This window comes from Rattus rattus, chromosome 7 (assembly GCF_011064425.1).
Source record: "Rattus rattus isolate New Zealand chromosome 7, Rrattus_CSIRO_v1, whole genome shotgun sequence".
NCBI lineage: Eukaryota > Metazoa > Chordata > Mammalia > Rodentia > Muridae > Rattus > Rattus rattus.
The window spans coordinates 24,477,885-24,617,822 of NC_046160.1; the positions used below are offsets into that span (position 1 = coordinate 24,477,885).

At 51.2% G+C, this 139,938-nt stretch overlaps 1 protein-coding gene across 1 annotated transcript; it reads left to right on the forward strand.

Moving 5' to 3' along the window:
• Positions 1-4,710: 4,710 nt before the first annotated feature.
• On the forward strand, positions 4,711-105,977 carry Dnmt3a (DNA methyltransferase 3 alpha). Its single transcript, XM_032908615.1, has 26 exons — positions 4,711-4,734; positions 5,254-5,606; positions 5,715-6,992; positions 34,034-34,098; positions 34,655-34,824; positions 48,779-48,883; positions 64,215-64,482; positions 70,922-70,965; positions 71,370-71,516; positions 93,391-93,606; positions 93,833-93,991; positions 94,480-94,587; positions 94,756-94,912; positions 95,192-95,341; positions 95,432-95,476; positions 96,958-97,037; positions 97,381-97,493; positions 97,619-97,802; positions 98,031-98,115; positions 99,380-99,525; positions 100,179-100,269; positions 100,464-100,612; positions 101,482-101,567; positions 102,393-102,462; positions 103,640-103,758; positions 104,551-105,977. The coding sequence occupies exons 1-26, from the start codon at positions 4,711-4,713 to the stop codon at positions 104,690-104,692; spliced, it is 4,554 nt and encodes a 1,517-aa protein (XP_032764506.1). The 3' UTR covers positions 104,693-105,977.
• The last annotated feature ends 33,961 nt before the right edge of the window (positions 105,978-139,938 follow it).

Here is a 139,938-nt window from a genome sequence, read left to right on the forward strand (position 1 = left end):
GGGGTAGGCAGCTTAGCTCTGCCAAGACAGGGTAAGCTAGTCTATCACAGTTCCTGCTTCACTTAATGTCTGTCAGATGGTTCTGGGCCAGAAGACTGAAGACAGATGCTCCAACATTTTGAGAAATAGGGGCTATCCAGGTAGTCAGCTGTCTCTGCAAATTGTTTAAGTTTTGGAAGCTATGTTTTTCTGCTTCCTATATATTTGTGTAATATTTAACTCATTCTCAGATCTCTGATGAGATTGAAGACTGGTTATAGTCTCATAATCAAACTTAAGATGTTTAGCATTGAGGAAGATGATGTAGATTTGAAAGGATGGTTTTTCAGGTGGTGATGCAAATTAAAATCAAAATGTAATTCAGGTATAGAACTGTAAACTTTTAAAAATTTTTTTAAAAGATTTATTTACTTATTATATATAAGTACACTGTAGCTGTCTTTAGACACACCAAAAGAGGGCATCAGATCTCATTACAGATGGTTGTGAGCCACCATGTTGCTGGGATTTGAGCTCAGGACCTCTAGAAGAGCAGTCAGTGCTCTTAACCTCTGAGCCGTCTCTCCAGCCCCTGAACTGTAAACTCTTTAAGTTAGAATAGATGTTAGAGTAATATACCTAAATTGACAAAATTCATGGATTGGACATTAATTAGTGCATAGCATTCCTTATAGTTTACATAACGATTATAACTATGTTCATGTATATCTCAGAGAAAAAGCGTTTTTAAAGAACAAAAAAGGGGAAATGTTGTAGGTTTGGTTTAATGCTTGTATTATGTTACTTGGGCCTTCAGAATTACATGAGAGTCCTATATGTAAGATGCTGTGGAACCCTGCCCCCAGTTGGTTCTGATTAGTAAATAAAGTTGCCAGTCGCCAATGGCTGGGCAGGGAGACAGAAGTGGGACTTTAGAATTCACAGGCAAGGGAACCAGGAGAAAAGGCAGAATCACCATGCTGGGAGAGGAATAAGATGCAGGCTTGAGAGGTGCAGAAGACAGAGCATCGATTATGTAAGAGCAGGAAAAGAGGAGCCCCAGTAACCCCTCATTGGGTCTAGGGTAGCAAAAATGGAATATAGATTTTAGAAATAACTCAGGAGTATCAAGGAGGCATTAGCAACCATTAAGCAGATTGAGGCATATTAAATATAAGGCTGTGTGTGTGTGTGTGTGTGTGTGTGAGAGAGAGAGAGAGAGACAGAGAGAGACAGAGTCTTTCATTCAGGAACCCAGAACATTGGGGGTATTGGGGGGTAGTGAGGAATTCGCGCTGCAGACACAACCAGGGTCATCTGAGTAGCCTTAATTGCCTGCTACAACAGTCGCTCCTCTCTTGGTTCCCGAGCACCTTTTCTCCATTGCCAGCCATCTCTTCTTCTTCAACTGTAGGAGGGAAAGATGGACAAGTGGTGGGAAGGAAGGAACTGTGCATGACCGGGTAGGTCAAGGGTGAGTTTCCACCCTGGAGCTGCATGTGAACTCTGGACTTACCTGTCCCCAAATCCCCATCCTTGAGCTTCCTGGGCCCCATGTTCAATTTGGCTGGAATGTTATCTCTTGCAACGGGAGAGTTGGGACCAGCACAGCAACTCTCCCTGGAAGGCAGGTGGAAGCCAACATCCACAGTGGCTGAAGATGCCTTTCTCTTGCCTGGTGTGACTTGAGGACAACTGGAATGGTGAGTCGCTGGGGATGAGGTGGGGTAGGGTGACTTCATTAAGCAGGGAGGCTCGTGAGTGCAGTGTGGAGGTCAGGGATGTGAGAAGGGAGGCATGGGACACTAGAGGAGCTGACAGCATGGACAGACACAGGGTTGGCGGTGTGGGTATGCTGGGGTAGCCCTACTGCCCTCTCAGAACCAGCAGATGAGGGCTGTTTTCAGCTAAGGTCCCTGTGTAGACAATGCCAGGGAATCATGTTGCCAGTAAGAGGATCCAAAAAGCTCCCGTGGTGACTTCTGCAGCTAATAACTTAAAACGAACAACAGGGATTCAGTTAGCTCAGGCTGGTCTCAAACTTGTGATGACTTTGAACTTAATGATCCTCCTGCTTCTACCTATTACACGTTAGAATTACAGGTGGGTACCACGCCAGTTTTTAAGGCTCTGGTGCACGATAGGTGAGCAGCATTACATCCTCAGCCTAACGTGTCTGGTCTTTGAGGCCCTCTGTTGCTTTTGGTCCCCAGATTTTGTAGTTGAATGGAGCTGTATGTCTGGTTTTATCCTTCAAGGGACATGCCCATCGACAAGGCGACAACCTCTGGTGCTTCCCCTTAGATGGTAGCTCTTTCTGTAGATGAGAAGCTCTAGATACTCCATGGGCACAGCCCTCAGTCCCACCCTGCAAACCCACAAAGGATCCATGACAGTAACAATGACTTTATACTGTTTTTAGCTGCATTAGCACATACCGCATTTCATTTTCAGGATGACGCTCTAGCAGTGAAACACTTTGCTATGCCCTTCATCCAGACCGAGATAGCCAGGATTCTATTTTGTGCTCACAGATTTGACAACTCTAGGGACCATGTGTAAATAGAACCATGCAACCTTTGTGTCTATGACTGCCTTATTGTACTTGGGGTGATGCCCTCAAGTCTCATCCATGTTGCAGCCCGCATCATAACTTCCCTTTCAAGCCTCCATACCATGCCATTGCGTATGTGACATCATAGTGATCCATCTGTTGGTGGGTGGGCATTCAGTTTGCTCCCATTTTGTGGCCACTGCAAATAGTTAGAAATGTTGTTGCACAAACACTGCAAGCCCCTGCTTTTTATCCTGTTTGTTTGAGACAGGGTCTGCCTATGTAGCTCCTGCTACCTTGAATCTCATTATGCAGACCAAGCTGGCTTTGTCAGTCATCCTCCTGCCTCTGCCTCCTGAGAACTGGGATTATAGATGTGTGCCTCCACACCTGGTTTGTGCTCTATCCTTTTGGATGTACACCTAAGGGGGGGATTTCAGAGTCACCTGGTGGTACTGCATTTAGCTTTTTAAGGAGTCACCAAGCCACCCTAGAACTTGGTGGTTTTCAGCCACTGAGATGTGGAGGTGTGTGGTACCATCGGGATAACCTTTTCTATTGGAATGAACCCTGCATCTTCGGGTGTTGGAGCCTGTAGTCACTGCTTTCCTTTTTGTGACAAAATATGTCACAAAAACAGCCTAAACAGGGAAAGATGTCCTTTGACTCATAGTTTCTGTGGGTTAGTCCATGCACCTGGGGACAACAGTGGGCAGAACACTATGGCGGCAGATACAGATGGTGGAGGTGGTGGCTGGAGGAGCAGCTGGGAAGCAGGGCAAGGGACAGAGAGGGCAAGGGATAACCCCCAAGGAAATGTTCTCAGTGACCTAGGTCCCCCAACCAGTCCCCACTTCCTGCAGCTTCCAGCACCTCTCAAAACAGCACTATACCTTTGGTCCCAGGACTCAGAGGGAGAGACAGGTGGATCTTTCTGAGTTTGAGACCAGCCTGGTCTACATAATGAGTCTAGAGACACTCCAGGCTACATAATAGAGACTCTGTCTCAAAAATAACCAAACAGTAACAACAAAACCAAAACCCACAAATCAACAACAACAAAGCCCCACCACCTGCAGAGGGCCAGTCCTTTAAAGGGCCAGCCTTTTAATGTGCCAGCCTGTAGAGAGGAATGCTTCAAACTGTGACAGAGCCTAAAGGCTAAGCCTCTTTCAGCAGAACCCAGCACAATATGAAGAGGGTCATCCAGCATTGACGTGCTACCTCTCTGGACCAAAGACTCAATGTGGTGTCTGGAGCCAATGGTGGAACCCTGCAACTGTTGCACGCTGGTCAAAACTCCCCTAACATGGTTACTGTGGGACTCATTACACTAGCAACACAGACATCCAAAGTCGCATGCCTTCAGGGCTCTCGATGACAGCACCATCAGTACTGAATACAGACTTCCATTTGGTCCTCTTGGTCAGTTTTGGCTTCTTCTCACTGTAATATGCTGATTCGAGTCAGATGAACCTGGACTTAACTCTTGCTCTGCCACTTCCCAACTCAGAGTTAAGCCTCGATGGCCCTAAAAAAATCATGCACACAAGCGTGTTTTACTTGCACCTATGTCTGTGTACCAGGGTATGCCCTGACAGATCCCCTGGAACTGAAGTTATTAAACAGTGGTGAACTGGCATGTGGGTGCTGAGACTTGAACCCAGGTCCTCTGGAATAGCAGCCAGTGCCTTTGGACTGCTGAACCGTCTCCCCAGCCTCATGGTGGGCTTTTTGTTTGTTGTGTTGAAGACCGAACCCAAAGACATGGAGATTACCAGGCAAAGGCTTTCCCACCAAGTTCCACCCCCAGTGCAAGCATGGGTTTTTTCACTGGAAAGTAGGGGCAGCAGAGGTCCCTTAACAAGACGAAAGGGTCGTGTTTGGCGGAGGGTGGCTGCTCTTCGGACGTAGTGCCATCTAGCTCTTGAAGTTGAGGTCTTTCTCTAATACGATCTTGTCCTTAGTCAAGGTGGGAGCATCATTTGGAGGGGCTGTGGATTTGGACACAGGAAGCCTGCAGTTCATACGGTCATGCAACCAACATTTATGAGGACGTAGCATGTACAGGTGCTGAGCTGTATGGAAGGCAAACGGTGTCCTCGTCCTCACAGGTCATGACTAGTCTTAAGAACTGGCCAGGTGAAAGACTATGGCAGAAATGAACACCAGTAGCGATGGGGGCCGGGGAGAGCTATGAGGTGGGTGACAGGAAGGGTCAAGAGAGTTGCTTCGGGGTGGGGAAAACTGAAGGGTAAAAGTGCCCTGCAATATGAAATGGTTCTACAGTTCTGCGAATTAGGCAACTGTCCCTGGGGCTCTCAATGGGGTGAAGCGTACCAGGTGGGGTGCTGCTTCAAAATTGAGGGTCTGCAAATAAGTATGACGTGGCTGTGGGAGATGCAACTCAGGACACAGGCACTGAAGGGCTGGATGGATGGTGCTGTCCAGTGGCGGGAGGGAGGAGCCTGACAAGGAGGCTGGGAGTCGGGGGATCCAGTGCCAAGCTCCACCGATGGTAGCTGGGGAGGTGAGCACTACAGACCCGGAGCCCTGAGAGCACCCCCACCCTGAGGGAGCCAGGTCTAGTGCAGGTCTGCGGAGGATCTTGCAGCTGGAAGAAGAGGCAGGCCTTCAATGTCATTTAGTTCAACCTCCCACCTCTTCAGATCTTTCCAGAGCCCACCTGAGGGCATCCAACTCTTTTTGGACACCCCAAGGTACAGGACGCTTACTGCCGTTTAGGGAGCTCACTCCACGACAGTGCTCGAGCCCCTAGAATGGCCTCGAGGCATCAGGCGCTGCGACCTTGGCCGTGTGCAGCCGTCTGGCCACCGCGGCACCTGGCTGAGGGTGGCGACGCGGCTGGGCAGGCGCTGCTGTCCCCAGCCCCAGTGCTGAGGCGCGCAGAGCGCAGTGGGCTCTGGTGGAGGTCGGGAGAACTGCAGGGCGAAGGCCGCCGGGGGCTCCGCGGGCGGCGGGGGGAGGCACTTGACACCGGCCCGGGAGAGGAGGGGCAGCTGTCCCTACGACCAGTGCTGGATGCGGGGACCCGGCACAGAATCCGCGCCAGGTAGAGGGGCGCCGCAAGGTGGGGAGGTTGCGGCCGGGGGACCACCCGAGGGATACGGGGCGCCCGGGAGCGCGGCTCCCGCGGGGTGCCCGGTCCGGAGCGCTGCAGCCGGGGCGCGGCGGGGTCCCGAACCCGCTCCTCCCGCCGGGGCGCTAGGACCGCCCGCAGCTCAGGTCGCTCCCGCCGCGGCGCCCCCGGGGCCCCCAGGTGTTGCCTCCCGGGCGGCTCCGCAGCGGGGGCCGGAGCCAGCGCGGCCACGGGGGGCGAGCGGCGGGCGGAGGCCTGGGCGGCGGGCGGCCGGAGGGGAGGGAAGGAGGAAGGCGGAGAGAAGGGGCGGGCGGGGGGACCCGGCGGAGGAGGCGGAGAGGGGGAGCGCGACAGCGACGGAGGGAGGGAGCGCGGCAGGCAGCGGGCGGGCCGGGAGGCGGCGCGGGCGGCGGCGCGAGCAGAGGACGAGCCGGGACGCGGCGCCGCGGCAGCAGGGCGAGCAGGGGCCGCCCGACCCGCCAGGCCACACGGTAACCAGCACGGCCTGCGGCTCCGGAGCTGGGAGGGCGGGCGGGCGGGAGGGCGCAGCAAGGCGGTGGGGAGCGCGGCTCGGACCCCGCAACTCGGTGCGTGGCGCACGGGGCTGCAGGCGCGGACGGCCCGGGCCGAGGGTTTGTTTATGTCCCCGCAGCTCGCCCGCCGATCCTCTCCTGCGCGCCTCCTCAGCCGCGGACGCCCCTCGGCGCCCCCGCCCGGCCCGGCTCAAGTTCAAGTCCGTACAATGCCGCGGGGGGCCTCCGCCGGCCTGCGCGCCGCCCGACGCGCGCTGCCGCAGGGCCCCGCCGCCTCCGCCTTCCGGGCTCTGCCCCCGCCCGGGGGCCCGGCCGGGGCCTGCAGCCGTGCGCTGCAGGGTGCGGACCCGACCCGGAATCGGGCGCGGGAGGGGAAGGGGGAGGGGGGGGCGCGGGCGGCCGGGGAGCGCCGTGGCCACGGCAGAAAATGGCAGCCTGGCACGACCCGGGCCCCTGCTCCCGCCCCGCCCTCCCCCTGGGCCTGGAGGCTCCGCGCGGCGGGGGACCCTGGAGGCCCCGGCAGGGCCCAGGGGCGGCCGGGGCCCGCGCCGGGGAGCGCGGCGTCGCGATCTTCCCGCGGCCACCTGTGGCTTGGGGGTGCAGGGGCGCCGGCGGGCCTGGGAGGGGCGCGCGTGGGGCGTGCCCGCTCGGGGGCGCACGCTCCCGCGGAGGCCAAGCGGAACGGCGTGGGGGGGCGTCGCGCCCGGCTCCTCCCTGCCCCCGCTGCGGGCCGTGGGAGCGGGGCGGCGGTGGCGGCGCCGCCGCAGTGTGGGGGCGGGGCGGGAGTGGGCGAGGATCCCCGGGCCCGGCCGCCGAGGACTAGAAGGTGCGGGGGCGGGAGCTGCAAGGCTGGAAACGACTCTGGTGGGGATGCCGGGGTCGCCCCCTGCAGCAGACTCCCCCTGCACACACTCACACGCACCCCCGCCGGGCCGGTGTAGACGTGTCCTTGAAAGCTTCGCATCTGCACAGTGAAGGACGAGGCCTCGCCGAGGCTGCGGATCCGGGGGTCTCAGTCCCCATGTTGCCCGCACCTCAGGAGACCCCCCGAGCCTCCGCAAGCCGCGGTCCGTGTCCCGCCCTCACCCGGGCTCCCCACTCCACGCCGTCATGCCCTCCCTCGTTGGCGCGGACCGAGCTGGCTTGCGTCCAGGGCCCGCCCCCGGCCTCCCCCAACCCCTCTTCGCGAGGCCCGCAGCCCTATGGCTGCCAAACTTCATTTTGCTTTCCTGGAGCCTGCCTTCTTGGGGGCACCCTCTCCCTTCGCTCCCCACTCAGTTGCTCTCCCCCTGTCTCTGCATCCCCTCCTCTCCTTTTTCCCTGCAAGGCCAGCTGACTAGGTGTGGGCACCCTGGGTGGGAGTAGGTTCCCATTGGGTCTCACAGCTCCCTTCCTGGGCTCCCAAGGGGAGCTTTCTGTGGCTGCACCTTGACCTAAGATGGCGTCTTGCACCCAGCTGGGCAGTTCTGGCCTGCGTAGGGCTGGGGAGGAAGGGCGGGCTAGGGACTGCACAACTGCCCCCCTCTCAAACTAGAGGGGACAGTAGCCTTCAGGGAGGCGTATCTTCGGCCGAGTGACCCAGCTTGCCCCTCACTGCCGTGCCCAGAGACTGCCATCAGCATCCCCGGGGACAGTTCAGTCTTCATGTTTCACCCTGAGCTGCCAGCGGCTGAACCTCCTCCTGGGCTGGCTGCGCTGGGATTCTGGGATCAGGTGCTGCTCCACCGTGCCTCCTCCCTCCCTCCCTCCCAGGCAGATGTGACAGCTGCAGCCTGGGGAGCTATTCTTGCTTTGCTGGGGTGTTGGGGCCGGCCTGTGGGATTTGGGAAGCCCAGCTGCCTGGCAGACCCTCTTTGGGCTATCTTCTGTGCTGGCAGGGGCCGTTTGCAGGTAGTTAGAGCAGTCCTTGCCTTTGGATAGTTGGGTTGTGGAAGTTCCTGCGGGCTTTGGGGGACAAGCTTACTTGTCCTCTCTGCTTCTGGGGCCCATTAAGACCCTGGTGGAGCTGTTGACAGGTTATTCTGTCTAAGTGTGTGTGTGTGTGTGTGTGTGTGTGTGAGAGAGAGAGAGAGAGAGAGAGAGAGAGAGAGAGAGAGAGAGAGAGAGAGAGGGGGCAGGCAGACAGACAGAGACAGAGAGACAGAGATGCTAGGATGCTAGGTAGGGTCCCCAGGCCAACTTGTGTCATAGGTTTGACATCCACCTCCTCCCTCCTTGTGTCCCCTTTCTCTGGGCCCTGCTGCCTCTCAGAGCCCTCCTCCTGGGCTCTATCTTTGCAACCCTCCCCATCAAATCTGCAGCTCCCCATTCCTGGGCTCCCGATGGCCCAAACTTTTCCGTGTTACTCGGCCCAGGCTGTCTAGTGTTCGCCAGGAGCCTAACCTGAGGAAAGGTGTATCCCTTTAGACTCAGGGAATGAACATCCCCAGTGCAAGGCCTGCCTTCCACAGTGGAGAAGCCTACAGGAGCCGCCAATGGCCATCTGTCAGGGTGTCTGCAGGCAGGATTCCTCTGTGGGGTGGGGGTTGGATGAAGCTTGCAGGCCCATTCCAACTTTGAGATTCTATGGCTCTGACTTTCCTGGTGGAATGTCAGACCCAGAACAGGGCTAGAGTGGTCTGTTTTCGCTCCAGGGTAGTGGTAATGGAGAAGGTGGGGGCTGCCAGGAGGTGGGCTTTGGCAGAGAGGGGAGGGATGATGTGTTTGTCTGTCAGGTCTGACTGCAGAGGACATAAAACACAGCTTCCATGCAGCCTCTCTGCTTGGTGCTTTCCTGAAGAGGGGTGTGTGTGTGTGTGTGTGTAATTTGCAAGGGTCACCCTCAGTCCAATCTGTTGTAAGTCTCTCAGTCCCTGAGGGTAGTTGACAGTCACTTCCACACCCCATCCACCATTCTTTCCCACAAGCCAGCAAGGGACAAGATGGGCCAAAGGATCCTTGTCCAGCCTTGTCCAGCCTCTCTGGGCGGGAGGAACTGAAGGTGATCTGCCTTCTGGGGAGTCCTGGATGTTCTGTTCGACAACATTTAGTGGGCTCCCATGAGGAAGGTTGCTTGATGAGGCTCCCTGCTCTCTCCCAGGATGTGGCTCTCTCACCGGTTCTGTTGGTGGTTACTCCAGTGGTTATATTATTGCCCGCATTGCTCCAGTGGCCACTACCTGTGCACCTGGAGAGTTCTGCTTCCCACCCCCGTGCCCCCAGACCCAAATTCTTTCCCAGATTCCCTCAAGATTTCTGTTTCAGGGAACAAGATAGAAAGGGAGTCTTGGCACAGCCTTGCCTTTCAGATGTGTAGATCCTCTTCTGAGATGTCACCATGACTGCTGCAGCCCTTAGGAAGGGAGCTGGGAGCTGGGTTGGGGGCTCTGTGGGAGAGGCCAAGCCGGTTCCTTCCGTGGTTGGCTCTGCCTCCCAGGGCCTGAGGCAGGAGGGTTGCTGGGGCGCTTTGCCTCATGAACATTTACTGCCGCCTCCAACCGCTGGCCTGAGGTCTCCTTACCACCTCCTCCCTGCTGATGATTGAGCAGGTCTGGCTGGTAGAAGTCAGAGCTGGAGTGGGGGCCTAGGGGGAGTTGACTCCAGCTCCATGCTCCATGTTAGAAGCCATTGGCTTTCTCAGCAAGGCTGGAACTCTGCTGCTCCCCACCAGGGCTTTAGTAGTAAATCAGAGGCGTCCCTTTCCCCTCCTCTTCTGTCCCCTCCCACCCTTGAGGTAGGGTCCTGCTCTGTAGTCAGCCTGGCCTTCAACTGAGTTTTCAGCCTTCGCCTCCCAAGTGCTGCATTATAAGGAAGTTTGTGTAAACTCTAAGGGTTTATTTGGGGTCATTTGTCTCTTTCTTTTGAAATCACGGCTGCCCAGGCTGGTCTCAACCCTTCCTCAGCTTTCTTTAGCCTCTCTTGTATCTAAGGTGACATGCACCTGGCTCCGTTTGTCTTGTTGATTATAGTGGTTTTTTTCCCCTAAGAAATGAGCCGAGTGAGTTCCATTAAGACAAGTCTCTCCCTGAGATCTGTGTGTTGTGTCCGAACTACCTCCATTTGGCTAGTGATGTGGGCAAGATGGGGTCCATGCTGTGTGTCTGCATATTTGTGCAGACATGTATGGACACCCAGCGTGCTTTGCATAAGCCAGGGTCAGCGCGTTGTAAGCAAGGGTCCTGGAGTTAGGAGGAAGTGTCTGTCGATAAGGCCTAGCTGTAGGACTTAACTGCTGGCTCCCAGGATGTATGGAACAGCTGGTCACCATCTTAGCCAAGGGTCAGTGAATGTGTGGATTGCTGTCCCTGCTCTCCCTATTTGGGGCACATGGGGCATTTTAAAGTTTGGAAAAGCCCCACCCACGTTTCAGTCTCTCTTATAAAGCCTTGGTTTTGTAAGGACGTCGCTGACAGTGCTTGGAAATCTTGGCAGTGAGCTTCCATTCTCACAAATGGCTTTGTCAACAGGTTGTGCGAGCACCTTCAGTCCCTCGAGTTTGTTCCAGCCTTTTTCTCTTACTCTGCCTTGAACTCCTCCGTAGAATTTTCCCCCACCTTTGCTTCCGCTTGTCTGAGATTTTATTTGTCGGGCATTTCCTGTGAGCAGGGCCCAGTGCCCATGTTGAGAAGTACCCAACTAATTAATAATTCAGGGTGCTGGAGAGGGAGGTCACTGCCAACCGAGAGGTCAGGGCAGGCTTCTAGGAGGAAGGGGCAGTACCGAGGGCCTCAGAGCCCGGGAGTGGAGTTGGGGAAGAGCATCGTCTGGGCCAGCTGCCATGTGAGAATGCTGACCCATGGCGGACACCTGGGAAGGTGGAGGGGGCCTGGGAGGTGCTGGAGTCTTGGCTAAGGCTCCCCAGTAGTTTGAGGAGTGGGTCCTTGTACTTAGTGACTCCTGTGTGTACCCACGGAGAGATGCCTGAGCCTCCCTGCAGGGCAGTGGAGGGAAAGCAGGCTTGGCCAGCTGAGCCCAGGTGGTGCAGGATCTTGATCCTTCAGTCTGTAGTCTGGGGCTTAAGAGCCCAGACTTGGGACAGGAAAGCATGGGTTTGGCTGTGGAGCCCCAGGGGGTCCTGGCAACCAGGGGAAGGCAGAACCAAGGTCCTCCAGTGCTGCTGCCGATAGCAACGCCAATGTGAATTGCAAGCGGAGTCTCTGTTGTCCTGGTCTCTGGGAGGTCCCCACATCCCCTGTTGTCCAAGCTCCCCGGCAGAGACCCTCCAGCATCCAGAACAACCTCACAGAGGATTAGAAGGGAAGGCGGTGGTGGAATGACAGGTCCTTCCTTGCCTTGACAGCTCTGTCTAGCCTTCCTCGTCCTCCCCAGTACCAGGGAGATGCCTAGAGGGCTACCCCACACTGACAGGTGACAGATGTGGGTGCTGCTCCACAGGAAGGAGCCACAGGACCCTCCCAAGCCTAACCTAGGGCTTTCCTGCTGAATCCTACCGTGGTGGGATTATTTTTCAACAGTGACTGTTACTCTGCACTGCCTGCTGTCTTTCTGTGGACCCCTCTGACTCCTCAGGCTTCCCGACCTTATTCAGATACAGGACCAGCTTCCCATTTTCTTTTTCCTGTGGTCATTCCTATTGATCCTTCCGCTCTGTTTCAAATGTCAAGGTCATTTTCAATTCTGAGCCTGTTAGCCGTCCTGTCTGGGTAATGCAGATGGGATGGACAGGTGGCCGTCTTACAGCCAGTGATGGGAGTAAGATCCGGGTCTCCTGCTCCTAGCCCAGCGGGTTTTTTGTTTTGTTTTGTTTTTGGTTTGGTTTGGTTTGGAGTTTTGAGACAGTGTCTCACTTTAGCAGAGGCTAGCCCCATTTTCATGGCACCTTTCCTTTAGCCTGCTGGGATGACAAATGTGAACTTCTATACATGGCCCCTATGCTGGTCTTACCCCGGAAGTGAACACTAGTGCAGAAGACACTTCCATTCTGAGAAATGATATTAGAAACTTAGGCTGGTGACTGCGGTGTTGAGAGGTCACACTTGTGGTTTTAACTGTTGGCTGAGTATGGGCTGCTTCATTGAGATTGTCCAAGTGGCCATGACCCTGAAGCATGCCTTTTCTGTTTCCCCAAAGACTCTGGGAGGTGCCAGACAGTGTAACCTGCCCATGCCAGCCAGAGGCCTCTGACACCTCAGGTGGCAGAAGCTATGGAGAGGCAGCCTCCTGATGGAATGGGCCCGTGTGATGAATACAGAGTCTGAAGAGATGAGCTTACAAGTAAATAAGGCGGTGAGGGGTCTATTCTGATTGGTTGAGTGTCCTTGAGGTGTTGAGTCACCCAACATTGCAATGTACTTTCTGTAATCTCTTACCTTTTATAGACTAGGCTAGCCTTGAAGTCTCTGCTTTTCAAGTGCTGGAGGTATAACTCATTTAAAAAACTGTTTAAATTTTATTATGTTTGGTGTGTGTGTATGTTACACACATGCATGACAAGCATGTAGGAGTCAAAAGGACACCTGTGGGAGTCTTCCACTATGTGGGTCAAATTTAATTAAAAAAAAGTTAGGTGGTGGTGCACGCTTTTTTTTTTGTGGTGGTGCATACCTTTTATCCCAGGACTCAGGAAGCAGAGGCAGTTGTGCCTCTGAATTTTGAGGCCAGCCTGGTTTACAGAATTCCAGAACAGCAAGAGCAACACAGAGAAACCTTGTTTTGGGAAATAAAAAAAGAAAGAAAAGAAGGAAAGAAGGGAGAGAGGGAGGGAGACAGACTGACTGACTGACAGAGACAGGCAAGTCTCTTTTGAGTTCAGGGCCAGTCTAGTCCACACAGTGAGTTCCAGGACAGCCAGGACTACATAGTGACAGCATGTCTCAAAGAAAAAAAAAAGAATTCCATTTATAGGTTAATGAATGCATATAAAAGATTTCCCTCTAAGGATACACACCGACCTGTATTCTCTGAAAAATGTGACTTTGTTTGTAATGGCAACAACAAAACATAAAGACGTGGTGTAAAGGGGGATGAGGTAGAACCATATTTTATCCAGGAACTCTCGCAGTAGAGAGAGAGTCACAGTGTGGAGGGCTTCATCCTCAATAGCTGGGACCAATGGGAATCCAGGCCTAGGAGCCTGGCTGCTTGTGAAGAAAAATAACCAGCAGAAACCAAGCGTGGAGCTCAAGACTGTGTGACCACAGCATTTTTGAGGCTGAAGCAGGAAAACTGCCGAGAGTCTAAGGCCAGCCTGGGCTACAGAGTGAGACACTATCTCAAAACAAAAAGCTGGACTTTGTGGCACACACATTTGGGCGGTAGAGGCACGAGGATCATGAGTTCAAGGGCATCCTCTGTCTACCTAGTGAGTTTGAGGGCAGCCTGGGCTACTTCTGTTGAAGGAAAGTCCCTGAAAGGAAACCTCAGACATGGGGCAGTTGCAGTGCAAATTTAAGAGAAGTCCTAGCGTAGGCAGGGCAGGGTGATTGGGGCAGGCACTGAGAACAGATATTGGATGAGATTTTGGGAGAGATCTGCTAACACAGAAAAAATCATACCTTTGGAAAGCTTGTGGATAAAAAATATGGAAACACAAGACAGCCAGAGAGAGAGAGCTTAGTGGATGCACATAAACCTGGAGATCGGAGTTCAATCCCCAGGAACCCACAGGTGTTGTGTGCATGTGCACGTGCCTCTGTGTGTGTGTGTGTGTGTGTGTGTGTGTGTGTGTGTGTGCGCGCGCGCGCACGCGCGCCACACATGTGCATCCTAGTACTTAGGAAATAGGTAGGAGGATCTCTATAAGTTTAAGGCCAGCCAACTCTGCATAGACTGTTTCAAATAAAACAAAATTCCAAACAAATAAATGGTAAGGCATTAAAAAATAGAACTGACTTAAAGACTGAGGGCTAGATGGCTCAGTCTATGCAGGAAGAAGCCTGGGTGTGGGGAAGGGTTGAGAGCAGAGGGGTCTTGCTTGTACTTAGTTCCCAGGGATGGTAGACAAATCTCGAACCAGGATGGGGAAAATCGCTTGAAAAATCCCGCTGAAAGGCATCACTGCAGTGGCTAGTCACCCAAATTGTCCCCTGGGTGTTAAAGGCATAACTAAAGATCCAGCCAGGGGTGGAGGGCAGGTCTCTTAGCCCAAATCTCTGAGATCACCTGGAGAAGCCACACCCAAGGATGAGTTTGCCATCAGAAGGTCCTGCACAGACATAGAAGGATCTGTGGAATTTGCCCTGTCTGTGGGCTCCAGCTCTGATCCAGGAGCTCCTGAGGAGGTGGGTAGCAGTGAGCTGGGTGACAACGGAGAGGGGGCGTTAAGGAAAGAAACAAAGGGGTGGAGAGATGGCTCAGCCGTTAAAGGCTAGGCTCACAACCAAAAATATAAGGAAAGAAACAAAGATTCCTTTTCCTGGTCACTTGGAGATAAAACTAGAAGGGCTAAGACCCGGCAAAGAAAAGAACCCAGCATGGAAGGAAGCCCAGGGCTTGTCCCTCTGCTGACCGGACCCACAGTTCCAGGCTTGCACAGGACAGAAGGGGAAGTAGGGAGTCAGGCAGCCCCCTGGGGTTAGCACCTTCAGCTGCTGACATTCGCTAGTGCCTGGCCCTAAGCAGTTTTGAGTTGCATGCTTTTTCTGTAAACCGAATGCGTCTCATCTTACAGCCGCTCTTAGGAGGTGCCCAGGAAGGAATTGCCCCTTTTTGTAAAGTGGGGTTCATTTTACGATGGTCTGTGAATAAGGGGAACTCTCAGGAAGGCCTTGTGCTGTGAGAGCCTATAAAACAACTATTCTTGACACCCTTAAGATGAAGGGGAGCAGATCATTTTGATAACTATATATCAGTTTATATAGGGGGGGCGCATACCAGGACAACCTGTGGGATATCTGTCCTCTCTGTCCACCATATGTGTCCTTGACATCAAACTCAAGTTGTCAGGTTTCGCCACAGAAATCATCAATTCCTGAGCTACCTCGATGGTCTCTCTGTTACTACTGCGCAAAACCAGGAATTGGCTGTACAGCCCACCCCCCCAACTCCCAATGTCTTATGGGTTGTGGTCCTGCTGGCCCTACTGACTTTGCCCATAGTCTAGGGCATGGGAGGGTCTAGACCAGCTTGGCAACTGGCATTGCAATGGCCTCTAATGGTTTTATTGCCATAAACAGTGTGCTTGTTGCTATCCACTCAGAGGCCTGTGGTTCTCAGCCTGGCTGGTGGTAGTCTGAGGGCCCTGCTTGGTACTGGAGGCTCATCTTAAAAAGCCCAGTGAGTCTGGGGTTGGGGATTTAGCTCAGTGGTAGAGCGCTTGCCTGGCAAGCGCAAGGCCCTGGTTCAGTCCCAGCTCGAAAAAAAAAAAAAAAAAAAAAAAAAAAAAAAAAAAAAAAAAGGCAGAAAAGCCCAGTGAGTCTGGGCAGGGCCTCTGCATTTCCTCCGGTCAACACCCTCCCAACCGCTTGGCATCTTAAACCCAGTCTGGAGGTCCCTTGCTCCAGATGCATAGTGTCTCTGTTCGTCGCTGACAGGCCTCCTGGAGGCCACTTGCTGGCCATACAGATGAAACCCAAGGACTCTCCCTGCACTTCAGGTGGAGGATGGGCAACGAATTGCCAGCTATGGTCAGCGTGAAAAAAACAGGAAGGGGGCTCGTCTCCTTACTGGGGCTGGATAGGGAAGCCTGGTCACAGGCAGGGAATGCCGGGAAGGGATTTCTGATGGATGTGACACCTAAGCTGAGGTGAAGGGCATGGAGTTAGATGGTCAAGGGCAGATTCACCTCCAGAATACTGGAGGGTTGGGTCCGGCCAGGCTGGGGAAGCTGCAATGTCCACAGATGAGGGTGAGAGTCCTCAGCCCCCAGTGACATCCAAGGAAGGTCATTCTGGGGCACCCAGAAGGAGGAAGTCAGAAGCCAGCATAGAAATGTAGAGGTCAGGTGGGTGGATAAGGAGGGTCTGCACGAAGGGCTGTGCTCCAAAGGGAGGGAGGGGAGGCGATGGTGACTCTGCTTTCTGCGAGCTCAGGAGAGTCCTGAGGGCTCTGGGGTGTTGCTTCCTGGGAGACACTGGAGCTGGGCCTGGGCCAGGCTTGCAGAAGGCGGCGAGAGCCTGCGTCAGAAGGCCTGAGGGGGGCGTCTGTGGGATGGGTGAGGAAGGGCCGTCGCTTTCCTCAGTGCTGGCTAGGCGGCCCTGCAGATGTGTGAGGGAGGCAGTGACTTCACTGGGCTTGTGTCACAGGCATCAGGCAGTCATTGTTCCTGGTGTTTGGGGATTTGAACCGGGATGTCTGCTGCTTGGTGATTCTTCCCAAAATGAACTTTCAGGCCTAGTCCTCCACTCCCAGGCTGCTCTATTTGGGTAAGCATCACTGTCACCTTCTCAGAGTGTCCTTGGACTTGAGTGAAGCTGCCCCTCTCCATCAGGGCCAAGTCTGCCAAAGGAGGAGGGAACAATCTGGGACCGGCCTTTTTGGTAAGTGAATAGAAAAGATACAGAAACATTTGGAGAGAAAGGAGACTTTAGTGTTTCATGAAGTAGAATCAAAAGACTGCTCCCAAAGTATTTTTGGGATAAGGACATGAACCACGTTGGTATTGCTTACTTCAGGTGGAGGCAGTGTGGCAGTATGCCAAAGCCACCAGACCTGGCACTGGGTAGGTGGGGTTTGACCTTGGCTCTGCTGCTTTCTTGGCTGGTGTCCGTCCTTCAGGGGGTCACCCAGCCTCTGTCCACCTTGACGTTGCCATCTGCAGAGTGGATATCCTCTCAGAGGCTCTTACGACTGTTGTTTGTTTGTTTGCTGGGTATGGGCTCTGTGCGCGAAGCCTGGCTGTTTTCTCTCACCGTCTTTTGAAAGACTCCTTAGGCAGTCGGCTTCACAGGTGTTTGAGGATTTAAATCCAACCATGTGTGTTCTTGGTTTGGCACAGAGCAGGCGTGCCCGAAGATGCCTGCTTCCCCTTCCCTGTCTTGTAAGCGGAACGACTGAATGGCAGCTCCTGGTCTTTGTAGCTATCTATGATGGTCTCTAATAGGTCCTTGTGCTCAGGTGACCAGCCTGGGTCACCCCAGCACACTTGAGAGGTTACTGAGGGTGAGCGCTGAGGGGGTCAGAGAGGGAGTGTAGATGTGATGGTCATGGCCATATGTGAGCTTGAAGGTGATGATGTCTGGACCTGGATGGGCTGTCTTTACAGAGCCAGACCTCTGGAGCCAGTGAGCCCAGGTTCCCATGGGGCCATTTAGCTGTGCTGTGACCCTGTGACCCTCGATATGCCCATTGGTAGACATATGAAGATCCTCTGTGAGGCTTTGACCAAAGATGGCTTCTCATTAGGGGTGTGTATGCAGATGGTGTTGCTTAGGCTGTCCCTGGGCAGCAGTGTAAGCTGGGTGTGGCTTGCTGTGAATCTGCTGCAGAACCTTGCAAGAGCCTTAACCCTGGACTGGCCCTGGGGAAGCTGGGTCTCTGTGAACTCAGGGTGTGGAGGTGTAATCACATGAAACATACAGCATAATTAATCCTGTATGCTCTTAACGATATGCATAATTGTTCTGCATGGTAATTAGGTGTAAATGGTAAGCAGTTCACATAAATGTTTTTGTAATTTGTATTAATTTTGCAGAGGCGAACCAAGTTTATGCGGTTTTTTTTTCCCCCTTCTTGCTCTGTTACTTTTCTGGTGGGGACAGTTCCCAGCTTTCGGAGGGTTCTATTGCAAATGTTTGCTTCTAGGGCGATGTTTTGTATTTTCTTGCAGAACAATGTTATGAATGGTTATGAGCTTCCCAAGCTGGTTTCCAAATGCCTCGTTGGCCCACACAGTAGGTGAAATGCGCAAACTCCCGTCTGTGTGGAGGTGACTGCGGGTTCCCTGTTACAGGTGTCCCCCAGAGTCTGCAGCTTCTGGAGGGCAAGTGCTCCTAGGTTACCATGTGAGCCTTCTTCTCTGTGTGTGTGTGTGTGTGTGTGTGTGTGTGTGTTTTCCTGTGTCTGTTTTTCATCTGTGACTGTGTATGACTCTGTGCATCCATCTGTGCTGTGTGTGCATGTGTCTGTGTTTGTCTTTTGTGTTTGTGTTACTGTCTCTATGTCTTTATGCCTCTGTATGTGGATCTGTGTTGATAGGTATGTATTTGTATGACTGTGTGTGAATCTATGTATATACATCATGTCTCTATGTGGCCTATGTGCATGCCTCTCTCTCTCCTCTCTTTCTCTCTCTCTCTCTCTCTTTCTCTCTCTCTCTCTCTCTCTCTCTCTCTCTCTCTCTCTCTCTCTGTGTGTGTGTGTGTGTGTATCTGTGCTTGGTCTCCGTGTGCATTTGTTGGTGTACACACATCTGGGTCTGTGTGACTTACAGAGATTTCTAAGCCTATACCTAGAGGAAAAGCTGCTACCCTGAGTCAGGCTGCAGCAGACCCAGGAGTGTGAGCTAGCTTAGGACGCAGTCTAGATGACCTAGCCTTTTATCCTGAATCACAGAATAATTTTTAAAATGGACATCTGATGAACATCTACCATGTACCAGGCACTGAGCTAAACATTCAAGTCCCGTTCTCATATCTTAAGGTGGATTTGTAAGATGATGATTCTCGTTCACCTCACTTCACAGATTAGGACACTGAACCCCACACCTCTAAATATCAACTCTTCCCACCAACGGCTTGGTTTGGGTCATTGCGGAGAGTAGAGAGACAGACCAGGACCCATGGAGAGTTCTAAGGACTGCTTGCTTCTGCCCTGCTATCTGAGGAAGAGATCCACCCATATATCCTGGTCCTGAAGACCCGAGGGACTTCCCAGTTTTGACCTAGGAGTGGTCAGTTCCATAGTTATTGGCATGCTCTGTAGAGAAAGAGGGTGACAGTGGACACTGTAGTTGCAGGCAAGCCAGCTTCCCAAGGGGTGGGAGGCCAGGCCCTTCCTGGGAGCCTTATGATGGGTGTCTGGGGGCAGGAATACCTGCAAAATCCAGGGCAGGTGTCAGATTTGCCCTGCAGATGGTGGGCCAGAGCCTCAGCTCCACGTGGCCTTTCCATGCCAAGCAACCCCCAGAATGAGGAGTATGGGGGGGTCGCTCTAGTCACTGCAGCACTGTGCTGGGAATGTTGCAGCTGCAAGGGAGTGACTTTGCAGGGTCCTCTCTGCCTCAAGGGTCAACTAGAACAGGACAGAGGCCAGCCCCAACTGTGGGCTGTGCTGCCTGGATGGGAAAGAACAAGACATGAACCTTGACCTCATGTGATTGGGAAATTAGACACATCTGTATACGTGTGTGGTGTTGCATGACCACCCACAGACACTATTAGAGCCCCTTGGTAGGTAGGTGGTCAGAGAGGGATGAAAGAAGGAGATATGTGAACCTGAGGGATGGGGCAAAGGCTCTCAGGGGGCTTCGGAGGGAAATGGTGTGAACAGATTGTGGAAACAAGGGGTCAGCTGGGAGAGGTGAGGTCAGAGCCAGCTGTCAGTGACAGATCTGACCAGTGTGTGAAAATCGTTGGTACCTCACAGTTGGGGGAAGTCAGCTTTATCAAGATATATTTGCATTCTGTACGATTCACCCTTGTAAGTGTACATGTGACTGTCTCTAATACCCTCCAGGATTGTGTCCATCACCAGAGTCAGTTGTTTTGGTTGAGGGAATCGTGTGTGGACATTCTGCTGACAGGGTGGGTTGGAGGAAGGGACCAAGCAGGCCTACCCAGTGCTTTGTAGTCACCAAGGTTATTGTCCAGTGACACAGGTTCCCAGAGTGAAGTGAAGGGTAAGAGACTCTGGAGGATTGGGTCATGGGACTAAGAGAAAACTGCCATTTTTACACAGAGAGAAGAAGCTGGGAAACAGAGCCAGCTAGCTCTAGGGACCTGGTTCTCTAAAGCAGAATTTGACCTGTGCATCTAGATGGGCAGGCAGAAAATAAAGACGGACAGAGCCTTGCAGGTGGAGGGCAATGCAGATGTCAGAGCTGCCTCCTCACTAGGCTCTGCCATAATTCAGAGGCCAGGGCAGCAGAGACCAGGGTGGCAGACAATCCTTGGGCTGTGAGCTTCCAGAAGCAGGGGCTCTTGTACCCTGCAGCCCTGCTCAACAGTGGTGTTCCCTACATGAGTATTGATGAGTGCTTGAAGTGGGGGGTGGTTAGCTGGCAGGTTGCCAACAAGCCAAAGATGACAGGAAGGACAAACCCTTGGGGACATGAGTAGCTGTGTCAACCTAGGTCCATCAGCAGACAAACCACAGGGTGTTCAAGTTGAATGCAAAGAACTGTTAACTGCAACAGGACTGGGATAGTAAGGCTTGGTCAGCCAGAGTGAATGAACTCCAGTGGATACACAAGTAGCAGGCATGAGAACATCTACTACTCCTGGGATTGCTAGAGTGCCCAGGGAGGAGGCTGCCCTGGGGCTGAGAGCCATCCCTTGTGGGAGAGGGTGTGGCTGTGGCTCCCTAGATGGCAGAGGAGTCACTGGTGTCATGTGGATGAATCTTAGTGGACATCTGCATTTTGGACCTTTGGGTCTAAAGGGGGCATGCTCCTTGAGGTACACTGCTTATCTCCCCAAGGGAGTGCTGGGGGAGATTCTGGCTGCTGCTTTCCTGCCCTGCTGCAGCCAGATGCTGGAGAAGCAGCCACAGTGTAAGAGCTGAGTGCTGGGAAGTTTGGTCTCCTAGGAGAGCTTGGTGCTAGAGAGTATCCAGGCTGTGAGATTTGGGTGCTGTATGATAGAGGAACCTTTTGACAGCACACTGGATCCAGGAAGGACAGCCCGCTCCTTGAATATCCCTCTAGTACTGCCACCTCCTCCTTCTCTTCATCCTCTTCCTCCTCCCCCCACCATCCTCCATTTTTTGTGTTTTTTGAGACAGGGTTTCTCTGTGTATCCCTGGCTGCCCTATTCACTCTGTAGATCAGGCTGGCCTTGAACTCACAGAGATCCACTGGTCTCTGTCCCCACCCCCACCCCCAGGTGTTGGGATCAAAAGTGTGCACTGCCACTGCCCAGCTCTCCAAGTGTCTGCTAAGTTTTACATTGTGCGAGCCAGCAGTGGAGAGAGATTTAAAGGGCCCATACATACTTTTACAGGGAAGGCAGTGAAGGGTACTAGCATTGGCACAATCTAGTTAGTACTTTGGCTACGTGGCTCTCAGGTGCATCTTTCCTATCCTTCTGACCTCCCACACAACAGCAGGGCATCTTCCTGTTCAGAGTTCTAATCCTAGCTGGTCACGGTGGCACGGACCTGAAACCTCAGCATTTGAGAGGGAGAGGCTAGAGAGTTCAAGATCAGGCTGGAGAGGTGGCCCAGCAGTTGAGAGCAATTGCTGTTCTTTCTAGAAGATGACTCCGTTGTGTACCAGCAATGCTTACTAATAAAGGACCAGTCACTCCAGACACTGAAGTAAGCCGATGTTTTCAGACAGTTGAGTCAATGGCCCCAGGGGCCCCAAAAAGCCAGGCAAATATGTCTCACCTTCTCACGGACCAGTTTTGAGGCCTCCCAATGAGCACCCCCCGGAGCCAGGTGAAGGGGTCTGGGGAGAGTGAGTAAAGAGACCCTACAGTTGGCAAGTGTGGCCCATTCTTGAGAGAAACACTTTGCTGTGTGGTCCAGGAACCACCTCCTTAGGAGGGTAGACACTGCCGCAGAACTCCCCAGGGACCACATGCTGACTCTCACGTGTGCATTCATGCTTGGACACCGTGTAGTCCTCACTCGCACGCAGACCACGGGAAGCCGGTTTGGTTTGCCATAACACATAGCCTGAGGCAGGAGCCTCGGTGGCCCACACCCAGCAACAGGCGCTCCTTTATGAAGTCTGTGGTGGCTCCTGTTGACTCCTAAGAACAATTGCAGCTCTCTCACAGCGTCTATTTTGGGCATAAACCTTTTATTCTCTCTGCATTAGGGGCTGTGCCATGGTAACCATTAGCGCAAGCAAAGGAGTCCGTGATGCAGACTCATCCCCTCCCCCGCGGCTGCCATAGTGGCGGGAGGTGTGGCTTGCTCATTGCGTCTGATGGTGTGCTTTCCAGGAGGGAGCGTGAGATCCTTTCGTGATGACTCCTGAGTCAGGCTCTGAAGTGGGGACAGGATGACAGGGCTGCTGGCCTGTCACCAGAGGCTTTTGGGATTCTGTGGGCAGCTGGTGGGTTGGGTGCAAGCGACACTTCTGAAAGTGGGAGCAAATGGGTTGATGATGTCATCTCACCCAAAAGTGAAAGCAAGACCTCCCCCTGGCCCCTCTACCCAGCCCCCAGCCTTGTGACCCAGAGACGCTCTGGTAGGAGGTGGGGAAAACCCTGATGTGCCACTCAGCTTTCTGCTTCGACCACCTTTGAGGATGGTGGGGTGATGTGGGGGATAAGCCCATTACCCGCAGGAGTCACTCCTACCTCATTCCCAGCTCAAGTAGGAAACTCGGCCATGTGGCCATTATGCAGGAGTCTCTCAGGGCTGCTGGCCTGGGCATGGGGACCTATGCTGACTCTGCTCTGCTGGATGCCGCCCTACTTGAGGGCTGTGGCGTGTACCTGGATCCATGATCCTGTGCTGGGATGGCACAGCTGTGCTCCTTAGGACCCTCCCTTCTTTCTTTAAAGACATGGATGTTTAAGAAGAACCTGCTTCTTGGATTTGTTATAAGTACTGAATGCAACGACCAACACACCCTCAAAGCACAGTGCTTGTCACGTTGCAGGCAAAGAGTTGAATGAATAAATGAACTCCTTCATTGGGTAAATCACTACATTAGGAGGCTGTGGTTAAACCCTCCATGGTAGTCATAGTAACACATGCCTTTAACCCCAGCACTGGGGAGGCAGAGGCAATCCGATCTCCACGAGTTCGAGGCCAGCCCAGTTTATAGAGCAAGTTCCAGGACAGCCAGGGCTACAGAGAGAAAAACCACCCAATCTGAGACAGGAAGGTAAGACAGGAAATTGTTTTCTGACCTGTCTATGCCCAAAATGAACATAGCTATAAAAGTCCCGAGCTAATTAAAGAGATTGTGATGAGCAGAACAGCCTTTGGATCTTGTTCCTTTTGCTAATTACAACCTTGAGCAGTTTGGGAACCTCACTTTCCTCATCTGGAAAATGGGGATAAAAATAGTACTCGCTTTAGATGGTGGGGGGTGAGAATGAATGAAATGTTGACGTCATAAAGCTCTATTCACACGCGTGGTGTGGTGTGGTGTGGCATAGGAACACACAGCTTCTGGTTGAGCGACGTCCACTTGTGGCACTCCAGGGATTTTGAGAGAGGAGAGAAATCTGTGGGTGGATGAGTCAGACTCTAATAATCGTGAAGATTTATCGATGTTTTCTCAGTGCCAGGCACTCTAGGAAGCATTTTTAATTCATTACTTTTTCAGTCTCTCCATGGTTCTGTGAGGCAAGTCCTGTTTCCCCCTCTGTTTTACAGCTGAGGAACCTGAGGGTCGGTTCTGTATCAAGCCAACATGATTCAAAGAAAAAAAGGTTGAGGTTTGAACCAGCCTGGCTCCCTGGAGGACTTCCGAGAGCTTGATACAAGCTCCTGAATCAGGCTCCTGTCAGCCGCTTCAGATTCGCTCACACAGTGCTCACAGGAAGTTCCCTCAGGTCAGGTGGGCCCTCAGGTCAGGTGGGCCGGTGCCCTTCACAGACAACCGCCATCTTTGATTCCTTCTCTTCATCTCTTGGCCCTTTGTCCTGGCCTTACTGTCCCACGTGGCCCCAAAACAGTGGCTGGCAGCCCCCGACTACTCACTTCTGGTTCCTTTCATCCTTCTGTAGCCTCAGTTAAAAAAAAGTAAAGTCCCAGGTGAGGCCTCTGATGGGTTCTGTCAGATCACATGTCCACTGCGCACCAGGGTGGATATTGGGGCAAGAATGTAAGCACAATCAAAACCTTCAGAAATCCCCAGAAGACTGGAGGTGGGGAGGGAGGGGCCGCTGGGCTCTGACTTTGGCCCCGTTTGGATGGAACAAGGATTGAGGCCTGTGGGCGCTGACGGGTTTATTTTGATTCAGAGTGATACACGGGCCCTAGCTGAAGTGGGCGCAAGGGAGGAGCAGAGACCTGAGGCATCGGTTCTGAGGTGTTGAGGAGGTTGAGCCTGGAGAAGGAGGAGGAGATGGTGTTGGGGATAGTGTATGGTACCAACTTGAGGCCCCAGCAGGAGGCCGGATGAGGGAGGCTGTGACTGGATGTGTTTAGCATTGACACCCCCAGTTTGGGAGTGGTGAGAATGAGGTGCTGTCATGGGCTGGACTGGGAGGTAATGCATTGGGAGGACTGGGTACTCCATGAGGGACAGGGTGCACACTGGGAGGGAGGTAGCTGGTGATGGAACTGTGTGGGTGCAAAGAGCTGGGGTTGTTTGTTCTGTGGGACTTGATTTCACAGAAGAGCAGAGGAGGAAGAATAGCTGCAGCTCCTCCTGTTTCTGGAGGAGAGAGGGAGACCACACTCCCCCAGTGCTCACAGTGGAGTGAAGGCCTCCCCAGTGCTCACAGTGGAGTGAAGGCCTCCCCAGTGCTCACAGTGGAGTGAAGGCCTCCCCAGTGCTCACAGTGGAGTGAAGGCCTCCCCAGTGCTCACAGTGGAGTGAAGGCCTCCCCAGTGCTCACAGTGGAGTGAAGGCCTCCCCAGTGCTCACAGTGGAGTGAAGGCCTCCCCAGTGCTCACAGTGGAGTGAAGGCCTCCCCAGTGCTCACAGTGCAGTGAAGGCCTCCCCAGTGCTCACAGTGGAGTGAAGGCCTCCCCCAGTGCCTCCCCAGTGCTCACAGTGGCCTCCCAGTGCTCACGGTGGAAGGCCTCCCCAGTGCTCACAGTGGGTGGAGGAAGGCCTCCCCAGTGCTCACCGGTGGGAGTGAAGGCCCCCAGTGCTCACAGTGGAGTGAAGGCCTCCCCTCAGTGCCTCCCCACTCAGTGGAGTGAAGGCCTCCCCAGTGCTCACAGTGGAGTGAAGGCCTCCCCAGTGCTCACAGTGGAGTGAAGGCCTCCCCAGTGCTCACAGTGGAGTGAAGGCCTCCCCAGTGCCTGGAGTGAAGGCCCCCCCAGTGGGTGAGGCCTCCCCAGTGCTCACAGTGGAGTGAAGGCCTCCCCAGTGCTCACGGGGTGAAGGCCTCCCCAGTGCTCACAGGTGGAGTGAAGGCCTCCCAGTGCTCACGGTGGGTGAAGGCCTCCCCAGTGCTCACGGTGGGAGTGAAGGCCCCCAGTGCTCACCCTCCCAGTGCTCACAGTGCAGTGAAGGCCCCCAGTGCTCACCGGTGGAGTGAGGCCTCCCCTCAGTGCTCCTCCCAGTGCTCACAGTGGAGTGAAGGCCTCCCCAGTGCTCACAGTGGGTGAAGGTGCTCCCCCAGTGCTCACGGTGGAGTGAAGGCCTCCCCAGTGCTCACGGTGGAGTGAAGTGCTCACACGTGGAGTGAAGCCCCCAGTGCTCAGTGGAGTGGGGCCCCTCCCCAGTGCTCACGGTGGAGTGAAGGCCTCCCAGTGCTCACGGTGGAGTGAAGGCCTCCCCAGTGCTCACGGTGGAGTGAAGGCCTCCCAGTGCTCACGGTGGAAGGCCTCCCCCAGTGCTCACGGTGGAGTGAAGGCCCCCCAGTGCTCAAGGCCTCCCCAGTGCTCACGGTGGAGTGAAGGCCTCCCCAGTGGAGTGAAGGCTCCCCAGTGCTCACGGTGGGTGAAGGCCTCCCCCAGTGCTCACGGTGGGTGAAGGGTGCTCACGGTGGAGTGAAGGCCTCCCCCAGTGCTCACGGTGGAGTGAAGGCTTCCCCGGGGATCACGGTGGAGTGAAGGCTTCCCAGTGCTCACGGTGGAGTGAAGGCCTCCCCAGTGCTCACGGTGGAGTGAAGGCCTCCCCAGTGCTCACGGTGGAGTGAAGGCCTCCCCAGTGCTCACGGTGGAGTGAAGGCCTCCCCAGTGCTCACGGTGGAGTGAAGGCCTCCCCAGTGCTCACGGTGGAGTGAAGGCCTCCCCAGTGCTCACGGTGGAGTGAAGGCCTCCCCAGTGCTCACGGTGGAGTGAAGCTTCCCCCAGTGCTCACGGTGGAGTGAAGGCCTCCCCAGTGCTCACGGTGGAGTGAAGGCCTCCCCAGTGCTCACGGTGGAGTGAAGGCCTCCCCAGTGCTCACGGTGGAGTGAAGGCCTCCCCAGTGCTCACGGTGGAGTGAAGGCCTCCCCTCACGGTGGAGTGAAGGCCTCCCCAGTGCTCACGGTGGAGTGAAGGCCTCCCCAGTGCTCACGGTGGAGCGAAGGCCTCCCCAGTGCTCACGGTGGAGCGAAGTGCTCACGGTGGAGTGAAGGCCTCCCCAGTGCTCACGGTGGAGTGAAGGCCTCCCCAGTGCTCACGGTGGAGTGAAGGCCTCCCAGTGCTCACGGTGGAGTGAAGGCCTCCCCAGTGCTCACGGTGGAGTGAAGGCCTCCCCAGTGCTCACGGTGGAGTGAAGGCCTCCCCAGTGCTCACGGTGGAGTGAAGGCCTCCCCAGTGCTCACGGTGGAGTGAAGGCCTCCCCAGTGCTCACGGTGGAGTGAAGGCCTCCCCAGTGCTCACGGTGGAGTGAAGGCCTCCCCAGTGCTCACAGTGGAGTGAAGGCCTTTTCTCAGTGCTGGTCCCTCCTGGGAAACTTCACCTTTCCTCACAATCAAGGGTCTGGGAAGCAGTAGCCTCTAGAGACAGTACGGAGCTTGCCGATCCCTTGCAGTCTCAGAGGCTGCCACGTCTAATCCTCCCAGATGTTTCCTCCAGTGATCTTATCTTATATTCCTACGTCCCTTCTGCATACAACACTTTCTTGATCCCTTTATATAGACATTTTAATTGATTTCCTTTTTAATAGACCTTTTGAAAAATCTTTACATCTTATTTGTGTGTGTGTGTGTGAGAGAGAGAGAGAGAGAGAGAAGAGAGAGAGAGAGAGAGAGAGAGAGAGAGAGAGAGAGAGAGAGAGATTGATTGATTGATTATCCTGGGTTTTCTGAATCCATCATTGTAACCACAGGGGCCTTAGAAATGAGAGAAGGAGGCAGGAGCAGGGTGGCAGGGAAGGGATGAGGGTGAAAGAGACTGATGATCATTGCTAGCTTTGGCGATGGAAGGGCTGTGAGCCAAGGAAAGGGGTCAACCTCTAGAAGGCAGGACAAATGGAAAAGTGGATTCTCCCTAGCATCTCCAGCATCTGTAGGGAAGGATGCAGCCCTGCCAGCACTCTGGCCTTAGCCTTAGGAAAACTGCTGTGACTTCTAATGTGCAGAGAAGTCAGGTAAGAAATCTGTTCCTTTAAGCCGTGAATTTTGTGTTACAGAAAACATTTGTACTGTGTGTGTGTGTGTGTGTGTGTGTGTGTGTGTGTGTGTGTGTGTAAGTGCCTTTGTTAAATCAACATAATTACATTATTGTGTTAATGTAACTGTTATTCTCAGCCAAGCCTAACAAGTTTCTTTCCTTTTTGTTTTTTTCCCTGTAGTTAGTAGTTGCCTTGGGTTTTTTGGTTTTGTTTTATTTTGTTTTGTTTTTAAACTTCTTTGTGCCTGTTGCTAATTCCTTCTGTAACAGTGGGTTTAAAATTCTTCTGTCCACATTTTGAGGTCTTTCCTCTCTTGTCCTGGTCCACTCTTCTCTAGGCACGAGGCTGTGATTGCGACATTCATGATGTTCCTCTGTGGTCATCCTTGGAACTCATTCTACCCATTGGTTGTGACTGTTTTTCTGCCTTCCTCTTGTTTGGTTCATCCCTGTGATTGTCCTCTAGGACGGGTGACTGAGTATCCAAATACAGTCAGTGCCTGGGTTCTGGTTGTAGAGTAGGCCTAGAAGATGCCCCTGCCACTTGTCTGGTTGAATAGGGATGCATGGAGATGGCGGTGCCTGGCAGGCCTATATTTCGGGTCATGCGTCAGGTGGTTGCTGTGTACTCTCTCTTTAGCTTCACAGCAAAGAATCCTTTCCCTCGCCTCATGTGCTCCTGTATTGTAGGTTCTCCTGTATTGTAGGCTCTTTTCCCAGCTTCTTCTGACTAGAGTATGAGGCCTTGTACTGCTGAAAGTGTCTATTCTGTTCTCATACTTAAATGATGAAACGGCAGCGTAAAGAACTCTACCAGAAAAGGTCAGATTTAGTTCTTTTCCTCCCCTTTACCCCAGTCAGTATCTTACTAGGTAGCCTTGGCTGGCTTGAAACTTGCTATATAGACCAAGTTGGCCTTAAACTCATAGCAAACCTCCTGTCACAGCCTCCCAAGTATCTGGGATGACAGTTATGCACAATCATGTCCATCATTTTTTTCTTTTTAACAAACCGCTTCTATTAAACGATGAACAGTGGTGGTACGCACCTTTAATCTCAGCACTCGGGAGGCAGGGGCAGGCAGAGATCTCTTGAGTTGAGGCCAGCCTGGTCCACAGGTCTCAGGACAGCCAAGGCTACCCAAAGAGAAACTCTGTCTTGAAAAACAAAACAAAGCAAAACATGAGGCAAATAGTCTTGGGGCACATTGTCAGATATTTTGGCGTGGTGTGTGTGTGTGTGTGTGTGTGTGTGTGTGTGTGTGTGTGTGTGTGTGTATACATGTATGTATGCATGCATGCATGCATGCATGTGTTCGTATGTAACGATGTTTGACCCATTTGACCAGCAAACTTCTAGTGGTTCTCCTGTCTCTACTTCTGTCTTCTGGGAAGACAGAATCCCACACAGAAGTGTGCTGGGATTACAGACATGTGTGCTCTGCCTCTGATTGGCTTTTGCATAGATTCTTGGGATCTGAAGTCCTTGTCATGCCTGTGTAGCAAGCACCTCACCCTCAAAGCCACCTCTCCTGCCTACACTGTGGTATGTGTGTGTAATGGTCCAATCAGATCAGGGCTTTGGCATAGCCATCACCTCCAACACTGATCAAACACCAAGCATTTTTTTGTGTGTGTCAGTCAAACTCTTCTTATCAGCTGTTTTGAAAGTTACAATTAATTGGTATTGGCCTCAGTTGCTCTCCTGTGCCACAGAGCATTGAAAGTTATTCCTTTGTGGAGCTGGAGAGATGGCTTGGCAGTTAGGAGTGCTTGCTGCTCTTGAAGAGGGCCTGGATTCTGTCCCCCGCTCCCCCCATACCATGGAATCTATTTCTTAGAGAAACAACACCCCGTTCTGGCCTCTGAGGGCACCCATATACGTGTGCCATACATAGTCACGCTCACATAAATTAAAAACTAACTTTTTTGAAAAGTTAGTACTTTAGCCAGTGGTGGTGGCGCATGCCTTTAATCCCAGTGCTGTGGTGGGAGGCAGAGGCAGACAGCCTGGTCTACAGAGTGAATGCAAGGACGGCCAGAGCTATACAGAGAAACCCTTTCTTGGGAACAAAAACAAAAACAAAAACAAAAAAGTTTTTTTTTACTTGTATCCAGATATACCCCTGTACCATTAACTATGTCTTCCCCATTCTTTCTTTCAGTCCTTTCTCCCCCTCCTCCCTTACCTCCATGTCTGTACCTTATTTCTTTGAGACCCACGAGTACAAAGCTTTCTCCTCCTCCTCTTCCTCCCCGAGGCAGGGTCTCGATGTGTATCTCTGGCAGGTTTGGAACTTGCTGTGTAGACCAGATGGTCTTTAAACTCATAGAGGCCTGGCCAGACTTTTACATGCAAACGATACTTACTATTCGGCGTTTGGCCTTCCTTGTGACTTAATCTAATGTGCCCGCACAGGGCTGCCTGCAGGTGACAGTGTTATTGTTTAGTAACTGAACAATACTCAGCCGGGCATACCTCCCACATTCCCTTTATTTGGTGATCCATTGGCGGATGCCTAGTTGATCCCTCCTGCAAACAGGAGTGCAGGACTCTCTGACATCGTTCACCCTTTTGGATTCCTGTAGTTATGGTGGTGGGCTGGTAGGGTCCGGGATCACAGGCTAAATCATTTTATTTCCAGTTGGCCACAGTTTTATTTCTACTACCACAATGCTTCTATTTGTAGAGGTTCCTTTTCTTAAAAGATGCATTTATTTTTAACAGTGTGTTTGTGTATGTGGCCGCGTCTGTGTGTGTGAGTGTGGATACCCAAGGAAGCCAGGGATGTCACATGCCCAGGTGCTGCGGGCGGTCGCCGTCCAGTTGACAAGCGTTCTGGGATCTGAACTCTGCCCTCTTTAAGAGCTGTGCCATCTCTCCAGCCCCTGGAAGTGCTTTCCTGATCTCTTCTTTTTCAGTAACATCGAATTCCTGTTTTGTGGCTATAGAAATGTGACGTGTTTTGCTGCAGTTGGTTTGGTTTTATTCTGGTTCCTATCTTCCAAGTCAGAGGCTCTCCTAAAATATCTATTGGCCCTTGGTTGACCTTTGATTAAGAATTGCAGGAGGAAGAGGCAGGCAGAGCTCTCTGAATTCTAGGCCAACCTAGTCTGTGTAGCAAGTTCAAGGCTAACTAGGGCTACATTAGTGAGACCCTTTCTCTGAAGGAAGGAAGGAAGGAAGGAAGGAAGAAAGGAAGGAAGGAAGGAAGGAAGGGAGGGAGGGAAGGAGGGAGGAAAGAAGGGAGGAAGGAAGGAAGGACGGACAGAAGGGCAGGGAAGTAGCTGGATGTGATGATCCAGACCTGAAATCACCACTCAGGTGATAGAGGCAGGAAAATGTCTAGTTTAAGGCCATCCAGGGCTACGCTGAGAGTTTCAGGCCAGTCTGAGCTCTATAGAGAAATCCTATCTCAAAACTAAAACAAATGGGGGCTGGAGAGATGGCTCAGTGGTTAAGAGCACTGACTGCTCTTCCAGAGGTCCTGAGTTCAAATCCCAGACACCACATGGTGGCTCACAACCATCTGTAGTGAGATCTGGTGCCCTCTTCTGGTGTGTCTGAAGACAGCTACAGTGTACTCATATACATAAAAATTAATTAAAAAAACCAAAAAACTGAGACCAGCGAACCCAGAGAAGTTTATTGGAAGCTCTGGGCCCGAAGACTTGTCAACTTTCAGATCCTCAGTGGTGAATGAACAGGCAGTCCTGTGGTATTCCTGTGGTATTGATGGGATTCTTCTGCCCTGGCAGGGTCTGGCTGCCACTGTTGTCCTGTCCCTGAGTCCCTAAGGGGCTAAGAACTCAGCCTTTAAATGAACTTACTTCAGCTAGCTGGGATGTCACCTCTACCCCCACCATTTTGCCCTCCAGAGAATCCGGAAGTTGCAGCTTCAGGGGATGCAGGTGTCAGGATGGTTCTCCTCCGGCCCCTCTGTTTTCACACATGCATCCTCTTCGGTTTAGTCCCACAGGTGCCTGGTGCTATGGCGACAAGGATCTGTTAAGAACTGCGCATTGAAAATCCGCTTTTACATGCCTGTCTCAGATTTGGCTCTTAAGTTGCTTTCCCAATCTTGAATTTTGTTGGTAATGTCTTTTCCCTTGTTAAGCCTTTCCCTTGTTCTTGTCATTTCACATCTTAAAAAAAAAAAAAAGTCTGCTAGGTTGAAGAAGGTGGTAAGATACGGAGTCTAGCTGGTGCTGCAGTCCTCTCCAGACATGGTGGCACATGCCTGTAATCCCAGCACTCGGTGCGGGGAGGCAGGAGGATCAGGAATCCAGGTTCTCAGCTGCATAGCAAGTTTGAGGGCAGTCTGGGCTGTTAGACCCTCTCAGAAAACAAAAGTACAACCAAATGGGCTGTGAGGGTGGCTCAGTTAGTAGGATATGCTGGTCTGCCCTAGCTTGTGGGAGGTGGGGGCAGGAGGATCAGGAGTTCGGGAATGAGCATTTGCCCCCTGAAGGTCGGTGTGTGTGTGTGTGTGTGTGTGCGTGTGTGTGTGTGTGTGTGTGCGCGCGCTCACACGCATGTGTGCACACCTGCCATGTGTGTACCAGCATCTGTGGAGGTCTGAAGATGTCATCTCCTGGAGCTAGAGTTAAGGCTGTTTTGAGGCAGCTGGTGTGGGTGCTGGGCTAGGAACCAGGGTCCTCTGGAAGAGCAGCAAGCACTCTTAACCACTGAGCCATCTCTCCAGCCCCAAGGATAAGCACTTTTATGCTGTTGTTGTTATAAACATTATTCAGGGTCACGATGGACATGAAGAATTATTGAGGAGAAGATAAAAAAAAAAAAAAAACTGCTGGTGGTGATGGCTGGGCTCATGGTGAGGATTTCTGTGGTGCAGCCTTGGCCTCAGAGAGAAGGATGCTGTGGGTGCTGTGGGCTGCAGGAGTTTGCTGCTAGTTTGGGACAGTGAGTCCCAGAGCCCACTGCTCCCTGTAGCCAGGTTAGCTTGAGATAAAAATGTGGCTGTTAAGTTTAGGTGAACAGTGCTTGGCCACTAAATGGGACACTCCCTGGCTGCACACTGATGATGTTGAGGGCTTTTTGAGGTCTCTGGAGAAACACAAAGGGACCTACGTTGGCCCCAGGACCACTGTTTTCTGTGCTGACCTCTCACAAAGCTTAGGTGTCAGGGATGTGTGTGGCCTGAGACATTTCCTTCCTTTCCACTCTTTCCTGGGTGTCTGCCCTGGTGGCCGGTGCCCTCTACTGTTCTGCCTTCCCTGACTACTCCCTTCTTTCCCCCTCTGTAGTCAGAGGCTCCTCTCCGTACTCCAGTACAGGTACCCCTGTGTGTCTCTGGATTGTGAAGCAGACTGTTCCCAGCTTGCTTTGTGTCTGTTCTGTCCCCACTGTGGGTACTTGATGCCCAGCCTGTGGGCAGGGCTCCTGTTGCCCATGAGGTTCCAACAGCCTGGCAGGTGGGAGCTGGATGACATCTTGGGGGTCTGCTAACCCAGGGGGACCTCATCCACTAGCTGTGAGTCCAGCATTCTGTTTCACTGACTGAGTCTCTGGGCTGTCACCCACTTGTCAAGGTTGTGATGCGCGGTGATTGGAAACATCTATAGCCACAAAGGGATGCTGGGATTTGGGTGAGATCACTGGCCAATAGCAGAGGGAAGCCTCTTGAGGACTGGGTTTTCTTTCGAGGCTGTGGAGTTGGGGATGGGGGGTGGAGCTTCCAAGAGCACTCAGGCCCTCAGAGTTCAGTCATGAGACCTGGCTCACGCCTTAGACATGTCCCAAATGTTTGAACCTTAGCCTTAGCAATAAACTAGGGAAGCACTTGGAGCTTGCCAAATGAGGTATGGTGTCACTATGCAGAGCCACTCTCTTTGTTGACAGCCACTCTCTCCGGGATTTGGACAGCCAACCTTGAACCCAGTGCCCAGACAAGCTAAATGTTGTAGGGAGTAAGGTGTCTCCTTCCTGGAGTCGCCTTAGACAGAGTACAGCTCTGGGCATAGCCTCTCCAGCAGTGCTTGGTTTTTAACTTCTAAGTCCCTTTCTCCTGGCTCTGCAATGTCCCCTCCCAGCTCCAGTTTCTTCCCATCGCTGCCAGTGCAGAGTCCGAACTGGGGCACCCACCTCCCAGGCTATCACATCTCTGGGGAAGGGACCGGGCCTGTGGGAAACCCAAGCTCGGGCAGTCTCCCGTTCCTGGTTTTCCAGGGAGCCCTGGCAGAGGGGGCTGGGAAGAAAGGCTCAACAGGGAGGGGAGCTGGGAAGCAGAACAGGGAACTGGAAGGGGAAGGGTGTGGGTGGGCTTGGATCCAGCCTACCTCCTACTCTCCCACTCCTGCCAATCCCCTCCCCGGCAGCCACACACTCAAGGCAGGGACTTGGCGCTGTCTCTGGGAGGGGGTCGGGGTGGGGGAGCAGGAACGGTTGTGTGTCTCCGGGAGTGAAGGGGGTTGATTTGTGGCAGTAACACACCCACCCTGAGCTGTGGCCCGAGGCTCAAGCTTTGTTATTTCACTGGCTTGCGGCCCACACCTGGAGGAGGGAGGAAGAAAAACCCCTAAAATACAGCTGTGTAGAGCTCAAGCCCACCGGTTCTGACTGCAAATGGGGCCGCGAGAGGAGCTTGGAGAGGGCGGCTTGCGTGCCTGTTCCGCTCACCCCTAGGCACCCAAAGAGTGCAGCAAACCCGGCATCCCAGAACAGCCTGGGTTCAGGCCTCCGCTTTGTCAGTGAGGTGCCGGTCCTGGGCAGGCTGAGCAAAATGACATTCATTTCACTACATCCTGTGGCTGCTGCTCACTTCCTCCTCCACTCGAGGAGCAGCAGTGTGGGGGTGGGGGGGTCGGGTGAGGACAGATTAGAAGGAAAATGTAGCTGGGCTGGGGGCCTCTGGTGGTGGCTGGGGTTTCCCAGGGACTGGCTGGGGTGGGAGGGAGGGTTTCGGAAGTGTTCAGAGGGAAGAAAAGCTGAGAGGGGAGGAGCAGGAGGCCTCTGAAAGTCCCAACAGTGGGACACGCTACACCTTCGAGTTTCTGAGAGGGACTGTCACAGCCTCCGGGCTCTTAGAGGAGGTAGAGGCTGCCTCAGTTTCTCACACTCTGGGGTGTTGGTGAGACTGGGAGAAGAGAGGTCAGAGGCCAGGCTGGCCCTGGGCTGGAGGCTAATCCCGGGAGTGTCTGTGCTGTGCCCTGCTGACCAAATTCTCTCCCCTGCAGGCAGAGCCACCTGAAGCCCAGCGCTGAGGCATCACTTTCCGAGGGCTTGACATCAGGACCTATGCTTAAGTTTTAGCTCTTGCTCACAAAGACCACGATAATACCTTCTCTGAAGCCCTCGCAGTCCCACAGCGCCCTCGAAGCCCCAGCCTGCCTCCTACTGCCCAGCCGCCCGCAATGCCCTCCAGCGGCCCCGGGGACACCAGCACCTCCTCTCTGGAGCGGGAGGATGATCGAAAGGTGAGCAACCCTCTTGGTTCTTTAGGGCACCCTGTGGCTGGTGCCCAGGAAAGGAGAGGGGCCTGTCCCCACATAGTGACAGCTTAGGGATGCTGACCTGCTGTGGTGATGGGTCATGGGGTCACATATACTGATTATTTCTGCCAAATAGGTGCTGGGACACTGAAGCTTAGAGAGGGTAAATTCTAAGCTGAGGCACCAATCTGAACCCAGGCATTCTGGTTGCACCACCATACCTATAACCACTGTGGTCTCTGAGGCTTAACTTTAAGGATCCACAGGCCCAAACTATAGGTCTGTGCAGCTTTGAGGGGTCATCCTTGCAGGGAGGGGGGTGTCCAAACACCTGCATTTCTTTCTGGATCTGCACTATACTAGCTGTAAGACCTCCGGCATCACTGTGCCCCTGTTAGAGCCCCCCCCCCGCCCCGTATTTAGTCGCTTTCTGGGGGCACTGTAGACATGAGGTGATCAGCCCACACAGATATTCTAGCCCGTGGCTTTGCTCAGATGCTCAGGAGCAAGTGACGTCATCGACCTTTGGAGATAATGATGTCCCACCCACCAAGGCTGCAAGTGAGAGTCACTGGGTAACCTTTGATGGGGCTCCAGGCATGGAACTAGTGACTTCTGTGTTTTCAGAGTCCCGTGAGAGGTGACCTCATCCCCCTACTGCTGAACTCCAGGTTGGGATCAAGTCAGTCAAAAGGGATTTCATCAGATGGGTGGGAATTCCTCTGAAGGGCCACAAAAAGTTGCCTTGGAGCTGTGGCCACTAACTGGACTCTGCGGCCCCTCTGTCAGTCTGTCAGCCTTACTGTCCTGCCTCTCTGGGGCTCTGGGAGAGGTGTGTGAGGTTTGTTCTTCTGACAGGGTTGTCCACACAGGCCAGGGCCAGCGGCTGGGGGCTGTCACATTCACGTGAACTCAGCCCTTTTCTGCCTTGTTCATCCTTAGAGTGTATTTCCGTGTTCTCTCTCTTTTCCACCCTTGCTCCTGTTGTCTTGATGGCAACCCTTGAAACAACTGAGGTGCAACAGATGGCCAGGTTTACAGAAGGGGATGCTGCGCTCAGGCAGCGGTGAGCCCAGATGGGATCCGCTCTCTTGCCTCCTGGATCTTACCTTACCATAACCACCCATAGCCCTGATGTAGACAAGGACCCTACCCCCAGTATACACACATATACGTAGGTGTGCACACAAAAGGTCCGGGGGCCCAGCCTACATCCCTGCACAGTGCCGTGTGTGTGCATGTGTGGTCATATGTACTGACACATGTGCTGACAAGATGGGAATCACTGTGACAGGGACCCTTGGAAGTTCTTAGTTCCGCAGCTCCTCCCCTTTAGACATGGTCTCATGCAGTCCAAACTGGTCTTAGATGCTTGGTGTAATAAAGGGTGACCTTGAAGCTCTGTTCCTGCCCTCCACTTCCTGGCTTGTGCCACCCCGGCTGGTTTATCCAGTGTTCAAACCCAGCCTCGTGGGTGCAAGGCAAAGACTCTACTCCTGGGGCTACATCCAGCCTCTCCTCTGTGATCTCCTGGGAAACGACTAGACAGTCTAAGTTCCCTGTGGGCCTTCTGAACTCCTCTTGCTCTCTACTCAAGGAGTGCACAGTCCCTGGCCATAATGGTGGCTATACCTACAGTCTCCTGAGCACTGCAGTGGCAGTGGTGGTGAAGCTAATTCCCTCCTTTCCGTGGGCCTGGCTTTCTCTCTCTGCTCGGCTGGGTAACCCCGAGCCTCTTCTGCTCCATGTTCTGATGGATGCTGATAGACCTTCACACACTCCAGACAGCCCCACAGCTGGCACAGACTCCTGTCATCAGACTGTGAACCCCAGCTTGCACAGCAGCGAGTCACGTGCTCCCTGTGCCATGATAGCTCACTCCGAAGCAGAGGAAGAAACGCTGAACAAGAAGTCAGAAGTCCAGGCCCCAACGCTGGGGATGCCACCTTCAGGAGATGCGACTGCAGGCCGTCTGGGCTGTGTTTGCTCAGCTGGAAAAATGGGGATAGTAACTCTAGCTTTGCCCGTCTTACAGGGTGCCTGTGGAAGTCAGATGAGGTCACGGGCAGGGAAGTGCCCTGCAGACAGCAAAGTCTGGTCCAATTATGAGGGATTACGAATGCTATTATTATCTACCCATAGTAACTGCTCTGGCTCTGGTGGCAACAAACACACGCCCAGCCCTAGATCCTGGGGCTGATAGAGTGAGCATATTCACATTCTGGCAGGGGCCATTATGCCAAAAGATGACAGCAATCTGGAGAGACAAAGGCTAGAGCTGGGCCTCCTTTCAAACCACCTACACCCACAGCACACATCCTGGCTCACCTGGCACCCATGGGCTGGCTCCAGCAGAGCCACCTGGTAAAGGCAGGTAGAGACACTGACAGTTGTCATAAGGGTCCTTAAAAGCCAGCCTGGGACAGGGACATTGTGTAGTTGTATAAGGGCGACATGGACTTGCTCTACAGCCCAAGAGTCTACAGAGCCAACACAGACACCTGGCACAGTAGAACCATCTGCTGCGCCTGAGGGGAGGGGTGAGGCTCCCGCTGGCCCTTTCCATTTAGCAGCCCCACCTGCCTATCTAGCCTTCTACCTGCAGCCTCCGGATACCATCTATGCCCTTCCTGGATTTTCAGGCCTTTGCTTTTGCCTTACCTCTCCTGCTAGCTACTCCCTTGCTCAGTTCCCTCTCTGGGAAAGCCCTGGCTGTAGTCTCTTGGATTACAGTTTGCAGACCAATTGTTCTCAGCCGTGACTCCCAATTCATCCATTTCAGCATCACACGCAAACATAAGGGAGTTGCAAGGTGCAAGCCCCTGCTGGTCCTACAGAGTTGAGAGCTCTGGAGTTAGGACCCTGGGAGTCTTGTCACTTATGGCCCAGGAGTGACATCCCTCTCTTAGTGATTCCCAGGGTCTGCAGTGACTTGAAGAAGGAGGAATGCCATGGATGAGAGCCAAACGCATCACCCCCAGGGAGCCCAGGGCCAGGCAGATGGGGTGCAGAGTGGGGTGACAGACAAAGGGGCTGTGCTTGTCTCTGAGAATATACAGGGATTTGTGGAAGTGAACTCCCTTCCTGCACCCTGCCATCAATGAGCCGGGGAGCAGCTGTTGCTTGTGGAAGCTGAGAGCAGAGGGCTGGTGTGGGGAGACGAGGAGGGCTATCCCTGTGACCGGGCTGTGACTGGGCTCTGTGACTGGGCTATCCCTGTGACTGGGCTATCCCTGTGACCGGGCTATCCCTGTGACCGGGCTATCCCTGTGACCGGGCTATCCCTGTGACCGGGCTATCCCTGTGACCGGGCTATCCCTGTGACCGGGCTATCCCTGTGACCGGGCTATCCCTGTGGGCTATCCCTGTGACCAGGCTATCTCTGTGACTGGGCTATCTCTGTGACCGGGCTATCCCTGTGACCAGGCTATCCCTGTGACCGGGCTATCTCTGTGACCAGGCTATCCCTGTGACCGGGCTATCTCTGTGACTGGGCTATGTCCAACTGAGACCTCCACGCTTCCCTTTTCTCTGGCTTCAGAAACTTGGTGGCCGAGATGCGCTGAGCATTGCTTGTTTGCTAGACACACTAGATGAGTTATGTTCATTCTTACCATTGCCCCAGAAGGCACCGATATTTTCACGATTCTCTCTTGGTGGGGACTGAATTGAAGCTTGGAGATGCTAAGTCACAGGTCTCCCGGTTTGCTGTTCAGGGTCCTTCGAGGTGGAGTGGAGTGAGCAGTGGCTTCCAGATGTGCTGCTCTGCAGTGTCGTGTGGGCTCCTCCTGCTCTGAGGTCAAGGGTGTCTATTTAGAGTCTGCGTAGCTCTTCACGTGTGGATGTAAAGGCCCATCCAGAGAGAGAGAGAGAGAGAGAGAGAGAGAGAGAGAGAGAGAGAGAGAGCGCACTTTCCTTCATTGGAGACATTGCTGTGAACATCCAACTGCTCCCCCTCCCCCACTCTTTGGAGATACTGTTCCTTTCCTCCCTCACTCCATCCCTGTATTTTGTCAGACTCCCTTACCTCTCTGAGGGCCTCACACACAGCTCAGTTCCATAAGTCTGCAGGATGAAATGGACGGTCCTGGAGGACTCCTGAACAACAGGGGTGGGAACTACGAGATGGTGAGGCCATGCCACAGTCACTCAGGCAGGTGGCCCCTTCTGCCTTTCCTGGTGTGGGGTAGAGGAGGCTGCAGGGTGCAGATTTGTGCTGGAGAGCTCAAAGTATGAGTGCGCGCGTGCGTGTGTGCGTGCGTGTGCATGTGTGTATGTATATGCACATGTGCAGGCGTGTACATGTGCACGTGGGGCAAAGGTTCAGGCTTTCTTCCCTCCTCCAAGTGCAGCCCAGAGACCTGGCAAGTGCAGGTTTCCCTTGGCACTGACTCTTCCTCTGTGTAACATACAGCTCAAGGGCATCCTTGGTGAGGTCCTTGCCAGCTCCACAGGTCTGCAGGAGTGCAGTATTGTATGTAGGGGCTCTGCTCTGTGTGTGTGTGCGTGTGTGTGTGTGTGTGTGCGCGCGCGCGCGTGCGTGCTACGTGTTTCTGGGTGCCTGCAGAGACTAGAGGTTTGGACCCCCTGGAACTGGAGTTGTAGCCCATTGTGAGTTGCCTGGTGTGGTGCTGGGAATAGAACTCAGGCCCTCTGAAAGAGCCGATACACACTTTTTTTTTTCTTTTTTCTTTTTTTTCGGAGCTGGGAACTGAACCCAGAGCCTTGCGCTTGCTAGGCAAGCGCTCTACCACTGAGTTAAATCCCCAACCCCCGGATACACACTTTTAACCACTGAGCCACCTCTCAAATAGAGAAAAACTGATTTTTTCTTTCCACATGATGACGACATGTACATTTCTACCTAATGGAGTAACTGAATGCTTGGCACTGGGGTAGGCTGTGATGTACATGGCCCACTAGAGCTGACCAGAGCCCAGGATTGTCTTATATTGTCTAAACTTCTCTAAAGTTAGGTGCTATGACCCGGCAAGTTTGGCGTGCTCTCAGCAAGGCCTCAGGTGGGGTCAGCCAGGCCCTAGATACAGACCTGGATTTGCATCCGGGCTTCCTGCATGACTCAGCCGCAGAGCCAGCACCCTGCCTGCCTGCCTGCCTGCCTGCCTGCCTGCCTGCCTGCCTGCCTGCCTGCCTGCCTGCGATGTTGCATATGAGTGATTGATTAACTTAGGGACTTGTACATAGTAATCTAGCCTAGTTAGTCTAGTTCTGGACCACTTATCTGTCTACCTACTTGCCTCCATACCTGCCTGCCTGCCTGCCTCTCTCTGGGCTGTGAGGGAAGGGAGCCATGATGGGGGTGTGTGGAGTATGGCCTCTATGAGCCCAGCATAGAAGGGAAGCTCCTTTCTCCCTGTCTGCAGGCACAAAAAGCCTGAGGCCTCTTCATTCATGGAACAGAAGGGAAGCCACGGCAAGTGAAGACCCGGAGAGCTGCTGCCTGCTGTGGTTAGCTCCAGGAGTCTGAGCAGGGACCACAGGCTTACAGTCGCATTGGTCCTTCAAGCCTTAAATGATAAGGGGAGGTCTGGAACCCAACCCTGTTAGGGAAGCAGGTCCCCTAGGGTAAGTATGGGGAAGACTGGAGTCAGCCATGTAGAAGAACATGGAGAGCTGGCCTTCATAAGTGTCCCCTCTGGCCTGGACCCAGAAGGCCTGGCTGTGCCTGTTGCTTCCTTTGTAGAGCCACAGGACAGTTAAGGTGTCAGCCACCAGCATTTTACTTCGCTGTAGGTAGGATATGGCAAGTTAGCCAGGCCTCTCCTTTACCCAGCAGTCACTGCTACTGTTCATAGTCACCTGGGGAGCACCTGCTGCTTTTGTCCCCATCCCACAGGTGGGGAGCCAGGAGAAGCCAGGGAACCTGGCAAAGGCCAGGTGGCTGCAAAGTTCTTTCATCTAGACTAGCTGCTTCTGTACATTGGGGTGGGGGGCATCCAGACATGGTAGGCTATGGAAAGAGCAGGCATGAATGTGCTTGGTGTCCATGGGGCTGGCCACAAGCAGAACAGTGGGTATTCTCCTTGGGAGCTCAAGACAGAGTTTCATTTGTATCCAGTGCACAGTAGGTGTTCGTGGCTAATTTCAGTGTTGCCTGGCCTAAGGGTGGAGGATGAGATCCAGCCCTCTGTGTGTTTGTTCCAGAAACAGCTGAAGCGAGTAGTTTGTAGGGGGCAGGATGGAGGTCCTGGCGGGCAAACTACTTTTTTTGTTTAGTTTTTAGTTTTGTTTTTCCAGACAGGTTTTTCTCTGTGTAGCCCTGGCCATCCTGGAACTGGCTTTGTAGACCAGGCTGGCCTTGAACTCAGAGATCTACCTGCCTCTGCCTCCCAGTCCTGGGATTAATGATGTGCGCCACCTCTGTCCCGTGCTGTGGAACAAGAACCACCTGCATAGGGGGGTGAGGCATGTTGCATGTGAGCGTGTGCATGTAAGAGCTGTGCGTGTTTTGTGCAGGTCTGTGATGCCCTGCTAGGGCTCCTGTAGCAGGGTGCTCAGGCAGCCCAGGACAGGGCTTTGCCTCCTGCAGAAGACAATTCTTTCATCAAATTCCACGGCCACAGACAGTTCCCGGGAGGTCAGCCAGCTGGCAAAGGCTGTGCGTGCTTATTGTCCTGGGAGGCCTAGGCAAGTAGCTGGCTAGATCTGGCAAGTTCATCCCCTTGACTGAAAAACCAACTTGAGGCATCTGCTCAGCAGATTCTGGGTCAGTGGCTTCTGCTCTAAGCACTAACGGGAGCTTGGATGTCTCTCTGGAAAAGGGCTTCAGGCGAAATATCTCTTTTGGGGGACAAGGAACGATGTCTGGAGCTCGAGAGGCAAGCGCGAGTGTTTGCGTGCCAGCGGACGTGAGGTGTGCTGTCAGTGTGCACTGTGTGTGTTTTCACCGTGTGCGCATAGAGCATGGCATAGGCGGATATAGAGGCAGGCTACATTCGAAAGACCCACAGGCTGGAAACTGAAGATGGGAGCTGTTGGTTCTGAAGGCTTCCTCTCCTGCCTCTGCCTTCTACAAATCTCATAATCTCTCTGAGCTTCGGTTTACCACCGGTGTGATGGGAGAACATGACACCCACTGTGGTTTCTGCCAATCGTAGAAATAAAATGCAGTAGAGCCGGGCGTGGCAGCGCAGGTCCGTAATCCCAGCGCCCGGGAGGTAGAGGATCAGAAGTTCAAGCCAGTCTCAGCTACTATCCAGTTCCAGGCCGGCTCCGGCACATGGGAGCCTGTTTCAAAACCCAGCGACAAGAAAGACTATATGGAAATGCTTGGTTGATTTCGCTGTGTTGTACAAATGCGAGCAATTATTGTTGGCATAGCCCAGCTTGTCAGAAGGCAAAGATGTGTGCGGCTTAAAATATTCCATCCAGTGAGCTGTGCTGAAATGTAGGTCAAGTCATAGCCTCAGAATTTTAGAGAGAGGCTGGCGGGAACCACCTAATCTAACAGGCCACCCTAGCTGAAGGGTCCCCAAAGCTGTAAAGACTTCCAGAAAAGGACGGTGACAACTAACGTTTAAGGGGTGGATGATCTAGGTTGGGTGTTGAGGATCCTGAACTCATGGACATTCTGAGTTACACAGTGAGGGCCTCCCTCAACACACAAACGGGAAACCAAACAGGTCTGATGGCTCCTGCCTATTAGCAGCCCCTGAAGGGAAGTCAGGAGGACTGCTGTACGTTTGAGGGCAGCTTAGGCTACACAATGAGTTTTAGACCCGACTGGGCTAAGCCCATGTTTAAACCCTGTTTGTAACTGTGGAGACATCTATGTGATTCTGTGCCCTGTGCCCTGTATATTGCACAGGTTTGCATGTGTGTCTCCTTTGTGCGTGTGGACCCTCTTCTTCACTGAGTATCTGCTATGTGACAGTCACTCCTCTAAGGGTTGTCCAGTGTGTCTTGTGCTGTCTGTCAGGTTAGGCTTTTTTTTTTTTTTTTCTCTCTGATGTTGTTGGTTTTTAGAACAGAAACTCAAGTACTCTAGGCTGGCCTAGAACTTCTGATCCTCCTGCCTCCACCTCTCAAGAAGTCCCTACTGGCTAAGCACATTAGTGCAAGCCATAATCCTAGCACTGGAGGCAGGAGGATTACAAGTCTGAGGTCAGCCTGAAATTCCTGGGGAGGCTCTGCCTCCAAAACCAAACACAACAGCTCTGGTTACTCGATTCAAGGAGCTCATAGCATTACAGGGGCGGGCGGCTCTCAGGACCTATTCATTCCGTCTGGGTAGGGGAAGCAAGCCCAGGAAGCCTTCAGGGAAGGTGGTCTAGGCAGAAGGAATAGCTATGCTTAGATGCCTGAGGAAGCAGCTGCTTTTGCACCTGCTGCCTATGTTGGGGCCCTGGGATGGAAAAGAGACACAGGCAGTTCAGCAAGAGCCCAGGGACCTTTGCAAGGACTAGGAGCCGGGCTTGATCCTGCAGGCCCCTGGAGTCCCCCTCAGAGAGGGTTAAAGCTCTGTAGAATGACATAATCCACCTTGCAATTTGGAAAAGTCGGCTGCCCCAGCATCCGCATAGCTCACCATAGCAACGGGCAGCAGCCAGATGTTGGGATCTGTCTGCTTGTGAGTGATGGCTGCACATGGAGGGGAGAGAGCTGGGATTTGCAGGAGGCCAGGAGGGGGCCTCTGCTGGCGGGCTGGGAATGCTGGCCTGTGTGAAACATTCTAGTCAGGCTGTATGGAGGCAAGAGGAAGTAAGCCGGTCCCCAGTGACTGTCACGTGCCCGTGTCCCTCTGTCACCTTACTTACTTCTCATGCTACAGCTGTGAAGCAAGCATGATTTCCATTCTGTGATAAGGAAAGGCTGCAGAGACCTAAGGTTGAGGTGGCTGGTAAAGCGCACAGTGTACGTCCCCGTTCAGCCCAGCCCTGCTCTTTGCAAACCCCTTGTCTATAATTTCTGCCCCCCCCCCCAGTTCTTGAAGGGGCTAATTGAGACTCCCACCCTGACAGATGAGCAGACCAGTCTGGGCTCAAATCTGTTCCCACTAAATGTGCTGCTCTTTCCAGCTGCTCGGGTTACTAGAGCTCGGGTTCTTGCATTTCAATATGAGAGACACCCCTTCCTTCGGTGCTGCTTGCAGATTTGAGAAGCGTAGCCCACATTCCTTTGCTTAACCTGTCAGCACTGACACTGCATAAAACAGGCCTCTGACAGATGCTCTGATAGACCTTCCTGGGGTCACCGAGGGCAGCAGGCCATCTGCCCACCCACTCAGTGTGTCAGCCCCCCTGCCCGGTGGTAGGAACCACAGGCGGGCTCGGCGGAAAGCACACCCTCCATTTTAGAATGCCGTGTTGCTAACTTGCTTTCTGCAAAGGTGGCTCCTTCTTCCTAGGCTGGGTTAGCCTGAATCGAACCCAGCAGGAGCAAACGTGTGCTGACTGTATGTAGCGTGCCTGGACAGTTTGTATGGGGTAAAACATATGAGCAGCACATGGAGGGACCACATGGCATAGGGTTTACTGTTAAAGACCCTAGAGGCCTTTCCCACGAGGTCATGAGAACAGAGGTTTGTCTGTTACCAGAAGGTCAAGTGTCTTCAGTTTGGCTTGATTTCTGTTTTTTGTTTTGTTTTTTTGTAACAGCTGAAGATGGTTTTTGAGCACTCCATATAGCCAAGGCTAACCGTAACACATGGTCGTCCACGTCTACCTCCCAAGTGCTGGCGTTGCAGGCATAGATCGCCACACTTGGTGTAGGCAGCGCTCAGAATCCAGGCCTCGGTTTCAAGCACACTAGGCAAGCAATCTACCAACCTAGCCCAAATGGCTTTGGTTTTTGGTCATTGCTGTATGGTGGCCATTTGTTTTTCTTTTTTCCTGATTAATGACCTAGACCGGCCTTCACTCTTTGTTTTTTGTTTTTTGTTTTTTTTTTTTTTATTCTAGACAAAATCTACAAATCCCAAACACTGTAATAAATGTAGTTTGCTAAATAAAGAAATACTAGTTCAAACCCCAGAATTTCTGGGCAGTGGTAGCTCTAGGATCCACCTAGGCTCTGAGGGAGAAACAGTGAACAGAGTAGACAACAGACCTGGTATTTGTTCACTTTAGAAACCAAAGGCAGGCAGCTGTGTTCTTACCCTGTCCTGTGACTGAGGAAGCTGAGCTCAGGGGGGAGGATCCATGATGCAGACCCAGGAGCTGCAGACCTGCTTTAGTTGCCTCTATGACCTCACCCTTCCCCTGATATTTCCTAAAAAGACAGTCACAAACTGTGGTAGTACCAAACCAAAAGCGATGTCCCGCTCCCAAAGTTGTCACACCAAAGTAACCCACACACTCTGAGCTGTGTGTCAGATTTGATCTGCATGTCCCCACTAGTTTCTTGAAGAGGTGTCCTTAGGACCTTGGGACACAACTCAACAGAACAACAACTGGACAGAACCAACAGCCTGGCTTCTCATGGACGTGTGTCCTTGGGCTACCTGTGGCAGGGCCCCTTCTGCTGCCTGTCTTCCTGGAGCCTTCTAGCCTCACCTCTTTGTCAGCCTCTCCTAAAAGGAACACCCAGAGGTCAGTGGTCCTGGAGGCAGCCTCTCGCTCCACACTGGAGCCTCTGCTTGCTGGCTCCCTCTGGAGACCATTTATGGCTGGGATCCTTACATGGTCCCCTCCAGTGCTTCTCCAACCCCTTGCCCTCATGTCCTTGTGCCTTGCCCAGTGGCAGTGACCTCCAAAGCCAGACCTCCTTCACATCATCTTATCGGGTCTCCTGCCTACTAGCTTTTCCTTCCTTCTACAGTGCACTGGAGACCTCTTCTGTCTGTCTATTCTGTCTCTTTTGTAAGCTGGACAGTCCCCGCTGGACAGTCCCCGCCAGTAGGTGCTGAGGTATGCCTGTCTGTCACCTCCACTCTCATCTCTCCAGAGGTCTGTTAGAACTTGAGCTGTGATTGTCTGCTTCCTAGACATTCCATGAGTAGATGGACGGATGGGCAGACAGACAGATCGGTCAGCATTGCTATCACCGTGTGTGAGATGCCCGTGATTGGTCACTGTAGGTCTTGATTACATGCCCTCCCAATACCTGAAAATGGATGTGGTGAACCACACACTATTTTGAAATCACAGAAAATGAAAGTTGAGTGGGATGTGGAGGACCATTGCGAATCTCCAGGAAGCATGGGCGCCCTTGCCTTCTCTGTCCATGGTAGCAGTGTCTCTGTGGCTTGGCTTCTGCAGTGAGATCTGCAACGCCATTTTCAGCAGCTAATTTCAGATAGGGCTTGGGGAGCAGCCTGCTGCCCTTGGTCAAGGGCTCTCTCCCCTTCCCCAACATTGTTTCTACCAGTGGTTAGTCATGTTGGAGCCTGCTGAGTCAAAAGGGGCTTGTGGGTGGTTTGTGGCCAAGCTGGAGCAGTGAGGCAGGACTTTCTAGGTATGCAACTCTGCCCCAGAAGATAAGCCCAGAGGTCTCAGCCCTGAGAAGGTTTTGATGAGTAGGAGCAAAGCAAACAGAATTTAGTGAGAAGGATCAAGAGGTGTCATGGTCTCCAAGACACATCTGTGGCGTGGTGACATCAGTGCCAGGGCCACATGGACCAGACTCTGGGACAGGGGTGTTTACAGCCTGAATGAAATTCCTACTCTCTGCACAGAGACAAGTATTGCATGCATTTTAAACAATGTCACTAAATTGATCATTTTATGATATTTTGTTTTCAATAAAAATCATTAAATAGGGCTGGAGAGATGGCTCAGCAGTTAAGAGCACTGACTGACTGCTCTTCCAGAGGTCCTGAATTCAAATCCCAGCAACCACATGGTGGCTCAGAACCATCTGTAATGGAATCTGATGTCCTCTTCTGATGTGTCTGAAGACAGCTACAGTGTACTCATATACATAAAATAAATAAATGAATTTTTTAAAAAATCATTAAATAGCTTGCTGGTCGAGTGTCTATAACCATGTGAGCTTTTTTTCCCCCTTTCATAGAAATAAATCAACTGTGGTCTGGGCATGTGGCTCAGTGGTAGAGCCCTTATGTAGCAAATATGAATCCCTGGGTTCAGTCCCTAGCATCCAAACCAAACACACCCAGAGCCTCGTGTTATGATCTTTTGTTCCTTCGTTCATTTGTTTGCTTTTTGTTTTTCAAGACAAGGTTTCTCTCAAGGCAGGGTTTCTTTGCATGGTCCTGGCTATTCTGGAACTCTCTCTGTAGACCAGGCTAGCCTGGAACTCAGAGATCTGCCTGCCTCTGCCTCCTGAGTCCTGGGCTAACAGGCATGGGCCACCACTGCCTGGCCATGTTATGATCTTATAATTAGGAAACTATGGGAGTTGGAGAGATGGCTCGGTGGGTAAAGTGTTTGCTGCTTAAGCCAGATCCCCAGCACCCACATAAACCCTGGGATGTGGCACCCACCTATAACCTCAGTGCTGGGGAGATAGACAGGAAGACCCATGATGCTTAGCAGCCAGACCAGTGGGAAGACCCTGCAAGGGTTAGGGTTAGTGATGTAGTTCAGTGGGTGAAGTCACTTAGCACAAAGCCTGACCACCTGAGTTCAACTCCCAATACCCCACGGTAGAGAGAATGAACTCCTGAGAGTTCTCTGTCTGTCACGTGTCCACTTGTGCTGCACTTACACATAATGTATGTAATAATTCTTGAGGACATTACTTTTTATTTGTTTGTTTTTGTTTTTCTGAGACAAAGTTTCTCTGAAAAAAAAGTGGCCCTGGCTATCCTGAAACTTGATTGTGGCCAGAATGGCCTCAGATTCAGAGATCCACTTGTTTCTGCCTCTCGAGTACTGGGACTAAAGGCGTGGCTTACAGAAATTATATTTTTTTAGAGGTGGAGAGCAGCTGAGGAAGACACCTGAGACTGGCTCCGCCCCCACATGTCCACATACACGCACTCTTTGTGTGCTTGCAGCCAGCAGTGGTGGCACATGTACACTCAGAGATGGACACAGTAGCTCAAGGTTGGCTACCTCGGGAGTTTGAACCTAGTCAGAGCCAGATGTGATCCTGTCTTAGAAGACGGGCAGTGGAGGCAGAGGCAGTGGATCTCCAAGTTTGAGGTCAGCCTGGTCTACAGAGTGAGTTCCAGGACAGCCAGGGCTACACAGAGAAACCTGTCTCAAAAAAAAAAGAGAAAAAGAAAAGAAACAAACAAACAAAAAACCCGCAATAATAATAATAATAATAATAATAATAATAATAATAATAATAATAAATAATAGTATAGTTTTTTTAAAAAAGAAGTTGTACACCGGACATATACTTTTTTTTTAAAAGATTTATTTCATGTATGTGAGTACACTGTAGCTGTCTTCAGACACACCAGAAGAGGGCATCAGATCCCATTACAGATGGTTGTGAGCCACCATGTGGTTGCTGGGATTTGAATTCAGGACCTCTGGAAGAGCAGTCAGTGCTCTTAATCACTAAGCCATCTCGTCAGCCCCAGGACATATACTTTTAATCCTGGAACTCAGAAGGCAGAAGCAGATGGTCTCTTTTGAGGCCTAGTCTACATAGTGAGTTCAAGGCCAGCTAGAGTTATATAGTGAGACCCTATCTTTAAAAAAAAAAAAAAAGTCAAAACACACAGAGCAGTCATCAGAGGGAATAACACCCACTGGAGGTCCCTGGGGTCCCTCTAGGGTTTGACTACCCAACTATTTTATTTGGCCAGTGCCTGGGACGGAACCTAAGGAGTTGTGCACGGTAGGAAAACATTCTGCCACGGAAGCTGCACCCCAGCCTCCCTCTGGAGGTCCTGGGATGGGGTCAACCTTACCATACAGGAGGGTTGGAGACAGCATGGCACAGCGCTGGAGATGGGAATGTTGTGGAGACAGCTCAGGAGGCCAGTGCCAGCCCGGATAGCCTGAACACAGTGAGTCTTGAGTCAGCTCTGCCTTACAGGGTGTGTCTGTGTCCACAGGAAGGAGAGGAACAGGAGGAGAACCGTGGTAAGGAAGAGCGTCAGGAGCCCAGCGCCACGGCCCGGAAAGTGGGGAGGCCTGGCCGGAAGCGCAAGCACCCACCGGTGAGTGTCCTCTCTCATGTGACCATGCCTGTGCTATGGACAGCAGCATCGACAATGCAAGGCCTTGGGGACATTAAGGCCAGCTGTGGGGTTTTGTTACTCCTTCCGTTCTTTGAACCTGTCTGTCCTTCCCCTATTTTCTCCAGTTTTGAACTAGAGGCCAGGGACCTTGTCTGTGGGTGTAGGAGCTGAGATTTTAACCAGGCTCTGACCCCTGGCTTCCCACTGGAAGGGTACCAAGAAAGCCTGCCACATTCTCCAGCTGGACTAAGAGCCTCTGAATCTGGCCACGTAGGCCCCTGCCACAGAGACGTACACTAGCCATGGTCGCCATGGTCCTCTGCACCCAGGAGGACCTGAGGCCAGAGAAAGGAAGACATGAGGCTGAGCTTCTGCAAGAGAGGCCCCAGGCACTGCTGAAGGCCTGCGGGGCTGCTGGCGGTGGTGCAGCTGGCCCACAAGCTCCTGCTCCAGGGAGCCATGCTGCTGAGGTCCGGGGGAGCTCTGGGGCTGCTCAAGATGGAGAGAGCTGGGGGGTGGGGTGGGGGTGGCGAAGCTCTGGGCTGGAAGAGCTGCCTCCCTCCTGCCTAAGGGTGGATAATTATTCCCCAGCACGAGGCCAGCTGGTTCTTTTCTCTTAGCTCCACTAGCAGAGAACGGTAAACTTGGAGCAGGAGAATGAAGGGGAGCAGCAGCTCCAGATTGGTAACAGTCCTTGGGGCAGCGGGACAACAGGGAGTAGCGGTTTTCACACATCCAGTTAGGGAGATGGCTCCAGAGAGGCCAGAGGCTCTGGGAAACTGTTGGGAGCTGATGGGAACTACAGCCAATTCTGCGCAGTGTAGAGGGAAAGGCGGAAGTTAGGTAACTAGCGGGCGAGTAATTTAGGACATTTTAATAATAAAGCACACATGGATATTTTATAGCCTGTAATGAAAAATTCACCTGACAATGGAAGAATGAAATGAGAGTTCGGAAGAACTTCCAGTCTGAGGCGGCTGCACAGGCAGATTCCCCCATGCTTCTGCCCCACTCTTTCCCCCAAGAGCACCTTGGGGGGTGAAGGCGTGTGAGGGAGCAGCTGGCTCCATCCGACTGTGGGCCTGTCCTTACCCCGCTGAGGCACCTCAGCCTGTAATCTGCAGAGCGCGATTCTGCACTCTGGTCGCTGAGGACCCAGAGCCACCACCTGTAACAAATAAAGAGCCAGTGACCCTTTGACTCCAATTTGTCGGTCTGGAATCAAAAGGCAGGCGCAGCACAGGGAGAGGGTGAAAGTCTGGGGTCAGAGGGTACGAGGAAATAACGGCAGAGCAAGGACGGGGCGGGAGTCATTCAGCCCTTGCCTGGATCGGGCTTCAGTGCAGAAAGAAAAACACTGCGGACCTGGTTCAAACACCAGCTTCACAATCCACCGCCTTTCTGAGCTTGAAAGAGTTGTCACAGCCAGACCCGCAGGCAGGATGTATTCCTTCTAGGGTGCCTGAGATGACCTCAGTGTGGTGCAGAGCAAGGACTAAGCTCGTCCCTGCCTGGCACTGTGGCAATCACAGTCTGACAGGAGAAAGAACGCCATGTTTGCTGCTTCCAAGCTGTGTAACCTTGTGGGCCTTTGGGGTGGAGACCAGCACTGACCTCTCAATGAACATCACGCAAAGCATCAAGCAGATGTGGGTGTGGTCCAGCCGGTGCCCTGGGTGATACTGCAGCCACCTGTACTGGAGGAGAGGCCTCTGGAGAGAGCCCCTAGGAAAGACTGAGGAGTCTGGGACATGAGATAAAGGTGGTCTGGGAACGTGGCTTGGTTGGTAGAGTGCTTGCCTCGCATGCACGAATCACTCTGCTGGATCCCAGGTCTGTATAACATTGAGCATGGCATGACGGCACTTGGGTGTGGGGCAGAGGATTAGAAGTTCAAAGTCAGCCAGGCAGTAGTGGTGCACGCCTTTAGTCCCAGCACTTGGGAGGCAGAGGCAGGCGGATCTCTGTGAATTTGAGGCCAACCACAGAGTGAGTTGCAGGATAGCCAGGGCTACACAGAGAAACCCTGCCTCGAAAAGATAAAACAAAATAATAATGATAAAAGCTCAAGGCAATCCTCAGCTAAATAGTTAGTTTGAGGCCAGCCTTGGCTGTGAGACCCTGTCTAAAAGGTTAAATTAAATTAAAAAAATTTTTTTGTAAGGGACTGGAGAGTGGACTTGACAGGTTCACTTACTGCTCCTGCAGAGGACCTCGGGTTTGACCTCCAGCACCTACACAGTGGCTCACAATCATAAGGAACTCCAGGTTCAGGGGATCGGATCTCTTTCTGACCTCCAAGAGTACCAGGCAGAATGGAACACAGACCTACAAGCAGGCAAAACTCTCACATATTAAATAGATATAGATATAGATATAGATATATAAAGATATATATATATATATATATCTTTTAAAAGACACCTCATATGTTGGAGGGAGCAGAAAGTCAGCTTAGAAACTGCTGCAGGCCACCTGGGGATGGCTCCTGTCCCTGAAGGCTAGATGGCCTCGATCTGGGTTCCTAGCTCTCCTGCATAGCCCAGGTTTGCTCTTCTTTCCTGGTATTCTCTCCTTTGCAGCGGGAGCTCAGGAGGCTCCTCTGGGATCTGCTGCAGCCCTGGGACTACACTCCCTAGGAGCACTAGAGCAGCCCTGTGTGTCTCCCAGGCAAGTGTAGAGGGCAGAGAGGTAATGGAGGGAAGGTGTGGCCAGGAGGACAGATTCTTTCATGACAGCTTTACCTGCAGCCCTGGGCAGAGAGGTTCAAGTCCTCCCCAGTCCCCAGATTAAGCACTCTTGGCTCCTCCTCTATTTGTCCCCAACTTCAACATCCTCAGACGTCTGTCCTTGGGTGCTGCTTTGTTAGTTCCTAGCTAGGATTGCCCAGGCTAGCTCACCTCCCAGAAGCCCCTACTGTTTCTTGCCGACTTGCCTTCCAATCTAGTGTACTAGAAAAGAAAGGCACAGTCCCAGTAATATACTGCTGTTCTTGAGAGTCTAGACTCTCTCTCTCTCCCTCCCCCTTCCCCTCCCCCCCACCCGTGTGTGTGTGTGTGTGTGTGTGTGTGTGTGTGTGTGTGTGTGTGTGTGAGAGAGAGAGAGAGAGAGAGAGAGAGACTATGTAACCCTGGCTAGCCTGGAACTCACTCTATATTAACCAGGCTGACCTTCTGGAGTACTGGGATTCAAGGTGTGTGGTGTGTCCATTTCTTTCCATTTTATTTATTTTTATGGGTGTTTTCCCGCAAGTACGTCATGCAAGTATCATGTGTATACCCAGTGCCCACAGAGGGGAGAGGAGCAGAGGAGGGTGTTGGATCCCTTGGAACTGTAGTTACAAATGGTTGTGAGCTGTCATGTGGGTTTTGGGAATCTGAGACCTGGGTCCTCTGGAAGAGTAGCAACGTTAATGGTTGAGCCATCTCTCCAGCCCTAGGACTCCCTCCCTCGCTCCCTTCTTTTCATTTTTGGTTTTCCAAGACAGGGTTTCTCTCTGTAATAGCCCTGGCAGTCCCGGAACTCACTTTGTAGACCAGGCTGGCCTCAAACTCACAGAGATCCATCTATCTGCCTCTGCCTCCCAGGGGCATGTGCCACCTCAGCTGGCTCATGGACTCCATTTCTTTTAAGACAAGATCCAGCACTGGAGAGGTTAAGATGGCTCCTAGGTTAAGAGCACTGGCTGCTTTTCCAAAGGTCCTGAGTTCAATTCCCAGCAACCACACGATGACTCACAACCATCTGTAGTGGGATCGGATGCCTTCTGGTGTGCAGGAAGACAGATTACTTACACATAAATGCGTAAACCTTTAAAAAAAAAAAAAAAAGACAAGTCCAGAACACTACCCCCACTTCCGCCCCCTCCCCTCTCCCTGCCCTCTCCACACCAGTGCCCAACACTCAACCTGTCACGGACAGAAGAATCTTGTATTCTTGCTGTCCCACAGGATACGCCAGGCTCAGTCTCACTACTTATGCAGTTTGATAGCCCTGCTTGCCTCTTTCCTTGGAGCCACACCACATCAAACCTTGGTTGAAAATGAAGCCCAGGGCCAGGGTGGGGGTTCAGCAAGCAAAGGTTTGCACGTCTGCACATAGCTGGCACCTGAATTCCGACCCTGGGACCCATGAGAAGGGGGGGGGAAGAGGACTGACTTCACAAAGTTGTCCTGGAATTTCCACGCCCCTGCTGTGGTATAGGCACCAGCTCCATATAACACACACACACACACACTCACACACACAGATACACACACATACACACACACACAGATACACACACAGATATACACACATACACACACACAGATACACATACACACACAGATATACACACAGACACACAGACACACAGACACACACACACACACACTACACACACACACATACACACACATACACACACACACACATACACACACAGATATACACACACACACACACACACACACACACACACACACACACACACACACACACACACACACACACACACTGAGGAATATAATAAAGCCCAGTCTGGCCTCTCTCGATGGTAAGTCCCCCTCGACCTGCTTGTGAAATCAATCCCAGTGAAGTACTAAGAAACCAGAGGAGCTGCAAGCTACAGGTTTGCATGGCAGTGGTCTGCACACCTCACTACCGGAGGCATGGTTGTTGCTTGTCTGCAGAGAGCTCTCAGTCAGTGTCTGGGAGCTCGAGGTTTCTAAACTGCAGTCTCATTTTTTACTTATTTACATACTAGCTCCCTGAGTGGTACTCAAACCTAGTTTACACATCTTCAGCCAAGCGCTGGGTCCCTGAGCCCCACCTCCAGCCCTGGAAACCTCCCCTTCCCCCTCCCTCCTCCTCCCAGTCCTTCTTTAACAGAGTTATATTACTCTCCGTGTTCATGTGCCTATTTTCATTTTTCTCACAATGATACGCTTTCTTCGAAAATAGAGAAGTTAGAATCCAGCCCCACCACAGCTCCCTGGGCTCTTAGCCCCCACCCCCAAACCCACAACCTCACTTGCGTTTAACCCTGGATAAGTAAAGTTTGTTCCTCCACTGGTTGGTTGGTTTTTGAGACAGACACTTTGTAGCCCAGGCTGCCCTTGAATTTGCCACAATCCATTGAACTTATTTCTTAAGCTACAGTCAAGGGCCTAGACCAAGAATAAAAAGGCAGATAGCACAGCACTTTGTCACCCACAAAGGCTGGTTCAAAGACTTACCTCAGGCTAGTGAGATGACTTAGTAGGTAAAAGCCTGAAGAATCTGTGGGGGATGGAGAAAACCAGCTCTCAAGAATTGTCCTCCGACCTTCGAAAGAGTGCCAATGGCATGAACACGTTTGTGTGTTACTTATACACATATGTACACACGCACACACAAGTGCGCATGCTCATACACACACCCCAATAATAATGATTCATGAAAAGATTCACTTCTTGGATCACCCTCCCCCTACCGTGAAGCCGTGTGTTTTTTTCTCCATCGGAGCCTGGGTCCCCAAAGCCTTTTTTAAAGTTAGTATATGAATGCAGGGCTGTTTGAAAACATGCGTTATGGGGTTGGGGATTTAGTTCAGTGGTAGAGCGCTTGCCTAGCAAGCGAAAGGCCCTGGGTTCGGTCCCCAGCTCCGAAAAAAAGAATAAAAAAAAAAGAAAACATGCGTTATGTTCCCAAAAAAATGTACAGAGAAAGCTGAGATCTGGGTGTGTCGCTCAGTTGGTATCGTGGTTGCCGTGCATGCACCAGGCCCTGGTTTTGATTCTCAGCACCACGTAAACGTGCCTATAATGCCAGGACCTGAGATGTGGAGTTCAAGGTCATCCTTAGCCAGCATCCAATTCAAGGCTAGCCTTGGCCTGGTGAGACCCTGTCTCAAAAATAAAGAATAAAAGAAAATATAACTGAGGGAGGAATTTGACACAAATCCCAGGAACCCAGGTATAATTGGGGAAGCTGGAGTGGTCCAAGAGCTGGGACAAGAGCCTGCTTCAGAGTAGGCAGCGGCCTGCTGTGCTGGCAGCATGCATTGGTGAAAGCCAAGATATTGCCGGCAACAGGAAACAGGAAGCCAGCTGCTGGGCTAGGAGGGGCTTAGGAAGGGAGCTGGCACCTGGGCCAGGGCCTGTGGCCTGGCCCGTGCCCAGGCTGGAGAGGAGGCCGGCATGTGAAATCAGACCTGTGTGTGCGCGTCTCAGTGCAAAGAAAGAAAGGACCATTTCCCCGTTGTTCACCAGCTCCTGAAGACCTTGCACTGTGACAAGTGGAGCTGTGCAAGACTGGTTCCTGCATGGTCACAAGCCCAGACAGCTCTGCAGAAGTCTTTGTTCTTTGTGGGTGGTTCCAGCTGGGGCATCAGAGGGACAGTTTCTGCCTTGGCCCACCAGACCCCCAGGTTAGGTGGTAGGGGTGACAGGTCCTGCAAGGTCTACCCTGTTTGCTAGCTGCATGCACATCAGTGGGGATTTATACCCACCAACTTCCTCCAGGGTTATTTTTGCTTGGAGGGAGCATTCTGAGGTCACTCTTGCTAAGAATAACCCGGCAAGGGTGGGAGGAGGAGTGGGTGGGAGCTGGCGCCGAGCTCAGCTGAGCCAGGCTGGGCTTCTTACTCCACACAGCGTCTTGAACAGCCAGGAGGGAGTGGGTTCCAGAGGGCAGTGCTGCAGGGCAGAAGGGCAGAAGCCAGGGGAAGCCAGGCAGTGCTGGGCTGAGCCCCAGCTGCCCGGGCAGTTTTACGGCTCCCGGGGCTTTGTAGTGTGGGTTACTTTTCCAGTCTAAGAGCCATTTGATTCTTCTCCAACAGAACTAAACCCCCTCCTTGTTTCCAGATCAGACTAGCTCTTTAAATGGAGACTTGATGGCTGATTCCCTTGACTTTAGTCTCTCTTAGTCCTGGGCGGCTGCTCCTAGTCATCCCCCAGCAGTGGCCTTCTAGAAAGTCTGAGGAAGATAGAGCTGGGATGGCTGAAGGAGGCCAGTGGTGGGGGTGGGGTGCCACCAGGTGTTGACCTTGAGGGTCAAGGAAGCCAGGAAAAATCTACTGGGAAATGTGGGGCTTGCCTGGCCCTTAAAGGAGGGCAGGAACCAAGGGGAATGTGACAGGTCCTGCTGAGGCCTTGCTGAGCAAGGCAGGGCAGGCATGTCGTACAGGGGTTGAGAGGCAGCCTGAGCATACCAGCCTGACATGTGGACCAAGGTTCCATTAAAAACGGGTCTTACCTAGAAAGCTAGTGTGCAAGAGACCTGAGGAGTTTTACTCTTTTTATTTTATTTTATTTTATCTTATTTTATTTTTTGGGATAGGGTGTCCTGAAACTCACAACGTAGACCAGGCTAGCCTCAAACTCAGAGATGACCTCCTCTGCCTTCTGAGTGTAGAGATCAAAGGCGTGTGTCGCTGTACCCAGCCTCTCGGTAGGCATGCACCATCCCTCCTGTGTTCTTGCTCTGTGTCCTTTAAGAAATGCACATAGAGGGTATGGGGCAAAAGAAGGAAATCCTGACCTGGTAGGGTGTAGAGAAGCAGAGCGCCATTCACTGGTCAGATGAAGGGGTGAGAGGAGAAGCCACAGGCCCCAGCAATGGCTCCACAGGGACAATGTCAGGGCTGCTGTCAGAGACCAAGCCTTTTGAGATAGAGTTGGTGGGGATCATTAGAGACGGCTGCTCCCAGCATTGGGGTGGAACCCAGTGGTAGAGCACTTGTCAAGCATGCTGGGTTCCCCACCAACACTGGAGGGGGAAACAGATAGCTGGTAGTACTGGGGGACCTAGTCCAATGAATTAAAAGAGCAACAAAAACCCACCTTGATATCTGCCCCATCTTGACTTCTTGCCAAAGCCACCCCATTTAGGGCCACTTCTAACAACTATCTCAGATGCATGGGTGTCAGCTGCTGTGAGACCTCTCTTCAGGCATGCAGCACTGGCCAGTACATGTTACCCTAGGAGAGCTGACCCTGGCTCCCTCTCCTCACGCTCACCTGGACATTGGGTACGTGTGATGCTTTACACTGGCTGCCAGCGTGACAGGACTGAGGATCCTCTAGGAGACAAGCCTCTGGGTGTGTCTGTGAGAGATGCTAGTTTGGGTTCACTGACGTTGGAAGACACAACCAGAATTCGGGAGGCACCATTACATGTGCTGAGATCCTGAAGTGGATAAAACCAGAGAGAGCCAGCACTCTTCTCTGCTTCCTGGCTGTGGTGGATGTGACCAGCTGCCTCCAGCTCCTGCGGCTGTGATGGGCAGCATCCTGGGATGAACCTTGCCTTCCGTGGGTTGCTTTCGTCAGATGTTCTTTTGTTGTGGTGGTGGTGGTGGCGGTTCATTTGTTTGTTTTGTTTTCATTAAGAAAATTAACAGATGCAACACACAGCAGTTCTTTCCATCTCAGGAAAACATCATCTGGGAAGCCGGGGAGTGGCCGTGAATTACCAAGTGTGGGGACACAATGCTAAGCAGGGACAGGTTAAATAGGCTGTGGCTCTCCAGAGAGTGACACGGACTGGACCGAGGTAGAATGAGCATAGTACTTTTAATCCCCCTGGGGAGTGTGACCCTTGCCTTGGCTTTGAGAGGCATGGCCTCACCTGGGGCAGGATGGGTCAGAGTTTCACTGCAGCAAGGTTGGCTGCAGTGTGGGGTCAGTGGCAGGAGCTTCAAACTGGTACACATCTAGCCAGGCCCTGCAGAGGGCTCCTTGACTCACCCCTAGGTCCCCCTTGAACTGGAGGCTGACCTTTTCACTGTTAAAGCTTACTTTCCTGTGAGGGGGACTCCACCAGGGAGGGGACTGTCCTTCAGATGGCTGTCCTGTACTTGGGTCACCCTGAGAACTTTGCTGAAGAGTATGAGAGATGTGTGTGAGCCGAGGCCAGCCTGGGAGCCATACTAGCTAGGACTCCACATATTGCCTCAGGAGCCTTGAGATAATTAAGTTTATTGATTTTATAAAAGAATGGATGCCAGGTTCTTTGCCAGGTGCTAGGAGGCTGGGGTAGAGAAAGGAAAGGCTGTAAAGAAGCCATTACTTCAGCATGGCGAATGCTGGCAGAAGAGAGTGGAGCTCTGTAAACAGTGTGGCGTGCTGTGGCAGAGGGGGAGGGAATGCCACAGTGGACACCACCAGTCCTCTGGAGGAGGCTGGGTCCAGCAGCTGTCCCCATCTGTCATCTGTCGAGGGCTGTGGGAGCGAGGCATAGACCGAGGGTTACTGTTTCAGGGGTGCAGAACTTCTGTGTGGGGTGTTGGTCACAGAACATGAGTGTAGTCTATGTATATTTCCAAATGGTTAAAATGACAAATTTTTGTATATACTTCAACATGGATTTGGGGGATTATTTTGTTTATTTTTATTTTTTGAGACAGGGTCTTCCTACATAACCCAGACCTGACCTTGAACTTGTAGCAATCTTCTTATAGTTAGTCTCTCAAGCGCTGGAATTACAGGTCTGGGCCACCACAGCCAGCTACCACAGAATTATTTTTGTCAGTTTTTTTGTTTTTTTATGTATTACTTAAGGTTCGACATGGTAGATGTTAGGGTGTGTAACAGAGTCCTTGACCTGTATCCACTAGCAGCCAGCGTGTGACACGTGACACCAAACCAGTCTCCAACCGCATTGCCAAATGTCCCGAGGGGGAGTCGTGGTGTTTCCCTAGAAGGAACCACCCATGAACTCTGCTCAGAATGTGTGGCATGAAGCAGAGGCTGAGGAGGGTGCTGGGCAGCAGGGAAGCAGGGGAAAGTTGTGTAGAGACAAGGTAGGATCGTTACTGGCAGGGACAAAGGTCAGCAAACTGTGACAACTTCTGGGAGTGAGTGCCACAGTGGACTCTACTGGGCCTCGGGCTGAGGTTGGACCCAGCAGCTGTCCACATCTGCCATCTATGTGATGAGGGCTTTGAGAGCTGGGCATAGGCTGTCAGCAGGGCTTACAGACCCAGAATGATGCATGGGCAGGGGAGGCAGACAATGGCAAAGGGACCAGGCTTGACTGAATTCTGGGATGTTAGTGTCACAATCTCCAGAGCGTCCTCCTGCCCCTTGTTCTGCAGAGGAGAAGGTACTCACTGCTGCTCTTGCCTCTCTGATGCTGTCCCCTGCAGCTGTGCTCGGTGCCTCCTAAGATGGCCAGCAGTGACCAGTGGAATGTCTGTCTCAGGGCTGTGCTGTCTCCTTCAGAGGCGCTGTCAAAGTAAAGCAAACAGAAACAGCTGGTGTGACACTCTGACATGGCCGCAGGGCCAGAGCTCCCTCTGGGCTCATGAGCTGGGTGTTTGAACTTTTAACCCAGTCTTTGTCACTAATGGAGCCATTGGGAATATTTATGGAGTGTTGTTATGGGCCTGCTCTATGATACATCCAAATGACTTAAACCAAGTCCCTGTGCTCCAGGAGTCCAGGAGCTGATAGGGACAGGGGAGGGAAGGGCACTCAAGGTAGACTCGAAGGTCTGGCTGCTCAAAATGCAACCCCAGCCTTTTTAAAAAATATATATATATATTTTATTTTATATATAGACAGTAGATGTCTTCAGACACACCATAAGAGGGCATCAGATCCCATTACAGATGGTTGTGAACCACCATGTGGTTGCTGGGCATTGAACTCAGGACCTCCAGAAGAGCAGTCAGTGCTCCTAACCTCTGAGCCATCTCTCCAGTTTCTGAAATGCCCCTTTTAGTGAGCCCCTTGTTCCCCCAACAGAAACTGGAAGACTACTTTGCAGTCTGGATTCCTTCCTCTGGGTAGTTTCTGTAGGTAGATTTACTCTGCCCTGTTGCCCAGGTCCTAAGAGTCCTAGGGAGAGGTCATGCTTAGTCTAGGGTTCTGGAGAGTAAGGAGAAGCAGGCGACGGCTATGGTGTAGGAATCATGAATTCACTTGAACCCCAGGTCAGTGGAAAGGAAGTGGAATGGTGGACTAGAGATGTAATTCAATGTGTAGAGTGCTTGCCTTGCACAAGTGAAGCCAGGGTTCCACCCCCAGCATTGTATAAACCTAGTGTGGTAGGTAATTCTAGCACTCAAGAGGACAAGTGGTGGGGAGATAAGGATCAGGAGTTTAAGGCTAGCCTGGGCTGCAGGAGGCTAACCTGGGCTGCAGGAGGCTAGCCTGGATTAGGTGAGACCCACTCTCAAAGAAACAAAACAAAATAGGAACCAGAGATAAGCAGGAGCGGGTAGGGGTGTTGGGAAGAGAGCTTGGTGATGGTGGGGCTGGGATCAAGCTCACTGATGACATTTGCATGACAGGGGAGAAAGGCTCTGGGTTTAATTCCCAGCACCAACATGGGGCGCGGAGGTGGTGGTGGTGTGGGCCAGTGGGAAGGGTCGGGCCTTTCAGCCGTTGAGCTGATCCCAGGTTTACAGCTGTGTGGCGGATTCCCATCCCTTCATCCACCTGTGTACCGGCTCCCACTTCCGTTCCGTGTGTATCAGATGCTACTGCAGAGGGGTCCTCCTGGCAGGGCTGGTGGGGAAGCACCTATGCAGTGTGGTGGAAAGACTGTGGCCAGGCCGAGAGCTAGCACTCCTGGCTCCCTGGGCTAAGGGATTGGTATCACAGGAAGTGAGTCCTTGGGTGAGGAGGCCATGTGATCCTCAGACAAGAAGTAAGCCTCTAGGGTGATCTCAAGCAGCTCTGTAGGGGCAGCAAGTGGCTAAGAGAGAGCAGCCATGAAAGATTGCTCCTGTCCAAGGGCAACCTCTGCCTCCCTCCCAGTAGTACAGGTACCACTGGTCCCTGGGAAGTGTCCACCAGGACAGTGAGGCAAGGCCTTCTCTCATGTGTGACTCACCTCAACCTTGCAGAGTAACAGACGGACACAGGGAGGTGCAGTTTCTGCCCTGAGGTGGGTCAGACACAAGGCATGGAGCTGGGGACTAAAGGAAGTGGGTGGTCATCTGTTTGCTCCTCTTCTCTGCATGCAGCTGCCCAGCAGCCTGGCACGGCCTGTGGAGGCTTTCTCCCTCCCCCTGGCACTTCCTCTTTGTGCTGCAGCCTCCGGGAAGCCCCAGCTGCTGAGGCATGCAGTAATGCAGCTCTTCAGCAGTTTCTCTTTCCCAGATGAGAGCTCAAAGTAGAGACTGCTGGATCAACCAGGCCAACTGCTGGCCCTCAGGAGGCGGCAGTCTGCAGACTCTGGGTTTTCCACCTCTCCCGGTTCCTCACCCATAGCAGTGAGCTCACAGTCCCCATCCCAGACAGGGAATTGAGGCTGTGAGGTGAGGGGCCAGTCACTTGTGCCTCTCAAGCTGTGTGCTGGGCCTTTCTGAAGCAGCGGGCTTAGCATTTCTCTCTAGACATAGTCCCCTGGGACTGCCCTACAGATATACTTAGCTATAGGGAACTGGAAGTCACAGGGTTCGCCACAGCAGGAAGAAGCTCAGCCCCAGTACCCACAGTTGGCTTGAGTCACGGAGCATCCACTGAGCAGGAGGGAGAGCCATATGTGCGGGTGTGGAGAGGTGCCATTGTATTTGTCAGGGGAGAGGTGAGCTCTAGAACCTTCTGGGTATCATGACAAAGCACGATCTTGGATCTCGTTGTGTGTGTGACTCGTAACTTCCGTGTGACTGTGAAAAGTCTAAAAGGGAAACCTAGCCCTTCGGCACACGCCTGCTGCCCCGACGCTTGACACACAAAGGAGAAGGATGTAGAATCAAGGCCAGCCGCAGATACACAGTTTGTGTGAAGCCAGCCTAGACTGCATGAAACCTTGTTTTACTTTGCTTTTTAATTGTGTATATGAATGTTTTCCCAGCATGTGACTATGATCGCCATGCTGGTACTTGTGGATGTCAGAAGAGAGCATTGGACCCCCCTCAGACTGGAGTTCTGGTTGTAAGCCAACATGCGGTTGCTAGGAATTGAACCTAGGTCCTCGGCAAGAGCCATTAACCATGAGCCATCTCTCTAGCCTGAGATGGAACAATAGTCTAAAAGGATGGTGTATGGTTCCACGTCTTTCATTCTGTGCTCTGGAGCACAGATAGAGCTCCTTGAGGTCCAGATCAGCCAGGACCACATGCTGGGACCCTGTTTGGGGGGCGAAGGTGAGGGCTGGAAAGGATGTTTATCAAGTTGCTAATGATTTTCAGGGAGAAAATAATTTGGGGGGTGTTAATATAGGGATTTAACCTTTAAAACAATTATTTTCTTTAAAAGGTTTTTTTTTTTACCTTTATTTGGTGTGTGTGTGTGTGTGTGTGTGTGAGAGAGAGAGAGAGAGACAGAGAGACAGAGAGACAGAGAGACAGAGAGACAGAGAGACAGAGAGACTGACACTTCTGTATGCAAGAGAAAGACAGATACTTTCATAGAGGCGGTCGGGGGACAGCTTGCAGGAGCTGGTTCTCTCCTTCCAGCTGTGGGTCCTGGTCATCAGACTCAGGTCCTCAGGCTTGGCAGCAAGCGCCTCTCCCCGCTGAGCCATCTTGTCAGCTTAGTTGTGATTTGTGCAATTCAGATGTTTTATGGAGCGGTGGGTTTGGCTTAGTGGGTAGAACTTGCCTAGAATTGGTATAATTCCAAACCCCGCATAAACTGGATGCGTTGCTGTGTGCAGTAATCCCAGCACTCAGGAGGCAGAGGCAGGAGGTTCAGGAGTTCAAGGTGATCCTTAGCTACATAGTGAGTTTGAGGCCTGTGTCACACAAAAATATACTATGTATGTCTGATTATTTTAAAAAGACTTATTTATGTATGTATATGAGCACTGTGTTTGCATGTATGCATCAGACAGAAGAGGCCATCAGATCCCTCTATAGATGCTTGTGAACCGCCATGTAGTTTCTGGGAACTGAACTCAGGACCTCTGGAGGAACAGCCAGTGCTCTTAACTGATGAGCCATCTCTCCAGCCCCGTATGTCTGTTTTGTTTTTTTTTAATTACTAATTAAAATTTGTGTATTTTTGTTGAGACAGACTCTTAGTATATTGTCCTGGATGACCTAGCGGTCAAAGAAATCTGCTGCCTCTGCCTCTGTGCCGCCACACCTGGCCCATCACTGTTACAATAGAGAAAGGAGTCTGGGCAAGGTGATAACGTGCTGTTTGTCTGAGGACACCGCTCAGGAAGCAAAGACAGAGGGTCAGGACCATCTTTATCTATATAATGAGTCCAGGGCCAGGACCCTGTGAAACAGAGAACAACAAAAGAGTCAGGCCAAGAACCTGTTGATTAAGCACTGTCACCTCACCTTTCAAAGAGAAGGGAGCCTTGTTTTGTTGGTTTGAGCTGGTTTTTGAGACAGGGTCTCAGGTAGCTGGGTCGGCCTCAGACCCTATGTAGGTAAGAGTGACCTTGAGCTGCTGATCCTTTTGTCCCTGCCTTTGAAGTCTGGGATGCCTAGCATGTGCCACCATGCCTGGCTCAGGTCTCCCCGGAGCCTGCTGAGCCAGTTCTGCCCTTTGTACCCGCGAGCATTTTGTAAGTGTAGGATTACTCAGCACACCCTAGAGCCTGCCAGGCTGGCAGACCCTGAACCAGTCAGTCACCTGCCGTCTTCCAAGATGTTCCGACCACTTGCTTCCAGAGGAGCAAGAACAGCGCACACACACACACACACACACACACACACACACACACACACACACACACACACACACACACACATGCCATGAGAGCATAGAAGGAAGACTACGAGAGCTGAAGTCAGGCCAGCCTCAGGCAGCTGGAATTGGGTGAGGGGCATTTGAATTTTCTGAGGAAGAGTCCAGTTTCAATGGTGGAGCATGAGGGACATTTTTGTTTAGTCTTAGTTTCTTGCTATGTTTTTATTTGTTATGTTCATCTGTGTATAGGCACGTACACAATGAGTGCGTTGGCGGCCAAAGGACCGTTATTGCAGAGTAGGTTCTCTTTGGTGTGGGAATTGAACTCAGGCAACCCAGCTAGCATAGCAGGTACCTTTTCCTATGGAACCATCTTGCCAACCCCAGGATCTCATGTAGCCCTGGCCACCCTCACACTCAATGTGGGCTGAGAATGACCTTGAATTCTGATCCTCCTGCTTCTGCATGGTGAGTGCTAGGACCACAGGTGTATACGCTGGGCCTGGTGTCCACAGTACTTGACTACTGAACCCAGGGCTTCGTGTTGCTAGACAAGCACTCTGCCAACTGGGCTGCATACACAGCTGCAGGATCATCTGTTTAGAAGTGGGAAGTCCAGTCCTAGTTCTAGTGAGATGGAATGCAGTGGGGTATCCTGGGGTGGTGGGATCAGGCTGGCCCACCTGTTTGATCCCCTAAACCTTCGAAGGTCTAGTCCTTATGTTTGCCCTTCTTCATCTTTCCAGGTGGAAAGCAGTGACACCCCCAAGGACCCAGCGGTGACCACCAAGTCTCAGCCCACAGCCCAGGACTCTGGGCCCTCAGATCTGCTACCCAATGGAGACTTGGAGAAGCGGAGTGAACCCCAACCTGAGGAGGGGAGCCCAGCTGCAGGGCAGAAGGGTGGGGCCCCAGCTGAAGGAGAGGGAACTGAGACCCCACCAGAAGCCTCCAGAGCAGTGGAGAATGGCTGCTGCGGAACCAAGGAAGGCCGTGGAGCCTCTGCGGGAGAGGGTGAGTCTCAGCCTGAGGGATCCTCTTCCAGGTCCTCTGGGCTCCCGAGAGTCACAGACTTGAGTCTATGGCAGGTTTCAGGATGATGAGCAAAGTGGGCGGGGCCATGGCAGTGGTCTAGAAGCTACTAGATCAATACAGCATGTGCCCATAGATCAATACAGCATGTGCACATGTTTACTTGGCCCGCCTAATGTGCTAAATGGTTATTTAGAAATTAGTTGCCAGTATTTAAAAATCAAGAAATTCCAAATGAAAATCTGGAGTTTTGGCTCTTCGTGGAGTGGGGGGAGCTGGCTCTCGCAACAGGCAACAGTGGGGTTGTTTGCACAATGCAGAGGGATGCTAGATAGAGGTAATAGGTGCCCCCCTTCTTCCTGTACTGGTCGCGTGCCTCAGTTTCCCTCCACTGCCAGCTGGCCCGCTTACTTTTTTTTAAAGAAATTATCTACGTATATGAGTGTTTAATTTACATGCATGCCAATATGACAGAAGACAGTGTCAGATCCCATCACAGATGGTCGTGAGCCACCATGTGGTTGCTGGGAATTGAACTCAGGACCTCTGGAAGAGCAGACAGTGCTCTTAACCACTGAGCCATCTCTCCAGCCCTGGCCCACTTGCTTTTACACTTGACCTGCCTTGGCTCCTGAGGACCACAGGTGCTGCGTTTACCTATCCCAGTGCAGAGATCTTGCCAGACACTGTAGTTTGGTTGACTCCATAGACAGCGTGGCTGTGACAGTGGACGCCGAGGGGAGGGCGGGAGGAGGCCCGCAGCCCTCAGCCCTGCTCAGACCTTCCCATCTGGGGACTTTATGGCCTAGCCCTGGAATTTTGGAAAGTCGCCCACTTTTCTCTTTCAGGTTAAGCCAGAGCTTTCAGGGCCAAGCAAGCTGTAAACAAGTGAGTACTGAGGACAGCCTGCGTTTGTACCGGCTTCACAGTTTACACAGCACCTCCTCCTCCATTATCACATTTGATCCCCGGGGCCCTGCCAGGGTGTTTTGCATATGTGCATTTTAATTTCAAAAAGTCTTCCTTCCAAGTGCGTATGATGGGATGAGTAAATTGATTAAGTGGCATAACGTATTTGCATGAATCCAAGCCTAATATTAATGCAGAAGAGGGAACATTTCCAGAAAAGAGGTTTCCAAACTTATTTTGAAATATCTTTCATTCATTATTCAGCAAACATTTCAGCACGCTCTGAGGCACTGAGCGTTTGTTCTGTTTCCTCTTCCGGATGATCTTGTTCACGAGGTCTGGTGAGCCCCATCTTAAGTCCAGGAAGAAAGTACAACTTAGGGAGTGACTTGTTCACGGCCTCCAGGCCTGGCCTCTGGCTTCCAATACTTAACTTTTTGTTTGTGGATATTTTTTGTTTGTTTGTTTTTGTTTTTGTTTAAGGTTCTCACTGTGTAGACCAGGTTTCTAACTCAGACATTTGCCTGTCTCTGCTTCCTGAGTGCTGGGGCTCAGGCATGCACTATCAATGCCTAGCCGGGACCTCGAACTTCTGATACTTCCTCCTCCTCCTCCTGAGTTCTGGGATTGCACAATCAGGCTCCACAACGCAGATTTTACTCTGTGTGTGTGTGTGTGTGTGTGTGTGTGTGTGTGTGTGTGTGTGTCTGTCTGTCTGTCTGACTGTCTGACTGTCTGACTGTCTGAATGTCTGTCACTTGGTCACTTGAGCATGCCACAGCATACATGAAGAGGTCAGAGAGCAGCTTGGAGTCTGTTCTCTCCTTCCATCACGTAAAGCCCTGGGATGGTGTTCAAACTCAGACTGTGAGTTCTGACAGCAAGCACCTTTACCTCCTGAGTCATCTTGGCTGCCCATCTCTGTTTTTATGCGGTTCTCAGGCTTAGGCTCAGGGTATTGAACCCAGGACTTCATTTATGCTGGGCAAAGCACTGTACCAACCCAGGACGGGCTAGCCTTTGCTCTTGAGCCTCTCTGCTCTGCTCTGTGCTCAGTACTGTGTGGCTACCCAGGCCTCATAGGAGTGTGAGAGAACGTGAGCAGAGATAGAAGGGGAAGCAGAGATACCTCCTTGCAGCTCACAATGGCACCTGTGCTGGAGAGCTCAGTGCCCTTCCTAGCCAGATACTGTGCCCCTTCAACTCACCTGGAGGGATGGAGCCAAAGCTACAAGGCTGCTCTTTGACCTTGAGGATGTGTTTAACTTCAGGGCTTCCCTGTCTGCATCCTAGTTCTTAGGTACTTAGTCAGCCAACAAGTAAGTGTTCATTAAACACGTTTGGAGTGTGTCAGGTCCTGTGCTGATCTGTGGAAACCATCCTGAACAGAACCTGGCTCTCGTCCTCAAGGACCTCACAGTTGGCTAGAGACTGTGTGCTTTTAAACGTGCCCTTACGACTAGACAAGTAGCCCTGGGTTAGACCCCAGCACTGAGGAACTGCTATGGTGCCCAGATCTCAGGATTTGGGAGAAGAACAGAAAGTTAGGAGTTCAAGGTCATCCTCTGCCTATCAATTTTTAGGTCAGCCTCCTCCCTCCCAAACAACACAAACGATGACAACAGAACCAAATGTGCTGCTGTGCTTGAAGGACAGTGCTCCTGGGGCAAGGGGAGAGACACAGAGACACAAGCAGCTAGACTTCAGAACTGAAGCTGGCCCTGGCTCTCCTGCCATAATCAAGGGATGTGCTGAAGCCCACCACAGGAACCGTGGGGGAAGAAGACAATGAGAACAGACTGGTTCCAAAGTGAGAATGGTATCAGGGACCTGACAGAAGTCACCAGACTGGAGTGGAGAGAGCCAGGGGGAAGGATGTGGCAGGCAGTGGGTGGCAGATGGCCAAACTAGGCTTTCCTGGCCGCCATCTCACGGCTGACCTGACAGGCTGTGATTGGAAAAGATGACTTTCCATCTAGATTCCCCAGTGGCTCGGAAGGTCTGGGAGGTGGGATGAGAGGTTGGGAAGCCACTGCAGATGTGGGGAGGAAGCAAAACAGATCTGCACAGATAGAGGGAAGCACCCAAATGTCAGGGATCTGAGAGGTAAAGAAATGTTCAAGAAAAGGTGATGACCTGGTCTGGGGACTCAGAGGAGGCATGATAGGCACACTCCCAGTCTCCACTTCCAGTTGACCCTGGGGAAGGGGAGTTTCACTCCTGGGTGACCCTAAACATCCAAGAGAGGTGAAGGGTGGCCTCTTGGAGGCTCTGGCCTGTGTGTTGGTGTATGGGGTCTGGCCACAGCTCCAGCAGTCAGCTGACTATGACTGCATCTCAGCTGAGGACTTCAGATGAGGAAGACATAGTTCCCCTCATTTCAAGACTATTTTCAGAGTTTCATCCATCCTCCCTGGAAGCCCACTGTGCCTGCCTCTGCTGCACAATGTGCTCTCCCCTCTCAGCTCAGGGTCCTCCAGCCAGCTGTGGTCCAGAGTACCTGGGAAGCCATGATGCAGAATCTATAGCTCTACCTCAGAGCTCCTCATGTTTCCTGAGAACCCTCTTCTCTCACTTCAGCCTTGGGCCGTATGAGGAAGACATGACTGTCTCCGCTTTGGAAGAAAGTAGGGAAGCTAGGTGTGGTAGCTCACACTCCTGGTCTCAGAACTTGGTAGGTGGAGGCACAAGGATCAGAAGTTCAAGGTCACTCTTGGCTTCTGATAGCTTTCGAGTCCAGACCAGAATACATAAAACCTGGTAACAGGAGTGGGGGAGTCATTCAGCAAAAGGCCGCTCTGCTCAGACTGAGCATGAGCACAAATGCACAAGGGACCATGCTTGCCTTAAATCTAGCACCTGCCCTTCACCTGGACAATGTCTCGATGGAAGGAGAACTCGGGGTAGTCTTTACTGGATAGGCTCTGGCCAACAGGTGAAGTGCTTGAAGCCCCTGCCCTCCCCTGTTCCCAGGACCTGAGGTACCTTGGCGTCATGCTCCTATCCTCCAGCGCCACTCTGGAAGGCACACAGGCACCTAGCCCAGGGACCCTGACTCTGAGTCCAGAGCATATGGGAGTGAGAGCCCTGGTGCTCAGAGACAGCCAGTTTGTGGTCTACTGGCCAGGCTGGAGAGGGAAAGAGTGTGCGTGCCTGTTTGTGTGCGTGTGCATGTGCATGTGCGTGTGCATGTGTGCGTGTGTGTGGCTGACAGTGAGAAAGCTCACGTAGGCACTAGCAGTCTGTCAGGGAAAAAATTCCAGAAAGAAGCCAGTTGGAAACTTTTTCAAGAAGTCTCCATTTGGGAGACTTCAGGGCTGGAGGCCTGGCAAAGGAAAGAAGTTATAATGGTGGTAGTCCTCTAAGAGTCAGAAGCCCTGAAATCTGATTACAGCGCGGCTCACCTGGCCTCAGATGCCTCTTGTGAAATATTCAGCATACTCAACCATGTCTTCTTTTCAGGTCAAAATTTCTTACAGTCTAATGAATAAATCACTCCTGGTAAACGTAGTCAAAAGCCACTGGGGTAGGAGGGAGCTGTATTTGGGAAACTCAGGTCCCATATGCAGTCTAATAGCCTGGGCCAGCTTGGCGTCCTTGCACACCACCCTCAGCTGACTGCTGCATGGTTTCTGCTGCAGCTGTTGCAGCCTCAGCAGGAGTAGAACCCGTGATCCAGGCAGGCACCCCTTCCTGGCAGCCTGGGTTATAGGCTGAGGTCTGAGGGAGGGGCTTGCCCTAGAGGTGGGAGGCCCCGGGCAGGCTTGAGGGGGAACCCTGTGGAAAGTAGGAAGCAGACTTGTGGGAGAGAGGACATGGAGGAAGCAGGGAGAAAGAGACGTGGTGGGTGAGACGTGCCTTAAAAGGCCAACCATGTACCCTGTACTGGGAGGGCACACACCCCCAACCACACATGGGTGACAGCCACCACGTTCCTCCCACGCACTGCCTCCACGAGGCCCAGCGACACGCCTGCCTACCACGGGGTCCACAGCCCGCGGGGTAACCAGCAGGGGCTCTGCCCTCCCTCCCTCCCCTCCCTCCCTTCATCCCCTGTAGATGGAGCCCAGCACGCGTGGCTGTTTAAAGCGCTCTGGGCAGGTGCAGAGAGGAACCTCAGGTCCTGTCTGGTGACAGTGGGGGAAACGTCCAGGCTAAAGATTTGGAGCCATAAATGCTGCGGGTGGTTTCCGCTCCTGAGCTGGGAGATGTAACAGGGGCTGTTTTTTCCGTTTGGGGCTCTTTGTTTTTTCACCCACCCACCCTCAACCCCTCACCCCCATGCACACCAAGCTACGTAAGCCAAACTTAGTGACCTTCCTGCTCTAGGCCTTAGCCCTGTATTTTCTCAGTCTCAAAGAGGAATTCAGGCACCCAGGTGAAGAAAGGTCCGAATTTTCCCTACTTAATAGGAAAGGCCATACAGCTAGCTGCCGCGGGGCTGCCTGGGAGAGGAGCCTTGGCAAGCGTGCAGAAATGGCAGGAAGATGTAGCTGCCTTCATGTCGGGCCGAGACAAGCACAGAGTCCTTCCTAAAGATGGCGCTGTGGAGACTGCTGTTCCCAGCCCAGATGTCCCTCCCAGGAACCGGAAGCAGTGGCCAGTCGGGGAACTTTGAGAAAAGCCAAGAGAACAGAGAGAGAAGCATATGCCTCAGGGAGTCCCTTAGAGAAGGGAGACATGTTGACGTGTACCTACCGTACGCCCAGCCCTGTTTCATGCACTCATTGCCCACACCAATCCTTAGAACATGTGAGGAAATAGCAGAGGTTAGGGGGTCATTTCGAGGTGGTTAGAATCCAGCCTGAGCTGGGTGGCACACACCTTTAATTCCAGCACCTAAGAGAGACAGATCTCTGTGGGTTCGAGGCCAGCCTTGTCTACAGAGCAAATTCCAGGACAGCCAGGGCTACATGGAAAACCCTGTTTTTAACACCTCCCCCCCACCCCCCGCCCCGAATTCTTATCCTAACCTGAGAAGGAGCCAGGAGTGGACAGTTTCCTTGTTGATAACAGGGCCATACCTTTTAGAACTATGTGTAGTGAAAAGACAGACTCCAAAAAGATGGAGCTGTTTCCTGGGGTCTATTCCTGCTGGCCCATTGTCTGTGTACCACACAAAGAAGTGAAGACAGTCTGGCTTCTTCAGTCCAACCCCTGCGCTGCCCCTCCACCCTCCTGCTCCTCACTCTGAGTGAGGGCTGGGGGTGAGCAGCAGGTGGTGGCCACTTTGAAGCCTGGTTTGTGTACTTGTGACCAGGGTCCATAGCCAGAAACCATGGCCCTGACTTTTTTCTGATTCCCGTGTTCTTGGGCTTGGAACCTGGACGGGGATCTCTGCTCCAGGTCTTGCTCTGAGTCCTTGGAGCCAGCCTGGCACACGGTATGGCCAGCGTGGATGACACAGGCACAAGCAAACGCTAGGAGGACCCTGACCCTTTGGAGGCCCCCAGGCTCCTCTGAGCCACCCCTGTGACTCAGTCACAGTCGTATTGTTCTTCCCTTTCCACAGGCAAAGAACAGAAGCAGACCAACATCGAATCCATGAAAATGGAGGCAAGTGTTTTCCTCACCCCCAGGGGCTCTGTGGATCCTGATTCTAGAAGAAAGCCACCTCTCTGACGGACTGTGGCGAGTGTGTGTGAGGGGGCCCGAGGGTGGGTCCCTGCCCCATCTTTGGTTGTCCCCTGTGAGAGGGAGAGGAAGTGGGGGTGGAGGTTGGAAGTCCCCTAGTGAGGCAGCCAGCTCATCCCCACCCCCCCTCCAGGGTTCAAGCACTTCCCCTCACTGCCTTGTTCCTGCGTCCCTCCCTCCTCGGTGGGGTCAACCCCTCTGGCCAGGAACCAGAATTTCTATACTCTGTTTGGGATGAGTGACCCCTCTCAGTTTCCCCTCCAGGAGGAGAGAGCCCTGCAGGCTCTCTGTGCCCACCTTAATACCTGTCTGTCTCTCTGTCCTAGGGCTCCCGGGGCCGACTGCGTGGTGGCTTGGGGTGGGAGTCCAGCCTCCGTCAGCGGCCCATGCCAAGACTCACCTTCCAGGCAGGGGACCCCTACTACATCAGCAAACGGAAGCGGGATGAGTGGCTGGCACGTTGGAAAAGGGAGGTGAGACGCCTTCTATCCCTGGTGTCTAGTGTGGAACTGGCAAACCAAAAGTCAGGGGGACTTCTGTCAGGCCACAGCTGAGACTGTTTCCCCCTAGGGTTAACTCCCAGTGTTTCCAGGAAACTACTACTAGGCAGTATGAAGTTCGGTTGTCCTTTATTGTGTTTATGGGTATGAAGTAGTGCGTGCTCATAAGTAAGCTTCGTGCATGCGGCGCTCCGGTACCTGGGGATGGACTTGATGTTCTGAGAGTGAGACCTGCAGTGCAAGGGCAAGGCAGGGCTCTTGGAAGAGGTGGCATTTGCACTCTTTGAGTGTCTAGAGAAGCATGGACAGTGAGAAATGACTCAGGTACGGGTGACAGCCGTAGCAACGGGGGATCAAGGGCATTTTGACAACAGGTCAGTGAACTGCTACAGCTGTGGTGGACACTGTCAGGTCTGGCGTGGGCACAGGCAAGCATTGTGCTGTTTGTTCTGATAGGAGGACTGGCTGGTGGGATGGAGAGTTCAGTGTGGGGTGCCAAGGAGCTGGAGGCTGGGCCCAGGGCTGCAGACACCAAGAAGATGGGGTCTGTGGAGCCTACTCAGTAGAGGGCAGAGATGCAGAGCCTCAGATTTCCTCAGGAGAGGACAGAGAGACAGAGTCTCCGAATTTCGTGCCCAGAGATTCCAGCGTTCCGGGGCAATGAGAAAGGAAGGGCTACAGCTGTGGGCTTGGGTGTTGCCCCAGGAGACTGGGAGAGGTGTGTCCAGGAGAGCTGGTTTCCCCATCAGTAGCCTCGACCTGGGGGCATGCCCCACAATGGACAAGCTTGAGGGAGCTGGCAGCCACCCAGAGCTGTGAAAGGGCAAGGGAGTGGAAAGCCACAGAAAGACCTAGGCAGCCATTAGTCCTCTGAGATCAGCTGCGGGAAGGGAGGGTGGTAGGCACCACTCCCACAGGGAGGGAAAGGAAGCAGGGTCTTGACCTCAGGTTATAATGACAGTATGTGCTTGCTGGCCCTAGAGAAAGTTCCAGACAAGGGAAGGGGACATGGTTCTGGCTGCCTTATTGTTTCTAGTTCCTTTGGGATCCAGGAAGGCAGAAATCATCCTTCTGAAACTCTGGAGAAAGGGCAGCCTGGCTGAGGTCTGAGAGGGGCAGATGCCTGTAACCCAGAGCACTAAGACTGTGTAGTAGGGCTTCAGATCGCAGGCTGTTCTCTCCCCTCCCGGGACCCTGGGGCTCAGACAAGCTCTGCTTCACCTCTCTTGAGCCTCTGCTCTTGAGCCCTGAGACAAAGGTGCTGAGGTAGTGACCTGGGCCTGGTATCCCTCAAGTATTACATGGAGGCCACCCAGAGCCAAAGTAAGAAACATTTTTCCCACTCCCAGAAAATGAAGTTTTTGTTTTTGTTCTTTAAATCAAATTTAGGTTCTTGCTAAAATTTTAAAAGATTTGAGTGGTCAAGTTGACTCTAGCCAGTAAGTGCACTTGTCACGGAGCCTCACACAGGAAAGAATTCTATACACACACACACACACACACACACACACACACACACACACACACACACACACAGAGAGAGAGAGAGAGAGAGAGAGAGAGAGAGAGAATATCACAGGCAGCACATATATAAACAAATAAATAAGTGTAAACAACATTTTAAAAATTTAAAGTAAGAATATATAAGATAGGTGATCTTGGGAGACTGGAGAAGGAAGATACAAGTTTGAAGCCAGGTTGGTCTATAAGACACCACATGGTTCAAGCTCCTCTCCCACTACACAGCAAGACCCCATCCCCCCCAAAACAAAAATAAGAATTAAAAAAAGGAAGTTAGCAACATTGGCCAGATGTGGTGGTGCATGTTTTTAAAGATTGATTTACTTATTATATATAGTGTTTGCCTACATGTGTGCCAGCAGGCCAGAAGAGGGCACCAGGTCTCACAATAGATGGTTATAAGCCACCATGTGGTTGCTGGGAATTGAACTCAGGACCTCTGGAAGAGCAGCTAGCACTTTTAACCTCTGTGCCATCTCTCCAGCCCTTGGTGCTGCATATTTTTAATCTCAGCACTTAAGAGGGAAAGGCCAGTTGATTTCTTTGAGTTCAAGGCCAACTTTATCTACCTAGGGAGTTCAGGACAGCCAGGGCTATATAGTGAGACCCTGTTTCAGAAGAAAAAAAATTTAGGAACACACACACACACACACACACACACACACACACATACACACACACGCTTCAGCAATTATTAAATGCTTTTCTAGTGAGTCTGCTAGGTTTGGGCTTTGCTTTGCCATCCTAACCAACACAAAGACCTCTAGGTGTTAACAGAAAAGTAGAAAAAAATGGATTCAATTTGAACTATTAGAGGAACCTATGACCTGTAGTGTGGCAACCTCAAAAAAAAAAATGTACTTTCTATCAGTGAAATGAACTCTGTGATCTCCAATGCAATTAAGTCTACAGACTTTAAAAGTTGGATATTTTATTTATTTACATTTCAAACCCTTTCCTGGTTTCCCCTCTGCAAACCTCCATCCCATCCCCCCTTACTCTGCTTCTATGAGGGTGCTCCCCCACCCACCCACCCACTCCTGTCTCACCACCTTACCATTCCTCTACACTGGAGCATCAAGCCTTCATAGGATCAAGGGCCTCTCCTCCCATCCATGCCAGATAAGGCTCCTTCAGCTCCTTCAGTCCTTCCCCTAACTCCTCCATTGGGGTCCCTGTGATTGGTCTGATGGTTGGCTTTGAGCATCTGCATCTGTATTGGTCAGGATCTGGCAAAGCCTCTCAGGAGACACCCATATCAGGCCCCTGTCAGTAAGTACTTCTTGGCATCAGCAGTAGTGACTGGGTTTGGTGGCTGCATGTGGCATGGATCCTCAGGTAGGGCAGTGTCTGGATGGCCTTTCCTTCAGTCTCTGCTCCACTCTTTGACCCTGTATTTCCTTTAGACAGGGGCAATTCTGGGTTAAAATTTCAGATGGGCATGGTCTCTACAGGTTCTCCCTCTCCTTTGTGGGGTATTTCAACTAATGTCATCACCGTGGGGTCCTGGGAGGCTCTTGCTCTCCTGGCATCTGGGACTTTCTGGTGGCTACCCCCAGTTCCCCATCCCCCATTGCTATACACCTCTGTTCAATTTCCTGACCCTTCTCCCCCATCTCCTCCCATACCTAATCCTGCCCCTCTTTTCCCCTCCCCCTCCTCTCTTTCTCCTAAGTCCCTCCCACCCTCTTCAGATCTACAGATCTTAAATGGTGACTACACATCCCTTGATTCTTGATTGGCCACAAGCCCCCAGGGCATGTGGGGAGTGGGGCCAGTACTCGATTAGAGTTTAGGTTTCCTAATCTCAAGGAGTTGGGCTCTAAATGCCACACCCAGCTAGGGACCCAGCAGGACTAACTCCCTGCTGGTGAAACACAGGCAGCTTTGCCGACTACAGAGCGGAACGTGATGGTATCAGCCCACTTCCTTTTTCTTTTCTTTTCTTTTTTTTTTAATTTAATGCATCTGACTATTTTGCCTGCATATGTCTGTGTATCACATGTGTGCTGGGCCCACAGAGGTCAGAAGAGAATGTTGGGTCCCTTGGCATTAGAGTTATGGATAGTTAGTTAAGCTACCGTGTGGGTGCCGGGAACTAAGCCTGGGCCTTCTGCAGAGCAAATGCTTGTTAAGTGCTGAGCTAACTTTCCAGCCCCCAGGCCTGCTTCTCAGCTCTAAGGCTCAATTGGCTCTTCAACCTTTGAGCTTTTCTTCTGATGTTGCTTCCCTGGGCTGGCCTGGTGCCCCTGAAAGCTCACAGCCCCTACATTTCTCAGCAGTGTATTTTGTCTCTTAACTAGGATAACCCTTGGGTTGCCTCCTCTTGATCCTCATGACGCATACCTGCAGCTTTTGGCTTTGGGTTTTGTTTGTTTGAGTGTTTGTCGTTTTCGTTTTCCTATGTAACTAAGGCTCACCTGAACTGACCTGGCCTCTACCTCCAAAGTCGGTTTCACCGTGTGTGCTTTTGCCACCCACCTTCATTTCCCCAATATACAGATTTACAAGAAAAGCTTTCATAAGTCTAACTACCTGCCCTCCCCACTTCCGGCTACACCCCCTGCCCTCTCCACTCCTGATACCCCCTCCCCCATTCTTCAGCACCTACAGCACCTGCTTCCCAGGCCAGCCAGCGTCTCCTAGCCTTGGAATGAGGCACCCACGAAAGCTTTAAAACTTCCTTCAGGCACACTGTCGAGCCCTGTGCCGGAAGCCCTGCTAGCTCAGTGACCTACAGAGAACACAGGGCTCGGACAGGCTTCAGACTAACTCATCAGCTAGAGGCAGCTTTGGGTTCTTAGAGGATGAGCTAGGATTTCAGGGAGTAGAGAGGGGAGCATTTCAGAAAGAGATTGCTTTATTTGGGAAGTCCTCAGGCCTTTCCTGGATGGCAGGGTGAAGCTCAAGTCTGAAGGGCTTGTATGCCCTTCTAGAAGCCTCCATTAGTCCCTACTCTGCATCTGCCTTACCTAGGAGATCTTTTTCACCTCACAAGCTGATTTCCCAGGGATTTAGCTCAGAGGGAGAGCACTTGCCTAGCAAGCAAGGCCTTGGCTTCAGTCTCGGCACCACAGCACCACATGCAGATAGACGCTGCTTTCCCAACCTAGTTTCCCCTTCCTCCAAGCTCGTCATTCACATCTTAGCTATTGGGTAAGAGCTATACTTTTCACCTGTCCATGATTGCTAAGGTGATGCATGCCTTTAATTCCAGCATTCAAGATGTCAAGGCTGGTGGGTCTTTGAGTTCAAGGCCAACCCTGGTCTACATAGCAAGTGAGACCTGTCTGTAAAAGTAAATAAATGCCAGTTTAAGTTGCACAAAATGAACTAATACAGGTGATAAGGAAAGCTGGCCATTTCCTTCATCTCTGACTGGAAATTCTTCCTGGAGAGGGGAAGCTATTGTCTTGGGTCAGCTCTGCTATAATAAAACACCATGCCCTGTTCCAGAACCCACTACAGCTCCCTCATGCCCTAACCCCTATCCGCCTCCAGTCATGCGCACAGATTCTGGCTATTTCCCAAGGTTTCAACCTTGTGACCTCCCAAATTAGCCCAGCATTAGGACTCCATGGTAGATGGTAGGACTCACTCATTAATCCTTTCACCCTGACCAGATTCTAAGTCACTTTAGGGCAGGAGTCCCATATTCCAGACAGGCTCTTGGATATCTGTTATCTTCCCTGACTCCAGCTTGAGGGATGGGCCCTGGCTCAAGTGTCTCTATACTTATCAGGTAATATTGCATAGTGAGAGTAACAATCTGTGGCCTTAAGACCCTGCCTCCACCCAAGGCTGTCCAGCCTGGAATAGAACTATTGCATTCCTGAAGGGGAGGGAGGGAGCTTTGTTCCTAGACCTTAGGGGGCACTTTGCAAGTGATACTTCATCGATTACCCCCTCTGGGGTCTGAGACTAAGCACCAAACTGAGGCCCTTCCCTGCGGACAGACAGACATGCCTGCAGTGGGCTAGGTAGAGCAAGAATCCTAAACACAGAAATGTGTGGCTTAAAGAACGTGCAAACTTTAAAGTTCCTTGACAAGTTGGCATGAACAGGAGCTTGGCTGCTGTCATTATTATGAGATAAGGTTTCTCTATGTAGACCAGGCTAGCTTTAAACTCACAGATATCCTCCTGCTTCTGACTCCCAAGTGCTCGTGTGCCACCTCACAGGCAGATTATTAGTGTGTATGTACCTGTGTATGCCACGGAGTGCACGTAGTGGTCAGGGAACTACTTTGTGGAGTCTGTTTCTTTCTTCCACACGTCCAGGACTTGCCTACATCGGGTCTAGCTGGAAGAGCTGTCTTGCTGGCCCCATCTCTACTAGTTTCTGAGACAGGAGTTTGTAAAACAGGCTATGCTGTCTTGAACTTGCCAGCCCTCTAACCTACTTCCCCAGGGTTGGGATTTTAGGGGTGAGCTACCGTGTCCAGCTGATTAGATCACAGGTTCAAAGCCAGAATGGGTTGCCTAGTGATGTCCTGGCTAGCTTGGGCTACAGAATGAGATACTGTCTCAAAACACACACACACATCTCTCTCTCTCTCTCTCTCTCTCTCTCTCTCTCTCTCTCTCTCACACACACACACACACACACACACACTCACACACACACACACACACACACACACACTCACACACACACACCTCACACACACACACTCTCACACACACACCTCACACACACTCTCTCTTACACACACACACACACTCTCTCTCTCTTACACACACACACTCCCTCACTCATCACACACTCCCTCTCACACACACTCTCTCACACACACACTCTCTCACATACACACACTCACACACACACACTCTCTCTCACACACACACACTCTCTCACACACACTCTCTCACACACACTCTCACACACACACACACTCTCTCACACACACACACTCTCACACACTCACACACACATCCCTCTCTCTCACACACACCTCTCACACACCCTCACACACATACATACATTCTCTCTCACACACACACACACACACACACACATTCTCTCACACACACCACACACACTCTCTCACACACACATACACACATTCTCTCTCACACACTCTCTCTCTCACACACACAGTCTCACACACACACACACACACTCTCACACACACACACACACTCACACACACACACTCTCACACACACACACACACACTCACACACACACACACTCACACACACACACTCACACACACACTCACACACACACAGACACACACACACACACACACTCACACACACACACACACACTCTCACACACACTCTCACACACACACACACACACACACACTGTTTGCTGTATACACGTCACAGTTTTCTGGCTGTGGGTCAAAGCCTGCCTCACAAGTTTGTGCTTCTGTGACTGGAGCCATTCTGTAGTCTCATTTTACAGTTTGGTTTTTCACTTACAATGAGACTGGCCAGTTTAGCCACATAATTACTAGAATATTTCCACTGTATGAATTGTCATGCTTTTATTTAACCAGACTCTTACTTATGCCACAGTCCTTTGCTATCCAGGCATGCTGGGGCAGTACCCTTCCTTGGTTTATGTGAGCAAGGCCTTAGGTAGCCCAGGCTGGCCCAAGCCTGGTATGTGGTTGGATATCCTGTTAAGTTCCAGCCCTTTCTGCCTTTACTTCCTAGGTGCCTGGATTATTAGTTGGGTGCTAGGGATTGAAGCAGGGTCTGCTTGCACGCTAGGGGTAGCCAGCTTCTTCCTGCTTCTGTTTGTCGGTAAGACATACCCCTAGGAAAAGAAATCCAAGCAGGAGGAATGTGCATTTTGCATTTTACAAAATCCGTCAAGTTGCTAAGAAAGAGCTGCCTGAAATTCAACTTTGGTGCCAGTTAGTTAGCGGCTGAGTTCTGCTGATGGAGTGGGTGGGACAGGGCATCTCGTTATGACTCTAATTGTCACTCCCCAGAGGGTAAGAGACCCTCGGTTATCTTTTCATATGTTTATCGACCATTTGTGCTGCAGCTTCTGCTTCTGGGGGTTTTAACAAATGTGAACTCCATTTGCTTTACAACCTGGGCTTGTGACAGACCGCTTCCTGTCTGCCCAGGAAGAACAGCCGGTGAGTGTCCAGAGGGTCACCTATTGCTGGGCCATACGCCATTTAATAAGCAATTACCCTGTAGCACCCCGGGGAAGGGCGCCTTCTGTGAGAGGCTGTGGAAGATGAGGTGGGTAGTAGGTGTGATCTCCTCAGCAAAGGAGCAGCCAGTGGTGTGGGTGCTTCTCGACCCCATTTTCCTCACTCTTGGGTAGGAGCATTTGCAGCTGAGACACCAAGTAGCTTTACCAAAAGGCTGAGTGCTTCTCCCAGCCCTGCTTCCCTGTGCCCTCGCCCCACCCTTGACTGGCTGTTTCTCAGGACTGCACATCTGAAGCTGAAAAATTGGATTAGGATAATGTTGGGATGGGATTCCGGAAGCCTGGTCTTAGCTTCTGCTCCAGATTAGTTGATCAGTTCAGTTCCCTGATTTCTAGTGTGATAGAAATAGATTGCCCAATTACAGGAACTCTAGACATTTATCATCTGGGTTGGGAAGGGCTGGAGTCAGGACCCACGGCTCCCTCTGATACCTGTACTACTTGAAACGTCAGTGCTAGATTAAATATCTGAGCGAGCCTCAGAGCCCACCACCTCCTAGAGATGTGCAGATGGAGCACCCTCAGGAGAAGGATTATAAAATAATCAGTAGATTACTTTTGCTCTCCCTTCTTCATGGCTGTGTCCCTCCCTTCTCTATTGTTTTAGACAGATCCTAAAGACCCAGAGCTGAATATGGAGGCTCATGACTACAGTCCCAGTACTCAGGAGGCAGGGGCAGATGGATCTCTGTGTTCGAGACCAACCTGGTCTATATAGTGAGTCCCAGGCCCATCAGAGCTACACAGTCACAGGGAGACCCTGTCTCAAGAACAGAAGATGCATAAACTAAAACCACCCTGGCATGCTGGCACATCCGCTGGCACATCTACAAGTGTAATTTAAGGGGTGGAGAGAGGCTTGGACGTTAGGAGTGCTGACTGCTCTTGCAGAAGACCTTTCTGTCTCTGGCTCCCACATGCGTAGGTTTGCAAGGCTTATTCCAGCTCCAAGGGATCTGCCGGCCTCGGCCTCTGCAGGTTCTAGTCCCAGCACCCATCCAAGTGCAGCTCACAACTGCCTGTAACTCTAGTCCCAAGGGATCTGGCTGGGGCTCCCTGTCTGGCTTCCATGGTCACTGCATGCACATGATGCACAGACATACACACAGGCAAAACACCCAGAAGAGACAGAGGGCTGGGGTTGTGGCTTAGATGGTAGAATGATTACCCATCATGCAGGAAGCCCTGGGTTCTATTCCTGGCACCGCACAGACTGAATGTGGTGGTGCTCACTTTGAAGTGATGGATCACTTAGGAGGGAAGAGGCAGGAGGACCAGAAGTTCAAGGCCAGCCAGAGCTACACAACACTGTCCTAAACACTTGGGCATGGTGTTGCACATTTACCTGCAATCTCAGCACTCAGGAGACAGAGGCAAAAGAAGCATTGCAAGTTCTAGGCCAGCCTGGTCTACTTTGAGTTCTACACCAAGTAAGACTTTCTCAAAAAAACAAAAACAAAATAAGCAACCAGGAAAACAAAACAAAACCCACATGATTTTTTTTTTTTTTTTTTTTGTCCGCTGCCCAGGGGAGGTCCCAGTGATGTTTACTCTTGGGGAGAGCGAGCCCTCCGATTCTTTAGCTCCACAAAGAATTCTGTGTTTTAGTAGAGAGAGTTAACAAGCTTAGCTCAGGATTGACTAAAGACGCAGCTTATTGTGCTAGTGGCCCAAGAGACAAATGACACAGACTGTCCCAGAGACACATGCCGTATGGTAGAGGAGGCTGCCAGGCTCTGAGCAAGGCTGTCTTACAGGCAGAGCTGATCTGAGCTGTGTGGAGCAGAGGACCACAGCTTGGGGGAGGGGCAGGGTTGCTTGAGAAAAACATCCTGGAAGAGGCTTCCTTGGAGACAATTCGGAACTGGAACAACCATGGGCAGAGAGGAGAGAGGGACATGCTGACGTGTTTGAGACAGCAAGAGACATGGTACAGGGTTAGGAGGGTATGTGAGGAGAGAGAAAACTGCTGGTTACATCACAGGGACCTCCCTGCCATGGTGAGAAATTTGGGCTCAGTCTGCAGCTGTGAGCAGAGAGGACCCGGCTGCATTTTAACATGATTTAATGTGATCTAAGAGGACTCAGAGAGGGGTATGCAGGAGCAGAGGAAGTGAAGATGGCGCTACATTTAACCTTCACTGAGGGTGAGGTAGGAGGGGCAGAACTACAGCGTGGGCTACAGGTTAATACCCTGGCACATCAAAGTAAGGACATGGTTGGGGTTTTTGTTGTTGTTGTTTTTGTTTGTTTGTTTGTTTTGTTGTTTTTGCTTGGTTTGGGGAAGGCTGCTTTCTCCAGTAGCTGTCACAGACCATGAGTGACTGTGGGGACAATCAGAAAAACAGACCCAAAGCAAGGAAAGCAAGACCGAGGCAGGGAGAGGTTTCTGGCTCACCAACAGGTGGGCTTCCTGAGGAACTGCTGGGCCAGCCCCAGCACAGAACATTTCTCCTTTTGTTTTTGCTCTTTCTGAGGAGGGTCTGTCTAAGGTCGTCAGTTCAGGCTGGCCTTGACAAGCCAAGGGTAACATCCAACTCTTGATCTTCCTGCCCTGTCTCTAAAGTGCAGGCATTACAGGTGTGAGCCGCCACCCACCGGGCCTGGGGACCCTTCTCAGCTGTCCCAGCTCTTCCTCACGTCAGCCGGCACCGGCCTTTCGGGTTTCACACGGCAGCTGCAAGGAGTGCAGTATTCTTGTTGGCAGCGCCACAGCACTCTACGCTCTATGTTACCACATAACTGCCACTCTTCCCAGCCTCCATCAACCGAGAGGCAGCGCCTGTGTCTGTTTGTATCCCAGCTCAGACGGCCTGAACAAAAAGAACAATTCATTCCTCTGTATGTTTAAAAACTGATGCCGTTGGCAAGGGAACTGGGTGGGTCGGGGGTGGGGGGTAGCAAAAGTTCAGACAGCAAACATTTAGGTGAACTTACTTTTTACATCCCAAGGATGCGGACAGAAGCCAGTGCTCAGCTGGGTGTGCCGTCTGTCCCACTAGCCTGAGGTAGAAGGATCTCCTGAGCCTGGAAGTTGAGGCCAGGAGCGGGACTCTAACAAAACTGTAGCAGCAGCAGCAATGGAAAGAGTATGTGTTGTTCTGCATCACCTGGGCAGGCATCCGAGACCTGTTCTGAGCGGTGGAAACCAGTCTCTGGGCAGTGCCTAAGCAGCCTGGGTATCAGCCCTGACCCACGGGCCTGGGCTTACTCATGTTTGGGAAATCACTAGGCCTGTGAAATGAACAGCACTGAACCTAGCCCAGAGCCCCCAAGGCTGCCTCACTTTCATGGAGGGGTCCTAGCTAAGCACTAGGGTCACCAGGAGCTGTTTGTTTAACCCGCCTGGGGCAGATTAATCACGTTGGGGACTGAGTGGCAGCTCAGGTCTTCAGGTGATTGGAAGGCGCCGCTGCTGGGGTTGTAACTCTCACTTTCTAAGCCTGGGGGGTGGAGAGGCCGGAAAGGACCCCGGCTTTGATTTAAATTTCCTCTTCCGGATGGAGATGGAGGCCACCCCGTCGTTTTCTGGCAATAGCCAAGCTAGCCTTCTGGGCTCCTCCCATCGTCTTTGGACCCTGAAACTTGGGAGAGTCTGCATGCCTGAATCAGAAGGGTGGTCCCTCTGCCTCTTCCGCTGACCCCTGGATTCTGGAGAAAGGGTGGGGGAGGGGCAGTACACTGCGTTCCTCTTGGCACACTCTCCCTGCTGGGGGGTGATTAGCACCTCTCTGCAGACTCAGGTTTCTCCAGGGTCACAACGTCCACTTGAGCAAACTTACCTTCAGTTCTCTCTGCCCAAGTGTTAGCCCCTCTTGCTTCCTTAGATCCCATCTGTATTGAGTAGATGGTGTCTCTAGACCCGTTAGGCTGGTTAGAGAAGCTAGGTAGTCACTTAGAATCCTGTCATCACTGTCTGGTGAGGCCTGGGTCTGTGCAGCATAGCCTCCCCAACCCTGAAGTCTCCTCAGTCTCTCTTGCCCAGGCCCTCAGACGTAGGCATCCGAGGAGCAGTGCAGACCTAGCAGCCCTGGCACAGCAGGTCAAAGTGAGGCTGGTTTGGGGCCTGGCTCCAGAACTGCAGGGAGGTGGGCAGAATATGGCTGGTCAGGGTGGCAGGAGGAAGAGGTAGCAGGAGCCCACAGGCAGACCTGGTGGATTGGGGTTTCCAAGCATAGGGATGACTGAGGGGATCCAGGGAGCTCGGTAGGGCTGGGGAATGCTTGGGCCAGATGCACAGGATGGACAGAGTCAAGGAGTCAGCAAGAAGGAAGGACTGGCTTTTAGCTCTGCATTAGATGCTGCTCATGAGAATTCTCTCAAGTCCAGCAGGTCCAGGCCACTGCCTGTCTCTAAGGACAAATTAATTTGGCTTACCTCATGCTTCTCACACCCTTCCTCCAGCCGCGTACTACCAGGAAGATAGTGCCATGGCAGGTGAGCTGTAGATCTGCCCGTCCTGCCCGAAAAGCTTGGAGGTTCTGTCTATTCCTGGTTTACATCCCTGGAATTCTCCTGCCTTTGCTGGCTCTGGCAGCCTCTGATTTCCCTCTGCACATGTAGGAAGCATCACTACCACATAATTTACCACCTAATTGCATGCTGTCTTGAATGAGGGCTGTGGTTTGTGTGTGGTGGGTCCTGGACACACAGGCTGTGAGTAACAGGAGCGCAGCTCATCGCTTCCACCTTCTTTCCCAGCCCTCACCCCAGGGCTCCTCCCCAGCCTGGCCACTGCAGGCACTCCAGACTCAGCCATCTTGGTGTAGGTGGGTTTCAGACAGACTCACAGTTGGCTCCAGAAAATGGATCTGGTTACTGGGGCAGGGTGTGTGATGTTGGGGCCAAATGCTACTCTTAGGAGCTGGGATCAAGGTTCTAATGCAGGGCCCAGGTCCAGGCTGGCTATGTAGAATCAATCGGGCTGGCACCCCATAGTTGCCATGGTGACCCTTTCACTCTACCTTTGAAGATGGATTTCTCTTTTAGCTTGAGTGATCTGTGCTACCTTTCTGCACTCACTGGGAAGCAGGCTTCCCAGCCCCCACCCTCTGCCCTCCACCACAGGGAACAGCTTATTCATTGCTTTGATTTCAACACAGGGCCTAGTCAGACAGTAGCCAGAGGTACAGCGGCCCTCCTGGGACCCCTGCATTTCGATGCATGAGTGACCCTCTTTTCTAGACCACTTTCTCCTCAGTTGGTGACTCTGACCCTTCTGGTGGTCCCAGTCCTCTCGAGGACTCAGTTACTCCCTGATAACCAGCCCACAACCTGAGCTTTCTGAAGCCCCCACACTTGGCTGATGTTAGAATTACCTACAGTGGTTTTAAAAAGAGCCCTGGCCTCCATTCGAGCCTACCGATCCCAGTTGGCAGGGCCTGGCCATCTGTATTTTTAACTCCCTCTCTGGTGATCTTGATGGGGTTAAACCCCAGCGAGTGTGGGCGTTTTCTAGCAGGGTCACCTGTGAAGGACTAAGGGAGAAGAGAAGATGTACTGCCCAATAGACTTGCTGGCCTTCCTGGGCTCCCAGGAGCCCCTGGCTGCTTAGCAGGTGTTTCCTGGTCCCATTGGTTAAGCCAAGTCTTGACCCCCACCTCATCCTTTAGGGGAAGCTGGGAGGGAGAGAATGACAGGAAAGGGGAGAAGTTGCCATAACAACTAGCTCCAGGCAGAGGCCTCCCTTCCAGGGGCTGGTACTTTACCCCAGCCCTGGTGGTTGCCATGGAGACGAAGTACTGAGGGACAGGGGAATATTTACCCCACTTGAACAGTAGTCAGAAGCTGCCAGAAGGCAGCCCATCTCCAGGTGGGAGTCTTGGCCCCCTGTCAACTTTGTGTCCCCCAGCCCAGCCTTTGCTCTCCTGGTGAATGTCTGACACTTTCTCCTGCTTGGTTGCTCTCTCTGTGGCTGTCTCCTTAGCAACAAGTCCTGCTAACTCCACACTGTTGGCTCTGAGGCTATTTTTAGCTTCACTGCCAGCAGCTCAGTCCTGGTCATTTGCTTGCCGCCTCCATATGGGTTGCACAGGAATAGGAAAACGAACATTTCCTGGCAGCTTTGGAGAGCCCTAAACCAGGACTCCTGGCAATCATTAGAATGTCTGCCTGCTATGGACAGGATCTGCCTGCAGCTGGAACGCAGGGATGCATGTAGACAGAGGACACTCCTGAAGCAGTGTTGCATTCAGCTGCATTACTCCTCCTCCGTGGCTAGCTCTGCCCCTAATTTCCACAGAAGCATTACTCCTCCTCCGTGGCTAGCTCTGCCCCTAATTTCCACAGAAGCAGAGGAAGGTTCTGTGTCTGCCCTCTAGGGAGCTGTAATCTTGTGGAGATGATGAGTCCAGCCCTCTTCCTAAGAGGCAAAGCCAATGGCAGGGAGCAGGATAGGAGTGGGAGATAAGGCACAGTGGGGAGAGCTATGGGGGGAGGGGGGTTTGAGAAGCCCTATCCAGAACTTTCTGTGATAATGGGTTTGTTCTGTATTCTGTGCATGTATCCAGAATGGTGGTTCTTCAGCATGTATAACAAGGCTGATGCAACTGAGGAACCGCAGCTTAATTCTTAATTTTAATTCACTTAACTTACACACAGCTAGCTGCTACTTACACGGACAGCCCAGAGTTAGAGGAACTTTGTTGGTGGAGAAAGCGGGTAAGCTCACCTAAAAGTTAGCCAGGGTTTCCACTGGCGGAGGCTGAAAGGGAAGGGCCCTGTGGGAGTCAGCAGCAGGTGGGTTCAGGGTGGAGCCGTGAGCTGTTATCAGGGAGACCTCTAAGTTGTGGGGGGCCTTGAATATCACTTGGCGTGCTGGCTGCTTCACATCGAGGCTTCTGCGGACCGAGGGGCAAGTTCAGAGCAGACACCCATTCACAGGGACCTCACAGCCTCTGCTGTGTCTCCAGGTCTGGTGTCTACAGTGAGTGCACGTGGGCAGAAGGAAGAGAAGGGGTAGGACTTCCCAGTGGTGCCTGTCCCGAGAGTGAAGGCAGCAATAGAATCTCTTTCTTCCCTAGGTCACTGCATTCTACAGATGCTGAGCTCAGAGCCAGGGTTTGTCAAGCTGGTGTTAGCGACCCGACCCGTTTCACCACTGACGTCCAGGCAGTACTGCTCTCTGCTTAATGATATGGCCCGGAGGCTCATCTTATCTCTGCAGCTGGAAAACCAAGTTTTCCCAGTTTAGTGCTTTAACGTCCCAGGAAAGCAGCGTACAGGAGAAAGGAAGCTTCCTGACTCGTCAAGGATACACACTCTTTGCCACTTGGAGCACGATACTGGTCATGGCGCTTTCTGGCAGTTTACTGGTATGAGTGTCGTCCACTCGAAAATGTAACAAAAGGAAGTTTGTCTGAAGAATACCTGAAGGCCAGATGTAGCAGTACACACCTGTAGGAAGATGAGTTCAAGGTTAGCCTTGGCTACGTAATGAGTTAGAAGTCAGCATGGCTTGCAGCCAAGCTAAGGAGCAGGAAATTTTTTTTTTTTTTTTTTTTTGAGAGGTCTGAGGTGTTGATTGGGCCTGTGGAGATGGCAGTGAGCAAGTCTTTTATGGTCCTTGATTTCTGAAAGGTCAGAGGGCAGCAAGAGGAGTCAATTCAGGACTTCCTTCCCTTCCAGGGGTGGGAAGGTGCTAGGGAACAAACCAGGGTTTGAGAATGTGGTCCGCCATGGAGCTACACCACAGCCCCAAGCTCACGGCTTCTCCTTTCGGCTTCTCCTCCCGGCTTGGGCGGCCTAAACAGGTACCACTATGACAGTGTTGAAAGGTGCACTGGGGCAGTGGGGCTCACTGGGGGAGCAGGGAATGGCTCCTTTTTTAGGGAATTTTGTACTCCTAAGATTTTTTCTTTTTTTTTTTTTTTTTTTTTTTTTTTTTTTTTTGAGCCAGAGTCTCACTCTGTGGCCCAGGCTAGCCTCAAACATGAAATGACTTACTAGAAGTGATCTCCCAGTCTCTCTGTCTCCTGTGGGAGCCATGGGGGAGGAGTTGGGGGGATGGGATTACAAAGTGCACCATGAGACCTGGCCCTGGACCCTTAAATTTGACGTGGGGAAAGTCTTTTCAGTTGCCCACCTGCTCTGATGGTCTCCGGAAGGGTGAGCTGGAGGGTTCTCCTTCCTGGTTCGTCCCTTCACCTCTACCTGCGCCTGCATCTGTTCTAGCTGGTATGTCCCAGCTCACTGGCTGGGAGCCAGGCACCTGGGGTGTTACCTCACTGTCTTTAGGATGCTGGTTTTCCAGGCTCCCGAGGGCTGATGTCATCACCCTGTTTTGCAGAGGAGAAAACCGACATCTTGGGGTTAAGTGGTCTGTGTCAAGGTCGTGGCAGTGGGAGCAGGTCTTCCACCAGCGTTCCAGACAGATAGCGGCCCCCCACTGAGGCATTCTCCTTCAGTTCTTTGTTCTAATTGCAAACTGACTCCTGGCTAATCTTTGTAAAATACCCATTCACCTTGTTTTTCCAAAACATCTGCCCTGTTACAGACTATCTCCACTCAGTGATTAACATCATTCTCACTACTCAGCCTTTTAGCTGTAGTCAAAACTGAGAGGGTGGGTCTTGCCTCCTACCTGCTTGCTTCCTCCAAATCCTGTTCATCTTCTGATCTCTCTTGTCCTACCTATCTCTCACCCACATCCTCCATTTGATGCAGCCTTGTGTTAACTGCTTGGTGGTTTGGGTAGTTACCCACATAGAGTTTGCTTTTCAGTGATTTTTCTCTCCTATCTCCTCAAGTCAAGTGGAATCTATCAACTTCCTGAGAGCAGGAACAAGTGTCTATGTCTGTATCTGATGCTTCAGCCCTCTAAGGGAGGGGCAGGGATGGTGCGTGTGTGCCTTTGCTTAGGAATGAAATGGCCTCAGCTTCACCTGGTGGTTCTAGGAGACATCAGCACGAGCGTGTGAGTGTGTCTATTCCATAATTGTTGAGACAGAGTTTTGTGATGTTCAGGCTGGCCTTGAACTTGTGTTAGTCGAGGATGACCTTGAGTTTCTGATTTCTGGTCTCCCACATCCTAGGATTACAGGTGTACTTCACACCACGGGTTTTAACAGCTGCTGATGCCTTGGCTGTGAATGAAGGCCTTGCTCTTAACGAACAGAAAAATGAGTCAACCAAGTTAGGCACACAGTGTGACCTGGGGGACTGGGCGGGAAGAAGTTTTCAATGTCTACTTGTCAACCACGCTTTTAAAGCACCCCCCCCATTCACCTGTAGTGTGGTGATGGGGTTTAATTCTCCAGCAGTTATTGTTCCGGGGCTCCCTCAACCTGCGTGGGACACCTTCTATCCACTTACATCAACGTTCTTTCCCTAAACTGCGTTTCATAAGCTCCGCGTTTCCCTGAACTCCGAGCCTCATCTCTAATCTGTAAACTCGCTTGCGCGCTCCCGCACTCACTCGCTCTTTTTTTTTTCCTCTGTTCTTGCTTCTGCGAAACTCACTTTCTGCAACTTTCTCCCGGCACTCTCAGGCTGTCTGAAGCCAGCGCTCTTATCCCACCACCGCTGCTCTGGGTCCCTCGCGGCGGGCACGCACCCTGCCTCCCCCAGGGTCCCCCTTCCCTATGCCACCCGCCCCCCCATCCCTAGAGTTGGGGGAAGGGGGCAGAGCTGCCCGTCCGATAGCGCTGGCTGGAGGGGCGGGGCCCTGGGAACGGACTGGCCAGCCTCGCCCCCAGGCCCCCCGCGCCCCTCGGGCCGGGGTGAGGGGCTGGCCCAGCGCCAGCGTAGGAGGCCGGCCCCCTCCCCCGGCCCGCGCGTAGCCAACCAGGAAATCCAGTGGGGCCCACGTGACCTGGAGTTCTAGACAAAGAAAATGTTCCCTCCCTCCCCCCCAGCGCCCCCTCCCCCTCCCTCTGGCCCCCTCCGCCCCCAGCCCCAACGCCCCCTGCCCCTCCCCCCAGACGGGCAGCTATTTACAGAGCTTCGGGCCGGGGCTCACACCTGAGCTGTACTGCAGAGGGGCTGCACCTGGCCTTATGGGTAGGTTCCTGGACAGAGTCCTGGGGATACCGGGGGCGGGGAGGTGGTGGGGGTGGTGGGAGGATCCCCGCAGCCCTTAGTGTTGCAAAGAGTCAAGTTAGCCTCCGGCCCAACTGAGTTCCGGGGTTGCTGGTTTGGGTCGCCCCACTCACTCGAGTTTAGGAGCTTCAAGGCCTCACTCGTCACTGGTCTCAATTGTCACCTGGCATGCTCAGGGCACAGAAAGATCAGCCCGGACAGCGGTTACTGCAGGCTGGGAGCAGACGTCCGGGTTGAAGACAGTAAAGGACTGGAGTTAGGTTGGAAGCAGCCTGGGCTGTCCTGGTGGCTTGATGGGTTCCTGGTAGTTTCTGATGTGTGCTTTCTTGGGGGACCATGTTGGCCTCAAGGCCCTACCAACTCTAGGCCTCTGGAGAGAGACAGTTTCCTCCCATAGTACACCCCAATATTCCTGTATCACTAGGCCAGCAACCAGAAAAGGAGTGGTGAGTTATGGTAGGGACTAGTGCGACCTCAGGGTCCTGGAGGTAGCCTGGTGTTTTGTGACACTAAGATAGCCCAAAGCCGCGTGGGTTTGGCGGCAGAGGCAGACCTCCTGACCTTTGGAATGGGAGTCGCTGAGAGAGGTAGTGCGGGTACAGCTGCCTGAGGAGGTGGAACTGGACAGAGAAGCTGTAGGCTGGAGTTACCAGCGGCTTCTTGGGCCGGAGGAACTCTAGGCCAAGTGGCTTCCTTAAGCTATGGGTATGGGGGGATGGTGTTGTGCCCCTCTTGGACGCTGCCCAGTTCCAGGGCTTAGAGACCAAATGCTAGAGCCCCTAGTTAACCCTTCCCTTTCCTATTGTCTGCTTGGGGTGTAGAGGTAGTGAACGTGGGAAGGAGGGTGGTTGTACTGCCAGGCTGACTATTCTAATGAGCCCCTCCCCCACCGGCCGCGCAGCCCCCTCTTCCCCTTTCCTCTGGCCTCCTGCTGCTAACCCCCTCTACCGCGCTGGTCCTGGTGGAGGCCCCTTTCCTCTTTGCTAGCCCAAGCTGTGCTAGGCACATGTTCTGTGCTGGTGGGTTGGGGATGCTGTAACAGCCATCAGCAGCGGCATCTGACAAGCTGGGGAAGTTGTGGGAGAAGAATTTTCTCGAACTGTGGTGAAGGGTGAGGAGAAAGACAAAGGAGCTGTGGGGGAATAATGAGGGTGGTGGCAGGCACGACTCCCTTAGAGACCTGGTGGCCTGGGAAGGAGCCTTTGCCTACCAGCTATTCCTTGCTGTGGAAATGGTTGCAGGCAGGCCCTTTCCTCTGCAAGCCGCATGCCTCGGGCTGGCTGAGGCGCTGCAACGCAGGGTCTCTGGGTCATTGGAGACAGCTGCCTAAGTTGGATCTGGTGTGGTTGTCAGAAGTTCTAGAAGGCATGATGGGAGGAGAGAGGCAACATCTGGGCAGGGGTGTAACTCTGTGTGTAACATCTGCCGAGGATCCAGAAGAGGAAAAAGGAGGACTGGTTCCAAAGCCAAACCTTGGTGCACCTCCTTGGGGGAGGTGATAGCTAGTTGTTGCAAGGAAGGGGAAAGCAAGCCCGCCAGGTGAGGGTGGGGCTGGGGAAAGTTGAGTAACTGCCCTGCATTCCTTCCTAGCCCGAGCTAACTTCCCAGCTGTATCATTCCATTCGGATTTGTTGAACCAATAGTAAGCACTTAAAATCACCACCCTTGCGTTTTATTTAGGGATCACAGGAAGTTGGGTTGTTGCCCCGAGGCAAGAACATGAGGACTGGAGCAGAATGGTACCAGATTACTCACCTAAAAGGTGACCCTGTGAGCCGCTCCGCACAGCCTGGCAGGCGTGCGTTGACAGCCGGGGCCAGCAGCCTTGGAGTCCTCAGGTTCTTAATCAGGTCAGGAAAATGACCAGAAACCCTGCAGTGGAGACGTGAGGCCGGGCCAGTCAGCTGCCTTTGAGTTGCCATGCGTGTAAGGGCAGTTCTAAAACTCCCAACTACATTCTTTTTTTTTTTCAAGAGGGATTTCAAGGTAGCCCAGGTTGGCCTCCCAATTAGCAGTTCTGCCTGTGTGGGGATTCTAGGTGTGTATGCTACACTTGGCTTCGAGTTGTTTTCTGATCACTAAAAAAAAAATATTTTTAAAAAGTTACCTTTATGGATCTGAGTGCGCTCCCTGACCCCGAGGCATGGATGTTTAGTCTTTAAGAGCGAGTTAGCTTTCATTGCTCCGGGTTCTAGGGTAGAAAGTGAGCTTTGGTGGAGCACATGGCGGCGGCATGCACGAGGCTCCGGGTTCCGTGGTTGGGCCGAGTTGAAATACACGCCTGCGATCCCGAGGGAGGCAGACGCTGGCGGGTCTCTTGGGTTTGAGACCAACCAGGTCTACTAAATCCCAGAACACCCAGGGCTACACAGAGAAATCCTGTCGCCAAATCCCCAAAGGGTCATGGTTCCTCTCCCTGCTCTGTCCCTTCTGATATAGTGAAGATAAGTGCAGAACCTTGAGTTTTGGAGGACACGTGCCCTAGGTAGAGTGTGCCTAAATGGAGGTGAGCTGTAACGGTCCCCAGAACTTGGTATCAAGCCTGCACTTTCTAGGGATCCTTGAGCAGGGGTTTGTTTTACTTCTGTTTGGTTTTATTGGATGTTTTATTTACATTTATTCTTTCATTGGATATTTTTTCATTTATTTACATTTCAAATGTTATCTCCTTTCCCAGTTTCCCATCCACAAACCCCCTATCCCAACCCTCCTCCCCCTTCTCCTATGAGGGTGTTCCCCCACCCAACCAACCACCCCTTCCCACCCTGACATTCCCCTACACTGGGGGTCCAGCCTTGACAGGACCAAGGGCTTCTTCCATTGGTGCCCAACAAGGCCATCCTCTGCTACATGTGCAGCTGGAGCCATGGGTCTGTCCATGTATAGTCTTTGGATGGTGGTTTAGTCCTTGGCAGCTCTGGTTGGTTGGTATTGTTGTTCTTATGGGGTTGCGAACCCCTTCAGCTCCTTTAATCCTTTCTCTAACTTCAAGTTTGTTTTTGTTTTTTAATGACAAGGTCTGTCTTTTGTAACTGGCCATCTTGGAACTCGCTCTATAGACCAGGCTGGCCTCAGACTCACAGAAATCCACCTGCTTTCCAAGTGCTGGGATTAAGGGCATGCACCAGGGTGCCTGGCTTTGAGAAGGAATTCAGCTCACAGTCCTTTGTCTGAGATAGAGGGAGGGACAGGACCTTTCAGTGAGAATAGGTGAGGTTCGGCTTGTTGTTGGCAGCATGGCAGAGACAGCTCCTGATCCAGTGTACTGAGCTAGTGATCGAGCACGTGTGACAAACAGCACAGTTTGCTGGCTGCATGGGAACAGGCATTTACAGAGCCTTATGTCACACTGTCAGAGATGTACTCTAAGTCACCTAGAAACTGGTGGGTGGGAAGGATTTGATTGTCAAAAGAAACTGAAGGGAAACCCGGAAAGGTGCACTTTCTCGGTTGGGAAGCAAGACAGAAAGAGTTGGATCCTAGATCCTTGCCTGAACAGTGGTGTACAATTAATCTATGACAAGTCAGCCCTTGTGGTATATACCTGCAATCCTAGAATTTAAGAAGTAGAGGCAGGGGCTGGAGAGATGGCTCAGCGGCTAAGAGCACTGACTGTTCTTCCAAGGTCCTGAGTTCAAATCCCAGCAACCACATGGTGACTCACAACCATCTGTAATGGGATCTGATGCCCTCTTCTGGTGTGTCTGAGGACGGCTACACTGTCTTCACTGTACAACTACAGTGTACTCATATACATAAAGTAAATCTTAAAAAAAGAAAAGAAATAGAGGCAGGAGGACCGAGAGTTCAGGATCATTCTCAGCGACATAGCAAGTTTGAGACCAGCCTGGACTATGTGAGATTTGGCCTCAAAAGATCAGAGGGTAGACACTGGGCCGAGAGGGAGGTTTCCCCGGAGGCAGGAAGGAAAGCTGAGTAGGCCTTCTTCCAGCTTCAGCTGTTTTTATTCACATGGTGAGCTGCTTGGGTTGTTAGAGTAAAGCCACTCTCTCTAGACCACTGATGGGCTGAAGGTCCCTGAGTCTCACGTAGCCTTGCTCGTTCCGGGAGGGGTCAAGATGACTTCTGCCCGCATTTCCCCAGGCTGAGAAGAAAGCCAAGGTGATTGCAGTAATGAATGCTGTGGAGGAAAACCAGGCCTCTGGGGAGTCCCAGAAGGTGGAGGAGGCCAGCCCTCCTGCAGTGCAGCAGCCCACGGACCCTGCATCTCCCACTGTGGCCACCACCCCTGAGCCAGTAGGGGCTGATGCTGGGGACAAGAATGCTACCAAGGCAGCTGATGACGAGCCCGAGTATGAGGTGAGCAGTTTGTTCTCTAGCAGCCTTGACCAGCTCTCTCCTGGGCTGCCAGCTCTTACTGGCTGCTTCCAGAATATCAGTTCCTGGATTGGCTTTGTAGACCTGATGCTCTCATGGGCCCCTGCCTTCCCTCAGATTCCCAGGACTAGGGTCGAGCTCTGGGAGGTTTCAGGGTGACTGGCACTTAGGACTGCTGTGTATTGACTTTTGCTCCTTGGGGCTCCAGGATGGCCGGGGCTTTGGCATTGGAGAGTTGGTGTGGGGGAAACTCCGGGGCTTCTCCTGGTGGCCAGGCCGAATTGTGTCTTGGTGGATGACAGGCCGGAGCCGAGCAGCCGAAGGCACTCGCTGGGTCATGTGGTTCGGAGATGGCAAATTCTCAGTGGTGAGTCGGGCTTGGTGGTTAGGAGGTCGGGGGAGAGAATTAGGGGTCTTGGTCTTGTGGCCTGGTTTCTGCTGGGTGCCGTCTGGAATGCGGGCAGCAAAAATGCACTCTGCTTGCCCTCCTTTTAGTGGAAGAAGCCATAGCTAGCCATCACTGAGCTGAGCAGAAAGCGTGCTGGTCTGTCAGCTGCTGGAGCCCTTCAGATAGGCGTCTTCCCACTCTTGATCTCGGCTCTTCTGTTACCATTTGTCACTTTTGTCTCTGGTCCCCCAAAGGTCCAGTGACTCTTAATGATTCTCATGCATAACCATTACAAGGCACGTAGCTTAACTGTATAGGGGACAACTGGGTATAGTATTCCCTGCTGAAGCTGGAGGGTTACAAGTTCAAGGCTAACCTGAGCTCCGTAGTGCATGCCAGGCCATGCAGGACTGTGGGAGAGACTGTGTCCTGTGAAAGGAACAAACTAAGGGTGTCTTGGTCCCTAGGTGTGTGTCGAGAAGCTCATGCCCCTGAGCTCCTTCTGCAGTGCGTTCCACCAGGCCACCTACAACAAGCAGCCCATGTACCGCAAAGCCATCTACGAAGTTCTCCAGGTGAGCGGCTCCAGGGAGCCTAACTATCCGGACCCCTGGAAGTCGGAGCGGAGCTGTGTTAGCCAAGCCCGAGGCCCTCCTCCAGGTTCCCGCCTGTCCTCCTCCTACCCCGCTCTGAGTCACACGTCCCCTGACTTCTAGCCTGTCCCTACATTTGTTCCCTTCTAGGTGGCCAGCAGCCGTGCAGGGAAGCTGTTCCCAGCATGTCATGACAGCGATGAAAGTGACACTGGCAAGGCTGTGGAGGTGCAGAACAAGCAGATGATTGAGTGGGCCCTCGGCGGCTTCCAGCCCTCTGGTCCCAAAGGCCTGGAGCCACCAGAAGGTAAATGTGGTCTGGTCTGGTGCAGCTGGCACTGGGAAAGCCACACTTGGAGAGTCACAGAGCCCGCACAGTAGGGCAGAATAGAAATGGCATGTGAGGCTTCCGTCACCCCAAGGGTGTGCTGCTGCTACTGAGCGAGTCCAAAGTACCCTGTCATCCATTGGCTCACCAGACTCTCAGAACTGGGGTGTGGGAAGCCACTGAGGCAATATGGTGCCCACTGTGAGTACTATGCTAGTATCAGTCTGTAACTGTGTGACCACTGCCTTCCTGGTGCAGAGGAGAAGAATCCTTACAAGGAAGTTTACACCGACATGTGGGTGGAGCCTGAGGCAGCTGCTTATGCCCCACCCCCACCAGCCAAGAAACCCAGAAAGAGCACAACAGAGAAACCCAAGGTCAAGGAGATCATTGATGAACGCACAAGAGGTAGAACCTGGCTCTGGAGAGAGAATTGGGAGCTCTGAGGGGTGGACATCATCTGGGCAACCCCCTAATGTAGGTTTGCATCCTCTGCAGAACGGCTCGTGTATGAGGTGCGCCAGAAGTGCCGAAACATCGAGGGTAAGTGTTGGTGGGATTGGGTGGGCCTGCTCCTCACATGGCTTAGTGTGTAGAGTGGCATTGGCGTGGGTTCTTGGGAAGCTGTGACTCGGGCTGTCTACACACCCCTCCATCCGTCCGATGCTTCAGTCCTAGTCCTTCAGGGTTTTAAACCCTTCAGGGGAGGTCGGTTCTGTGGCCTTGACTGAAGTTGTCTCTTTCAGCCTTCACCTTCTCAAAGGCAGGATCTGTCTCCCCTGGTCCAGTGGTAATGCTAACTCCAGGGTCTTGAGATCTAGAAGAATTAGGAAAGAACAGCATTGGAGGTTGTCAGGGCAACTTGGATGGACAGAGAAAGAACCCTGCTCTCGTGAATGGCTTTTGTCCTCATGGTGCCCTAGGCCTAGAATAACTGAAGGATGCAGAGCTTCGGGGATGGGGGACCGACTGCTGCCTTCAAAAACATGTGGGGGGCCTGTGAACGATGTGTGGGTGCATTCGTCTGTGGAGGGCATAGACTGATGTCAGGGGTCCTGCTCAATTGCTCTCCACCTTATTTTGTGAGACAAACCTGAACCTAAAGTTCAGAAATTTTAACTAAGCTGGATGGGCAGTGAGCTCTTAAGAATTCACCCATCCTCTCCCCTCCCCAGCACTGGGATTGCAGGCTTATACTGTCATGCCTGATGCTCTCCTCCTCCTCTTCCTTCCCTCCCTCCCCTCCTCCTCCTCCTCCTCCTCCTCTTCTTCCCCTCCCTCTCCTCCTCCTCTTCTTCCTCCTCCTCCTCTTCCTCTTCATCCTCCTCCTCTTTCTCTCCCTCTCCCTCCCTCTCCTCCTCTTTCTTCCTGCTCTTCTCCCTGCTCTTCTTCCTCATTCTTTTCCTCCTCCTCTTCCTCTTCTTGGATTTGTAAGATAGTCCCTGTGTAACCCTGGCTGTCCTAGAACTTCCTCTGTAGACCAGGCTGGCCTTAAACTCACAGGGACATTCGCCTGCCTGGGATTAGACTAATGGGCACACCACCACCCAGCACCTTTTCTTTTTAACTTTAAACTTTTCATGTGTATTCAGCGTCTCTTGGTCGTGCCTACCTCAGCCTCTCCGTTGGACTTACTGCAACATGCTTCTTTCCTACCTTTGTCTGCCAGCCCCCATAACCCGCTGAGTCCAGTTGGTGCAGCATACCTGGCTGTTGGCTGTGGATGTGGGGTCTGAACTTGGACTCTCATGCTGGCTCGAGCCATCGCTCTGCACAGCTCTTTGCCGACTTTTGCTTTGTCTTAGGGCAGAGTCTCACTGACTGAGCCTGCCTTGGACTCACTCTGTAGTCCAGGCTGATCTTCGATTTTTCTCAGCCTCTCAGAGGCTGAGATTATGGGAGTGACTTGGTGTTGGCTGCTGTTCTGACACCCACTCTGGTGGATCCTGTTTTAGCTGGGCTCCGGCCCCAGGTGGGCAGGAACTCCAGGGAATGGATGCTCATGGCGTCCCGTTATTTTACAGACATCTGTATCTCATGTGGGAGCCTCAATGTCACCCTGGAGCACCCACTCTTCATTGGTGGAATGTGCCAGAACTGTAAGGTAGGGAAACAACCCACCCACCTCGTGGCATTGGAAACCAGCACCTGAGTGGATGTGGTGTGGACCCTCGCGTGCTCCAAGACTGGGGCTTGTTCTGGTTTACGTCAGGAAAGATCCCTTCATACTTGAGTCTTGGCCTCACGTGGGCAGGAGTGGGACTTAGAGCAGTGGGTGAAGGGTGGGTGGCAGAGGCGGGTCAGGCAAGCTGACGATAGTGGGAGCCCTGTAGACGGCTGCAGGACGGAGGTCGTGTGCGCAGTTCCCCTCTCAGCCGTCCTTGGGTTCGGAGCCTGTCTTCACTCGGCTCTGCTGCATCCACACTGACCCTTCACATCCTCCCTAGAACTGCTTCCTGGAGTGTGCTTACCAATACGATGACGATGGGTACCAGTCCTACTGCACCATCTGCTGTGGGGGGCGCGAAGTGCTCATGTGTGGGAACAACAACTGCTGCAGGTGAGGCCTCCTCAGAGCTTCCCACTGGGCCCTCACTGCCTGTCCAGCCAGCACTCCTGCCTCCTCCTGCACCGTGGCCGATCAGGCCTGACAGTCTGTCCCCTCTTCGATGCGCTTTCTTCCAGGTGCTTTTGTGTGGAGTGTGTGGATCTCTTGGTGGGGCCAGGGGCTGCCCAAGCAGCCATTAAGGAAGACCCCTGGAACTGCTACATGTGTGGGCACAAGGGCACGTATGGGCTGCTGCGGAGACGGGAGGACTGGCCTTCTCGACTCCAGATGTTCTTTGCCAATAACCACGACCAGGAATTTGTGAGTGCTGGGGCTAGGCCGTGGTCTCACTCATGCCTTTCTGAGACTAGTCCTCCATGACAGCCCTTGAGTAGGCAGTGGGGCCTGGGCAGGTTGCAAGAGGGACTGAGGTGTGCGTGAGCTCTGTCTCTAAGGAAGGCCTGTCATTCTCAGCTGGAGGGGCTAACACAGAACGGGGAGATAGGGGTAGGCCCAGCATGGATCTGATCAATGGTGTTCACCACTTAGGACCCCCCGAAGGTTTACCCACCTGTGCCAGCTGAGAAGAGGAAGCCCATCCGGGTGCTATCTCTCTTTGATGGGATTGCTACAGGTGAGTGGCAGGGGGCCTGAGGGGCTGCCTCTCTTCAGATAGTGGAAGTAGTAAGTTTACGTAGCCCATAAAACTGAATGATTAAGAACTAAGCATGAGGGGTTGGGGATTTAGCTCAGTGGTAGAGCGCTTGCCTAGGAAGCGCAAGGCCCTGGGTTCGGTCCCCAGCTCCAAAAAAAAAACAAACTAAGCATGAACCCAGCAGTGGTGGTGCACGCCTTTAATCCCAGCACTTGGGAGGGAGGGAAAGGCAGGTAGATCTCTAAGTTTGAGGCTAGCCTGGTCTACAGAGCGAGTTCTAGAATGACTAGGGGTATACAATGAAACACTGTCTAAAAAAAAAGGAAAGAAAGTAGTAGGCATGATACTCACACGTTCTAGTACTTGGACAGAATAGGTCAGAAGTTCATTCCGCTTGGGCTACAGAGCTAGTTCAAGGCCTCCCAGGGTTGTGTCTCAAAAATAAAACAGTAAATGACTGATTATTGCTTGTTAGAGCTGGACATGGTGTGCATACCTTTAACCCCAGCACTCAGAAGGCAGAGGTAGGCAGATCTCTGAGTTTAAAGCCAACTTGCTCAACATAGTAAGATCTAGCCAGCTGAGGCTACGTAGTGAGGCCCTGTCCACAAAATATTAAAAGTCAATGCTGTTACACCTAAGATTATAGAGGCTCCCTGGGGAGCTATTGGGGGAGCTGTTGGGAGCAGTGGGAATGCTGTCACTGTCCCTCTCTGGCTATGGTACTGCTTCCCTGCATCAGTAGGCAGCAGAGGTTGGTAAGGAAGTTGAAATAGCTAGTTGAGAGAAAGAAAAGTGAAAGGGACCCAGATTTGACCTTTGTAATCCAAAGCTACAAATAAACAAGTTGAAGTGCTGGGTGCCTGGCCACAGAAAGCTGGTTCTAGGGGACTGCTGCGGGAGCTGGGCCAGTAGTGAACCCTTACAGCAGGCGCCATGCTACTGTGTCATGTGACACATGGGCACTAAGCAATGGCCACCTCTGTGGACCTGAAATCGCCTGCCGTTTTGGTTGGTCTTTCCTGGCTTTGGCCACCCTTCACTGAGGCAAAGCTGAAGTGTAGTCACGGTGCTTGTCTGTGCTGATCTGCTTTGGTTTGAGAAAAGATACTGGGATCGTCACGTGGGCAAGGTGAGACTCAGGCCTAAGGTGACCCCGTGTACGCTGGCAAGATCAGTCTTAAGACCAGGTATCAGGTGGATGGCTCTGGTGACAGTGCTTCCCCTCTGCTGGCTGGCACAGGGCTCCTGGTGCTGAAGGACCTGGGCATCCAAGTGGACCGCTACATTGCCTCCGAGGTGTGCGAGGACTCCATCACAGTGGGCATGGTGCGGCACCAGGGAAAGATCATGTACGTCGGGGACGTCCGCAGCGTCACACAGAAGCATGTATGTCCGTGCGCGGGGATGTCCGTTTCCCCCCAGTGCCCTCGGCTCCTGGGGACACCGCCATCCACTCCTTCCGTTCCTCTCATTTATTCCTTTTCTCCTCTGGCCTTTCTTCCTCGTTTTCCATTTTACTTCTGTGGCCTCTCTGGGCGATGAGCGGATTGGAAATGGGGATTGGAGAGCCAAAGGTAGAACACAGAACTCTTGCCTAGAGGGCCTGAAGACTGTTTAGGCCCAACGCGTGTAGAATGTGGTGGGGGTGGAGAGCGGAGCTTGCTCTCCGGGGCTCCAGCTGCTCCCCAGTGCTGTCAGGACTGTTTGTGGTAATATGTTGTGGGTTGGAGAAGGCCTCCTGTCATCTAAGTGCTTCTGGGAAGTTTCAGGGGCTTAAGGGAGTGCTGGCAGTTTCATTGATCCAATCCCAGGGGGACAATCACATGATTAATCACACTTAACTCCTCCCCACCTCAGGGAAGGCTGCCATTTAGAGGGGTGGCTTGGCACCTCCTGGGCTCCTTGCTGGGTCTGTTTGCTCACTGAGATGATAAGCCTAGACGTTCTCTAGGCTCTCCTGACTCTTAGACTCATAGATGGTCCCCCCTCCGCCTCTGCCCCTGGACAGCAGGCCCATCACATTACCTTTGTCCTCCCAGATCCAGGAGTGGGGCCCATTCGATCTGGTGATTGGGGGCAGTCCCTGCAATGACCTCTCCATCGTCAACCCTGCCCGCAAGGGACTTTACGGTAGGTTTCCTCCTCCTCCTCTGCCTTCTGAGCTGTGCCTTCTGCACTTAGGTCTCAGGAGTTTGCTTTGGACATTTCTGCCCTGGCAGCTCCTCCGGTGGCCCCTTTCCCTCCGCCCTGACCGTGCCCAGCCTCACTGCTGTGCGATGCAGACAGCCCCAGCTAATGGCTGTTTCTTTCTTCCAACCTCTCAGAGGGCACGGGCCGCCTCTTCTTTGAGTTCTACCGCCTCCTGCATGACGCGCGGCCCAAGGAGGGAGACGACCGCCCTTTCTTCTGGCTTTTTGAGAATGTGGTGGCCATGGGCGTTAGTGACAAAAGGGACATCTCGCGATTTCTTGAGGTATAGACCGCAACCTCGGTTTGGCCAGCTCACTAATGGCTTCTCCCTGTGACTGCTGCTTCATCCTTGTCTTGTCTGCATTGCGGAGCTGGGAGATTGGAGCTGGGGACTGGTGGCTTCTCTTTGCAAGGGCAGCTTGAGGAAGTCTTCCCATGTAGAGAAGAAGCAGTGCTAGAACACATGGGCTGGCCAGTCCCGAGACTTCGGTTCTGTAGAGAACTGCAAAATCAGTTCTCTCTGATCAGAATGGCCGATGGCCACGCTCTGGCACGCTCTGTGGATTGGAGAAGGGCTCCTGTCATCTAAGTGGGGGGTCTTGTGATACCTGAGATAAAATCATGGCTTGCTTGTCTTTGCTTTCATTTCCTGTTATGTGAGCCCCTAGTTCGACACTGAGCCAAGTACAAGCCATACACAGGGGATTGCTGCTACCCAAGGCAGTCTTGTGGTGGGCTATCAGCTTACGCTCCTGTCAGCCCAAGCTCAGTGATACCTCAGATGGTGAATGTGAGGACATAGTACACAAACGGGCTTGCTCTGCTAAGGTCTTACAGAGTCACCAGCCTTGTGGCCATTCTTCCAAGAATGAACCTCATTTTAAGCACACAGTAGTCACCCATAGTGCTACTGGAACAATAACCGTTCCTAGCATTACAGAAAGTTCTGTTGGATCATGCTGGTCTGTCTCGAATGTTCTAGCAATCACACGGGGGATGTTCTGACCTTGGGTCTTCAGGTCATTACAGCGTATGACTTCCTAAGAAAGAAGTTCCTCTGGGGAGTCGAGGCTCTTGGGCAGCCCGGTTACCCAGCAGTATTTAATTAATACTTCCTCTTTGGTCGCCTTGAAACAATCTCCTGTTTTACAGTCTAACCCCGTGATGATCGACGCCAAAGAAGTGTCTGCTGCACACAGGGCCCGTTACTTCTGGGGTAACCTTCCTGGCATGAACAGGTTAGTGATGGCTCCTGGCATGGGGGATATGGGAGGAGGGGCTGCAGGGCTGCAGGCAGGACAGACGGCCCAAGGGAAACTGAGTGTCCAGCCAGGATTGCCTTTGCCGAGGCTGCTGCTCTGACGTGCTTTTCTGTTTGTTTTTTAAATACCTTCTTGGGAAAATGGATACTGAAGATTTAGCATCTTCTGTGGACACTGAGCTGCAACCCCAGCCTGGTGTCTGGGACAGGGTCTCTATAGTCTAAGTCTGACTTCAAACGTGGGACTCCTCAATGCTTCTTTCCCTTCTTGAGTGTTGGGATGATGGTACCCAGCTATCTCTTACCCTAGGAAAGGACAATGTCAAAAGTGGACCTCACATTCCCCGTTCTGCCCTGAGCTACTACACAGCAACACAGACCCTTAGCTTTTGGATGGAGAAAAGCTTTTGTCTTGGGCTAGCCTCAAACACCTCCCTAGTGCTGCTCTTTCCTGCAGGAGTTTTTATTTTATTTTGTTTTGTTTTGTTTTGTTTGTTTATAAAGGGTGCCTTTTTAAGGTTTATGTTCCAATCAGTTTCAGCCAGTATACCCACCCCTAAAACAAACCACCAGAAATCAAGATGCAGGTGGCTTATGTACTTTTTGTCCCCAGGTAGGCGTTAGCTGCCTGGTATGTATTTTTGAAACCCCCTTTAAATTTGCCTGTAAGGATTAAGGCCTGTTTGGTTGCTTGTGGGCAGGCACGGTATGCAGACAGTTATGCTGTGTGTGTGGTGCCAGGGGGTGGTACTTAGATAGGGTTTTCCTGCTTTGTGCTTCTATGGTGTCTCTTGCTTTCTAGGCCATTGGCATCCACTGTGAATGATAAGCTGGAGCTGCAAGAGTGTCTGGAACACGGCAGAATAGCCAAGGTGAGCCTCAGCGCCCGGGCAGTGTGGTGGGTGCTAGGACAACAGGCTAAGGAGGGCGTGGCCGAGCTGCACACCACCCTTGGGATGGTGTGGGAGCATAGAGCCAGTTGGCCAGGGACTGAGCCAAGCATGCTGACCCTTAGCCTCTCCTGATGTGCTTCATCCATCCCACCCTGGGTAGGCACTGTGGGGTCCTTAACAAGGTTCTGGGAAGTACAGAGGCTTTGGTTTGTATACGCGTATGGGCGTTCTGCCTGCATATTCTCTGCACCGTATCTATGCTTGCTTGGAGAGGCCAGAAAAGGATGTGAAGTCCCCTGAGACTGGAGTTGAAGATGGTTGCAAGCCTCCATGTGGGTACTGGGAAGTGGAGCAGTGTTCTCAATCACTGAGACATCTCTCCGGCCTCAGAGCTTTTTAAGTTGGGTGTCCCGGGTCTCGACTTGCCAGCGCAATCCCTACGAGGGTTGTCTGGGTGTCCCCACGTTCTGATTCCCCTGTCTTCTGTGCTTCTTGCTTTTGATTGCTGGCTAGAACCTAAGTCTGCCCTTTCTGAGACTTTGGGCTTCCTCTCCCCTCCCCTCTCTGAATCCTGCCTCCTGGATATGTGGCTGTTTGTCTATACCATGTGTCTGATCTCCATGCCTGCTTAAACAGCATGGCATTTCCCCCTCTCCTTCATCTTCCTCCAGGCTGCTGCTGAGATTTAGTTTGCCTTTTCTGGACTTTTTCTCTCCAACTAATAAAATGGTTCTTCAAAAAGAAAGATGCTTTTGTTCGTGTTTGGCTAGGACCTACAAGCCTGCAGCACGGACGGAGGGCTCTTCTGAAGTAGTTTCTCTCTGGAGAATGCTCACACGAGCATTCAGATGCTAGGCTCCGCCCATACAGTCTAGCCTTCTAGACTGCAGGTCCCTACAGTCGGCCTGTGAGCCGCTGAGTTATTGACATCCTTCTGCCTGAAAGTTGCTCCCCCTGAGAGAGCCACAGGCTAGGAAGACTTGGGGTGGGGGGGCTAAGCCACAGCCGCTGCCTCTAGTCCTGTTAGCCTGATTAGACCAAGATTGCCCGAGTGCCCTCTGAGTGGGAAGGGCAGCAGGGACCAGCCAGCCATTTGTCAGCAAGTGATGCTGGCTCATTGTGATGCCGCTTAGTCCTCTGCCTCTTTATCTTCCAGTTCAGCAAAGTGAGGACCATTACCACCAGGTCAAACTCCATAAAGCAGGGCAAAGACCAGCATTTCCCTGTCTTCATGAATGAGAAGGAAGACATCCTCTGGTGCACTGAAATGGAAAGGTAGCGTGCTGGGTGCTTGCGTCTGGCCAGGGCTGGGTTGGAAGGAAGACTCTGCGTCGGCTGCCACATCCTCATTCCCCCCAAATTCCTTGTGAGTGAATTTTAGCAAACCTTTCCCAGCATGCCAGGCTCCTGGAGAGGACCTGCACATTCTGTGGCTGGGTTCCTATTCCAAAGGGTCTTGGAGTCACCCAAAGAGCCCACTAGAACATCCCAACACAGTCTGTGGCTTCCTGGGCTTGGATACTAGGTATTTTGTGTGTGCTTTGAAAGCCAGTCTAGATGGCTGTGCACAGCTGGGTGGGCTCCGCTTGGGTTTGAGTAGGATTTAGACAGATAAAAGGCTGTTCTGGGGGGTGCGGGGGAAAGGCTGTTCTCACAGACACCTGGGCAATGGGGACCGCTGAACTCACCAAGTCAGGGGAGTGTCCCATTCTTTGAGACCCCTCTCTTCACAGTGAGGGTATTTAGGGATGAACCAGACTGTATTCAGACTCCGGCTGCCTGCGCCTCCGGATCTCATGGAGTCTGTTGAACACATCCGGGAGGCATTTCAGAGGTCTGGGGTTTTTTTGTTGGTTTTGTTTTGTTTTAAGTACTGCCTTTGTTTCTGGTAAATGTGACCCCTTGAAGCTGGGATTATACTACCTATCTTCAAGTCCACAGAAAGCCTGGCCCATGACTGAATTGCCATGACCAACAGGGCAGCCCATGACAGGAATTCAGAGTAAACTAACACCCACCGTCTCACCCACACTCACGGGGCCCTTTCTGCCTTCCTCCCTCCCACAGGGTGTTTGGCTTCCCTGTCCACTACACGGACGTCTCCAACATGAGCCGCTTGGCGAGGCAGAGACTGCTGGGCCGATCGTGGAGCGTGCCAGTCATCCGCCACCTCTTCGCTCCGCTGAAGGAATATTTTGCTTGTGTGTAAGGGACATGGGGGCAAACTGAAGTAGTGATGATAACCAAGTTAAACAAACAAAAAACAAAACACAATAAAACACCAAGAACGAGAGGACGGAGAGAAGTTCAGCACCCAGAAGAGAAAAAGGAATTTAAAGCAAACCACAGAGGAGGAAATGCCGGAGGGCTTGGCCTTGCAAAAGGGTTGGACATCATCTCTTGAGTTTTCAATGTTCATCTTCAGTCCTAACTAAAACGCAGGATAGGCCCCTCCCCTTCCTCCCCTCCAGTCCTAGGAGGCGAACCTTTTGTTTTCTACTCTTTTTTTTCAGAGGGGTTTTCTGTTTGTTTGGGTTTTTGTTTCTTGCTGTGACTGAAACAAGAGAGTTAATTGCAGCAAAATCAGTAACAACAAAAAGTAGTAATGCCTTGGAGAGGAAAGGGAGAGAGGGAAAATTCTATAAAAACTTAAAATATTGTTTTTTTTTTCCTTTTCTATATATCTCTTTGGTTGTCTCTAGCCTGATCAGATAGGAGCACAAACAGGAACAGAATAGAGACCCTCGGAGGCAGAGTCTCCTCTCGCAGCCCCCGAGCGGTCTCAACAGCACCATCCCTGGTCATGCAGAACAGAACCCAACTAGCAGCAGGGCGCTGAGAACACCACACCAGACACTTTTCTACAGTATTTCAGGTGCCTACCACACAGGAAACCTTGAAGAAAACCAGTTTCTAGAAGCCGCTGTTACCTCTTGTTTACAGTTTATATATATACGATAGATATGAGATATATATATAAAAGGTACTGTTAACTACTGTACATCCCAACTTCATAATGGTGCTTTCAAAACAGCGAGATGAGCAAAAACATCAACCTCCACCTGGCCCTCTGTGCAAAGGGTTTCAGCCCAGGATGGGGGAGGGAAGCAGCTAGAGGGTGTCGTTTTTTTTTTTTGTCCCTCTTGGTTTTTAACAAACCAAAGGAGGAACCATATTGCCCCCACCCCCACCCCACCCCATGCCTAGCTTCTCCTGCCAAAAGTGGGGCTCAGCTGAGGTGGTCGGAACCTGGGGAAGCGGAGTGTGGAATTTATCCAGACTCGCGTGCAATAACCTTTGAATATGAATCTAAAACGACTGCCTCAGAAAAATGGCTTAAAAAACAAAAACAAAAACAAAACAACATTGTCCCCGATTTTGAATCTGTCAGCCACATTGAAGGCCCCCTCGTGGGATAAGAAATAATCCAGAGTGAGGGAAAGTGACCCGCCATTAACCCCACCTGGAGCAAATAAAAAAACATACAAAACGTACTGGTGCTTTCTGTCTAAGTTGCCTTTTGTGTGTTCTTTTATGAGGCCCCCCACCACCCCCTGTGCACACGGCAGCTCCGGTCCTGGAATGTGATGTTTTTGGTCATCTCTAAAGACTGCAGTTTCATACTTGGGAGGCTGATGACACCTTTATTATAATTATTCTTATGGTTCTGGCTATAATTGTTGGTTTTAAGATTTTCTTTGAGAAAACAAAAACCCAACGCCCTTCCCTTTAGGTTTCAAACCAAGGTGCAGGGGGGTGGCAGGTGCTTTTTTTTCTTTTCTTTTCTTTTCTTTTTTTTAAGGACCAGTGGCTCTGGTGCCCTGGCTTCCACCCCTCAGGCCAGGTGGGCCACTGGGCAGTACAGCAACAAGCTAGGCAGCCAGGGAGTTCCAAGGCCCACCCTCCGGGCCGGTCATTCTCTTCTTCTTCCCCTCCTCGTGAGTCCGGTGTGTCAGGGCTGGAGGGAGGCCGGGGCAGCCTCTCTCCTTGTGTGTGTGGTTGGAGTGGCGTGTGTTTCTTTTCTAGTGTTTGGTCCGATAGCTGTGCTCTTAACCTTGAGTCAGCTTCACCTGGGGCCTGTGCGCTCACACTTTGTTCTGCTTCCTACCCAGGGCAGGCAGCCTGGCATTGGCCGTGGGAAGGGAAGGTGTTGTTGGCCCCGGGGTGAGGGCTTGTCTGGATGGATGGAGTGTAGATATGTGGCATATAGAGATATATATTTTATAATGGGAGGGGGGACGGCACCTCCTGAGACCAGCAGAGGCTGGGAGGTGTGCTGTCAAGCACATGGTCCCGAGACCGCATCCCTAGAAAGATGGGGCCTGTGATAGGCCCTGTATAATAAATACATGTATAAGAAATTTACACAGTGGGGGTTGGAGGGAACGGGCTCTGTGTTGAGCCTGGGTCCCTCCCGCAGACAGCCCCACAAACAGTATATCAGTCTGACACATGCACAGGGACTTCTCTCTGTCTGGATGCACACCAGGGAGCTCCCAGCACACTTCTCCCCAGGGTCAGGATGCTGGAGTCGCTCTGCAGCTCTCACATCTGTTGCCCTGATGACAGGTAGACTCGATCCCAGAAGTTGCTAGGTGCTGAAGTCAGGAAAAGGAGGAGGTTTGATCCAAGCAGGTGCTTCCTCTAGCAGGTCTGTGTTCTATACCCTTTGCCCCTGGTGATGTCAAAGATTCTTCTGTTAGCAGCCTGTGGTTACTGACCTGCAACTCTAGGCACCAGTCAAGTCAGCCCTCGACTCCCCCTACCTATTCTCCCCAACCAAAGTCGAACTGAAATCTGTCTTGGCCATTGGTCTTCCATTGGGAACATAAAATATTAAAAAAATTGAAAATGGGACAGTGCACCTCACTTTTGGAGTAAAGCAAATCATTAATTAGTGTTAGAACTAAACAAAGACTTTGTCCCCTTGCTCACTGCTCAGGAGTAAGCTTAGCTGGTGGCTTGGTAACACCTCTTGGGCTGTGTGGTCCTGCCCACCTCTGCTCATTTTCTCTGGATAGTTTTAAAATGACAGCTAGTTTTCCCTGCCGTGGCAGGTAGTGACTATGGGGCTGGGGCATCCAGGAGAGGGGATGCTTGCCCACTTGGAGTCCCTATACTAAATGTGATATGCTCCCCTGCTCCAGCAGGGCTCCATTCTGACCTGGAGTCCACCAGCACCATGCAGGAGGACTGGAGGGGAGGAAGGCTGCTTTAGGCAGTCTAAGGTGCTCCCTCCCCCACTAGCAATGGCAAGGTCTTCCCAGCTCCTGTCAGGACTGTCTTCAAGGTCCTCCCACCTCTGCTTATGTGAAGAAGCTAGCCTTCCCCAGGAGCCTCATGCCACCTCAGCTGGGCCTGGTGCTCCCCAATGCCTGGGGTTAATGTGAGGGCTCAGGAAGAGGGGTCTCTGTCAATGGATGTGGCATTCTCAAGGGACTGAGTAGAGGCTCCCAGGTGGCTGGCCATACTGACTTGACAAGTTCCCTAATGGATTCCCATGGGGCCTCTTCACTAGCTTTCCTTCCAGCCCAGTCTTACCATAGTGTGTGGGCACCAGTCCAGTTAGCCCCCAATATCTTTTGGGGAGGTCTTTGTGACTGTGCCTGCTTGGTCTTCATCCATCTCTACCCCAAGTGGGGCTTCTAGGGTCACCTCCAAGGAGAGCTCCTAGGATGCTGTGGTAGCTGAGGGGAGGCTGAGGAGAGGCTGTGGGGAGTTGGCAGAGCATGTAGGAGCTCGTTCACTGTAGGTGGAGTTGAAGCTGGAGTCAGGTCATGGGATGGGAGGATCCCCAAAGGTTCCCCGTGGGCTTTCCTTTCCAAAGAATAGTCTTGTTTCCCCTAGAAACTAAGGTGCTGGGGGACTGAGTGACAGCCACCCCTCTGCTGGTGCTGTGTGAAGTCTCACACCCAAGATCTGTGTGTGGCCCTTGCCAGGGGATGTAGCCGGTGCTAGTGCCAGGGTCACAGAACCAAGGCCTCCTGAGGAGGCACACATTCTAGCGGGGTCCCAAGCTGGTGCTAATTCCTCTCCACAGGACCCAGAAGCCTGGGAGCCTGCAGTAAGCTGATCCCTGCTGTGAACACCCATTAGAAAGCCAAAGTCCCACAGGTAGAACCACAGGCATAAAGACCCCTGTGGCTTTTGGCAAATGACCAGAAGTGTGGATGCAGGAGCAACAGGTAGAGTTGGTGGCCCTTGCGGGCCAACATCAAAAGCATCTACCTTCCCCAATAGCGTCTCTACTGGAGATGCTGTGGTCATCGCATGCTGGTTTAGGAATTAGGCTGAGCCACCTGAAGGAATGTGCTCACAAGAAGATACAGATTATTGGTTTCTCTATTTACTACGCAGTTTGTCCAGAGAGTAGAAGCAAATTCCCGGGCTTGTCCGGTTGGTGCAAAGCTGCTGTGACACTATAGGCTCTTCAGAACCGGTCACTGTAGGGGTCCTGGCTGTGAGCTGGGATGGTGTGACCATTGCAGCTGTGTTTCCAAGCAGGCCTGTGTTTGTTTGCATCTGAGCTTGGCACTTGCCATCTCCCAGTACTTGTGATGAGGTGGCCGTGCTCACTTGTTCACTTGGCAGAGAACAGCCAAAGCCTGTCACCCTGTGATGGTGTGTGGAGTTTGTGGCCCTTCTGATTGGTCCTGTCCCATCCAGTTGGTATTCATGCTAGGAGCAGTGCTGGTTCGGAAGAACCCCTGAGGAAAGGACTGGGGTTGGTCAGGGTCATTGTGAGCTCGAATATGTTTGTGTGGAGAAAGCCGAGGTCTTTGGGTGGAAAGGCCTTGTCCTTGCAGGCTTCCAAGACAACAGCTAAGGTTGGCCTTTGGTTGGAGACAAGTCTCTAGGCCAGACACTGGAGTTTCAGCATTGAGACCAAGAGGCAGGCCAAGATCGGGATGTATGGAAGGCCCGTTGCTGGTAGGAAGACACAGCTTCTCTAGGGGACCCCAGGAACTCCTGTAACTGGCTCTCCCATTGGGATGAACCCCATTTGTGGGCTCATAAAGCGGCCTTCTAACTCCACCCAGTCCCCGAGCCTGAGGACATGAGCAGTGGTCTAAAGTCTCACCTAGTCCCATTTTACAGACTAATTTGATTGCCCGGCCCTAGAATTCTACAGAAACAATAATAACGAAAAGTTGAAATTCCTTAGAATATGCAGAGGGAGGGGATGACTCAACACGGTGCTAAACACATTTTATTAAAAATATATATTGTTAAATTAAGTCTGCTGTCTGGACAATGATGTTCTGTTTTGTTTTCTTGTAGTGGAGTTTAAAAGAGACTATTATTTTACTCTGATATATTATTATTAAAAAGGCATTTTAACTTTGTACTTGAAAACTAAGTGAACGATTTCACGTGTTTTAGCTGAGGCATCGAAGTAGCGGGTGCTTACTTGTGGGAAATCATGTATTCATACTACAAAATAAACTCCGTGGCTGGTTTGGTAATAACTTTTACTGTTACAGACGATTTCGCTTTGACCCCGGTGGCAGAGCACTTTTACTCCACATTCCACGCAGCTAAGTGCAGGACCTTCCAGAACCTTCCCCTAGTCCCCCTCGGTCCTCTTTCCGTTCCTCTTCCTATCTCTCTCTTTTCCTATTTTTTTTTTTTTTTTTTTAAAAATTGTCGTTTGTTTTCCCTGGTCCCGGCTTCCTTCTACCACTGTATTTTTTTGTTAGGGTTGCTTCTCTATTTATTGACAGTAATACTGTACATTTCACAGTCTGGTTCTGGGGCAGCCAGGAGGGGTGTGGGGGGCTGTGCACAGCTTGCCGCACCATCCGGTGTCCCGTTGTATCTCTGTGTACGTGATGCTTGTGACATAGCTGTTGAAGAAATAATTAAAAAGGTCAATGCGTACAGCAGGTGTAGACAGTCCGTCAGTTCCGCTTTCATCACTTTTCTTTTTCTTTTTTTTTTTGTGCCCAGAAGAATATAATAAAGCTCCTTTCTAATGTACTTGTGCTGGAGAACACTTGAATAAATGGACTGTTTTTGTGCAAAAAGAAAAACGGAAAACGAAAAGCACCGTCATAATGTCCTTTTGTCCTGCGACTCCTTTCCCCTGATGTGACAGCTCACGGTCCTCCAGTGGGCTGAAGTGGGTGTGCATAATATCCGGGGGGCGTCTGGGGAATGGATTTCTAACGTAGCTCTCGAGTGGGTGTTAACTAGGGGCTGGGACCCGAGGGCAGAGGGAGTTTGGCTCAAGATCAAAGATGAAGTTGTCTGGTTGACTTCCAGAAGCAGCAGATGTCTTGAGACCAGAACAGGAAGCAGATCAGCATCCTGGTTAGGTGGCAGGAGGACCAGTGGGGACTTACCGATGCCAGGGTCAGAAGGAAGAAGTGAGGAAAGGAGGGAGACAGCTGGGCCCTGGGGGAACCCTAGAAGAACCTCGGGTTTAAAGGCAATCTTTGCCAACACGTGACAGGTAACCCAAGGGCTGGGGTCAGTGGCCAACAGGGCTACTGCTGGTCTGAGTGTAGGCTCTCTGGCAGGGCCTTGTGGCCTGAGGTATTATTGCCCATGGTGTCTCTGTCTCACCTTTCTAGAAGGTCAGTCTGAATGCAGGGTCTGTCTGTCCCCCACATCTCCGGGAGTAGCCAGTAGGCTTGGCCTGGGTTTCCACTCCTAAGGGTTGTTCAGGCCGTCTCCTCCCCCAGGCTTTTGGAAGGATTTGGGATAGCAGACACACTGTGTGGGGATCCTTGAGCAGATGGGGAAAGCTCGGCTAGACAGGTTTTCTCATGGGCACTTTTTCTTGCTTTTTTTTTTTCCTTTGACAAGGTTGTAAATGTATATTTGGCTTTTACTCTACTTTTTTTCTCGATGTTTTTCAATGTTGATGTGGAATCTTACTTTCAAATGGCTGCATGGCATTTTCTTGTTGAATGTTTGTTTATATATATTTTATTTTCGCTATAAATAGAGCTTCAATAAACATCTTTATGTTTTGGCTTCCCCCTTTTTGTATTTTTTTCCCCCTTGAAATAGATTCCCAGAACTGAGACCAATTGGAGAAAGTCACAGTGGACATTTTGGTTTCTGCCTGATTCCTTCAACGAGACCAGCAGGCAGGCTTTGAGTTCCAGCTCAGAGATTCTGTCTGGCAAGAAACAAACTGGGCCCTTAGTGAGCCATCCCCACTGTGTCTCGGCCTGTTCTCCACAGCACCACAAGTTCCCTGGGGCTGCGTTGATTTAGAAAGGAAGCCAGGCTCACTGTTCTGAAAGCTGGGTCCGGGATCCAGGGCCTCATGCTGTCTGTCACCACAGACACAGGCAGAAGAGATAATTTAATACCGACTTCATATAGAACCCCAGCCTCAAAGGCCCTCCTCACCAATGCTGCTACCGAGCAATGCAGAGAAAGACAAGCCACACAGAACCTGTAACACACATGTGTTAATCCCAGTGGGAAAGTGTACATGTCACATTCATGTCTGGAAGTCAGAGCATAAAATTGGGTGTGATAAAAGCAACTTGACTTGCACTACCCACTAGCCCTCAGTCCCTTACCACCACCACCACCACCACCACCACCACCACCACCACCACCACCACCACCACCACCACCACCACCACCACCCCCTCCCAGTGCCGGGATTATAGGTGTGAAACCTGGCTTTTTATATAAGTTCTTGGGATTGAACTCAGGTCTTTATACTTACACAGCAAGCAGGTTTTTCCGAGGAACCATCTCCAGTCCAAGACTCTTTTAAGAAGCTAGACACTAAGTAGAAGCAGGAGGGTTTTGCAAATCCTCTTTGTTGGAAGCATACAGATAGGGACAACCCAGTCTCAATCTCCCAAGACTGGCGCCAAGGCTCAGGAAAGACGGGAAGACACCCATGGTTCTGAAAGCTATTCCTAAATATTTAAGGGCCATCCAAGACAGGGTTGGGAGAGCTTACTCAAGGCAAGGAGCTGCCTGCCATTTGATTAACAAAAACCTGTTGTTTCATGGTGTCATTTGATAATTTAGGGTTTGGGGAAACAAGGATGGGGTGGGGGGCACACTGGGCTCCCTGAGACCTTGTCATGAAAATCCCCCCAATAACAACAACAAAAACCATAAATACCCTTTTGAAGTAAAAGAAAAAGTAAGGCTGGGGAGATCACACGCCCGCGCGCGCACACACACACACACACACACACACACACACCTTAAAAGAGGGAGGGAGTGAAACTGCTGTTTTCTGCAGGAACACTGGTCAACTTCGTACTATTACTTAAAGCATTTATCAGGCAGTGGACGGTCCTTCTGCAGCTGCACAACAGCTTTCCGGCCTCTAGGCTTCCAGCATGGCCTCTGGGGGCGCACGCTCACTCCACATAGTGTTCCCGGGAGCTCGTGTTTCATGGTAAATGCCCGGATGTCGAGTTGTCAGGCATAGTTTTGGGCCTTTGCAGGTTTTAGATTCTGCATTTTCAGCTGATGTCAGGGTAACCCTGCCTTTCCTACACGGACTGGCTTTCCTCACAGCCACCAAAAGTTCCCTGCCAGCCTCTTAGCATCGACCTCTGTGGGGAAGAATCTTGAAGCCCCCACCTGTTCCTACCCACACGGTGTCACGCCTGGAATGTGAGTGGCAGAATGACAAGCAGCCCAGAGCACTTGGAGGAGCTGTCAAGCTTGTCACCCTCCTTCGGGGTCTCCTGGGACACACCGGCTGAGAATAGCGCCTCTGGCTTCTCCTCTGCAAAGCCACGTGGCAGGGACAGGAAGAGACCTGCAGAATGGGGCGGTGCTCTGTGCTACCGCAGGGAACGGGGAGCGTGTTTCAGGCTCACAGGATGGTTTGAATGAGAGGTTCTGGGGACAAGCCGGGTTCCTGCTGGTGAAGTTTAGTTGGCCGGTGCTGGAGTGTCTGGAGCCTCTGTGACTGGCTAGTCCAGGGTGAGCTATGCAAGCCTGGAGGAGGATGGGGGTCGGGGAGAAGACAGAAGACCCAATGACACCAACCCAGGACCAGCTGGAGAAACCACCCCACGTGGTCCCACTTGGGCCCCGGTTTATATTTTCATGCATGCAGTAAGCTTGCATATTTAAGGAATATTAAATATGAGTCTCTTCTATTAAATACTATAAAGCTTGTGTTTAGGACTGGAAATCCGATCTGCTATCTCCCCCACCTTGTGTCTTTTCATGCAAATGTTTTACTGCCACCAGCAGCAAAATACTTGTTTGCATAAGGGGCCACTGCTGCATTTCAAGAATCCAATGGCCTGGGTAGTTGCCCCTCCCCTCCCCTGTTTCCGGTGTCTCAGTCAGTAAAACTGTGAGGTTAGACCCCAGCCAAAGGGGAAAAGACTCATTTACCCCCTGAGTTAGAATACAAAGTCCACTTCCTGTCTCTGTGTGTCTGCTTTTCTGAGTATACCTTTGTCCTGGCTGTCCTGGAACTCGCTCTGTAAACCAGAGTGACCTCGAACCCACAGAGCTCCACATGCCTCTGCATCCCAGTGTTAGAATTAAAGGTGAGCCCTGCTACTCCCGGCTTCAGCACACCCTCTTGATCAAGAGTAAACTTTGCCCTGTCTACTTCGCTTGAAGTGGTGGTCTCTCTGTGATCCTAACCTCATTTCTAACACATACGTGCAGGTGCATGAAATAAAAAATCTTTTAGTTTGGAAAGGTGTGGGGAGCTGGAGAATATCTGTGTTCTGGTAGGAGACCTGAGTTCAGATCCCAGTACCTGAGCTGGGCATCTTACAAGCACGTGTAACTCCAGCTCTAGAGGACCCAGTGCCTTCTTCTCATGATCACACACCCAGATTAAAATTTAAAAAAGAAAAAAAATTCAAACAGGGTTTCTCTGTGTAGCCCTGGCTGTCCTGGAACTCGCTCTGTAAACTAGGCAGGCCTTGAACTCAGAGATCTGCCTGGCTCTACCTCCTAAGTATTGTACACCACCACCACTCAGCTAAGTAAAAATTAGTTTAGAGAATGTTTAAAAGGAAAAGACATCTCCACGGCATATTAGATGAAAGCCTAGAAGGGCATCTCCCTCACCCCCAGGCTGTAGCCTACTGTAGCCTACTGCCTAGAGCCAACTGACTTTACTACCCCCATCCAATACTAGTCCCATCCAACATTTTTCAAGCACGTGGATGCTTCTCTCTGGAACTGTGCATAGCTACATGGACGTATCTGTATGCAGCAGACCGACCTAGGTCTCAGATATATATTTTTTTTTAAGATTTATTTATTTATTATATATAAGTACACTGTAGCTGTCTTCACATACACCAGAAGAGGGCATCGGATCTCTTTACAGATGGTTGTGAGCCACCATGTGGTTGCTGGGAATTGAACTCATGACCTCTGGAAGAGCAGTCAGTTGCTTTTAACTGCTGAGCCATCTCTCCAGCCCAGAACCTTGTTCTCTTAAAAGCAGGTGTCAGAGTTCTTCCAAGTCACCCAACCCAGGCTACGACCTCCATCTGTGCAGTTTTATACTCTGACGGAAAATGCTGCAGAGAAATCAATCCTTAGAAGCTGGCTAGCCGCACGTGCAGTTAAGATGTTGATGGCTTTGGTCAAATCACCACCCTTGAAGGCTCCAGCCATTTCCATTTCCGTAACTAATCTCCCCCTCAAGAGCACTTGCTGGTGTCTTTGTCATTCGACCCTTGCCTCTCATTTTAATTTGTATTTTTTTAAAGAGTGTTATTTACATTTTTTAGGAGATTTATTTATTTATGTGGGCACACAGTCACCATCTCCAGACACACCAGAAGGCATCAGATCCCATCACAAATGGTTGTGAGCCACCATGTGGTTGCTGGGAATTGAACTCAGGACCTCTGGAAGAGCAGTCAGTGCTCTTAACCACTGAGCCATCCCAGTAGGGAGCTGAGCTGGGCTTTCCACACTGCTATCTTGCATCGATTTCTTCACTCTGTCTTCTAGGTTCACCGTCTGCTTTATGGATTTCTAATCCTTCTTTGTAGTTAAGAAAATTAGTATACATCTACTGCCTAGCCGTGTTGTTTTCGCAAGGACCTTCATATTTTAAAGACTCAGATTAATACATGCGTACCCCGCTTCCTCCCCCACACGCTCTACGCTCCCGTTTTTTGCAGGTTCCATTTTGAACCCGCCCTCTATCAACTCTAACGTAAAGGAAAAGAGGTTTGCGTCCACATTTAATTGCTCTCTGCGTGATCACCTGTCTCCAGCGCTGTTTACTGAATAGACCGTTTCCCCGATGGTTTTGAGCCACTCAGTGTGAAATGTCCGCACTTAGTGGATCTGTTTCCGATCGGGTGTGTCTTATTGATTTTTCTGCCTATTTTTGAGCTCTGGCCAAGTTTGCCACAGGTTCGCACTGTACTTTTGCCACCTGGTAAGAGGTTTATTGCCGCTTTTCACTTATTTATCTTCCAGGTGACTTCCAGCGTTGTTTTCTTAGCCTCACGGGAGAGCAACATAAATCACATACAACATAATTGCACCAGCCCCCGTTCCGCAGAGGGGGAGTCCTGCGTGGGAAAGGGGAAGACAGGACACAAGGTTTTTCTATGCTAAGACATATCTGGCAAATAATAGGTTAACTCAGGGAAACATTTCCTCACACATGTCACACACCCCCCCCTTTAACTGGGATCTCACTATGTAGACCACACTGGCCTCCAGCAAACCCAAAGAGATCTGCCGGACTCCATCTTCCAGATTCTGGGATTAAATACACAGACCACCTTTAATTTAATTAATTAAGCTTATTTATTTATTTATTTATTTATTTATTTATTTATTTATTTATCTGGGTTTCCAAGACAGGGTTTCGTTGTCTAAACCATCATGGCCTTAATTTTCTTTTTTTTTTTTTGTTTTTGTGTTTGAATGTGGGTTTTGTTTGCTTGTTTTTGTTTTGTTTTTGAGGCAGGGTTTTTCTGTGTAACCCTGGCTGTCCTGGAACTTGCTCTGTAGACCAGGCTGGCCTCGAACTCACAGAGACCCACCTCCCTATGACTCCCCAGTGCTGGGATTAAAGCTGTGCACCCCCACCACTGCCCAGATACCAAGCCCATTATTTAAAATAGATCATGTGTAACCTCCAAATTCTCTATGTAGCCAAGGGTGACCATGAACTCCCAATTCTTTACCTACCTCCAAAATACTGGGATTACACACTTGTCCTGGGCACAACACGGTTCTTTCAGTCAAGACAAAATGTATTTACAAAAGGATGATTTTTCTCTATGCCCTCCCTTGTTCCCTAGTAACAACACAGAGCCCTTTATATTTAGTGTGATATAAAGGGCATGATACCGGGGCAGCTACTGAGTCATTTTAACTATCCTATGCTGGCATGGCCTACTTCCCAGTCACGTGGCCCACTACCTGCCACCTTGGTCTGCCCTGGCCTCCTTCATCTGTGTCCCAGTGGGAACTTCCCAGTGTGTTCCAGCAGAGACCCTCTCCCTGGCTCTCTGGGCTTAGAAATCCTGCCTTTTCCTCTCCTGCCCAGCTATAGGCTGACCAGCTCTGTATTGACCAATCAGAAGATGATGGAGAACAATGGTTTACAAAAGCTGAGTCAGGAACTGCTTCACAATGACTACCAAAATCCGGACCCCAACCAGACTTCCGTACAGAAATCAGCATCTGAAAACATCGAGCACAAAAAAAAAAAAAAAAAAAAAGCAACCCCCAACTTGTATCTTTGTATTTATTCAAGCCTTTTCTTTTTTTTAAATTTATTTATTCATTTATTATATATAAGTACACTGTAGCTGCCTTCAGATACACCAGAAGAGGGCATCGAATCTCTTTAGAGATGGTTGTGAGCCAGCATGTGGTTGCTGGGAATTGAACTCAGGACCTCTGGAAGAGCAGTCAGTTGCTTTTAACTGCTGAGCCATCTCTCCAGCCCCTATTCAAGCCTTTTCTTTCTTTCTTTCTTTCTTTTTTTTTTTCCTTTTTTTTTTTTTGGAGCTGGGGACCGAACCCAGGGCTTGTGCTTGCTAGGCAAGCGCTCTACCACTGAGCTAAATCCCCAACCCCATTCAAGCTTTATCAATCTTTCAAGTTCTCTTTCATTTAGAGAGGATTCTCAGTAATGAATTTCAAAACAGCTCTTCTTGTGTTGGCAGTATGAATGCATTCTTTTCATCCAGCGTCCTTTCTAAGTGGTTATTACAAGGGATCTAAAAAAAAAATGCTTGCTTTAAACAGGGTATCATGTAGCCTAAGTTGGTTGCTATGCTGAGGCTAGCCTTGAACTCCTGATCTTCCTGCCTCTGCTTCCTGAGTTTGTAGGATTGCCATTCGAACATGAATGCCGGGCTTTGGCTCTTTTTGTGAGCTTTTCCTCCCACCTTTCAACCCTTCTTTTTAACCCCTGAACTCCCTGATAGGAGATAAAACAGGACAGAGGGGAAAGGGAACAACATTATCATCAGTAGACTACTTCCTGTCAGGGCATCCAATTTCTTCTTGTTTCTTCTTTGCACATGACTACTTAACAGCAACCCAACAGCCCCCACCATCGGGCTCTAACATTTATATATCCTCTGAAAAGTCCTCGAATCCCAAAGGTCACACAATTACAGAAACTATCTGCGGCTGGCAAATTCACAGGGGCACTAGAGCACAAGGCAAATCATAGTCAGCAATTGTGGATGGTCTGAAGCAGCCCTATAGCCCTGGCCTGGGATTAAAACAAAAACATGTTCTTATTATATTTATGTATTTTAAAGAAACCAAAATTCTCACTACAAGCGTCTAACAGGGAAGTGGCCCCTGGTTTAAGCCATGTCTGTCACTGATCCGTTCTAGCACAGACTCTGAAGGTGGCCGTTGCTGAAAGGATTCTGGATATTGGGTGCTTTGACGACTGGACTGTTGCTGGAACTCTGCGGCATGGGGCGGAGGACCTGGAGGCGGTAATGACCATCTTGAGCTCACTCCTGCAGAGACCAAACACCCCTCACTCTGCCTCATTCTGATCTGAAGCAGCAGCCACTTATCCAGGCTGTTTACCAGACAAATGGCTGAGGGCATTCACTCGGAGGCCGCCTGCGGCCATTAGCAATGATTTCCTGCCAAGTGTGTGACAATATAGGTTGTGACACGGAGTGAAGATTTCAGGGCAGAAAAGCCCAAGATGATTACACCCAGAACAGAAAGAAGCTGCACACAGAGTCTTATCCATTCTACCACTGGCCAATGCCTGCAATGTCGTAGGTGCCCTGTAAATACTTGACTGGGAACAAAGCACAGTGGAAACTCCAGGAGCATCAGGAGTATAAAAAGGATCTGATCAGGGCCCACTGTGATGGGGTGATGTAAGGGCCGGCTGCGGGGTCAGATGGGGTGGTCTTTAATCCCAGCACTCTGGAGTCAGGGGCGGGTGGATCTCTGTGTGTTCAAGACCAGCCTGGTGGTCTACAGAGTGAGTTTCAGGACAGCCAGGGCTGTTACAAAGAGAAATAGAAAAAGAAAAGAAAAAAGGGAAAGGGAAAAAAAAGGGAGGAGGGGGAGGGACCCAGAAAGAAAGAAAGAAAGAAAGAAAGAAAGAAAGAAAGAAAGAAAGAAAGGAAGGAAGAAAGAAAGAAAAAAGTACCAGCGAGATGGCTCAGAGGGTCTACATATCTGCACGAGCCTGATGCTCCCTGCCCCTGAGCCCCACGTGGTGTTATCCCACGAAGTCTAGTATTACCCAGATTTCACAGTGAGATGGGAGGCGGAGACCTGAAACCGAAAGTCCATGTTCTCTGACGACACAGCACAGAAGAGCATCCATGCCCGTGACTGCTTGCCCTCAAACAAACCTTCAAAAGATGATTTGAGGGGCTGGGGATTTAGCTCAGTGGTAGGCGCTTGCCTAGGGCGCAAGGCCCTGGGTTCAGTCCCCAGCTCAAAAAAAAGAACCAAAAAAAAAAAAAAAAAAAAGATTTGATTTTTGTTGTTTTTAATTTGTGTGTGTGTGTGTGTGTGTGTGTGTGTGTGTGTGTGTGTGTGTGTGTGTGTGTGTGTGACAAGAAGGTCACTGGAAGGTGTTAAACCCCAGGAGACGGAGTTATAGGCACTGGACCATGTGGGTGCTCGGGACAGAACTCAGGTCCGGTGGAAGAGCAGCAAGCACTACTCACCCCTGAACCATTTCCCCAGCCCCGTGGCGTTTGCTTGTTTCTTTGTTTGTACATTGGTATTTTTGAGATAGGGTCTGTCCATCATGTAGCTCTGGTTATTCTGGAACTCACTCTGTAGACCAGACTGTCCCCCGATTCACAGAGATCCTCCTGCCTCTGCCTCCCAAGTTCTGGGATTAAAGGCCCGAGCCACAATGCCTGCTCTAGTTTTGAGACTGGGTCTTGCTATGTAGCCTTGTATGATCTGGAACTCACAATCAGATCAGACCAGCATCCAGCCTACTGCAAACCTGCCTCTGCCTCTGAGTTCTGAGGATTGTGTACACCACGGCCAGATAAAGAGATTTCTGTAACTATTGTTCCCTTTCTCTTCTTCCTTTCGGGACAGGGTCTCAGGTAGCCCAGGCTGTCCTTGAACTCACTATGTATCCTCGGCAAGTTACCTTGAACTCCTGGCTGTCCTGCTTCAGCCTCTCTAGTGTTGGGATTAAAGTTGTGCATTCCAACACCTACTGGATTTTCTTCAAAGCTCCATATGTTATGCCTTCTAACACGGCTGTATGGAAGCTAGGTTAAGTAGAGAGAAATTTTCTCCCTTTTGGCTAAATGGTCCCGAGGCGCCTCTGCCCCTGAGGTGGCCACCAGAGGGCAGGGTTGTTCTACTGTGGAAATATAGTAACCACCTAAGTTCCAGGCAGAGCTTTGAAGGCCTGAGGAACTATCTGCTTGGAGATCTTCACAGAAATAAGAATCAGCCTTTTCCCCCTCACTCCAGTCACAACCCCTAGACTGGGACCCCTGAGCCACCCCAAGCTGTCTTTCTGCCTCTTGTGTGATAAGCACAGCCAGTCAATTACCTTCTCTGAACTCACCATTCTCTGAGAGCCTTGTTTCAGGAGACCTTCAGCAGGAAAGCCTCACCTGTTCTCCAGAAAAAAAACTTAAGGCTCGCTAGCCTCCAGACTGCTGCAGACAAGTTCATCTTGCCTAGGAGGCTCAAATGCCCAATCTGAACCGACCTTGAACAACAGTCCTTCCTTCCCTGAAGCTCATGGTGCGTGTGTGTGTGTGTGTGTGTGTGTGTGTGTGTGTGTGTGTTATGCTGTGTGTATGTGTGTGTGTGTGTGTGTTGTGGTGTGTGTGTGTGTGTGTGTGTGTGTGTGTGTGTGTGTGTGTGTGTGTGTGTGTGTGTGTGTGTGTGTGTGTGTGTGTGTGTGTGTGTTGTGTGTGTGGTGTTTATGGATGAATGAAAGATAAATAAACAGATCTTGTGAGGGCTGTGATAAATATTGTGAAGAAAATAGAGTAGGCGAGGGGACTGAGAGAGAAGAGCTGGGATTGATTGAAACTAGAACCCACCAATTTGGCTAGACTGGCTGACCAGGCATCAGCTTGCCTCTGTCCAGATCGAGGGAATAAAGGCATCCACTACCTGTTGCATACAGCTTTTCATTAGATGCTGGGAGTCTAAACGCACATTTGTAAGCCCTTGTAGTGAGAATTTGGGTTTCTTAAAAAAAGAAAAAAAAACAGTTATGTGACTATGTTTTTGTTTTAATCCCAGGTGTGGGGTACGGGGCTGCTTCAGACTGTCCACAGTGACTGACTGATTTGTCTCGTGCTCTGGCAGGGGCGTGATTCTGCCAGGTAAAGATAGTTTACTTTTGGAATTCTGGGCACTCTTGAGAAGGTATAGGATGCCAGAGCCCAAAGAGAGGTGTGGGTTGCTGCTCCCTCTGCTGCTGCTTCCTGTCATTGCGTTTGCTGCGTTTTCTCTTTGCTGGTTTGCTGGTTGGAAGTATCCTGATGACACCAATTGGACTTGCCCCTGGGAACTTTCCCCTTAACCTTCTTTCTAGCCTACCAAGTGTTGGGGGGTTGGGAGGGACTGGTAGAGAAGGTTAAAAGGGAGGTAAATATAAGTAGCCAAAAAGTATGGTTACAAGCACTTCTCTGAACGGTCTCCCCAGCCCCTGCAAGTGCTATTTTATACAAAGGATGGGGAAACCTCTGATGAGATTAACTCTGAATAGACACCTCTAGGAAATTAACTAGGCAAGACTAAAGTGAAGGTTAATATCATGGCCGCAACAATAAAGTGCTTGGCTAGCATGTAGCCTAGGCTAGACCTCCGGAACCCTAAAGTAAAATTCAAAGCTCCTTAAACAACAGCGACAACACTTGGGGGAGAAGTTAGGCCAGAATGTGCAAAGGCCTGTGGCGGCAGAGTGCGCGTGTGGGGTATGTATCTGTGGGACTGGCGATAAAGAATCTGCAGGAGTACAGGACTCCAGCGGTCTCTGCCTCTCCGTTCTTTTGTTCAGTGAGTTACTGTATGGCGGATTGATCACAGAGGTCGGGAGCCTGATCAGGAGGCTGCTGAAACTATCCATGTGGACGAGGACGGTGGCTTTGCACCCAGGACTCTCAAGAAGTGCTTGCCGGATTGGATTGAGCTGTTTTTGGTTCAAACCAGTAGAAATCAGAACCTCCCAGCCCTTTCCAGAGCGCGAGGGAGACCCCTCCACTAGAAGCAAAAACCTCCACAGGAAAAGCCGTCTGCATTTGGGGACGTTGGGATTCACAAGAGAGCCCTGTTGTCTGTCAGGAACCATGGAGTTCAAAGCCAGAAATGCCCACAGGATGATGATGAATTCCAGATCGGCAGTGATGTGCCTCATCTGAGGCCATGTGGCAGCAACCCCATGGATTCTAAAATGAAGGCTTGCTCTACTAGCGCACCCGACTCTGGCTGCTGTGCTTCCTCTCCAGCCTCTTACAACTCTGTTTCCGTAGTCCCAATGGCATCCCCTGGGTGGCAGCAGAGGTCTGCTAGTGCCTTGCTAGTCAGCACGCCAGCTCTACCGCACCCACTTAAAACTCCGTACTCTGCCTCGCTTCCATTGGCCTCTGAGGCAGCTCTGGTTTCTCAGCACTTGGCAGGCTCCTTGATCCTCTCACTCACCACTCAGGTCAGAAATAGGTGCTGGTGGGAGGTCCGAATTGAACCTCTTCCAGGACCTCTTGAATAAGACTCAGGGAGACGGTGATCGATGCAAAAGCAAGAGGAGTTTAATTCCGGCATGCCAGGGTCCTCCCACTTCAAGGGGAAACGACCCCGAGCAGACTTTAACAGAGAGTTATATACCTTGCAAACTACTGGGGCAGAATTCAAACAATTGGAGCAGAATTTGCACAATGTTAACTAGGCAGAGGACTATGCACATTTGGTGAAGCGAAACAACTTTCAGATCGGACTCAGTGTACCATTCAAGACTTCCCAAGGGGTAGGGGGGCTCAGTTGGAAACCACAAGTAGCTTTGTGTGACAGTTTGGCTTGTAGTTGTTCCAGGAACCAAACCAGCATTTTTTTTTTTCTGGAAGGGAGGGGTTCTTGTGCTCAGAGGTTTGTGGTGGGAATTAGCCTACTGGCCCTAGCCCTAGATTGGCCCCAACTCTGGCTCTGTCACTGGCTGAGATCCATGCTTGCATGTGATGCTGATGAGAGGAAAGAGTCAGGATATCCTAAGTGTCCATGTCCTGTGGTCCAGTGCATCCTGCTGTAGGATGCAGCATACCCACAGCAGTGCCCGGTTTGTGCAGATTCATATGCAGGGCTCACAGTGCAAAACAGTAGGCTCACTTATATGTATATATGTGTGCCTGTAGGAGTTTACATACACCATGGGTAGGCATGGGCCACCCGAGGAGGCCAGAGGGTATTGGATTACCTGGAACTGGAGTTACAGATGGTTTTTAGCCACCTGACATTGGTGCTGGGAACTGAACCCAGGTCTTGTACAAGGGCATTAAGAGCTCTTAACCACTGACTCATCTCTCCAACACTGAGCAATTATGTTTTAAGGCAATTTGTTTTATTTTTCTATATAGGGTTTCTCTGGCCAGGGAGTCCTGGATGTCCTGGAACTTGCTCTGTAGGCCAGACTGGCCTCACACTCAGAGAAATATGCCTGCCTTTGCTTCCTGAGTTCTGGAATTGAAGGTGTGAGCTACCACTACTTGTCCACCTACAGAAAAACCTTGAAGAAGAGGAAGAGGAGGAAGAGGAATAAGGACAAGAAGAAGAACAACTAGTGTCTGTGATGGCTGCATACACCCTTAGCCCTAACTTTTAGGAGGCAGAGGCAGAGGCGGAGGCCAGCCTGGTTTACACAGTGAGTTCTAGATAAGCCAGGGCTATATAATAAGATGGCGTCTCCACAAAAGGGAAGGAGGTGAGGGGGCTGAAGAGAGGGCTCAGCAGTTAAGAGTAAGCAGCGTGCTTGCAGAGGACCTGAGTTCAGTTCTCAGCTCCGGGTCAGGTGGCTCACAACTGCCTGTAATTCCTGCTCCTGGGCATCTGGTGACTTCTGACCTCTAATACACACATAAATAAGAATAAAATTTATAATGTTTAAAAATCTTCAGAGGGAAAAAAGTAAAGCTTAAAGTCGGCACATGAGCGATGGCACTTCTGCGATGGCACTTCTGGGCTTAAACCCAAGAGAAGCCATTAACATTTACACAGAAAACTCAACATGAATGCTCAGAACAGCACTACTTATGACAGTTAAATGAGGAACAGCTCAGATATATGAATAAAATAAGCCATGTGATGAAGTTTTATTCAGATACTAAAAAGAATGGAGGCACTGTGGCTGTAGCTCCATTGCTAGGGTGCTTGCCTAGCGTGCACCAAATCCTGGGTTCATATCCAGCACAGTGTAAACCCAACATGGAGGGGCAGGCATGTAATTCTTGTATTTGGGAGATGAAGACAGAAGGATCAGAGGTTCAAGGCTAACTTTAGTTACTTCAAGAATTCAAGGTCAGCCTGGACTGCATGAGGCTGTCTCAAAAAAAGATGACGAGCTGGAGCGATGACAAAAGGACAGGTTCAGACCCCGGGACTCATAACTGTTTGTAACTCCAGTTCTAGGGGATCCTAAACCCTCTTCTGACCTTTGAGGGTACCAGCATGTGTGTGGTACTCAGACATTCAAGCAGGCAAAACATCCAGACGCACTAAACAAATCTTAAAACAAACGAATAAAAACCAAAAATTCTTCTTCATCCTCTCTGTCAAATATCTTACACACACACACACACACACATACATATGTGTGTATATATATATGTATATATATATATATATATATGCATGCCTGCTGTGGGGAAGCATGTGCCGGGGCACTCGTGTTGAGCAGAGGACAACTTGTAGGCCTTGGCTCTCTCCTTCCACCATGTGGGTCCCAGAGGCTATTGGGTTTAGTGGCAAGCACCTGTAACCTCTGAGCAAGTCTTGGTCTCCACGCTGCCTCCCCCGCGCACGTGGGCGATCATCTGCTTTTTACATATTGATTACCACTCTACAACATTGTGTGGATTTTGGTATTGTTCGTTGGTACTGTTACATTTACTTCTGAGTTTCCAGTGCCAGGGATAGGGCCTGGCAACAAAGTGGCATTAAACCAGCAGAAACAAGGAGTGAAAAGCAACATTTTTATTACTCTACACCCACCGCTCACCTGCCCCCACCTCCCATCCCCTCTGCCTCCCCAGTGCTGGGACTACAGGCGCCTATCCCAGCACCTGGCGCTCAGTTTTTTAAAATGTATTTTATGCATTTTAACCCCTCTACTGACTTTCCTGGACTCTCCCGCTAGGTAATAGGTAATCTGTTACTTCCAAACTGACATTTTACATTTAGTTAAATCATTATGGCTATGTAAATATTGTTCACGGGGAAGACACATTCCCACACTGATTATATTTCTTTCCACAGTTTTTACTCTTCTGAGAGTGTCTAATTGCCTGTTTCGTTCCCCGAAATGCTTATTATTATTATCATAATCCTGATAATTTTCCAGTATTACACCATGTTAGAGATTCTTGCGAGTTTTTTTTTCTCCCATGGTACTTATCACGCTTTGCAAACTGTGCATTTATTTGGTTATTTATTTTCTTGTCTGTCTCAGTCACTCGTTGGAACTTAAGCTTCTAGAGCAAAGCCTATTCTTTCCAGAACATTCCCCAACCTGCTCCTTGTCCGACACATGGGACCTGGAGCTTGACAACTAGGAATAAGACTGGCCAGTGCCCACAGAGAGTGCAATGGCTATTTTTATTATTGTCAACCTGACTGAGTTAATCTGGAATGAACTAAAACTCCCAAATGGGGCACACCTGTGGGGGATTGTTGTTAATTTTTTTTTTTTTTTTTTTTTTTTGGTTCTTTTTTTCGGAGCTGGGGACCGAACCCAGGGCCTTGCGCTTCCTAGGTAAGCGCTCTACCAATGAGCTAAATCCCCAACCCCTGTTGCTTAATTTGAAATGGGAAGATTCACTTCTAATGTGGATCTGTGAGGTGGGAAGACACCCCTTCAATCCAGATCTTCTGTTGGCCAGCTGAGACATCCAGCCTTGTGGATTGAGCAACTACTGGATTCTTGGACCTTCCATTCATAGGCAGCCATTGGTGGGTTAGCGGGGCCACAGCCTGTAAGTCATTCTAATAATTCTAATAACTCTATAACCTCTGGTACTTGACTAATACAGGTATCCTCCTGTCTCTGCCTCCCCAGTGCTAGAATTAAAAGCATGTGCCACTGCGCCCATTTTTTTTTCTTTTTTTAACCTGGGAGCTAGGAACTGAACTCATGCTTGGGTGACAAGCACTTTACTGACTGAGCTATTGTTTCAGCACCCCATTTTGGGTTCTGAGACCCCACTGTGTAGCTAAGATTGGCCTTGAACCCCTAATCTTGCTGTCTTTACTCTCTGAGATGGTTTGTAGCCATTATGTGGGTCCTGGGACGTGAACCTAGGGCTTCTGCAAGAGCAGTAAAGTGTTCTTAACTGCCGAGCCCTACAATATTTAACTTGTGTGGGCTCCAGGAATCAAACTTAGATCATCAAGCTTGTGTGGGGAGCACTTTACCTTCTGAGCAACCCAGTAGGTTCTTTTCTTTTTAGGAGACGTGCTATGATGCAGTCTGAGCTGGCTTTGAACTCTTCACATAGCCACATCCCGAGTTCTGAGATTATAGGTATGCACCACCATACTCTGTTTAAATGGTGCTGGGAATGAAGACCAAGGATGAGTGCTTGCTAGGTGTGTTGGCTGGTATTGATTAACCTGAGGAATCTAGAATCACTTGGGAGTTAGTGCTCTGGACATATATGTCTTAGTTCTGTTTCTAATGCCATGACAAAACACTACCATCAAGGGAACTTATGTAGGAAAGCATTTAATCGGTTCATGGTTCCAGAGGATAATAGTGCCCACACCATCTTGGTAGGGAGCATAGCAGGAAAGCATAGTGCTGTAGGTAAGAGTTTACATCTGATCCACAAACATGAGTCAGAGAGGGTCCAGTTGAAATAATGTGGGCTTTTGAAATCTCAAAGACCACCCCTAGTGGCACACCTCCTCCAACAAAAGCCACACCCCCAATCCTTCCCAAACAGTTCCACTAACTGGGGACCAAGAGTTCAAATAAATGAGCCTATGAGGACCCTTCTCATTCAAACCACTACGGCATGCCTGTGGGGATGATCTTGGTCTCACTCACTGAGGTGGAAAGACCTACCCATTGTAGGTTGGACCACTCCCTGGGTGGGACCCAGGGCTGCGCAAGTGGAGAGAGGGAGCTGAGCAGCAGTGTGCACGCACTGCTTCCTGACCGTAGATGCAGAGTGGCAGCTAGTTCAAGTTCCTGCCGCCTTTACTTCCCCATTACAGGCTATACCTTTGAACACTGAGCTGTAATAGATGTCTTTTCCTTAAGTGACTTTAATTCTTTACATGTATTTATATATTATATATTATATATTATTTATTTATTTATTTAATGTGTGTGCATGCGTGTGTGTGTGTGTTTGTGTGTGTGTGTGTGTGTGTGTGTGCGTGTGTGCATGTGCACGCGTGCACACATGTTTCTCATGCCTGCAGGAATGTATATGGAAACTGGGGTTTTCTCCCTCTGCCGTGTGGGTCCTAGGGATTGAACTCAGATCTTCAGGTTTCAATTGCCCTCACCTGCTGAGCTGTCTTGCCAGCCCCTTACATTGTTTTTGTCAAGACACTTTATTGCAGCAAAAGGAAAAGTAGCAAAGAGGCTAGGCAACCGTTGCCTCAGCCTCCTGCATGCAGGAGGATAGAGACCAAGAAAAACACAGGAATGTCCAACAGTTCCTGGATGGGAATTATTCACATGAGACACACACACGCTTTTCAAATTTTCTGATAGTCTTAGGTATGTTCTTTTGGAAGGTAAGTGTGGGATGATGGTTTTGGTGGCTGTTTTCCACTTGTTTGGGATAACAACATCCACAGCGTGAACATCTTCGCCTGACACCACAGGGTTTACTGTCACCCGAAGGGGCCTAATGGTATCAGTTGGAAGAAGGCCCTTTGGCCCCCATGAACGGCCCCTTCTCCCCCACATGTCCTGTCATATTCTCCCCAGGTAGGTGCTACATACGGATGCTCCTGGCTAACTAACGTGTGGGTGCATGCTCGAGGCATACTCAGGAATGGGGGACCCTGTGTGTGTGTGCCCTTGTCCCTTTTCTGACTTTGGGGGACCCTGTGTGTGTGCCCTTGTCCCTTTTCTGACTTTGGAGGACACGTGTGTCTTGGTGACCAAAGTTTATCCTTTCAGATGGCCCAGTTGGGCCCCGGGTGGGCAGCATGGAAGGCTGGTTATAGAAGGGAGTCTCAGATCCTCTGAGACCTTCTGGAAGTGCCCCTGTTCTTGGCCTCCCCCTTCCTCCTCCTCTCCCCTTCCCCCCTCTGCTCCCCTCCCTCACCCTCTCCCTGTCCCCTCTGTCCCCTCTCCTCCCCCTTTCCCCTTCCCCCAATCTCTTTCCATCCATTACCTCACTCCAGCCCTCATTAGTGTCTAAAACATCCCTGAGACCTGAGTCACTGAGCTCCCGGGCCTTTGTTTGCATCCACTTCCCTAGGAGTGCAGTGGGCTGAAGGTCATGGACACAATGCTAAATGGCTCTCCTGCCCATTGATGCTCAGGACGGGCACTTTCCTGAGAGCGAGGCCCTCTTGAGCTCTGCTCCCTGCCAGCTCCATCAGAGAAACCCGCCTTTCAGCAAACCGCTTCCCATCTCACAGCTTCAAGCTTTCTGAAAGTTGGGAGAAGCTGGAGATGTGACTGCTCCCCCCCAAACCCCTATGCAGCCGCTTCCAACTGCTTCTTCTCCTGGGAGCCAGCTGAAGGAGGCACCCCTCAATGACATTGTTTCCTCTCTATGACTAGGGCCAGAGTAACCCCAAAGGGTCAGCCACTAAGCAGCCTTGGGGACCAGTCACCACAGACAGCGGTTGGGATGGGCTGATAACAGAACATGACCCCACTTAGGTGGTACTGCTTTTACACACATGCAGAATGCAAGAGTGGGGGGAAGACTTGTGGCAAGGTTGTAGAGGAGAGCGGGTGAGGCCAGGCAACACGTTACAGGGTGCAAGTCTCTGAAGTGAAACCAGTCTGTGAAGGTGAAGCCTGAGGTTCATTGGAAGCCCCAGTATGTTGAAGAACGGTATGTCAGTCATCTACTGAGGAACGGTGTGGACACTCATCAGAGAGGTCTATTGTTCTATAGGCTGCAGGGGGTGGTTCTATTTAGCCTATGGGAGCCTAGATGATGCTTCCAGGCCTGGACATGGAGTTCTAAAACTTGAGATTCTCCCTGCTGACTGTCGAACTAGATCCCAATTCCTCTTGCAGTAAGGAGGTTTATGCCATTGGATACCAGAAGTATGAACTTTAGTTAGTTTATTATTATTATTATTATTTATTTTATTTTGCAGGGCCCCATAGCTAAGAGACTGCCTCAAGTCTCAGAGAAGACCATTGGACGGTTAGGATACTGGGGACTTTTGAATCTGAACCGAATGCATTTCACATTATGAGGTAGCTATGAGTGGGTGGGGGCTGCGAGGGGAGAGCACCGTGGTTGGAATGTAAAATGTCCCCCAGAGGTTATTGTTTCAATACTGGGTTCCCAGCCGGTGGGTGGAGGTTGTAGAACCTTTGGGAAATGGGGGGCGCCATTATTAGAAATGGGTCACGGGGGTGGGGAGAGGGGCTGCTCTTGAAGGTTGTATTTGCTGCTGGTTCCAGTTTGAGCTCAGTATTTCTGGGTTGGCTGCCATGAAGAGACCAGCATCCCCATGCGCCATCCAACAAAGGCTAAGCTGCTTCTGTTGCCATGGCGACTGCCAGGGTGACCTGAAATTCCCGGAAACTGTGGGCCAAAGTCAATTCTTCTTTAAGTTGCTTCCATCAGATATCCCTCACCCCATGACAAAAATAGGTAACAAAGAAATATAGTGTGGCCACCTTACCAACCAAGTGTGACAGAAGAGACGCTTGGTGATTTCAGAGGCCAGGCCAATGTTCCAGGCAAACGCCCATGATCTTTCTGAAACTTTGTTCTTGGAGCTCTATAGCCTCTGCATTAATGGAAAAATTTCCCTTCCCTTCCCTTCCCTTCCCTTCCCTTCCCATCTCTTCAACCTGGAGTCAAATGACCTTTTCACAGGGGCCCCCTGAGACCATCAGAAAACACAGATAATTATTTACATTATGATTCATAACAGTAACAAAATTTTACAGTTACGAAGTAGCAATGGAATAATTTTTTGGTTGGAGGTGTGTGTGATGGCTTGCCTATGCTTGGCCCAGGGAGTGGCACTCTTAGAAGGTGTGGCCTTGTTGGAGGAAGTGTGTCACTGTGGGGTGGGCCTGGAGAGCTTCCTTCTAGCTGCCAGAGGATGTGAGTCTGTTCCTGGCTGCCTTCGGGTGAAGATGTAGAACTCAGCTCCTCCTGCACCGTGCCTGCCTGGATGCTGCCATGCTGCCATGCTCCTGCCTTGATAGTGACTGAACCTCTGAAACTAAGCCAGCCCCAATTAAATGTCCTTTATAAGACTTGCCTTGGTCATGGTGTCTGTTCACAGCAATAAAACCCTAACTAAGACAGGGGTCACCACAACAGGAGGCTGTATTAAAGGATGGTAGCACTAGGGAAGCTGAGGGCCACTGCTCTATACAGTAAGCACAGTTACCTGAGGCCACCGTGCCATGAAGATACCTCAGATGCTCAGGGCGTGTAAGTGAATAAACACAGCCCAGCTAAACCTGGTCTTTGAGTCACTGAACCTAGACATTAACAAGTGCACAGGCCTCAAGATTACTCCAGCCCTCACCCATTCAAACGATTCCTTGTCGTGCAAGTGCACTATACATAGCAGAACCCACAGTTCTGAAAGCTAACACAGTCTTTGCTGTGTTCTGTCCAAACCCCCGACCTCCAGACACTTACGAATGTAAACAGTTGGTTGTTGGTTTATGCCGCTGGATTTGAGTGGCTTGTGAGGCAGTGACAGACAATCGGACATATAGCATGGATACATCTGTATGCCTGTGTATACATCGCTCTGTATTTGTTGGGTTTTGTTTTGATTTTTGATTTTTTTTTGTTTTGAGACAGACTCTCATGTAGCCCAGGCTGAACTCAAACTTGCTATGTAGCCAAGGGTGACCTTGAACTCCTTGACTGTCCAGTCTCCAAGTCCCAAGACTCCATGCTTTTCTTTGAGATGGGGGTTCTCACTGTGTTAGCCTAGGTTAAAGCCATGGTCTCCTTGTATCAGGCTCTCAAGTAACTGGATTTGCAGGTGAGTGACCCTGTGCCCAGTTTGAGCCAGTTACTGCTACAATGTTTCAACTCTCACAAAGGACATTCCGTCACTCTAGTCGTCACCCAGCAAGCTCTCCAGCCCTCCATTCACCTGTCTGCCCTGTCTCTGGATGGTTAGCCTATTCTGCGCATGTCCAATCAGAACCATGTGGTTGGGTATGACGATGCATGACTGTTATCTTGGCACTTGGGAGGAAAATGCAGGACAATCAGAAATTAATTCAAAGTCACCCTCACCTACATATCGAAAACAAGGCCAGACTTGGCTACATGAGACCCTGTGTCCACCAATTTCTGGAATGTGTATGGCTGTGTGTATGGCTGCTTCCAGTTCGCACCGTGTTTTACAGACTGGTCTATGCAGTGTCTGGACAATTCATCTCCTTTTATTGCCCAATAGTAATCCATTGTATGAGTCTATCATGTTATTTACCCACTCACCAGGACCTGACATTTCCAGTTGTTTCTACCTTTTGGCTATTATGTACAATGTTGCTATAAATAATAATAGATAGCAAGCACACACTTTTTATACAATTTCCTGTACAAATATTTGAGTAGGTGCTCAAGAATGGAATTATTAGGGGTTGGGGATTTAGCTCAGTGGTAGAGTGCTTGCCTACCAAGCACAAGGCCCTGGGTTCGGTCCCCAGCTCCGAAAAAAAAGAAAAGAAAAAAAAAAAAGAATGGAATTATTGGGTCATATGATAACTTTGTCTAGTGTGTGTGTGTGTGTGTGTGTGTGTGTGTGTGTGTGTGTGTGTGTCTCCAGAGGTCGAGACAATTGCTTTCTTCAACCGTTCTCCTCCTTTATTTTTTCGAGACAGTCTCTCCCTGCACCTGAAGTCCCTTGATTAGGCAGGCTGTCGGCCTACGAGCTTCAGAGCTTTTCAGCCCTCCCCACCAGGGCTGTGATTACGGATATGCACTGCCCTGACAGTTTATAATTTTTGTAGGAATTACAAAATAGTTTTCATCATTGTATATTACCTTAAGAACATTTCTACTCAAAAATGTTAAAAGTTATTGTTATAGTCTGTGCACACGAGCCTGAGTATGTACCACAGTGTATGTGTGGAGGTCAAAACCCAATTTTATAGGGGGCTGGAGAGATGACGCAGTGGTTGGGAGCACTGACTGTGCTTCCAGAGGTCCTGAGTTCAATTCCCAGCAGCATGGTGGCTCACAACTATCTGTAATGGGATCTGTTGCCCTCATCTGGTGTGTCTGAAGACAGCTACAATGTATTCACATATATAAAATAAATAAATCTTAAACAAAACAAAAAAACCAGAACAAATTGGTACTCTCCGATCTTCCCTTAGGTTCTAGGGATTGAATTGAGGTCATTGGACTTGTGGGAAAAGTGCTCTTTTTTTTTTTTGGAGCTGGGGACCGAACCCAGGGCCTTGCGCTTGCTAGACAAGTGCTCTACCACTGAGCCAAATCCCCAACCCCAGGGAAAAGTGCTCTTAAGCACATAAGTTATCCTGCTGGCCCTTTAAAAATATTTATTACTATTGTGTATGATTAAAATGTCCTCTATTGACCTGGTCTACAAAGTGAGTTCTAGGATAGCCAGGGTTGTTATAAGAGAAACCCTGTCTCAACAAACAAACAAACAAACAGACAAACAAACAAACTGTCTCTTATTTTTATTTATTTGTTTGAGTGTGTGTGTGTGTGTGTGTGTGTGTGTGTGTGTGTGTGTACACGCGAGCGCACGCGATTGTATATGTGTGTTGATTGAATGTATGCTCTGTGTGGATAGGTTCCTGTGGAGGCCAGAAGAGAGCATCAGGCCCTTTGCAAGTGGAGTTCCAGTCTGGCTACTTCTGTTGTCCAACCTGGGACAAGAGTTATTTGCCCCCATGCCCATCCTTGACTATTGATCTATTGGCTATGTTGGAATGAAATGCATCGTGTCTATACTGATAGGAGCAATCCTGCAGGGCTGATTTATAAAATAAAGGAATAACTGATACTTTGCCAAACAAACAAACAAACAAACAAACAAACAAACAAAACCTTTGGAGTCAACTGGCTTTTTCAAATAAGGGGCTAAAGGACCAAGAACAGCTGCCCCCGGGAGCTGGCTTAGAGACTAGATGCTTTCAATTCTCAAGATTTTGGTACATGCGGAGAGCATTGGGCTCTTGGTTCTGTTGTGGAGCAGGTCACACTGAGCTGCCTCAGCTGGGGCCCAGTGTCATTCACCCAGGACAGCAGGAGGGAGGCAGCTCTGAACCTCAGTTTGGGCTGCTTGATTTGAAGTCCAGGCTGCACCGTTCCTTTGAGCAGCAGGCATGAGAATAGCAGAGGACACTAGGCAGCAGGGACAGAGACAGGGACTGAGCTGAGTGCCTGTAAAAAGGCCACTTCAAGCCCCATTGTGGGGCCAGCAGCAGGTGGGCATGTCTGAGCTTTGAATGCCTCTTCCCATGATGCATTGCGCTAATGGATGTGCATTAACAGTGTCCTTCCTCCATTGCTCTCTTTTCCTCAGACCCTGCTGGAGAACTCTGCATTCCTGAGGAAGAGCAGCAGTCAGTGCCTGAGGGCCTCACAAAGGGCCCATTGTGGTCCTCACTGAGTCAGACTGGTGACTGCTGGCACCCGAGCTCAGTCTGGAGTAAGTGGTTGCAGGGACGTCATCCGCGAGAGTCTGGTGTGAGTCTAATATCCAGGACATCTTCAGCAAAGACTGCACCTCCAGGAAGTCCATTCTGACTGCCCAGAAACAAACCCTCATTTTGAAAAGAGCGTTTGAGCTAAGGCAAGCTTGGGAAAGGGCACAAGAGGCTCTGCCGAGGAACACGCCTACGCCTTGAGCCAGGGAACAAGAGCGTGATGTTCTAACGCAGGGCCCTGCGTCACACGGCCTTGCACCACGCCATGCCATCATGATGCAATGGGCGCTGCGTGTAGGAGTGATGCAGAGGCTGTGACCCAGGCTGGCCAGCCATCCACCAGATTCTTTGCCAGAAGTTTTGGTAATTAGCAAGAGGTCTGTCTTGGTTCTAGTTTTCTCTGGGATTAAGCAGAAAGATCGTTGGCCAGCGCATTTGAGGAGACTTTAGCAGATTCAAAGGAAAACAGAGACAGATGGACAAATGTCTAACTCCTTGGCTCAGAGCTCAGACGGCTTTGTTGTGTCCATTGACCATATTTTGTCTTCCTTCCTATCTCATGTAGGCCAAGGCCAAGATGACCTTGCAGTCACTATATAGTGATTGTGAACTCTTCAATCCTCCTGTACCCATTTCAAGAGCCTGAAGCTGGTCTTTGCTACTACGTGGGTTCTTTTGTTCTTTTAAAGGTTTATTCATTTATTATATGAATAATCCACACCAGAAGAGGTCATCAGATCCCATTACAGATGGTTGTGAGCCACCATGTGGTTGCTGGGATTTGAACTCAGGACCTCTGGAGAGCAGTCAGTGTTCTTAACCACTGAACCATCTCTCCAGCCCAACTTGTAGATTCTTTTTCCCACCTTTAATTCCCTCCCTGCCAGGTTTCACCCCCTATCACTAGATAGGAGAGAAAGAAGGATGGGGGGGGCAAGATCCCCCACCTAATTTTTTCCTTTTGTTTCTTCTTTGAGCATGGCTACTAACAAACCACGACAACTTCCATAAACAACCACCAACCTCACTCTCTCTTGGGGCCCTAGCACTTACATACCCTCTGAGAAGTTCCCATAATTCTCAGTGTCACACAATGGCAGAAATTATCGTAGCTGGCAAAACCACACCTCTGCTGCAGCAGGAGGCAAATCCTAGTCAGTTGTTTCGAACAATCCGAAACGTCCTCGTATATCCATCTCCATATCTGGGATTAGAATGAAAACATTTTTCTTATAATGTTTCTGTGTGTTCTTTTTTTTAAAAAAGAAACCAAAATTCCAGAATTATCACTACAAGAGTCCTAGAGTTTCAGGGTGGACCACCTCACCTGGTTCCATGCAGTGCTGAGGACTGAGCCTAGAATTCTGTGTACTAGGTAAGAAACGCCAACTGGACCGTGCTCCCAGTTTCTTCTCATCTCTTTCCCCCTCTCCTCTTTCCCCTCCCTCTCCCTCCCCTCCACCCCTTTTCTGTAAGGTCTTGCTATGTAGCTCAGATTAGCCTTGAACTCACAGCAGTCCTCCTACCCGAGCCTCTCAAGGGTTGGCGTTACGGGCAGGAGCCACCACATTCAGCCACTATCATTCTTCAGAGTTACATTTTAGAGTTGATTTTAATCCATAGAATGCAATGCCTGGAAGGACCAAAGCCACGGAACCCTGTTTGTTTGGATGGGGAGATAGGACAAGGTAGAGAGAGAACCTAGATTACCTTACACACACACACACACACACACACACACACACACACACACACACACACACACGCACACACATGCACACACACACACGCGTGCTTCTCCCTCCCACACTCTGACTTTATTTGGTACTGAAAGCCAATCCCAGGAACAGGCTATGCCCTGGCTTTGGGCCTCTGGCCCGGACCCTTCTGTTCTGTAGGGCATGCAGTCCTTGTAGGCTGTGGTGGGCTGCTGTGCTAATACATGCATTAGTGGATGAAAGCCGTCTCAAGGGGCTCTTCACCGTGGCCCTTTGGCTGTAATAAAGCAAATTAAAACCCCATTCGAAGGTCAATTGAAATCTCTTTCATTCTACTTCTCCACACAAATTGATTCCTCTGTGCCCTTGAGGTCGCACTGAATGCCATAAAGGGGCCCAGCTGTAGCTGGATGGGACAGCCTGAAAAATTGCTTCCCCTGGGGCTTCGGCAGGGACGAGGGTCAGTGGAGCCTCCCCTTTCCCCAGAGCATCTGGGGCACCAGGGACACTCTCCTTCAGCATGCTCATGGCTTTGGAGCCCATCTGTGGATTCTTCCCTCAGTCCACCAGGCTGTCCTCAAAGGAGGCCCCATGCCCTTTTACTAAGTTGCCCAGCCTAACCTCAACCTTGAGAGGTCCCTGCCTCAGCATCCTGGGTACTGGGATGGCAGACGTGAACTGTGCATAGCACGTGGACCCAGTGTTTGCACTGGTAATCTTTTTGTGTACCCCTGGCTGTTCTAGAATTTGCACTACAGAATTCAGAGACTCACCCGCCTCTGCCTCAGGAGTGCTGGGATCAAAGGTGTGCGTGCGCAGACGGTCTTAACAGCGATGGGAACTTCTGCAATCTGCTTGACCCCTCACCAGTGAGGTGATGTAGGCCTTTGAGAAGCTCAGAGAGGTTAAGTAACTGCTCATGCTTTCACCCCTCAGCCTTTCCCACATCCCAGTGTGGTGCAGCCAGCTGCTGGGCATCCTGAGAAATTTCAGAACCTTCAGTCTTCGAGTGGCTCTGCAAAAATGGCCAGAGGCGCCACGCACGGATGCCTTCTGGATCTTGTCTTTGGCTTGGACCCAGCATGCCTGGGGTGTGGTTCAGTGGCAGACTACCTGGTTAGTGTGTGAGACCCTGGGTTTGATCCACAACATCAGTGAGAGAGAGAGAGAGAGAGAGAGAGAGAGAGAGAGAGAGAGAATGAGAAATTTTGTGAGAGAACTCCAAGAGAAAAAGATAAGATTCTCGTGGTTTCAGTTTTCTTCAAAACACAAAATTGTTCTTAGAATGTGTTTGTAGGCCCCTCTCAGGGGTATTGGATAGGAGTGAGTTTACTTCAGATTATTCACTATAATTGTTTATTATCGGTGTGATATGTCTCCTTGGAAAAATGGTTTGCCATGCGCAGCTTGGCCTCCAAGTGCAGTTTGCCCACCGCCTGGTGCCTGCCCTCTGCATGCAGCATGCCCGCCATGTGCCGTCTGCCCTTGTGATTGGACACATTTCTCATGTGACTCTTCTTAGCCCTCAGAGTCTGAACCGGCTGCTTCTCTGACAAAAGCTGGCCATTACTCGAGACTTTCGTGCTCCTTGTTTTATTGGCTCCATTCTCCCAGGCCCCATCGCCTCTAGATAAGTATATTTCATATCCAGGGAATAAGAAGTTCTCAGAATAATGGCTTTGACTCCAGCTCATGTATAACATCTTCAACTTTAAAAAAAAACCAAACAAACAAACAGGATCTCGGGTAACTCAGGCTGGCCTGGAACTCGACACATAGACCAGGCTAGCCTCCAACCCACAGATCTGCCTCTGCCTTCCAGGTACTGGGATTAAGGTGTGTGCCACCACACCCGCTGTCCTAATTCTGCTCTTAGAAGCTGACCAGATCCTCTCCCCACACCCAGAATCCAGCTTATTGCAATGTCTGGTTTAGGCTCTTTCCTGACCTTTCTTATCCAGAGCCCCAGAGTGTACCCCTGGCCCTGGGACTGCTTGGCAGTACACATCTTGCTTTCCTATGACACACACTCTATACCTCACATCCGTGCTTACTCGTGGGCTTCCCCTTCTCCCCAACACCAGCGCACCCAGCACACTCAACACACGAAGGCACAGGTGCTGGGTTAACTCCCAGATGGACCTGAAGGAGGTGGGAAAAGTCATCTTCTGCTCCAGGCTCTTTGGTCCTCAAGGGCAGCCTAGAAAGGATCTTACCAGGGGAAGGCAAAAGGGGACTCCTGGTCCCTTAGTCTCCTCTTTCTTCTCTCACAAAAAAATTGCCCCTTGCTGTGTCCTTGCCAACAGTGGCACCAGTCCAACCTTTGGGGGCCTTTCCTCAAACAGCAATGGAAAGCTTTCTGTCAGGGGGCCCTGGGAGGGCACAATGTGCTTCTTCTACCTCAGGGCAGCTATTCCCACATTTCCGTGGAGACCAGGGGTCAAGGCCAAGCTGAACTTGCTTGCTCTCACCCTCAGGGCTCAGAGAGCCCGGTCTCCCAGACGGAGTTGGGCTGCAGTCTCATCCCCATGACTTTTCTCCCGGTGAGGTGACCCCTAGTACTGGGGTGTTGGGTGTCCGGTGTTGGGCTCTCTGCCATCTGGTCCTCCTTCCATTCCCCCTCCCCACCCCCGCTAGCCCTTTTCTCTCATAAGGAGGTCATCTCTGCACCTGCCTTTGTAACGTACTCACACCCTGGTGACATCTCTTTTCCAATTAAACCCTCCCAGGTGAAAAGCCGGGCTGACGGGAGCAGCCCCAGCCCTGTGCCCGCAACCACCTGGCATGACTGCAGCCAGGTGCAGAACTCTGGCTTTACCTTGCAGGCGTCACAAGAGTCAGTCAGAAGCCCCTCTGGGCCATCTCTCCCTCTCCCCCTCCCTTCCCTCCCTCCATCTCTCCTTTCTTCCTTCCACCCTCTGCCCTCCTGTCTGCATTTCGGTGACCTCGGGAACAGAGCTTCCCACTTGGTTCCAGGCCCTGCTCTGAGAACTTCTTGAGTTCTAATATGTGGCAGGCAGCGGTGGAACCAGACAAACTGGTAAGGAACTTTGTGAACCTCCAAAGCACCACATGGAGGAGCAAGCATGGAAAGGGGTTGACTGTCCTCCACGTTGTTTAGGGAAATGAAAGCTAATACAGAGAAGGCCGGGAGTCCCCAGAATGGGGGTCATGCCAGGCAGCAGAACCATTGCACCAATGGTTCTGGAACCCAGGCCAAGCCGTACCCCAGCATTTCCTCTGACTGGAACTCCCGTGTAGTTCCTGAACCCCCTTTTTGAGGAAGCTGTTTATCCCTCATGTGTGCGGGGTGTTGGGTGAAGGGAAACTATCTCTTCAATGTTATAGTTCTTTAGTTTCAGAAGTACATACCAAGAATCTCCGCCAATGTTCCACAGAGATGGAAAGAGGGGAATCCCAAGCACCCTCACAGCCACGGTCTCTCACAATTCGAGCATTCTCAGCCCAGAATCCACAACTGTGAAGAAATAGCTTCAGGAGCTACAGACCTCAGACTGCCCGTGGACCCGATGCCTGACCCTTCCTCACAGTGCAGATACATTGTTGCTACAAACCACTTAACAACGGCTGTGACTCACCTAGATGACCAGAGCAACCACCATTTAACACTTGGGTACACTTTCATCTTTGTTCCTGTTTCTATCCCCACCTTTATTTATTATATGAGTACACCGTAGCTGTCTTCAGACACACCAGAAGAGGGCATCAGATCTCATTACAGATGGTTGTGAGCCGCCATGTGGTTGCTGGGATTTGAACTCAGGACCTCTGGAAGAGCAGTCAGTGCTCTTAACCACTGAGCCATCCCTCCAGCCCCCTACTTACATCTTTTATGTTCCCTGCTTAACAATACACAATGGCTGCTTATGTTGGAGAATAAATGGCCACATTATCTTTTCGAGATTTATTCTTATAATGTTGATCGTGTGTGTGTGTGTGTGTGTGTGTGTGTGTGTGTGTATGCGTGTGTGTGCATGAGTGCAGGTGTCTATGGAGACCAGAAGCTTTGGATACCTTGGAGGTGGAGCTAAAGGGAACTGCCTGACATGGTGCTGCCTAACTCCGGTCCCAGCAAGAACAGTGCTCTTGTCTGCAGGGCCATCTTTCCAGTTCCTACTGTTGTTATAAACAGTCACAGAATAGTCCACTGTATGACTTCACTAGAATTCTCATAACTGTATCTTGGCGTTGACTTTATCTTACTGTTGCTGTAACAGATATACGAAGTCTTGAAGA

Coding starts and splice junctions, on each gene's coding strand:
- Dnmt3a (XM_032908615.1), top strand. CDS start 4,711: ATGGGGGCCGGGGAGAGCTATGAG. Junction 94,913..95,191: donor AGGCCTGGAGCCACCAGAAG/GTAAATGTGGTC, acceptor TTCCTGGTGCAG/AGGAGAAGAATCCTTACAAG. Junction 99,526..100,178: donor GCAGCGTCACACAGAAGCAT/GTATGTCCGTGC, acceptor TTGTCCTCCCAG/ATCCAGGAGTGGGGCCCATT.